Raw genomic sequence first — 119955 nt, 5'->3', positions numbered from 1 at the left:
TTTGTTCTTTCTTGATTAGGCTTACCAGAGATTGGCAAATTTTTTTCAGTCCTTTCAAGTAACTGACCCCTGCTAGCCACATATGAGAGATGCAGTTACTTCACATCTCCCCAACACAGTATTTTCAGTGTTTTTAATTTAGACCCTTTAATTTGTGTTGAGTGTGTACAGCTGTCTCATTTTTGGTTTAGTTTATTATCAGGGAAATAATGTTGAGTATCTTCTCATATGCTTATTGGCCATTTGTAATTCTTCTGTGAAATGATTATTAAAATTTTTCGCTCCTTTTTTTAATTGGCTTTTTAAAAAATTGATTTCTAGGAGTTCTAAATTTCAGATATGAGTCTTTTGTCAGATTTATATATTGCAAATATCTTCTCCCAGGCATGGGACTATTCTTCATCTCTTAATGTTATTTGTTAATAAACAAAAGTTCTTAATTTTAGTAAAGTCTGGTTTATCAATTTTCTTTCTTTTATGGCTAGTGATTTTGGTGTCCAATTTAAGAAACTTTTGCCTACTCCAAAGTAAAGAAAAATTTTCATTTTTCTTTTAGTTACTTTATTGTATTACCTTTCATATTTAGATCTGTGATGCATCTGGAAATAATTTTGGGTATAGTGTGCAGTAGGAGTCAAGATTCATCCTTCAGAACTTCTTTTAGGGAAGATCTGCAGATAGCAAGCTCCATTTTACTTTGTAAATATCTTTGTCTCATTTAAAAAATATTTTTTGAAGCGTACAGAATTTTGGGAAGTTTTCTTATCTCTGTTCTATATCACTGTGCTATGTCTGTGTGCAGATTTTTCTGTTACTCTGATGCTGCTTGAGAATCTTTGGGCTCCCTGGATTATTGTCTTCTGTCAATTCTGAAATTCTCTCAGCTGTCAGAGTTTCATTGTCTGTGCCTCATTCTCTCTCTTTTCTTCTGTAACTCTGATAACAAGTTAAACCTGTTGTAACCTCCATGTCTCTTAACCTGTTTCACATTTTCCAATCTTTGTCTTTCTGTGTTGCATTCTGGTATTTCTTCAGAATTTTGACCAAACAGATTTGGGAAAAAAAACACATAGAGCATCTAGGAATGAAATCAATTTTAAAACCCAGCAGGTGGCTTTAACAGAAGATTAGACATAGCTAAGGAGAGACTTTTTAAACTAGAATATAAGTCAGAATATTTGCTTCTGGGTAACTTAGGGGCAGTACCAGTTCAGGGCCATGTTAAACTAAATTCTCAGCTTAAAGTTTTTTTGACCAGTGTGATTTGTGCTGCAAAACTTTGTGAAACTCACTGACTTATGGTTACAAATTATCAGGGGTAAATTTTTTTCCACCTGCAGTGCCAAGGTTCAAAACAGGCAATTTTCCTTATACCCCTTGGTGGGGTTGGGTGCAGAGCATTTTACTTAAAGTTCATGGTTAGGCAGAAGAGTGTTTCTTTGGGATGCCAGCTTTATGGGTTAGGGTCTTCCATTTGATCTCTCAGCTTGAGCAGGCCCTGAACTGTCTTCTCTATCTCCCTTGCTTGTGGACATGAAAATGGAAGCTCACGGTCCCTGCCCTCAGGGCAAAAACAGACTTCAGAGCTTCCCTGACTCTGGGTTCCTGCCTTCACTTGGATTTTTAAATTTTGCGTAACTTTATCAGTTGATTTCAGCAGGTAAGCACTCACTCTTTCATGCTGCCAGAAATGGACAGGTGCGTAACTTACTATCCTATCTTCTTGATGACATTGATCTTCGACATCTTGCTGAAGATCCATACCTGAGAGTTCTGGGTGTGCTGGGGGTAGATATTTGTGGCGTTTTTTGGCAGCCCCTCACCTTACTCAAAGTATCGTGACTTCCTTTTTGAGAATAAAGATAGAAAAAAAATGCCCTAAAGTTACCAGCCTATAGGTGGATAGTAAGTTTTTCATTTAGAAAGTAGTTTTGAATCCCAAATTTGTGGGAATTTTTTCCCATTATGTTTATATGCTAGTTAAATTTAACACGTGCTTCTTTGGTAATATTAGCATATATTTGTATCGACCAGGACTTCAGTTTTTCCTTTGAGAAGGGCACTTATAATCCTTTGTTTCACTTTTCCCAGAAGCTTCCACTCTCTGCAGGAGAAGTGGCATGTAGTTTCATCAGGGTGCCACTGTGAGGATACAGCTAATACTGACTACTACTGAACCAGGCGCTGCACTTTCTGCCATGTAATGTTACAGCAGCCCCATGGGATGGAGTATTGTGAGTCCATCTTAATCATGAGAAAATGGAGGCTTAAAAACGTAAACAACTTGTCCAAGTGTACCTGGCTGGGAACTGGACACTAGGACTCTTAGGCTTATCCTGTCTTGCCTCCCTGGGGAACAACGCATACGTTTGACATATAGGTATAGTAGGTGTATATTTCACAAATAATCTTGGTTTTGTCACATAAGTCTCTATGGCCTTAGTAGAGATCCTCAGCTTATCTTGCTGTCACATCTGCTGCTCTAACATAGTATTTGTTCCTGAAACGTGTGTGAAGTGAAAGGTAGCATTCAGTCATCATATATGGTGCTGTGAGGAATGGGACACCATGCTGGTCACTGGCCACATAGCTATATGACAAGTGGCTTCTACACACAAAGAGCTGAGACTCCAGTGCATGAGATAGATGCCAACGGTGTGATGTGGAAGGAGGGGCAGGGCCCAGAGAAGCACAGAGCATCACTCACCAGGAAGATATCAGGAGGCTCAAGGAAGGAGTTGTGAGAATGGAATCACGAATATTAGATGAGGTGCATGAGTGTGGCATGTGAGTTTAGTATGCCTGAGAAGTAGAGAGCACCTGGGAGAAGGAGGCTGTGAGGGCAGGCAGGCAGCAACTCCTGCAGAACCTCACCTGCCAGGAGAGTTTCTCAAACTTACCTGGGCTCCCTCGTGTCTCCCATTCAGCAGGTCTACAGTGAGGCCCTGAGAGCATACATTCTGAACAAGTTCCCAGTGCTGCTGCTGCTGCTGGTCTAGGACCCACACCTTGATAAGCACTGCCCTGCAGAGACTACCCTGTGGGTGAAGGAAAGTGCCACAGCTAGCCAAGCAAGCTCGCCTCCCACTCCTAGCCCAAGCCCTGCGTCCAAGGCACAGACCAAATAATGCACTGCCCCTTCTTCAGATGAAGTAGGTAGAAACGTCCAAAATTAACTTTAAATTCAATAGCATCCTTAATTTCCTGGTAAAGACCTAAGAGGTATTGTCATTTACCCAAAACTCACACACCCTAACAGGTGTCCTCCATTTGCTCCACAAACACCTGAGCACCTATTGTGTGTCTTCCACCCACTGAGGTACTGGAGAAGCACCAGGTGACAAAGCCCTGCAGGCCCAGCTGCCTGTCCAATGCTGTGGCCACTAGCTATTTAAACTTAAAACCTCAGTCACACTGGCCACATTTCAGTGCTCAGTATCTATATGTAACTAGCAGCTACTATACTGGACGGTGCAGATACAGAACATTCCATCACTGCAGAAAGTTTCCTGTTGGACAGTGCTGGTCTAGTGGGCATGACAGACACTGAGCACATTAAAATTGGGTGAGTTAGCTCTGAAGGAGCAGCGCAAGGTTGACTGAGCTGGAGCAAGCGGACCTCATCTGGCCTGGGTGTTGTTGACAGGGTGGTGGTGAGACAGACCAGAGAGAAGTAGGTGGGAGTTCAGCTTCCATTCTAATATCTTGCTGCTTTTTCCTTCAATTCCACAAGCTCTCATGTGCCCCTCACCAAATCTCTTTTCTTTAGTGCTCTTCAATGTGACTCATTACAACAAAAAGAGCCCCCTCTAGAACTGCATTCTGCAAACTGCTCTGCAGAAAGATGTCAGCAGGTGCTCTGCAATCTTCCCTGGCCCGGGAGGGAAGCTCAGTGCCCATGGACGCTGAAGGTTCTGATTAGTCTTACAGTAAAGGAACCTTTACAATCTTGTTTAAGTTAGAGGTTTCCCAAACTCACATGATCACATAATACAAACAGCCAGTGACATCTTCTTGGATCTTACTTTGAGGAAAGCAGGACTAGAATACGCCTCTTGTACAGCTTTGTCTATTTTTGCATTGTTTATTTAAAAAGCCCTTTGTGAGCATGTGTTGGGTAGATGAGGGTTTCTTGCTCCTTCTTTGAAAGGCCATGGTTGGCCTTGGCAGTCTCATCCTCCTCGTTGGCCCAGGCATCCCTGCGACTCCTGCCAGCACCAGAGCCGTCCAGGCTGCACACAAAGAGCAGGCACTCGAGGGGAGCAACATGTTCTTTTATTGATGTAAGTACATCCAGTCACACCAACAACTGACATCCTGCGTTATGGTACAGCTTTATACTCAAGTTCATCTTAAAATACCGAAACATCATAATTTAGGGTACGTATCAAATTGGGAAAATAAAGTAGCAAATGCAGACACTGTGTCAGGTAGGTACTAGAACTGATGACCCGGTGAAGTGCACACTGAAGTGAAAGCTCCTTAACGCATGTACAGGAAGTGTTCTAACATTGTATTCCAAATATATATTCTCAAGTTTTAAGACTTTCTTTATCTCAAATACATAAACAAAGCAATATGTACCATCAATATACAATATGTACTATCTAGAACATCTGAAAAGTGCAAAAACACTGTGACAATACAGTGTAAATATTCTTGCTCCACCCAGGGCTGAGGGCATCAGCAGTGGATCACGGAGCCACCTCCTTCCAGAGGCCTCACCTTCACATCTCCAGGCTCTCCTAGGAGCTTTGGGAATTAGCAACTAACTGACCCTCCTCAGCCAGGCCTCCCAACTGAAGGCTTCTGCGGAAGCCAGGCATGCGGAGAGAAACAAGGGTGAGGTGCGGAGCTCCAGATCTGCTTGTGCAGAACGAAAGCCCCACTGTGAGGGAGGGAGAATCAGCATGGATTGCTCACCTCTGACTTTCAAGGGATCAGAGCTGTCACCTCCCACAACCAGGAAGTCAGACAGCAAATGGAGTGTACTCCTCGAGTTTGGGTGTGGAAATATCTCCAAAGGTCGGGCAGTTTTATGTGAGTGGGCTCCAGCAGTTACTGGCCTGGCTAATTTTCTGTGTTTCAGATTCCATAAGGGGAGCCCCTCACCCAGAGGGAAGGAGGGAGCAGTCCACCAGGATACTGATTTGAGTGTTGCTTCTTTTCACTTTGTACTTGGGTTTCAAAAACGACTTTAAATGTCCCCATCCTCAAGTCTGCTTTGTATTCTCTTCATTACAGCTAAGTGTGTCTTTCAGTTACAGCTTGGAAAAATGACAATTGCACAACTCCCCCCCTTACGTTATTTTAAATTTTTTCTTTTCCTAAAATGTAGTTGAAGAACCATTTGCCAGACATATTCCAACAGAAAATATGCTGCCAGGTGTCCCCCTGCCCCTCCCCAACCCCCTAAATCCCTGATAAAGGAAAATGAAAATGTAAACTTTGGAAAAGCCATACTCAAGGTTCACTTCCAGAAGTATGCAAATGAGACCTCCTGGCCACCCAAGCCCTTCTTGCTGGAGCCTCGCTGGCCTAGGCTTTAAGGGCAGGCACCTTGTGGCCCAGGGCAGAGCTTTCCCGGCGCCTCCCGGCAGCACTGGCTGGCTGCAGGCCAGAAGAATGGAGTGGGGACCAGCCCTCCAGCACCCTCTAAGGCACTAACCCCGACATCAGAGACACTGGCTGGAAGGGCGTCCGAGCAGGCAGGGCTCTCGTTGGTTTTGGTTGGGTTTTTTTAAAATATCTTTTCGTAAGATGTTAATAATCAAAAGTATAAAATAAAAATCTACATTTCATTAGAATAAGACATTATCATGGATGCCATCTCCCATGATACTCTTTTCCCACCCCTCCCCAAAGCAGGGCCCTGCCCTGTTATTTAAAATAAACACAAAAAAAAGCTTTGTAAGTGCCAAAGGTTGATGCATGAAATAATTACCTTTTTTTTTTTTTCATAAAAGTTATATACAAAATGGACCCCAACCAGTGAGGCCTCCTCATCTCAACCCATATCAATCAAGATTAAAACTCGGTGCATGTGTGTGCTTCATCCAGCGTCTGCAGGCTGCATCCATGCCTTCAGGCTCTGTTAAGGAGAGTAGTCCTAAAGGACCACAGGAAATGGTCAGGTAACTGGCAGGCCCTTTCCCTGAGCAGGCAGAGGGCAGGCCTGTGCTCTTATGGGAGGGCCTGGATTCCAAGAACCGGCCACCAAGGGGAGGAGTCAGGGACGTTCAAACCCCAATCCCACTGACTGGCAGCCTGCACCAGGGATGCCTTCCCCGACCCAGCCTGTGCATAGGTGCGTTTTGCAAGGGGCAGATCATGCTTCCCTCTGCCCCGAGTCCTCTCCCTTCCTTGTAAACTCAGGCATGGGGCTGGTCTCAGGGGCTCATAAGACTGTCCCTGGAGTTCTCCTACCTGAGGGTCTTCCAGCTGTCCTTTTCCATGTGGTTCTCAGGACCTTCACTTTCAAAGGAGGCGATGAAGAGAGCTGAGAGATGGGAGGCCCCTTAGAACCCATGGCCACATGTGGTCAGTCTGCCTACTGCACCAGTTATCCCTTCTCAAACTCTCCCTTCTAGGGGTGCAGCTAGGCCTGGGAAGAAACTCCAGACCAAGGGGACAATGACCTCTGGCCTGAGTTCGTCCACAGGTCTCTGCTGTATGGGGTTCCAGGCCCTATGAAGCCTAGACCTCCTGGCTACCTATTTGGGGTCTCTGAGAAGTTTCCTAGTTCTGCAGCACTGACCCAACCCCATTCTGGCTCTCTCAAGTGGCCTCTGGAGCCTCATCTCTTGTCCTTATTCTTCATCTGTCATCTGCCCACAACCCACCCTCATGCACTCACTCCTACGAGCTGAGCTTCCCCTTTGAAGCATGGGGATAACGATCAGGCCTGCCTCTGAGGGTGACCCCAAGAACTACACAGGCTGTGGACGTGTGGGGGGGGGGCGGTCAGGGTGATGTGTACATTGTGGGGAGGTGGGCGTGCTGCCATGGAGAGGCAGCCCTCACCTTCCTCGCTGTAGATGGGTGCCGTGAGCAGGTAACTCTGAATCTTCTTGTCCTTCTCGAAGGGACACTCTACTTGTGTCCATGTCATGAACTCGTGGATCTGTCTGGAGATCTCCCAAAATTTCTGAAGGGGCAGAAGACCAACTGGATGTTCATTTATCACCTCAAGCTTGAAACCCTTGGTTAGGGCAGGGGATGCAGAGTCTAGTGTCAGTCTTCTGCTCACTTCCCTGGTCTCAGCGAGATGGGACAGTGGCCCTGCATAGCTGACTTCGTGGCCATGGAAGCACTTTGAACAGCATCAGAACCAGCAGGTGTCCCCAAGGCTACTCTCTCCTGCACTCTGCTTGGTCCAAAAGGCTGCAGGAGGGTCTGTGTCTCCCTTATGCAGGGACCCCAAGAGGCCCCTCTGTGACTCCAGGCTGAGGCGGGCCTCCCCGCCATGCCCAGCACAGCACCGCCAATCAGAACACATCATGATCTCACTCTCTGGGGGGGCCTGTATAAGAATCTCTCCCTCCCTCCCACCCCTCACCTGTGTGAGGTGAACACTGGGCAGTCCAACTCCCCCACATCTCCCCACTCATCTTTGTCCTACCCTCCCGGCTTTGGCCAAGTTCCCTTAGCTTCCATCTAGAATTCTGCTGCCCCCTCCTCCATGCCCGTGTGCCTTCTTGCCTCAAGCCTTTCTGACCCCCAAACCCCCGAGGGGTGCCGCTTTTCTGTGTAACTAGTGGGGTCAGCACTGGGACCAGGGTCCTGGGTAAATACAGGTTCCCTGGGTTACCAGCTCTGTAACCAGATCACCCACCCAGAAGGGCTGAGGCTACCCTCACCCCTCAGACGGCACCCATGACCGACCCTGGAGCTTTCAGTCCTAAAGGCCCTCCTGCCACAGGGCTGCTGCCTTGCAGCTCTCACAGATTCTGCCTGCCCTGAGGCAAGACCGGGTGGTCTGCCCACCCTGTGCTGGGACACCCTGGTCCCTCCCCTCAGACCACAAGGGCTGAACTCACCTTGAAGTTGATGTGCCCATTGGGCAGGTGGTTGGTGTGGATTTTGTGCAGGAAATAGATGTCCTTAACGAAAAGGTTGAACACAGGGATGACAATCTTCTCTCGGCTGCTGTTGGCCATCTGGGACCTCTGCGTGGCCCCCTGCAGGGCTGTGCGGTAGTTGCAGAAGTTGCTGGATGGGTCCATATGATGCTGTGGGCAGATGGGAGAATGTGGTGGGCCGCGCTCCCCCTGTGCCTCTCAGAACTGCTCAGGATGCCCCTTTGCAAAGCAGGAAACAGCTGATGGGGAAGGTACTTCCCCTCTGGGAGGTCTCAGACTGTCACCAGAAGAGGCCTCCTCTCCAGGAGTGAGCATAGGGCCCAGAGGCACCTGGCTGAGCACCAGTCCAGGACCTTCCAGATTTGGGTTGGAGTGCCTCAGGAAAGCTGTAGAGAAGTCTCACAGCTCACTCACACCTCTTCTCTGCCCTGCAGAGCCTGGGTCTCACCTCCTGCATTTTGAAACCTTCCTTTGCCCCTTTACTTAGAGTGACACCTCCCAAACCTGAACAGCTCCAAGACATACATTTGGGCAAAAAGTGGATTCTACAATCAAATGCATCTGGCGTAAACATACCTGTCAGCCCCTGGGCCACTCAGATAATCCAGCACCACGGGAAGTCGGGCCAGGAGAAGGCCCATCTCTGCTTAGTCAGCATCGCCCAATGGGAGGCTCATGGCCCACTTTAGCCGACTCTTTACTAACCCCTCCCCAGAACTTGCTCTAGGTGATGAAAGGCCGAGGAGAGCTGAAGCTACCTGCCTCCTGAGGGCTGCCCAACACCAGACTGAACTGTGAGTGACAGATCCTGAGTAAGGGGGCTGAGCATGATGGGAGGCCCACCCTCCTCCTCAGGCCAGTGCAGGATGAGGCTTGGGGTACCTACCTCCAAGACATCAAACTTGGCAGTCTTGACTTTGGACCACGTTTTCTTCAGCCTCGCCACAGGACTGAGGTTCATGCCAGCTGCAGGGGACAGCAGGTAGGGTCAGGGCTAGGGAGGCAGGCCATGCAGAAGCTGCATGGGAAGCCCCTGGGGCCCAGACACTCACAGATGATGGCCATCATGGAGTTGAAGTTCCCGATGTTGAAACACTCCCGGGCCACGTCAATGAAGAACTCCAGCATGCGGGTCCGGTGCTTCTTCTTCACCACCTAGAGGGTGGTCAGACCCGGTGTGAGCCCCACCAGGGGGCTGTCCCCTCCAGCACCAGTCCCTGAAGGGCAGCCTGGACAGGAGCTGCCCTGTGCCCACCGAGCTGGCAGACCCAGGGTGGGGGAATGCTCACTGGCTGCAGAGGCAGGAAACGCAGCTGTGGCATTTTCAGTGCTGGGTAGAGGGGCAGGAGGGCGGGCTGAGAGGACCAAGGGAGCCCTGAATGAGCTCGCAGCCTGCGCTAGGCACAAGGTGCACTCCACGGATGGGTCTCTGTTGTAATTTAAGGCATCAATGTTGGACGGGGCATGGCGGGGGAGGGTGGCACCTCCAAGGCCCTGGCAATGGAGACTTCCTGTCTCCACTGTCAAAGTCATCCAAGGGGGGCAGGAATTGGAGCCTTGGGGAGCACTGCGGGGTCGGGGAGGAGAGAGCACCTCTCCACCGTGCCTACCATGCAGCGCTTACCCGACACACCTCGGTGGCCACTAGCATGCTGAGGCAGTTGAACCAGTTGTCATAGGCCTCCAGGCTGTAGGTCTTGGTCAGGTCCCCTCGGCACTAGGGGGACACAGCAGGTCACAGGGAGACCAAGGACCCTGTCGGCAAGTGCTCTCCCAGCCCTAACCCCAGAACCAAGGAGCAGGACCCGTGGCCAGAGGAGGAGATGGGGTGGGGGCAGCTAGACAGATGCCCTTGGCTGGCCCAAGTTTCCCAGGATGACTGCCCCCCTGGTCCCCCAGGGCTAGGCTTAGAGGTCAGGCTGGCTCCCCAGGCCCCTGGGAACACTGGGCCCCCTCCCAGCAGGCATCACCCTGCGTGGCTGTCCACTGACCCCCTGAAGCAGGCACCAGGAGGCCAGATCCATGTCCATCAGGTTGCGGGCCTGACACTCTGGGGGCGCTCAGGTGTGCTAGATGAGGCCCCCACCCACTCTGCATGGGGTATAGGTGCCAGGCCCACCCTCAGGTCACCCCAGAGCACAGTGCAGCCCCTCACCCTGTGCTTGTCCCGAGAGTCCATGTGGCTGACAATCTGCATCAGGTCCTCAGGGTGAATGCTGCTGACCCTCTCCTGGGGTAAGTGGGGAGAGAGCACAGGAGGGGTGACAAGCCTGCCATCCTCAGGCAGGCCCCATACTCGGGGGGGTAGGGCATGTTCAGCGCAGCACTTAGGACCTCCCTGCAGGCATGCACCACAGCTGCTCCTTGATAGGGCACCAAGCCAGGGGGCAGGCCTTGCCCAGGCCCCACCCAAATGTACCTTAGGGTCTAGAAGGCCCTCCCCTGGGAAGGGAGGAAACAGGACTGTGTGGGAGTGAGGGGGAAGCCTTGGAGCAATGGCTGCTATGTGCAGGGTAACTTCCCAGCACAGGACACGGGCAGGATGAGGTGACGGGGCAGAGAAAGTGGCTCTCCCTCTCAAAGCCCGTCACCTCCTCCCAGGCTGGTCCTCTATCCTGGGACCTCTGTGGTCCCCGTTGCCCCAGCTCCTCCCATTAACATAGCACTGCCTTGATCCTGGGGACCCAGGCACAGAGAAACACATTGCTCAAGTGGACACCTGCCAGAGGCAGTGGTTGGAGCTAGCAAGTGGGCTTCACCTGACACCCCAGTCTGACTGGCAGGGGACACACCATGCAGCACTATGTTGAGAAACATGCCCAGGGTCCAGTGGCCCACAGCATCAGTGAGTGCACCACCAGCCCCATCCTGGGAAGGGGGCACTGCAGCACTGACCAGTTCAATATGAGTCAGCTGCTGGGCCAGCACCAAGGGGTCACAGCACACGCCCAGGATGTCCTTCTGAGCAGCTGGCGGCTTGGCCTTGAGGATAGGCCCTTTGTCCATGGCCGGTGAGCGGAGCTTCTCCCGCAGCTCCTGAAGCTGGCTTCGGGCAGCCAGCGACAGCAGCAGGCTCTGCGTCATTTGGGCGATGGCCTTCTTCACTGTGCCATTCTCCTGCAGGGGACAGGGGGTGATGAAGGTGCCGGCGTGGGCTGGCAGTAACACCACTACTTCTCCAGAGGGACCCATCTCATCTCCAGGGATGGGCCTAACTTTGAACCCACATCCCCTATGTAACCCTGCCATGGGTGCTTAGGCCTTTGATGACACAGAGGGGTAGTGTGGGGCTCTCTGAGGACCTCTGGGGAGGGTGGGCTCAGCTAGCTGTCCTGTGGGGAAGAGAGCTGAGGGCCAGGGGTAGGCTTTCGGGTCTGAGAAGCACGGCTTTCCCAGTAATAGCCAACTGAGGTACTTCTTGTGGCCTTCCCACAGTAGGATGACAGCATCCAGAAGGGCTTTCTCTGGGACAAAGATCCTTCGCTCCGTGGGTAGGGGCAGCCCTGCTCCCAAGCTCTCCCTAGGCTTTCTGAGACCTCTGGGCAGACAGAAGCTGCTGAGCACACAGAGCACTTCCATCATCGAGGCCCAGCCAGCCCAGGCTCCCTCTCGGCTCTCCAGGTTTCCTGTCTCCTCTGCAGGCCAAGAGCCAGCTGGGAGCCATAAAAAGGCAGACAGGCTCTTACAACTTCTTAACTATGCCCACACTCCACCCACCCAAAGGCTAGGAGAGGGTGGGGCCTGGGCTCATTCTAGCCCACCACTCGGGCCACAGGGTCTCCCACTTGCAGAGGGTGCCCAGGGCCAGTCTGGCCTGTTGCTGGCCAGCTGAACTGTTTTCTTGGGGGGTTTGGAGGGGCAAAATGGAGCCACGCAGCACTCCTCTTGGGGGAGTGACAGCAAAGCTGTCCCTGAAGACTCACTCTCCTGTGAGAGTAGACCCTCCTTGGACATAGACCCAGGGAGTTCTGCCAGGGTTCAAGGAGGGAGGACCTCACCTCGTCACACTGCGTGACCCGGTGGGTGATGGCCTTCAGTTCCACCATGGCCTTCTCATCCTGGAAGTCATAGGGGAAGGCCTCTGTCCACTCCTTTAGCAGCTGCACGATCTTGGCTGAGAAAGACTTCAGCTTGGCCTGGGGAAGTGGGGGACAGAGTGAGGTCTGACCCTCCAGAGTGGGCGACAAGATGACAAGTGGTTCAAGTCCCCCACCCCTGCCCCGGTCTGTAACATCCCCCACCCATCTCCCTGCAGGACCTGCGACCCCCGCCCCAAGCTGGGTCCCTGGGAAGAGACGTGACCCACCCAGTCCACCTGCAGTTTTATCATACCTGCTTTGTTTCATATTCCCCTTAAGGCAGCTCTCTTTGTCACATAAATAAATTCATTTTCAAAAAACTTATCACTACCATGACATAGAAAACTAATTTCATTTGCTGTAATTATAAGTTACCCACAAAAAAGAACACAATAAAAAGCAAGCAAAATCACTAACATTAAACGAGTCTCTCGCCTGCCCCCTCTCGGTTACAGGCAGGTTGGCAAGTGCTGGGAAGTGGTGCCGACTGGAGGTGACCTCCTCCCAACTTCGTGTCACGGTAGGCGGTCCGGGCCCCCTGCTGTCGCCCTAGGTCCACACACACACGCGTACAGCCCGCGGAGGGGGAGCCGGACGCTCAGTGCCCAGCCCGCACTGTCCTGCCAAACGCCCACGTGGGCCCAAACCTCTCCTGTGCCCGCCGAGGCTCCTCCCTGGCCCTGACCAGCCCCCTGCCGGCCCGTACCTGCCCGACTTCGACTGCCCTGGCTCCTGGGGGCGGCCTCGGCCCTCAGGACCCGGCTCCCACACCACCCAACACTCCACCCTGCATCTTCCCACCCCCGTCTGCCCACGCTGCTGCCACCAACCCACCTGATGCTCTCCTCACCCCGGCCACGCCCCCAGCCCTAGCCATGCCCCACGCTCCCAGCCCGTCCTTTAGTGTTGGCTTCCCAGCCTGGTAGAGTCTCTCCCAGCTGGCCCCCTCCTCCCTGCAGCCACTCCTCCTTGCCAGAGTTCCATACACCTGGCATTCCCAGGGGCCCTGCTGACACTTCCCCCAGATGCTACAGCACCCCACATTGAGCAGAAGCCGGAACCCAGAATTCCCTCCTCAGAGGCCCTGCCCTGCCTGTCACCATGGGACAGAGGATGGCTGCTCACCCCAGGCTCCTCTCAGGCTTCTACTGTCCCCACACTGACCCTTGGCCTAGAATTTCATCCCCCAACTCACCCTGCTCTGGCTTATTTCCACCTGTCCCTTCAGGACCCCTTCCTGACCCCCAGGCTGTGGACAGCGTCTGTCTCTGTCCCTGCCCAGTGGCACCCCAGGTCAGGGCCCCTCTGGAGAGGAGACTCTGAGGGGGGGGTCAGGCGTTCACAGGCCTTTGCTGGAACAGGCGGCCTTGTGGAGGGGACGTGGAGGGGAGGGTCATCAGCAAACCAGGACAGGCCCTGCTCTGCTGCAACCCAGACTAGGCCCTGCCAGCTCTTTGACAGCATACCCACCACACCTTCTTCTGCACCAGACCCCAGGCTTCTAAAAGCCTCACCCCACGTCCCTGCTCCCAGGGCCTGAGAGACAGCAGTGGCTTCCTGACCATCCTGACTGCCCAAAGCCTGGCTCAATCAGAAGAGACAGCAGTAGCAAACAGCCCTATTTGAGTCACTGAAAACTCCTATTGAGTAGGCACCAGCCTGAGGGTGCTGCCACCCGACCCGGCTTAGAGGGGCAATGACCCAGGCCCCACTGGCTGCTTTTCTACCAGCTATAGCCAGACCTTCCATTTTGGGTGTCCTAGCACTGACCAGGAGAGCTGGCAGAGCTGTCTGCGAGAGGGGGTAGGGGGAGTGCCCACCGACAGCAGTTACTTCCCACCTCCTGGGAGGTGTGCTCAGCTCTGAGTGCAGCCCTCCTCTGGACCCTGGGGAGCCACACCACAGGTGTGCCAGGAGGCCAGAGGTAAGCCAACCTGCCCCCATCAGGGAGGGACCCAGGGTGGACTCAGCCAGAACCTGTCCTGCCAGCTTACTCTGACCATGCTTCTCTCCCTAGCGTGAGCCAGAGGAGTAGCAAGGGGCAGAGAGACGGGCAGCTTCCCATCAGCAGATTTTACCTTCTCCGACACGGCCTCCAGCTGCTGCCTCTGCTCCAGGCAGATCTGCCCTACGCGGGCCAGCAGGTCATGAGGGGGGATGAAGACCCGGGAGCTCAAGAGAAACGTAAAGATGTATGTCCTCTGAAGGAAAGAGACAGGGAGAGAGGGTGAAGATTGGGTCAGGCTTGGCGTGGCCCCCCAGGTGTGGTCACAGCCTCTCCTCGACCTGGTCCAACCGCCTCCCAGCCCAACATCACCATCCAGCGGCCATGCCTTCTCCTGCATGGTTTACATCACCTTGAATGCCCTTCCTTCTCACTGCTACCCAAATCCTGTCCACCTTGCAAGGCACAGATCAAACCCCACTTCGCAGCACCTCTCAGAGGCCTCCCCTGACAGGCTTGGCTCCCGGCAGTCTTATTCTGCTAGGATTCTCCCCTGCCCTCGGTCCTACCCCATGATGGGAATTGAACCCAGTCTTGGATGTTGGTGGAACTCTGGACCTGTGTGAGCCTGTTGCCCAACCCAACTGGGGCAGGGGTGCTCCCCGGGTCGGGCTCCAAGCCCGCTGCTTCTCCAGATCCTCACTGGCTTTGCCCAGGGCCAGCGGGGTGGGGCCTCATCCAGGGGGCAGGGCAGGGCCTCCTCAGCCCCTGTTGCAAGCCCCCATGCAGTTGCTACCAGGCTGTGGGCCTTGTCCCCACCTGCCACACCAGGGCCCCTCTGTCCCAGGTCAACACACCCCTCGTCACCGGGCTGTGTGGTGCAGGCTCTGAGGCGTCCTCATGATCTGGACTGAAAGGTGGCAGAGAGCAGGGCCCAGGGCCGAGGGTTCTCCAAAGGCTCTCGTCGGGTGGGGGTCAGTGCCTGTGGGATCTCCACATTGGGCCCTGCCTGCAGACGGGGCAGACGTGGGGGTTGGGGAGGCTGCTTGGGGCTCTCCCGGGGACTCTGCTCCCACATGGCTGCTGCAGGCTGGGGCTCAGGACCCTCCACTCCCTTTCCAGGCCCAAAGGAGCACGTGTTCCTTGCTGCAGCCCAAAGCAAGCTGGGCTGTGTTTGCTGGGAGCACAGGCCTCATGGGACAGGCCTCAGGGCCTCAGGTCCTCACTACCCCCATGAAGCACTCAGAGGACAGAGGGGGAGGCTCTCCCTCGCACAGCAGGGGTTCCTCTAACCACCCCCAAACTTCCCATGCCCTATCCCCAGACTGTGCAGCACAGGCGCTCAGGGGTCCCATCTGGTCTGTGGTCCCCTTTCTAGCAAATGGTTCAACCCTGTGAGGAAAGGCACCCAGGTGTCACACCTTGGAGTTGTTAGCCAAAGGCAAGAAGAAAATCCAGAGAGGAGCCATGTGTTTCCCAGGAGAAGCATGGAGACTGACCTGTGTCCCCGGCTGCCCACGTATGCAGGGCAGGGCAGTGAGGGAGGGCAGGAAACCCAGGAGCTGGCGGAGGAGCCGACGCCCAGCTGGACTCTCTGGGCTCCCCCTTTCTGCCCCCGCCACCCCTTTGTTCTCTCCTGGGAAGCACGATCCCAGGGCACAGTGCTTTGGGGGTGACACTGTGTGACAGTTGGCTAAGGAGACCACTCTGGGACACACCTAAAAGAGGCTCAGCCGGCCCAGTGGCTCAGTGGTTAAGTGCACACATTCTGCTTTGGAGGCCCGGGGTTCGCCCGTTTGGATTCCAGGTGCGGACATGGCACCGCATGGCAAGCCACGCTGTTGTAGGCGTCCCACATATAAAGTGGAGGAAGATGGGCACAGATGTTAGCTCAGGGCCAGTCTTCCTCAGCAAAAAGAGGAGGATTGGCAGCAGATGTTAGCTCCAGGCTAATCTTCCTCAAAAAAAGAAAAAAAAATGTCCTTGGTTTTAGGAAAGATAAAATCTTTAAAAACAAAACAAAAACAAAAGGGGGCCGGCCCCATGGCCAAGTGGTTAAGTTCGTGTGCTCTGCTTCGGTGGCCCAGGTTTGGCCAGTTCGAATCCTGGGCGTGGACATGGCACCGCTCCTTAGGCCATGCTGAGGCGGCATGCCACATGCCACAACTAGAAGGACTCACAACTAAAAATACACAACTATGTACCTGGAGCTTTGGGAGAAAAAGGAAAAATAAAATCTTTAAAAATAAAAAAAAGAGAGGAGGCTCCTCCCACAAGGTCACTGCCCCAAGACCAGCACTGGGGCGGGAGGACCCTTCCCTGGGCTTCTTCAGGGCCTCGGGTCCCCTCTTCCTGGCTCTGCCACCTGGGCCCTCAGCTGCCATGTCTACACCACCAACACCAGCCCCCGCCAGGCCCTGAGAGAGTTTACGGGATGGATGCGAGGACAGACAAAAGATAGACAGAGCCCTAGGAGGAAGGGAGGCAGCCTGACATGTGGGGTAGGCCAGGAACCCTAGGAGCTGAGTTGACTCCAGCACCATCAGATAAAAGCTGGAGGGTGGAGGGGGACAATACCTCACAGCTCTGCCCTCAGGAGGGAGGGGACACCGGGAGGAGGCTGGCGCAGCTCAACTCTGCAGAGGGAACAAGCAAGCCCAACACCACTGCTGCTAAGAGACGTCATCTGTCACCTATGGAGGCATTAGGGAAGCCACACATGACAAGGGAACTCTTTCTCTCTGTTCTAAGTATGTACCAGTGCCATCCTGAGGTGACAATGGAGGATGTGGATTGTTGTTGAAGGCCAGCCCTGCCTGCGGGCATGTGCCCTGGGATCTGCATGCCAGCAAAGCTGTCCCCTCTGGTTCTGGACTATGGAGGTTACCAGTTGAGACACAGGACACGTGCTGGGTGGCCCCTCACCAGGACCCCGAGGTGCTGGCCTTGCTCTTGAGACTCCTGTTTCTCCCCCAGGAGAACTCAGACTCCTGCTCTGGTCCCTCATGTGTCTGCTTCCTTGTGCCACCAGGGCCATCTCCCACCTGCCTGGGAGCAGCAGGGAAGTCACTGCAGGTTCCTCTCACCTAGGCTGGGGCGGGGAGCAGGGTAGGAGGCAAGGGAGGCACAGGAGGTGGGGCTGGGGCTCCTTGCTGCCCTGCCCTCCCCTGCTGCCCCCTCCTGCTCCATCTGGGCCTCCCTCCCTGTCCCAGAAGCAGCCTCTCCTGGAGCCCAGGTCGCTCCCACCAGTCACACCCCTCTCCAGGCTCCAGGCACTCACATCAGGGTAATAGTCCACCGTGGGGACCAGGTGCTCCATCAAGGCCTCCAGCGACCCGGAGATGAGGCGACCATCTTGAAAGATGAGGTCCCCGGAGCCGCTGGCCCCGCCTCCTCGCTCCCCCATGCTGGGCTGCCCCTGTCCGCTACAGCTGGGCCCGAGGATGCTGGAGAAGACGACGGATGTCTGGGGCATAGTTTCCTGAGAGAGAAGAACGAGGCCATGAGGCATCAAAGGCGCCTCCACCAGGCCCTCCTCCAGGCCAGCCTGCAGCTGGCGTGGGTACAAATGCATGGTGAGAGCCCCTGAGGGCCTGCAGGGGCATCATTAGATAGCTCAGGTGGGCAGGCGGGCCCCTCAGTGGCCCGCAGCCACCAGGTGTCTCATAAATGATTCTTCAGCACCTGCTCCATGCATACCAGGCCTCAGTCCATGGGCCTGGACACACAGGGCCCTGCCTCCTAGGGGGATATCCCAGGGGAAGAAGAGAAGCTACAGAGAAAAACAACGCCCAGGAGGAATACACAGAGCATGAGGGTGGTGGTCAAGGCAGCCTCAGGTGGGTGGCTTTGGGACAGACTGATGGTGTTAGCTGTGCAGCTTCCTGGGATAAGAAAGAAAAGTTCTAGGCATAAGGAACAGCAGGTGCCAAGGTCCTGAGGCCAGTGTGCGTGGAGGGGATAAGGAGAGAAATTGGTCTGAGGAGTAATGGGCCAGGCCATGCACACCGGGGCCCTGGGTGAGGCATGCTGTTTCTCCAACTGAGACAGAATGCATGGGGGCTCAGAGCGCAGGAGCAACCTGACTTAGGGCGAAGGTCACCATGGCTGTCATGTGCAGACCCAGCAAGAGAGGGATCTGAAAACCAAGGAGAGACTGCTCAGGTCAGGTGGTAGCAGAGGGGGAGGGGAGCAGGATCAACTGAACTCTGTGAAGCATGGCTCTGGCCCGAGAGCCTGCCCAGTGTGGGGAAGAGCATTAGGGTGGGCTTTGGGGAAAGATCTGGAACTTGCTTTTGGACACATTAAATTTGAAATGCCTATTAGCCACAGATCTCGGGCAGCAGTCTGGGGCCTGCTGCTCCCACGGTGGGGGCACGCACACTGTCCTGGCCCAGTGTGGCGGGGGCTGAGGTCTCCCACTCTCGCTGCAGCAGGCCTCTCCTGGGAGCTTTCCTGAGGCCCAGGAGAGCCTGCAGCCCTCGGGGACTCCCATCGCCTGAGGCGGCCGGCCGCCCGGAGGGTCAGCATGATGCCCATTTGCCAGCAGAGGCCCCACTTGCTCAGCTAGTCCCAGCCCTGGAGGGCAGCCGGGCTGAGGTCGGAGTGGAGGCGCTGGGCCTTCCTGCCTTGGCGGGGGCCACAGCCAGGCTGTGCCCTCTCAGGTCACTGGCCAGCAGGTCCCACAGCCCCAGCACCTGCCTCCCCAGGGAACCATGCTGCCCTCCCTCTTAGGAGGAGGGCTGCCTCCTCATGCCTGGGGAGTTAGAAAGTGTATATGTCCTCCGAGGACCCCAAAGCCCTCAGTGCTGGCCTTGCCGTTGATGCCACTGCCCCCAGGCCAGCCTGCTCTCTGACCAGGACCAGGGCAAGCCTCTGAGCATTCTGGCCTCAGTTTCCCCACTGCGCAGAAGAGCAAATGGTAGCCATGATGATTTCACTGCCATGAGAGGGCCCCAGGCTGCACAAGCAGGGCTGACTCCCACCCACAGCACATCAACGGAGCCGCACACCAGAGGAAAAGGGCACCCAGCCAAACAACGCTGGTTTCCCTGCCAAACACCTGAAGGTCGCCTTGGAATCCTCGGAAAACCCTTTGTAAAGAGGAAGGAGCTCAAAGGAATTCCCCAGGACAAGGCTGGAGTTGGAATGTCTGTGGACCCAGGCTCTGCTGCCCTCACTCCAGGATGCAGGTTCGGACTCACAGAACACTCCCGTCTGCACACTCTCAGGCCCCACAGTGTCAGAAGCCTGTGAGAAACTCCAGCAGGCCCACCACCTGTGCTTTAACAAGCCCTGCGGTGGTTCTATCTTGTCATTTTTTAAATAACTGTTTTTTAGTGCAAACAGGCTGTTCTTAAATCAGCATGTTTCTATATAAAAGCACAGTGAAGAAGCAGGAGCCCCAGGGCTGGGCCTGTGTACAGAAGCACAACCACCATATAGCGGGTCACCTGTGAGGGTGGGCTTCAAGGCAGGAGCCCAGAACCCCCTCGGGGAATGGGCAGACCCCACTAGGGCCATGCAGGACCACCCCAGCATCTCCCCTGCCCCAGGACCCACCCAGGGATGCTGGCTGGGGCTTTGTCTCTCTGAACAGGTATCCTGCCCACATATCACTCCTCTCCCTCCTCCTCTGTGCACTGAGTCCCTGGGGTCCTGGGGAACCCCCAGAGCCCCTTCCTTGCCCCTCACTTCAGTCCCTGGTAGAGCCCACCCCTCCCAGTCATGAGCACTGCAGGGAGTGTCTTGAGGCTCAGGGCCAAGTGGGAGGAGGAGGTTCCCGGAGTGGGGTGTCCTGGGCAGGAATTTAGAGCACCCTCAGGTTTGAATCTCTGCAACAGACTAGCTCCTTGTTTCTGGACAAGTCTATCCAGCCTCAATTTCCACAGCTGTTAAATGAGGTGACTCCCGCTGAGCCCTATGCCTGGCACCTCTGCGGCCGCCCCTCTTAGCACTGTGGTCCCTTCTGTCTTTGCACGTGGGGTCCTCCTCTCCCATCCCAGCAAGAAAAGGAACTGTGACTTCTAGCCACACACCTGTGTGTCCATCACCACTAACTGGTCCCCTTCTCTGGCCACTCAGAGCAGAGCTCCCAGGAAATCTGGGCTCACATCTTGGGAGCGAACACACAGCAAAGGCAATCACAATAAGAAAACAGCAGCTGAGACCCTGAGCACCTTGTACGCACCACCAGCGACACTAATGCTAGAGCCGGATAATCTCCTTAACCCTCACAATAACCCATGAGAGAAACTGTTATTCTCTGTAGGCTGCAGAGGAGGACAAGGCACCAAGAGGCTAAGTAACTGCCCCAGGTCACACAGCTAGACTGCAGCAGTGCCAGGATGGCAGGAAAGGCAGGCAGGGAGGCCTGAGTCTGAGCCTGGCTCAGCCACCTGTAGCTTCATCAGAATCCTCAACCTCTTGGAGCCTGAATTTCATCTGTAAAATGGGCACAGGGAGCGCTCCTTCAGAGATTTGCTGGGAGGATTAAATGAGCCCACTGTGTACAGAGCTGCTCACTAGACGTGGAATCACCTCCCCACTGAGGACCCGACTCCCACAGCTGTGCCTGCTCCGCACGCCCCGCCCCAGGCCATGTGGGTGCCCAGGACACAGAAGCGCTGGATTATTCTAGACACACTGACCTCGGAGGCCCCCAGAGAACCAGACCCTCGCGAATGCTCTAAAGCAGGTGCATGGCCAGAGCCACAGCGTCAGAATCCCCAGAAATCTGTCAGTAGTGTCTCTTCTCCGAGTCAGAACTCACCGGTTCTCGGGGTTTAAGATCCTCTCCTAAAGCTTCGCTGTTCTGAGTGCAGCCTGGACCAGCAGCGCCATCACCTGGTCGGTTGTTAAAATGCAGGCCCCGGAGTTCTAGCCGAGGCTGCTGGGTCAGGCCCGGGTCCTCACCGGAGCTAGTCCCTTTGAGGGGTTCAGCCTGCAGGTGAGGAGAGCCAGCTTCCCCTGGGTCAGTGCCGCTCAGCTCTGGCTGCACACCAGAATCACCTGGGGAGTTTTAAAGAAACCACTTTGCCCACCTCCCACTCCAATAATTCTGATTTAAGTGTCCTGGGGTACAGCCAGGGACTGAGGTTTTTCAAGGTTTTCCAGATGAAAATAGGAGCAGGAAGCACAGGGAGCTCTCTCCTGCCTCAGCCACTTCTGACGCATCCAGACCCGTTTGCACGCTGTGGTCACAGACACTCAGCGGAGAGCTCCAGAAGCCTCCTGAGTCCAGCCCAGGGGTGGGGAGGATAGAGCACCAGCTTCTGTAGGGCCAGAGGATGAAGCCCATGGGGACCGCAGCTCTGCCCCCAGTCGGCTGGGGCAGGCCGGCCTGGACGCTGCAGCAGCCCTTCTGGGGAGAGTGGGGTCAGACTAGCACCCAGGCTGCCTCCTTGCAGCTCCTCCTCTGTTCAGGCAGGAAGACAAGCACCTTCTAATTATAGACGCAGTCGGCTCACAGCAAGGCAAGTGAACGTGATTCACCTCTCCTAGAAGACAGGCCTGGGAGCTGCCTGCCGCCCGCAGGGCCAGGTGGGTGCAGGGCAGGCCCAGGTACCCAGGTGCAGGAGGGAGAGGGCTGGCTGCGGGCTCAGGGGCAGCAGCCATGGGCTAGCACCTGCCTGTTTCATACCTGGGTTTACTTGGCTCTCTGGGGGCACTGTTGAGGAAGGGGTCCTCCCTGCATCTGGGCCCAAATTCTCCTGGCCGAGCCTAAAAGGGTGCCAGGTGAGGAGGCCACACTCGTTGCCCCTGCACAGGCGGAGCAGCACTGTGAGGGTCCGGGGAGGCAAAGAGGGCTGGCGGGGCAGAGGCTGAGGCCCAGGGGCCCTTTGCTACCTGCCTGGATGAGCTGCCACCATCAGTGTCCCGCGTGCTGGCTGTAGGGGAGGTGGGCCAGGCAGGCAAAGCAACAAGGTGCAGGGCTTGGTGCGGCTGCACTGCTGCCCCCTCTAGCTTTCCGCCCCCTCCCAGGGCTCCCCCCACCACTCTACCTATCCGGCCCTCCCCACTCAGCCCAAGCTCCTCCATCTGCCACATCTCCTGCTGCTCCCCAGAGCACGAGTGGCTGCAGCGGGGTCCTGCACGTACGCCTGCTTCAGGGCTCACGCCTGCTCCCTGCCATGGTCCAGCACAGACAACACGGCCTTGGGAAGCCCCGGCCTCCCGCAACTCCATTCTTTTAAGGCTCCTTGTCGGTACCCCCACCCGCGACCATCCATCCACACTCGCCTGAGTCCTTTCCTGTGTTTCAGGTCTGGGTCTGGGCCTTGCCTCGATGGCACCCAAGTGGCCCAGCACTGGCTGCCACTGCTTCTGACCTACGGCCTCTGACCTAGGCCCTCACAGCCATTAGCAAGTCACATGCCTCCTGCCCAGGCTGCCGGTTCTCGCTGAGGCATGAGGCCCTGCGGATCCATCCAGGGGCCCACCTGCACAGCCCAGAAGTCAGGGCAGGGCCATGAACACCCTAGTGGCAAACCTGGGTCAATGGGACATGGGAGCCAGAAGGTAAATTCCCCTTCCGCACCTCAGATGGACAACAGCTTCACGGAGACAAAAGACATCCAGAGACATCCTCTCCAAAGACATCCAGAGATGCATCCCATGTTGGAAGGCACCCTACATCTATTCACTCTCCCCTGCTTCCTCCTGCTCCCCTGGGACCTCACTCCCCAATAAAGTCTTCTCACACAAGCTTTTGCCTTGAGCTCTGATCTCCAGGGGAAGCTGGCCTCAGAGAAGAGCAGCCATTAGTCTTGTTTCCATGCCCGACTCCAATGTCTAGAATAGGCCCATGCTGAAGGCCATGTATGTCAAACAGGGACACTGAGCTTCACGGTGTAGGGTGGGAGGACAGATGGGGGACGCACAGAGCGTGGCTTCCAGCCCAGAACAAGTGCCTGCACACCAAGTGTGTCGTAGTCAGAAAGTAAACTCGGTCCTTGGGTGCTGCACAGCCCAGCCAGGGGACTGCATGGACACTGCCCTCGATCCCCGCCAACCTTTCCAGAGGGTGCAGCCTGCAGCTCGGCATCAATACAACTCAAGTCAGAGACCCCTTTTAGGGGACTCAGCCAAAAACTTTAACTTCTGAGTATTTGCTGCTGCCCTGCATCTCTCTCACACACACACACACTCACATCTAAGGAACACACTGCACCAAAGTATGGAGAGCATGGAAGCTGACTGGACTGAGGGCCCTGGAGCAGAAGAGGGGAACACAGTGGGGGCAGCCGGGATCTGCAAGACTTCTGGGCCTTTGAGAGAATAAGTGGAGAGAGCTTAGGCAGCCTGAGTGCCGTGAGAGATCCTGGGAGAGATGGGAAGAGAGGGTTTTTAGGAACTTTCTGCAGAAGATTACGAATGAAATTCCCTTTTGCAGCCTCTTCAAGAGATTTGAGCTGGAGAGTAGAGTGCCACTCACTGCTTCCTCGCGTGGCCCTAGCAAACTTGGGCCTTGAGAAGTCCATGCCCTCCGTCAGGAAGCAAACTACAGAGGAAGGTATCAGCTTCTGGCCACTCATGTGCAAAACCCAGATACGCCCTAGGAGGGGCAGCCACGCCCGCACATGTGTGTACACCTTTTATGATCTGGGACACCGTCCTTCCACTCACAAACTCCAGTTATGCTCAACATGGTGGCCTTCAGAAACCCTGTATACCACTCCCATGACCCCAGGAGCCCCCTGGACCCCTGGGAGCTGCAGCTATGATGGAGGCCCAGATCATTCTGAGCCAGGGCCGCCGGCTTAACTACGATGGCCACAGCCTTCTGTGAGCACCCAAATGTGACCGTTGCTACATCCTCAAGGGCTTCACGCATCTTCACTCTCGTGCTTGTCCGCGCCTGGGCAAGGGTGACATGGGCAAGGGTGACATTGTTTCCCTCATGCTTCTGCTTCCTGTGCTGAGAGCCCATCAAGGCCCAGGGGAGGCCTGACACTGCCCAGTGGTCTCATAAAAGAATCCCACAGCTGAAGCTGTCACAAATGATTTACTTAAACACAGTTGGGTCAGGAATACAAATGACACTGACTCTAGCTACTGCAGTGTCTGTACAGAGTCATCCCTGCTCACAACTGTCTGGGGCAGCCCTGCATGCCTCGCTGGAGGGTTTCCCATGCCCAGGGTCTGCTCTCACAGAGATGAGCCCGTGAAGGCAAGGGTCCCTGCCCCAGAGCAGGGCCTGCCGGCCTCCAGCTTACTGCCTCACCCGACACAGGCTTTACCATCCTGGCTCTGGGCAGGAAGGCAGGGAGATGGTGGGGGCAGGAAGGGACTCAGGGTGTCCAGGTGGGGCAGGAACCTCATCCTTCAGGAGCCACATGGGAGTGGCCAGGGCCTGCCCCACCTGCCCCTCCATGGCCCTCAGGCCTCCTGGCTTCTGCTTCTTAGCTACCTGCCCCCAACACCAACTCTGCACTCCAGGGCATGTCTTGGGAAAGAGAGGCAGGACTCAAGGAGCATGCACTCCCCCCACCCTGGGGCATCTGCAGGACGCACATCTCTCAGCCCAGAGGGACAAAGGGAGGAACGTTGGAAGGTGGCACCAGGGATAACCGGCTGGCCTTGGACACAGCCAGCTCTGCTCCAGCTGACAGTAGGGTCGACAGCCCAGGGAAGGGAGAGTCTACTGCACAGCTGAAGGCAACACTGTCAGGCTTCTGTTCAACTGTGAAGGGACTAGCTGTCTGGGGCAGGTTCCCATGGTATGGTCAGAATCTTAGGACCCCTTCCAGATCCTGGAGCCTGCAATTCTGGAAATTTCTGAGAAATGTAGTAGCAGGCACAAGCTTTCTCTTGGCTAACCTTGTTGTACTTTTTAAAATTTTTTGCAGAGGAAGATTCACCCTGAGCTAACGTCTCTTGCCGATCTTCCTTTTTCCCTGGTCCCCGCCCCATGAATGGTTGTATATTCTAGTTGTAAGTCTTTCTAGTTCTTCTACGTGAGCTGCAGCCACAGCATGGCAACTGACAGATGGGTGGTGTGGTTCCACACCCGGGAAATGAACCTGGGCCACGGAAGCAGTGAGTGCCTAACTTTAACGACTAGGCCACCAGGGCTAGCAAAGCCTTGTACTTTAAAGGTTTATCATCAGGAGTTGGACCCAGCTGTGTGCTGGGCATTACACATCTCATCTCACGTGACACAATTCCCCCTAACCCAGGGGGGCAGTGGGGAGACATCCTTTCTGATGGGGACATCAAGTTCTGGGGCTTACAGAGGTTGCCCAGGCAGGCAGCAGTGAGTAGCTCTGCCGAGGCCTGCCTGCCTCACAGCCCTGCTCCTTCTTGGTGCTGTCATTTCTCCTCATCCCTAGCTGGGGCATGACCCTTTCAGCATCCAATGAAGGCTGAGGCCCTCCCCTGGACCCATGGATATGCACACTCCCATGGCATTCTGCAAGTGATTCCAGGGATTAATGGGCTCCCAGAAGCTCGTCCATGGACACCAAGTTAAGAAACCCAGGTTCTTGGAAAACTGGGACAAAAATAGCCCTCCGGCCCATCCTGCCTGAGTCCCCAGGGATCTGCCGGGAGGTGGAGGAGGGGCCCCGCTAGCCCCCTGCCCGTGCCAGGCTTTACAAGGGGTGCTTCTTTCCAAGGCAGCACATGGGCTTCTATTTTTTAACCTACTCAACACAAACGGAGGCTATTTTTAGCTCAGCAAGCTGCAGGGCATCACAATTAGCAACTGAAAATTACACATCTTGCCAGTTCTCCCCTCTGTTGGCTGGAGGGAGAGAGAGAGAGTGCTCCTGGAGGGAGCTGGGTGCCAGCCCTGGGCCCCCACCCTGGGGAGCCACTTAACCAAGAGGGCAGCCTTTGGCAGAGACTTCAGAATTGGTGCATTCACAGAGCTGTCTTGGTTGCATCCCCATTCCAGAAAAATCCAGTCTTGGTGAGAGCAGGGCAGGAGCCCCGTGGACACTCAGAGGCCACAACTGGGGACCAAACCATGCTGGCTACTTGGACCAGGGCCAGCAACTCTGGAGCCCAGCTCTGCTGGGGACCTGGAGCAGCGAGGCTGGGCCTCCTGTCCCCATCTGCAAAATGGACCCCGATCTCCCTTCTAGGGCTGTCTGGTTCTCTGAAATAGTCTGCACTGGGCTGGCATAGGAGGTGGGATGTTCCACAGAGCCCTTACTCTTTGCCCATCTCTCCATTCATTCACTCATTCATTCATTCACAATTGTTAACAAGGACCTGCCTAGACACTGGAGATCCACCAAAGAAGAAATCAGGGCTCTCTGTCCTCGCTGGGCCCTGCCTGGAGCAGGCTGTGGCCGGTACCCGTGATAACCACACAATAAACCCATGATATAACGGGTTAGGAAGGTATCAGTGCTCTGGGAAGAGGAAGAAGAGAAGAGGGTCAGGAGTGTGGGGGCAGGGCAGAGGGCAACTGAACCGGTGCAGAGGCTGACCTCCCTGAGGACGTGAGATCTGAGCAGACTTGAAGGAGACTTCTGGAAAAGGAAGAGTGCCATGCACAGAGGGAGGAATGGTGCCAACGTTTCCTGGGCCCAAGATCTGTGAACCTTCCATCCCATTCGCTCCCTGGAAACAGTCTTGCCTGGAGCACTTCCTGTTGGCTCATTCACTCCAAAACAAATATTTCCTTATTATCCATGTGTCAGCCCTGCTAAACAAGGATCTGCGCGGGGGTGCCCCCTAGCTCCAGTCCAATCACGTGGAATCCCCCTCCCCTGCCAGGTCCCCAGGGTCTGCAGTGGGCGGGGTGCCCTCCCTGCCCTCCTCCAGGCCCGCCTGCGCCTGCACAGGTCTCCAGGTGGACTCCTCTGGCACCACGTTCGATGAAGTGCCCCTTCAAGGAGGCTCTCCCAGATAGGGCAGGTGACCCCCTCAGGGAGCAGTCTGGGCAGAGGAATTGGCTGAGGGCCCTGACTTTACACAGCAGGGAACTCTAAGGAGGAGGCTGCAAGTCAAATCAAAGTTGTAAATTAAATGCTTGTTTAAATGCATGCCCCCACCTCACATGTATAGGATTCCTGGCGCGAATGGAAAACCTCTTGGTAAAGCTTTCGTGGGTCCTTTGCAGCAGTGAGGATTTTGGCCTACTCTTTGGGCCTTCTCTAGTCACACCACCTGAGCGGGGGAGAGGGGAGGGATTGGGGGTCACCCCTGCCAGAAGCAGGCCATCAGGAGCTAAAAGTGGCCTTGACTCTCTGGGATGTTGTGACACTAAATTATAACTAAGAATCTGCCCGCTGCAGGGTATAGGGAGAGTATAAAGCTAGGTGTTCAGTGTGGGAGCCGAGGGGCCCACCTCAACTATTGGCTCTGCCACCCAAAGGGGAGGGGAGAGGGCAGGGGTCTGGGAGTCCTCTTGGTTTGGACAGAGGCTCAGGGACTCACAGCGGGGGACAGATGGCCGGAAGTGCACTGTACCTGTATTTTCTCTGCCATGAGGCCGTGGCCAGCATCTCAGGGCCTTCTCCCTTCTACCTGGCAGGTGGCAAGAATAAGGCCACACCCACCAAACAGGACAGGTCAGGTGGTAGAAGCAGCCATGCATCCTTAGCTCCCCTGTCACCCCCTGATCTGCCCTGTCCTGGGATCCTGCTGTTTCCTAACTGGGTTCACAGACCTGAAAAGGCATCAAAAGCCAGCAGGCCGGCAGTGGACAGGCCACTTTACCGTGGCCTCTGGAGTCGCATACGCATTACAGGCTGCCAGGGGAGGGGGAGACCCAGAGGGGACTGTCCCTGCTGCCTGAATCTCACTAACTGGTGGGAAAACCCAGGCCGAAGAGCTCAGGCTCCACAGGGGCAGTGGGGCTCACAGACAGGGCAGGGGCAGGTCCGAGGGGCTTCGGGGGAGGAGGGGCACAGGCCCCAACTGCGGCCGCTTCCCCTCTCGGGTCCTCTGTCCTCTCCCCACTTCTCTAATATCCCTGTCATCGCAAGCTCAGTGTCCTTCCCTCCCCTACTCCACACCCCCTACCCCTTCCTACTCCAGGACCCTGTGGTTTCTCTGAATGCTGGAACTCTCTTGACCCGCCCCCATCCCCAGCTAGAGTCAGTTGGCACTGGCAGCTCTGCAGGGAGAACACACAGTGACCTGCCAGTAGCCAGGCCCTCTGGGCATCATCTGCACAGGGCGCAGGTGAGTAACACCTGCTGAGAGAGTCTTTGCGCTTTGCTCACTGTCATTTCCAGAGACCCAGTTGGCACAATAGGATCCAGGAGCCAGGACCCTGCAAGCCAGACCTTGGCCTCTGCCCCAGGTGGCCTGTGGTCCAATCCTCAGCCACTGGGGAGCTGCTTCCCTGGCCCTGCTACTGCTGCCTGGCCACCTCAGGCTCCTCCACCCCCAGGGATGGAAAGGCCTTCCCCCAATGACCCCCAACAACAGAAGGGCACAGGAGCTGCCCTTGCAGCCTGAACTCAGACCCTCCTAAGGCAGGAAGCTCCCTACTGGGGGCTGTCCTGCCCCTCCCCAAACCCCAGCTCTCAGATCTTCCTAACTTTGAGGTGAAACGTGTCTCCCTCAAGCTCCAGAGAGGTCCTGCCTGCTGGGGCCACACAGGGCAGATAGTTGGAGTCCGGCTGCAAGCATGGGCTGGGGTCCAGCAGCCTGGCAGTGAGGCCTGGCCACCCGACAAGCTGGGAGTTAGCACCCTCCTCTGTAAAACATCACCTCCAGCACCTGTTTCTCAGGCGGTAGTGAGCACGCAGCGAGGCTGCCATAATCAGGACACGCTCAGTACCTGCTAGTTTGGGTGGAGTCAGAACTGCAGGACACTGGTGGGCACTCTGAGGTGACTCGTTGCCTTCCTAGACACAGATTATGGGGGCTGCCCCTCTTCCCTGATCACACCTCTGGGGCCCCTCTGACCTCCCCATGCCCAGGACAGCCTGTGGGCCCTCTGCAGACAGGGAGAAAGGAGAGAGAAGCTGCCTCCTGCTTCCAGGCAGGCAGATCCACTGACCTGGCTGCACTGCCCTGTCCCAGCATGTGGGGCTCAGAGTTGGCTCTGGCCTCAGGGTGGCTGCTTGGCCCCTGCCTAGAGTGGGGAGTGGCAGGGGTGACACCTCTGTGGCAAGGCCTCTATAGTCCCCACCCCTCCTCCCTCTGCACCCCCATGGACTTTCCAGCAGGGAAGCCCTTGGGAGGACATGGCTGGCCCCATCCCTGCAGGTAGGGCCATGGGAACACCCTGCAGCTCCCACCTCTCCGTCCTCCCAGCCTGCTTGGCACTGGGGACTGGAGGGCGAGGGGTGACATCTTTCACATAAACCAAGCTTCAAGAAACACATCCACAAATGCCGTGAGGAAGGGCCATATTTACCTTCATGTACCCTCTGGGCCGGCCAGGGCCGTCCTGCGGCCTGGCAGAGGGCTGTGGGCCAGACTCCAGCCAGGAGGCAGCTGCCATGGGAACCAGAGACGCAGCACCTCGCCTGCTGGCCGGGTGCCTACTCAACAAAGGCCCTGCCTAGGGAGCGCTGCTGATAATTAAAGCTTTGTTACAGACGCATGATTCATTTTTTTCTTTCTGAATTCCTTCCTATTACCAAATACTATTTGAATTGACTGAAGGAATCTTGCCATCTCCTCTTCACACTCCTAAATACAAATTCTGCTGAGTCCACGGTTTCTCCTCTTGGTTTTTCCTCCTTCTTTTCTCCCTTTCTGTCCAGTCAGCTTCTTCTGGTGGCTGCTCAGGGGACAAAATGCCATTGTCCACCAATAACCATCCCATTATTGAGCCCTGAGAGGCCCAAGGTCGGAGCAGGTAGGCTTTCAGAGAATTGCTGCCCTTTCCCGGCAGGGCGGGCAGCTGGCACGCTGGTCTCCCACTCAGGGCCCTTGGGGCCAGAGAGGATGCCTGGGGCCTCCCCCTCCCCGCTTCCCCTCTGGCCTCCTTCCCTCTTGGGCCAACTCCAGGGGATTCCGCACGGGTCACCCGAGCGTTCCTGCACGTGGCAGCCAACCCGGACTCCTGGAGGCTGAGCTGGGCACAGGCTTAGACAGGAGAGTTTGTGAACTAAGATAAACTTCAGAGCCAGTCCTATCATTTCTGGAAGTCCCCTCAAGGTGCCCCAGAGGTGGGAGGGCTAGGGGGACAGGGTGCAGACCCCCACCTCAACTGAAGTCGCTCCCCTGCGATCCTCTTCCTATAAGGGGCATCCACTTAAGACTGCTGCTGATCAGAGTCTGGCGCAGATGCTAGAGCTCCAGCCGTCAGGAAGGAAGACCCCAGGTTCCAGGGGGAGCATCTTACCCAGCCTCTCCCATGCGAGGAGCGGCAGGGCAAGGCTGTCAGCGAGCCAGCGGACCAATGAGGGGACCATGTCAGAGCTGAGGGGCCTTGAGAGGCAGGGAGCCTGGGTCCCCCTAGATGGACGGGTGGCGCAGGGGACAGGCCCCAGCTCAGGCCTTTCTAGGAGCGAGTGGCAGCTTCCACCTCCCCCCAGGCTGCCTGGTGGTACTGGGGTATGGAAAAAAGGAAGTACTGTTCTTTTATTTTTAAATGACATCTAATTAGCCTGAGCAACGATTTTCCTTTGTGTCTAAAAACAAATAAAAATCAACTTCCTTTGCTTGAATTGTCATCCTCCTGGCAGATGCCCAGAGTGGCGCCCCTGGGACCCTGCTGCTCTGCGGGAGCCAGAGGTTTCTGTGTGCCAGCCTCGGGGTGCAGGGCAGGGCCAGCTCCCTGCTGGGCCCGAAGAGCCATGGTCTTGGCCAGCAGCCACAGCCTTTCGGAAACAGGACCAGGACATGTGTCTTGACCCTCCAACAAAAACATCTCCCACTCCCTGTGCTGTGCACACCAGCAGCTTTCCTGCCACACACCCCACATCCCCTGGCCCTGGGAGCTTGTTACCAGGTGGCCAGAACCTGGCCAGTCCACTGGAGTACCAGTGGCCACCATCCCTCCTCAAGGCAGAGCCCTTCCCCACGCACCACACTGCACACGCTGCTGTCCCATTTTCCAGATGAAGGAACAAGGGCCCAAAGGGCTGAAGTCATCCACCCTGGGGCATACAGCACCAAAGTAGGGGAGCTTGGACTTGAACCCCAGTGAGTGTGACCACCATGATGACATGAAACCCAGGGCCATCAGTACAGGCTCAGGAGGAGGGAGAGCAGGTGCAAGGCCAAGGCAGGTGGGAACCAGCCAGGGCTCCTGAGAGATGGACAAGGCCTGGCCCAGAAAGAGCCCCCTACATGGAATGTGCAGAGCGGGGCCTGTGAGTGCAGCATAGATCCAGGCCCTCCCTGAACGGCCCAGCAGCCTCACTGTCAATGAGTGACATTCACAGAGGGCTTCCCACCTACTGGGCCATCTTACACATCCCCATAGCACCCTCCAAGGCATGATGGTCCTCTTGCCAGATGAGGTGCAGCAGAGGAGGCTCAGGACAGCCTGAAGCCACACAGTTTGGCAGGGCAGAGCCAGGAACCCAGCCCAGGTCTCCCGCCTGCAGGCTGGAGCTTTCCACTAAGAGTTGAAAGTGAAAGGCAGCCAGAGAACACACCTGCCCTGCTGTGCCTAGGAAACGGGCCCTGTGCCCAAGCTCACTTACAATGTGGTGAGCTGCCTTCCTGGACAAGACAGACAGGCAGAACAACAATTCCTGACAAGTGAGGGATACCCAAAGAGATGAGCAGTGGAAGGAACAGTGGAAGGGATGAAAACGCTGCAGTGCATTCTCCTGAAATGGGAGAATGGAGACATAAAGAGAATACATGAAATCCATGGCCTAAAAACAGAAAGGCATATTCTATCCAGAATATTCATCCACACTGTTCATATGTCGCATCACCAATGAAACCTTGATAGAGTCTCCAAACATAAATGTATGGGTGATAGGGGCCGGCCCAGTGGTGCAGTGGTTAAGTGCACACGTTCCACTTCGGTGGCCCAGGGTTTGCCAGGTCGGATCCCGGGTGTGGACATGGAACTGCCTGGCACGCCAAGCTGTGGTAGGCGTCCCACATATAAAGTAGAGGAAGATGGGCATGATGTTAGCTCAGGGCTAGTCTTCCTCAGCAAAAAGAGGAGGATTGGCAGCAGTTAGGTCAGGGTTAATCTTCCTCAAAAAAAAAACAAAACGTATGGGTGACAGAATGACGTGGACATAACACAGTTGGACATTAATAAAAAAAGTGTACCAAAAAATTAAAAGAAATTTCCCTACATCATATCTGTGCTAAAGAAACAATCAAAACTCCAATTACAGACACATCAGAAAAATAACCCTTATAAGAAAACTCCTTATGAAATTTGATGTGTACGGCCAAAGCTGTACTCAGAGAAAAATTCATAGACTTCAATATATTTTAAATAAACAAGAAAAAATGAAAATAAATGAACTAGGCACTTGATTCAAAAGGCTAAAAGAGAGCTTCTAAGTAAAACAGACGTACAGCAAAGAAAACTAGGGAAAGGAATAACTAAAAGATAAATTAGTGGATTTAATCAAAGAAAAGAGTAGAATTGCTGATTAAATTCAAGAGCTGATTTTCTTTTGAAAACATAAATTAAAAAGATCAACCTCTGGCAATTCTAATCAACAAAAGAATGGAGGAAAGGAAGGAGGTTGGGAGAGAGGGAAGGAAGGCAGGGAGGGGGTAGAGAAGGAGGGAAGGAGAGAGGAAATGCAAAAATATAGCTATTAGGCATGAAAAAGGGGATCTAACCATGAATAGGGAGAAGAAACTTTAAAAGAATAGACTGTAAATCTGTGCTAAAAGGTCTGGAAGCATTTTGAACTGGGATACAATCTAGAAAATATAAATAACCAAAATGGACTAAAAATGTTTAGAACCCAAAAAGACCAATAACCACAGTACAAATTAAGTAAGTCGACAGCCAACTAACCTCAGGGAAAAATAAAAAGCAAGCCCTGGCTGAGAGAGTTTCCAAAATGAATTATTTCAAGCCTTGGAGAATAAGATAATTTTATGATATTTAAACTATTTCAACTCCACAATTCATATTGAAAACCTTTTCTATTCATTTCATGAAACTAACATAACTGTGATTTATAAATGTGACAAATATGTCCCCTAATAGGAACGTACGTATAAATTCTTACCTATGAATATAGATGAAAAATACCCTAAGCAACAGATCAGTAAGCATTTTAAAGCACAATCGAGGCTGACCCAGTGGGATTTATTCCGGGAACATGAGGATGATTTAGTTCAGAAAAGCTATAAGTCAACACATTAATAGGCCCAAGGAGGAAAGGAATTTGATGATTTTGCTAGACACAAGAAAGCCTCTGATAAAACTGAATATCCATTCTTGGTGTACACTCTCAGCAATTAATGTAGGAATGGAGCATAGGAGTTCATGATGAAGAAAATCTATTCGAAATTTAGGGCCAATTACAGACTTAACAGTAAAACATTAGAGGGTGTCTCATTAAAATGCAGATCAAGCCAAGGAGGATGCTATTATTTAACGTTGCCTTCCACCTTCTAGAAAACACAATAAGATAAGAAATAAATAAAAGACACATTAAAAATGAAAAGATACAATGTTGCTTCTGTGCAGGTAACGGGATTAATTTCTAGGGTTTTCCAGGAAGCCACACTGAAAATTTGTTTAAAATAATAAGAGAGTTTAATTACCAGTTACTTAACATACGTTTTTTTTAAATCAATACTCACCTATCTACCTCCCCTGGGTACAGGTGTCCCAATCCCCAAAGACATCCCCACTCAGTCCACGTGGAGCACATGCGGCAATGCTGACTCCAGTGACACGGGGTGAGCTGTGTGCCTACGTGCCTTGGGGTCTCCTGGCTCTGCAGGTCTCCCAGCCATTGGCCAGGGACACGTTGTCCCTAGTGGGCCTGCTCTGCCCCCCAGGTCAGCCACCCAGCCCACAGCCCCCTTTCCTGGCCAGGAACCCACAACACACACCATTCCGCCCTCTGGGCTGGGCACTGCTGGTTTCCAGCATCCTCTAGGAACTTGCTGTCATTCTTCCAAGTGGTATGTGACCCCACTGTCCCCAGGGAGGCCAGGCTCTGGGGTGGGCTCCCCTGTTCCTGGTGCTGCTGCAGCCTTCTACCTTGGAGCCTCGGCCTCCACTTGTGCCACTGGAACAGTGACCTCCTTTAACAGTGAGAGTTAAAGGAGACCTGTGAGCTGGCTCCCAGGTCCTCTGACTCACACTCGCTGGCCCCACCACGGGCAGGGGGCGGCTCGTGGTGGCAGCCACACTGACATTTGGGAAATGCCGTGGGCTTGGCCTGGCCGGCCCGGCAGGCACTGTGAGCAGGACAGCGGGGGAGGCAATGTTCCACTGGAGGCTGAGAAGCATGGCTGGCCGCGGCCAGACCAGCCGTGTGGCCACGGAGCTAGAGCCTTTGGAAGCTGCAGGGCTGCGGAGGGGAGAGAAGCCAAGGGCCCCTGTGGAGACCTCTGCCTGCCTTCCTCCTCCCAAGACCCCACTGCTGTGGTCCATGTGCTCCCACCTGATGGCTCACCTCTGGGCCCCTCAATCTGTCTGCCTCTGGGCTCCTCCTTGTCCTGGAACCCACAGGGACCCAGGCAGCCCAGAACCTAGCATAGAAGAGGCATCAGATCTAGGAGCCAGCTCTGATCTCTGACCTCCTGGCTGAACTCAGGGAAGCCGCGACCACTGTGGACCTCAATTTCCCCATGTGTAAACAGGGAGGCAAAACTGGGCAGTCTCCATAGGCCATTTCCAGCCTTTGTGTTTATTCCTTCCTTCCTTCCTCACTGATTCTGTCAACAAACATCAATGAGGCCCTACTGACCTGGGCCATACACTTGGAAATGGAAGAACCCGTGGACCTTGGTGCCTGCCAGGGGAGGCAGATGTAACACCACAGTGCAGTGTGAGCAACTCGGGATTATGGGTATGCGATGGGTGCCGAGGAGGCAGGAGGGTGGGGGAACTAACTCTGTAGGGAGAAGTCAGGGAGGGCTTCCTGAAGGAGGTGATTTCGAGATGGGCTTCCAAGGATGACCAGGGGTTTTCCAGTGGGGTAAGAAAGAAGGAGCATGGAGAGATAACAGGTCTCCTGGCTGATATCCAAGTCCCAACAGATCCGACCCTGCTCTGCTCACTCACCAGCAGCTCCCCTGGAGCCCAGATGTGGAGGGTGCAGGCCACTTCCACACACCCCAGCTCCATCTTGGGCCATGTTGCCCCTGAGTCTAACTCTACCCATCGCAAAGCCAACGTATGACTCTCTCCCCCAGGTGGCCCTCCCAGACTGCCCAGCCCTCAAAGACTCCACATCACTGTGGGCCCTGTGCATCTGCAGGCAGTGCTGTCCCCAGTGCTCCTGCACCCTGGCCAGCCCCCAGTGCACACGGCAGCCAGGTCAACACAAGATGCCGTAGCCCCCTCAACTTGCCCTCCCTCCTCTGGTGGAGCTCACACGAAGGCCCCCTACATCAAGCAGGCAGGCTCAGCAAGATGGAGGTACAGTGCTGGAGGTAGGCTGGGCCCAGGGCCAGGCTGTCCTGAGCCAGCAGGGGCGGGTGTAGGTAGCGTGGCCAGGAGGTAGCAAGGGACCTGCAGGACAGAGTACTCCAGGCCAGCCTGAACTCCAGAGCGCCCATCCCACTGCCAGGTGGCATCCCCCTGGAGCTGTCAAACTGTCCCTGCTTCCTGCCTGTCCCACCTGCTCCACCTGCATCCTCTCCTGCCTCCACTGAGCACAACGCCCTCCTTCCTGGAATGAGCCTACCTCCTCTCCATCTCCAGCACCACATCCCTGCCACCAGCAAGGCCTCTTGCTTTACCTTTAGAGCATGTCCAAATCAGCCCTTCTTTCCTTCTCCACTGCTACCTCCCGGGTCTGAGGCCCTGGGCCACTGCGTGGGCCCCACTGACCTCTTACCTGCTCTGCTCGTGACACCCGGCCTCCAGTCTAGCCCTTGACACACAGGCAGCTTCCTCTTCAAAGCCCTGCCTGGCCTTTTCCTTACGTGTCCCTCTGCTCCCACTGTCACTTATCTCCCTTGCTAGCCTCCAACAAGTCCTCATGGACATGTAACACATGGTGAGGCCTCCCCTGACCACTGTACCCAAAGTACAAACAGCACCCACACACTGGTGGTCAGTATGTTCAGCACCAAAGGTGTCAGCCCCTTCTTGCCAGGCTGAGCAGGATTGTCACCACAGGTCGTAGTGTGGTTGGGTGGGGTCATGTGACTCATCTGGCTCAAGAGCAGTGAGTAGAAGTGACATGTGGCACTGAGCTGGGGCATTAAAATGCTAGTGCAGGAGCCTCTCTCCCCCTGCCATGCGGACCCATCAGCCCAGCATCTTGAGTGAGGAAGGCATGCCAACCCACGATGGTCACGCACGTGAGCAAAAATTCCACTGTGCTGTTGGAAGCCACCAGACCGGGGGCCTGTTTTGTTACTGCAGATAACCTAAACTCTCCTGACTGTGCACCAGGATATGCTCTATTCCTCTTCCCTGCTGCAGTTTTGCTCTTTAGCACTTATCACCACGCGACAGTCTACATTTTATTTACTGATCAGGCTTTTTCTCCTGTCTCCCTAGCTAGAAGGTGAGCTCCATGACATGTGCTATACTAATATAAGTGGTGTATTTGGGTCTCTGCCGAATCCACAGTGCCTGCACACAGCAGGTGCTCAATAAATGTGTGCTGAACATGTGAACAAACAAAAGAACAAATAAGACCTGCTTCTTTGGCACAGCCAGGGCTGGCCAGCCCAGCTGAGGCCCCTTCTGCACCCCCATGTGCCCTGGGCCTGAGGTCCAGGGCTGTGCCGGGCTGGTGGTCAGTTCCATGAGAAGGGGGTGGGGAACAGCAGCAGCAGGCTGCAGCTCAACCATACTGCACCTGAGCCACAACGGGAGGTCCCCCTCGAAGACACCCGTGGAACAAACAGCCATGGGAATGCGACACTGCCTCATGCTCAGGATTAACTCCTGGACAGGTTCCCAGCCTCCTTTCCTGTAGAAAGGAAGCTACCCCTCACCTTAGAGTCCACACTCCCCGAAGCCCCACTCGGAGCTCACTCTCCTTGTGGGCCCAAGCAGGCACAATCCTGCCCCACACACTTCTGCCGCTCTCACACACCCGTATATAAACGTGCCCGCATCTTCACCTACTCTCACTCGTGCCCACACATCGCACATACACACATACACACCTCCCACATGTTCACTGCATCGCACACCTCCTCCTCTCCTTGGCACCTCCTCCAGGGTACACAGTGGTTCTGGAATCCTCGAGTCTGGGGAAGGATCCAGGGTCATCCTGGCTCTTACAAGCCCGTCCCGGAGCGGCCACTTTACCGTCGGCGCGCTGCTGGGGTCGCTGTCTCCTGCCTCCCAGGGCCTGTTCACCCCACAGGGGTCCCTATCAGCTTTGCAGGTGCCGCTCAGCCATAGACAATCACCGGCGACTGCAGGCCATGCCAGAAAGGGCAGTGGCAGCCTGAGCAGCCCACCCGTTCTGAGCTCCGGGCGCCGCCCACCTGGCAACAGGTGCCCCAATGGGGACACGTAGAGGGAGTGCTTCCCAAGGACAGGCTGCCTCCGGCCACGGCCATAGATGTTCCAGATGGTCGCATTCCTCGCCGGGAGGGCAGCACCCCTTCCTGAGCTCGGCGGCGGAGGAACCCCCAGCTCCGCGGTGCTGCCGCAACCACCGGGCTGCCCTGCGAGCGCGCCCACGTCGCTGCCTCCGCGACCCGCCGCCCCGCACCTGCCACGAGCCGCAGCCCTACCTGAGGCTCCAGAAACATCCTGGCTGCCAGGTCCCCGCGCTGTCCCCCGGCAAAGCCGGCGTGCCTCGTGCGGCAGCTCCTCTGCCGGCGCGAGGAAGCCCCCGCCCCCCGACCCCGCCCGCGGACTTCCCCACGCCCGCCTCCCTCCCGCTCGCAGCCTCCGGCGGGGCGGGGCCGGGGCGGGGCCCGGAGCACAGGGCGGGGCTGGGTGCGCCTGAGCCGCGGGGCCGACGAACAGCGAGGTCGGGCCAGGGCCGGGCCGGGCCGGGCCGAGGGGGGCGCGGGGGTCGCGGCGCAGCAGGGCTGGGGAGGGAAGGGACAGGAGGGGCCGGGCGCCGCTTGGAGGGCGGCGGCGAAGATCCTGGGGTTCGGGCGTGGCGAGGGGCGCCGCCTGGGCCGGGCGCACCGGCCTGGCTCCGGGTTTGGGGGTGCCGGGAGTGCGGGGGGCCAAGGTGTCTGTGCTGCGTGCGCCGGGCGGGCTGTGCCATTAGGAGTAGGGGCGCTGTGTGGGTCAGGGCTCAGCGCGCGATGGGAGCGGTTGTGCTGGTGAGATCCCGCTCACAGAGAGCCCCCTGCGCCCCACCTCCTCCCTCGATCCTCTCTTCCCCTCCCCGCCCTCACCTCTTTGTCGATGTCCACTGCAGAGCTACGGGCAGGCGCTTAGCCCGCGTTTGGTTTGAATGCTTCCCTTGACGGAACACTTACTACATATAGCTCTGGCCTCGAACGTCACTCAGAACTCTCTGTCCTTCCACTTCCTTGAGTGAACACGAGGGACATGGCAGCCGATTTTGTGAGAGGGCTCATCTGAGATACGGCGTGGGGCGGGCCTGGCATGTGGCACAGGAGCCCCAGCACTCAGAAGGAATCCTGTCAGGTGACGGGTCTCCCCTTCCGCCGTGTTCCTGCAGTGGCCCGCCACCCAGGCTCTGAGAATTCGGATGGAAAAGATGGACTGACGGCAGAACACTCACTCTGGGAGAGCTGGTATTGGAGGGCCCAGAGGCTGAGTTGGAAGAGGGAGCTGGGGAGGATTCTGGGGGAGTCACCACTAGAGAGGACCAAGCGACATGCTCAGCTTGCACGTTAAAGGGAGGGGATGCCCAGAGAGAAGCTGAGACCAGCCCAGGAGAGCTCATGAGCAAGCCCCAGGGCCTGGATGGGCAGAGGTGACCCTGTCAGTGTCCCAGGATGCTGCCCCCCCACACACACCCCGCCTGCTGCCCAGCAGCCTTGTGAGACAACCCTCTCTCCTCCCAGGTACCCCTTCTCATTTGCCTGCTCTGTTACCAGCAGCAAGATGGGCCACCAGGCTGTCTTGGTGGACAGTTATTTCTGTCTTGAGGAATTAGGGGCTGTGCTGAGTCCCTTCACTGGCCTCCCCCAAGAGGATGCAGGAGTTTGGAGACAGGTGTCCTTGTCTCGGAGCTCTGCCCACCCCAACTCCCACTTTCTCCACTGGACTGAAACCCAGCTCTGACGGCTGTAGCACCTGCACTATTGACTACGGGCCTTGTTGCTCCCGTGGGTGGGCAGTGGTGGGGGAGGGAGCACCAGGCAGAAATAGCCAGGACTGCCAGCTGCCAGCACATCAGCCCCCCAAGCTTTCACACTGTCCTCCCCCTGCTGCTTCTGCGTCTCATCTCAGGCTAGCTGGAGGATGCAAAGCTCACAGTGGCCTCTGCAGCTGACTTATGACTACCTCTATGTGCTTCCTGGTGCCAAGGAGGCGGGGAGATGGGCATGCCAGGGCTGACTCCTGCCAGGTGTCCCCCTGCTTGAAGCTGGGGGTGGGATTGGGTACAGGGAGCAAGGTCCTGCAGGGAGGGCTTGTGGAGACTGACAGAGGAACCCCATTACCTTGCCAGAGTCAGCTTTAGGGAAGTGGAGAACAAGCCAGGTGTGGTGTGGCCAGTGGACATCCGCTGGGACCTTCTGGAAAGACAAGGCACATAGGAAGAGACACCCCAGATGATGGGGGCTGGATGTGAGGCCAGGAACACTGCATCTATCCCACAGCCATTAGAGGACGCTCGGAAGATGGCAGAGCAAAGAGCAGGGATGCCTGATTCTGGGACGACAGTGATTCTGGACGTCCTCAGAGTGCAGACACCTGGGACAGATGGGAAACTGGGACAAGAGGCTGGACCTACTGCCACAGGCTCCTAATTAGTCTCCCTGCTTCCACCATTTCTGCCTCAGCATGGCAGCCCAAGGGGCCCTATTAAAACCGGAGTCAGGTCCTGTCCCTCCTTTGTCCAGAACCCCCAGTGGAATGAAAGCCAGATTCTAGTGGCCCCCCAGGCTCTGCTGACCTGACCCCATTTGAAACCTCCCACCCCACTCACCCCTCGTTTGCTCTGCGCCAGCCCCCTAGCAGACCCTGCCGCCCTCCTTCTGCGTGCCATGCTCCCCAGGCATCTAGTGGCTCTCCCCCTTAAATCTTTACTGACATGTCACCTTCTCCGTGACATATTTACAGTGTTACCCTCCGCTCCCGCACTTCCTCTCCCACTGAACATTTCTCTGCACAGTTACCGCAGTCTGACAGTCTTTCTACTTCCTTATTTATTGGTCTTCTCTGGGGAGGATCCAAGCCCCATGAGGACAGGGCCTTTGTTCTGTTCACGGCTGTGCCGCAGTGACTGTGACATGTTGGCACATGGGGGCTCTCAACACCGATTGAATAAGTGTGTGTGTGTGTCTGTGTGTCTCTGTACACATGAGCAGATAGAGAGACAGATGTGTATATCCAGCACAGGACTCAAACAAATTAATATATAAAGAACTCATACAGATTTTAAAAAGTCAGAAGACTCAATTTTTTTAAAAATGGACAAAAGACATGAAGAGGTACTTCACAAAAAAGGATATCCGAAAAGGTGATAAACATACAAAAAAGCATTGAGTTTCATTAGTCATCGGGGAAGGGAAATTAAACCACAGTGTGACACTGCCGTACACCCACCGGAATGGCTAAAATGAAAAGGCAGAAAATGCCACGTGCTGGCAAGACGTGGCGCAATGGAAACTCCTAGCGGCTGGTGGTGGGAGTGTGAACCCGTAAAGCCACGTGGGAAGATAGTCCCTATGAAAGCCGAGCATATGCAGGCCTAGAAATTCCTCCCTGGGTGCCAGAAATGCTTACATACTCACACCAAAAGACACACCCAGGAGTGTTTACAGCAGCACTACTCACTATGGCTCCAAACAGAAGCCCCTCAGTCGCCCTCCACAGCAAGCTGTGGTGTATTCACTCAGGGGGGCACCCCAAGGCAATGGAAATGGGTGCAGATGACCACCCACAAGGACCAGTCTCACCACCATCACGTGGAGCAAAAAGAAACCAGGCACAAAAGAACATCTACTCAGGATCCCATGCACAACCAGCTCTGCAGGGGCCGCTGCAGGGGCGGGGTGCCCGAGACCCATGTATTCACCCCATGAAAACTCACTGAGCTGCAACACTTAGGACTCATGCACTTTTCTGTATGTACATTACACTTCAAAACAATTTATGTTAAAAAAAAAATTGAGAAAGAAAAAAATAAGAAACAACATCCTAGGCAAAGCGGGCAAAGCTGTCCGAGCCCCAGGGCCCTTCCAAGTCCACTGTGGGCCACACCTCAGAGAAGCTGGCTTGGGGGAAGGAGCTTTCTAGGGACACTGGGGGTCTCGGCCTCCCTCTCCTCATTCCCCCAAGACCAAAGGCCCCTCTGGTGAAAACGCCTGCTCCCTCCTTTAAAAAGGTACAGCCTGCAAGGTTTTGGTTTTGGAAGATGGGAGGTGGCCTAAGGTGGGGTGACTGACCTTGCAGAACAGGACACAGAAACCAAGTGCCCCACAGGGGTTGTTGACAAGGATCACGACAAAGATCCTGCAGAGGCCAAGACCTCAGAAGCTAGGGTTCCTGGGTGGGGGAGGCCAGGCTGCCAGCAGGCACAGGTGAAAGTCTGTATGGCACCCGTGGGACCACACAGGAGTGGGCACCGAGAGTGACGGAGCAGATGACAGTTGGGCTCTGCTTCCTGCACTGACTCTCGCTCCACACTGCCCAGTTGAGGCCACCCCGCCCCCCACCAGCTGCACCATCACCAGGGCAGCCATGCAGGCAGAGCTTTGGCTCCCACCCGAGTGTGATGGGTGAGGCGTGCACCTCTCTGAGTTATTTCCCGAGTAGGAAGTAGGGTTCACGACATTCAACTCACAGGGTGGCTGGCCAAACACAAAGCAAAATGAATCAAGTGCTTGGTGAGCTCTAGAAATGCCTCCAGTGTTTAGTTCCGAGGGCTTGAGCTGTCCAGAGGCTATCTGCTGCCCTGGGAGACGGCCCGGCCACATGCTCTCAGCGACGGTCTACTGGAGGCCCTTGCTAAGAACGCTTAACAAGAACCCATGGGACACTGTGTGGCCTGAGTGCCGGTCAGCACTCTTGGAGGGGTCACTGGTCACCCTGTGGCGCTCACACCCAATCACACCATGAGTTTCATGGCCGGTGTGCCCGACACCCGGGAGGGGCAGGGAGCTGATTCTCTCAGCTGCTGACACTGTCCCCAAGGGACCTGGACCAGTTGGGCACGACTTGATATCCACTGGGGGACTCATCCAGGCCTCTGCATTTCCCTACCACTGTCCCATGAATACTCTCTTTTGGAGGATAATATTCTAAGCAAACGAATCACTACTGGTTTTAGGCACCACCAGAGCAACAGGTGGAAGGGGCAAAAGGGGAGGGGACAGCTGACCCTCCTGATGGTCCCTCATAGCACAGAGGTTACTGCTCTGCCTAAATATATAGGCCCCAGTGGGTCAGAAACCTCAATGGGCCCCTCCCCACAGCCACCGCTTGCCTTTGACTGTGGCCCTCCCCTTTGTGCTGACCCATCACAGATCAGCGGACAGCCGCCTGCCCCATGTGTAATTAGTCACACACATACAACTGGGCGTGTAACTAACTGTAACTAACTGGACAGGCTGCTCAGGACGGTACCGCTGCCTGCACCCAGGCCCTGTCACCACTCTCCTGTCAACAGACTGGGAGCCAAGCAGGTGGAGAAGGGACCTTAGCTGACCACAGTGTTGTCACAGTACCCGCAGCACGGCTCCCTTCCCCTTGGCCCAGCCCTCTCCATGCCCACCCCACCCTGCCATGCACAGGGACTAGTGCGTGGCTGGAGGACTGAGGGGCAGGGTGGGCTAGGTGAGGCCCCAACAGCAGGGGCAGGCAAAGCGATGGGGCTAATGAGAGAGAGGTGTGCCTGTGAGCCGCCAGATTGCAGGAGCTCACAGCACAGAGCACCATGTCCTACTGAGCTGGGCAGAGAATTCAGCCCTTCCCCAAAGACACACGTGGCAGGGCCTGGCAAGGAGCAGCCCTCCCTCCAGGCTGGACGCAGCCCACACTCCCAGGTCATAGACAGGGCTTCCTCGGGCACGGTGCTGGGTCGCCAGGCGCCACTTCACCTCTGTGCCTCAGAACCCACCTTGGGAAAACAGGATGCTTACCTGGAAGGGCCTGTAGAGCCCTTGACCACTGAAACACCCCCGCGGACCAGAGGCCCCTAAACACCCACCCTTCACTCAGCCAGGTTCCCACTCACCCTCTCTGTCTACTCTACAGATGTCCTGCGTCTGCATCCAGATGGCACAATTCCCCAGGGGGCCTGGCCAGACCCAGAGGGTCCTGGGGGCTGGGGAAGGGCCTGGGTGGCCCTGGTGGGCAAGGCTGGGAGGACATAGAAATCCTGGTGCTCAGAACGGGGACCCTGCTCCCACAAAGGGTGCCAGGAGGTGCTGGACTATCAGAGAACATGCCCTTTGGAAAGGGAGCTGGGGGCGTGTCAGGAGAACAATCCCTCCCTCCGTGCTTGTGGCCTGGCTTCTGCCACCCGAGAGGAAGAAAATGCAGCGGCGAGGGAGGAGGGGCCTTCCTCCAGCCAGATGAGGCCTTCAGTGGAACACAGGCTGTGGAGGGAGGAAGAGAAAGAGGCAGGCCTGGGTGAGAGCACCTCTGGGTCCCGTCCCACCAGGGAAGGGACAGAGGTCAGTTCCTAGCAGTGCTCCTCTCTGGGCATGCTCCCAGGGTCCTGCTGCCCCTTTACACTGAGTCCCCATCAGTCCTGGCTGGCAGAGGTGGGCAGAGCGTGAAGCAGAGGAGACCACCAGGAAGAGGTGGAGCAACCTGCAGGGTGGCCTGCAGGGGCCCGGGGGCTGATGCCCTGGTACCCACGGATGGGTGGGCCAGCTCACTGGGGACCAGGACTCCGATCAAGGGTGGTCTGTGAACAGGTACCACCAGGGCTTCTGAGGCCACACGCCAGCCCTTTGCATGGCCCCACCCAAAGGCCCCAGAGAGGCCACACTCAGGCTCCTGCTCACAAAGAAATAAATACATTTCTCAGAAGCAAGGCTTCCCTTTGGATGACACTCCCTGGCCCGGGCCAGCTTCTGGTGTGAGGTTGCCTCCTCCTCTTTGTGTGTGACCAGCCACCAGCATTTATCTTCTGAGAGCAGCGGACACTCCTGGGGAAAGGTGGGGAGAGGAACCCCTGAAGGAAGCCCAGACATGCCTCTCAGCGAGTGCCAGCAGCAGAAGCTGCAGAGGAAGCTGGCTGCTCACCAAAGTCAGATGCCCGCCAGACTGGAGCAGCGAGGCCCCACCTGCCGGCTGCACCCTAAAAGTTCCCGTTCCTTTGACACAGATGTGTGGCCCTGCTGAAAAGCCGCCCTGACATTGAGGGGCCTGGTTCCATAATCAGCGCTGGTCGTCCTGAGAGAACATTCCCTTTGTGAAGGGGATATAGCCTCCAGGTTTGGAAGCTCTGCCTCAGGGAAGCTGACCTTGGGGTGTCACATGGAGGTCAGGTCTGAGGTGAGAATTCTGAGTCCTGCAGAGTCCCAGGACTTGGGGCACAGAGATCCTGAGGCTGGGCCCTCTGAAGGCCCATGACCTTGGGCTGAGCAGTCCTCTGGCCTCTCCTCTCCAGGAGAGTTTGGTGGTGAAGTAGGAAGTGCCTGGGACTCATGGCCAGCTGCCTGGACTGTGATGTCATAGCAGACGGCCTTTGGCCAGGTCACAGCTTCTGTGAGCCTCAGTCCCTCACTCAAAAATAGGACTCATGACGTTCTTTCTCACAAAATGATGTTGACAACCAAATACGATTTGGGTGGATGCTGGTTCTCATGCAGGCAGAGGAGGCTGTAAGGTGTCCCCAGGAGGGTGGCAAGGGCTGAGGAAAGTATGCAGGATGTGTAGGCACACAATTGTCCCGGCTGCTGGGAGAGAGGCGGGGTGTCTGGTGAACCGAATCAGGGACAACATGGCAGGAGCTGCGAGGGTAGAGAGAGGGACCACCTGGATTAGCACCTCCCCTTTCTCCATTGTACAGGGAGGGAGACTGAGGCCCTGAGGCCCTTGTTCCCAGGTGCACAGCCATCCAGGAGCTGGGAAGCTGGCCGTCAACATCTGAAGGCCAGAGGAAGGGTGAGTGCAGATGCCCCAGACCACTGTGCTTCCACTTCATCCCAGGGTGTCACTCCCCAGGTGCCTCCAGCCTACTCTCTTTCACACCTGCCCCATCCCCGTCGGTCACCCTGACAAGGAGCACCGAGCAGTGTGCCCCAGGGTGGAGCTGCTGTCTGGGTTTGCACCAACCCATAAACCAATGCAGTTTGAGCACAATCTCCACACATCTCACAGGTGAGGAGACTGGGCCCAGAGCAGAGTTCGGGCCCACACGAGGCCGCAAAGCAAGGTGGTGCAAACAAGGGGCTGGCCTGCCTCCTGGGAATCTTGTGACCTGCGGCCAGCACTCCCCAAGGGCACTCTGGTCCCCAGGGCTGCAGGAGAGCTGGGTTCTGGGATCAACGTGGGTAAGCACTGGGCTCTCCACCCAGGGCTTCTCGGCGTCATGTAGATCCGAGCAGCACTGGAAATGCTTCTAGTCCTTACAGCGCCTTCGTGAGAATTAGAAAAAAGCACCCCTTGCCCCAGCAGGGCATACTGGCTCGCAGAAAGCGTGCTGGCTCTCAGTCCAGCCGCCCACCAGCCTGGAACCTGCGCATGTGGCAGCTGCATTCTGTAGGGAGCACTGGACAGAGCATTTCTCAGAGGTGTTTGACCACAGGGCTGCTTTCTCCCAAGCGCTCCAGGACACCCTGCAGTGGCTGAGGAAGGCCCTTCTAATGCCCCTTGTGTTGGCTGGCCATCTGCTTTGTCTGCTGCCCATCCTGGTCCAGCTGTGGTTCTGTGGCACTGGCCCTGCCCACGTGTTTGCCCCACACAAGTGCAGCCTCTGGGGCAGGGCCACCCTGGAAGAGGCCCCTGCCAGGCAGGAAGCCGGGGTGGAGGCAGCCTTGCTTCCAGGTGCTCCTGGAACAGAGCCACCGGCCAGAACGGTAAATGTGCATCTCTCCTCAATCATCTGAGAATCAGACTCTCCATGTGCACAAACGTGCTCCTTTGGGAGATGGGGTAGGTGCCACAGAGGCTTCGTAATGTCTGTTCACATGAGGCTTCCGTGAATCCGTCCATCCGCTTCCACCTCCTAGAGGCCAAGAGGACACAGGTGTCTCCTGAAGCTCTTCCTGAAGTCACGTCCTGGGCCCGCTCTGTGCTGGCTCTGCAGGCCAGGGGTCCATGGCCACCCTCCCATCCAGGACTCAGCTGCACCATGGAGCTGTCACAGACACAGGAGTGGGAGGAAAGGCCGGAACGCTGGGCTGGGAGGTGCTCTCCAGACGGGGGCTCTCACACCTGACCAAACCTCCCCAGAACTTGCTAAAAAGGCCCTGTCCTCAGGGATCCTGCCTCCCAGCGAGCGTGGGGAGTGGATGCTCCGGGAGACCGCATCAGAACTCAGATTGCAGCTAAGGGTCCACATGGGGTCACAGGACAGAGAGTCAGCCAGTGCAAACACACAGAGGGGACAGTGAGGAGCCACTCAAAGAAAGGACAGCCGGGGCACAGGGCAGGGGCACAGGGCAGCGGGACCCAGTGAGGCTCAGGGCAGCCGCGGGGGCTGGAGGATGGAGCTGGAGGTGGGAGGACAGGGAGGAGGGTGCTGGGCCGCCCAGGCAGGCAGGGGCCGGGGCAGGTGACTTCCCCCCCATGAAGTAGGTTATGATGTAACCAGGCTCCCATAAAGAGCCTGAGGAAAGTGTCCGCTGGGGCAGCAAAGGCAGGAGACATAAAAGGAAAGACGGAGGAAGACCCTTCCCCACACAAAACTCTCAACACCCGCCCCATCACCTGAGCGGAGGACTGCCTTGAGAACACAAAGTGGGACAAGGACAAAGTGTGAATGTCCTTGCACACCCTGCAGAGCCTCCAGCTCAGAACCCCGGAAGAGGAGGAGGCACACACACATGAAGAAGCAGGAAAGATCCATCAAGAAGGAGCAAACTGCTTCATGGCAACAAAAAGCCCCGAGTCATCAATGTTCACCTGTGAAATTTGCAAAAACAATGTTAAACATAACACAGAGTATTAGCACGTGTGTTGGGGGAAGGCCAAGGTCAGTGGTAGAAAAAGGAGAGGAATGGATGACAGAGATGGGTTCCCACAGGAGAGCAGCCCCTCCTTGGCAGCAGGCCTGGTTTAAAGCACAGTGCACCCATGTGTGTGTAGGTGTGTACATGTGTGCCCTTGTGCATGTACACATGAATGTGTCTCTGTGTGCATGTATTTGCACATGTGTGTGCTTAGCGCACAAGTGGCATGTGTACTGTGCAAGCATGCATGTGTGCACGTACATGTGTGCATGCATTGTGTGCGAACATGCACGTGCCTGTGCATCCATGTGCACGTGCTTGCGCGTGTGCCTATACAAGAGACAAGCACACACACAATGAAAGGTTAATCAGTGTCTGTGCCCTGCTGACCTCTTCTCTTCATTTATCCTTGTCGAGCGTTTCCCAGATTTTCTCCAATGAGCATAAATGGCTCTGTCATCAGCATTACACAATGCATGTTCTTTTTCTAAAACTAGGACTTGAGGCTCCAGTGCTCCTCTTGAGGATGCCTGGCGGGAGGCAGTGCTAGACCAGCAAGCCCACCAGGGAACTCACCCTCAAGGTCCTTCACAGGCTCCTGGAGAAGGGAGACTTGCTCCCGCCAGCTGGGTGCAACCAAGGCTGGGAGGGTACCCAGGGCAGTTGGGGTGGCATGGACAGTCAGAGAAGTCTGGGGACCCTACTGGTTGGGCGTCAGGAAAGGCTGCATCAGCTGCATGGCGCATCACCATGCAGCGGCACAACTGCATGGGTGCAGCACCCTCCAGACACCTCCAGTCACTCTTTGTCATAAGGAACCTGGAAGAGTCCCCTACCCCCGGGCACCCACTGGGAATGTGTTCTGGCGTATGGTCTCAGCAGTGCTCACCAATTCTCCTCCTCTCCTTACATCCTGCTAGCTTCTCTCCCCAGATGGCAGACCAAAAGGCTCTGCTTGGTGCGAGGCAGGGACATGCTGCAGGAGCTGGCTGGGGGCAGGCAAGTGGGCCCTCTGAGCCAGCCTGACAGGCACCTTCCTCTTCAAACAAGCTGGTTTTTATTGTCTTGGGGACGTGTCCACTGGATTCTTACCTCCAAGGCTTATATTATTACCCACCCTCCAAACTGTCCTTCTCCTTCCCCCTCTGCCCACAATGCCTTTCAGGCCCACCCTGTCACCTCTTCCAGGAAGCCTTCCTGACTCTTGGAGCATCCTCAAGGGCCTTGCCCTTGGACTGCCAGCCCACTCAAGACATGCACTTTACACCCTAGTCTTCCTCCCACCACCTCTCAAGAAGAGTAAGTGGCTCCCTGGAGGGCCTTGCTGTAAAGATTGGAGCTCACGTCTGGGCTCCATGGAATCAAACATTCTGTGTTAGATTGGTGATGTCTGCTTCAGGTGAGGGTGTGGAGGAAGGAGGCACACAGGGCCCTGGATCTGCATCCCTCCTGCAGCTCCTCACTGGTGGGTTCTTCAACAATTGGCTAATAATTTGCATTCCTAGACTATTCACTTATTCATTTTTTAAAAGTTAATGAACATTACTATGTGCCAAGTTCTCAGAGACACAGTCCCTGCTCTCAGAGTTTGCTCTCAGGGTGTGTGTAGGGGAATGGTAAACAAGTAAACAAATGAACAAAACACAGCTGGTGATGAGAAAGGCGATGGCATAGAGCCTGTGGTCAGAGGAGGCCTCCCGGGGAGGTGAGCCTGGAATGGGGATTGCGCTGCTGGGTGGGAGCCGTCCCGTAAAGTCACCAGGAAGGGCCTGCCTGTGGGGGGGGCACAGTAGTGCAAAGGCCCTGAGGCTGCTAGGAGCTCAGTGCGTTCCAGGCACAGGGAGACTAACAGAGGGGCCTGTAGTGAAAGATACCTGGACACTTATGGCTGTCCTGAGAATTCTCCAGAAGCTCAGCAGAGCGGCCAAGTGGGGGGTGGGGGAGAGGGAGATACACGGTACCTAAGAGTTTTCCACACTTGTTATGGAAGGCCTTGTGGGGTTCTGATGCCATGCCCCGCTCAGGCCCTGAGCAGTCCCCGTGCAGCTTTAACTCCTTTGGGCTGACCCAGCAGTAACAATTTCCCAGCTGGATGGAAGCACTTCACTGTTTTAGACCAAGTCTAGCCATGTGCACAGCAGAAGGGCTGCGTCACGGGGCTGGCCACCCTCCCTGCTGGCCCTCCTCCAGGGCTGAGGGCAAGCCCAGCATCGGCCCTCCGCCAGGGGGCATGAGGATCCCCTGCAGGGGAGGGCTGACTTTGCAGATCAAGGCTTTTTTCCATTTTTAAAGGGGAAAGAGAGCTGAGGCCATTAGGGTGGAGTGAATTCGGGGTGTGAATCCTGACTTCTTCCCCACCTCTCGAAATCCACAGCCACCCAGGGGCAGCTTGGGCATACTTATTCCCTCTTTCTCTTGGAATCAAGGGAACCACTGTCTTCCCATGTCTGTGTCATTCCCCACTCCCAGGAAGATGTCCCAAGACCACCCAGGGTCCTGCCTCTCTCCTCAAAACCCCAAGCCAGGGCCTGCCTGTCCCCCGAATCTTTCCCTGCACCGATGGGGGCTGGCCTCTGGGCTGCTGGCATTTTCTTCTTGGGCAGAGTCCAAATGCCTGCAGTATGATTTTGGAAATGCAAGCATGGCTTGTGTGGACTTTGGTTATCTCAATATTTCAAAAATGCTTCTGCAAGAATAAACAGATGCTGGAATCCATAAGTAGTTCCTCCTGGCACAAGATGAAGGGATGCAGGGCCAGCCCAGTGACTGTGGAACAGGCCTCGCACGGGCCATCGCATGGCACGGGGCTCTGTGTTCAGGCAGTGGACTGGCCCCACTAGCCGGGGGGCATAAGGCTTGTTGTGGGGCCCTGGGCAAGCCTTGCCCCTCTGTGGGTCTCAGTTTCTCTAAGGACCCTGCAGCTGGCCACCTCTGATTCTCCAGAGCGGAGTCCTGAGGCTGCTGGGCAGGCAGGTTGGATGGGCCTGGCAGGAGGACTGAGATGCTTGGGGGCCGGCCCACTCCCACTGCTACCCTCTCTGTGCTGGAGCCTCCCAGAGGACAGCATGCCCCCATTGTGTGCTTGTGGCCTCCATGCAGGAAGGACTCAGCAGTGCTGTTGCTGCTGCCCCATCCACCACCTAATCCTTGGTCCTTAGGGCCATGTAACCCCAGTGGGGGTAGAACATGCCTGGGGCCCACATGGGGCCATGGGACCCGGCCTTCCACATCTGCGTATCCCCTGCCTCTGGCTCTAAAGGGACAGCACTCGTGGGTCCCAGGTGGAATCCCTCTTTCCTGCCTGCTGGACGTCCACTGAGCCCCTGCTGGTGTCCACTGTGGCGCCACTGTTAGGATGGCTGGCCCGGGCCCTCCAAGGGAGCAGATGGTGCTGCCTTCACTTCCTGTGCCCTCTCTATCCTCAGTTTCCCTGCCCGGGGTGGGGGCTGGGCCAGGTGGAGGCTGAGGTCGCCTGCCCTCTGGGCACCCTCAGGTTAGCCAGGTGAGGGGCAGGGGCTATCCTGAGCATCAGTCCTGGAGAGGCCAGACTCGCTGTGAGAACCTGGGCCCCGTGCCCTCCCTACTCTGTGGAGAGGGCCCAGGAAGCCTGAAAGCAGCTGGACAACTGTAAAGCGCTGTGCCCTGTTACAAACCTGTCTAGGTCACTTCTCATTTGGTTTTCCCAGAACAGGGAAAACTCTGGGAGATGTGCTACCTCCTGGGGATGCCCAAAGAAGGTATAGTGGGGTGGGGTCAGACACTAGGATGGCTATAACAAAAAAGATGGATAATAACAAGTGTTAATGAAGCTGTTGAGGAGTTGTACAATGTTGGTGACAATGCAAAATTGTGCAGTCACTTTGGTTGGAAAACAGTCTGGCAGTTCCTTAAGATTTTAAACATAGAGTGACCAGCAATTACAGTCCTATGTATACAGCCAAAATATTTGAAAGCTTCTGCCCACATACTTGTAGACAAACGTTCCCAGCAGCATTATTCTTATTAGCCACAGGGTGGAAACAACCCAATGTCCACCAACTGATGAATAGACAAACAAAATGTGTATATCCATACAATGGAATATTGCCTGGCAACAAAGATGAATGAAGTACACGCTACAACATCATGAGAACACCATGCTAAGAGAGACACTAGACACTAAAGGTTACATATTGTATGATTCCATTTACATGAAATGTCCAGAACAGACAAATCCATAGAGTCGTAAACTAGATAGTTGTTGCCAAGGGCTGGCAGGTGGGGAAGGGGAAGTGGCTGCTAACGGCTATGGGGGTTCCTTTTTGAGGTAATGAAAATGTACCAGAAGTAGCAGTGATGGTTCTACAACCCTGTGAATATACTAAAAACCACTGAATTATTTACTTTAAAAGTGTCAATTTTGTTATATGAATTATATATTTCAATTTAAAAAAGAAGAAAAGAGGGGCCAGCCCTGTGGTGTAGTGGTTAAGTTTGGCATGCTCCACTTTGGCAGCCGAGGTTCATGGGTTTGCACCTCCAGCGCGGACCTACACCACTCATCAGCCATGCTATGGCAGCATCCTATATATAAAGTAGAGGAAGATTGGCACAGGTATTAGCTCAGGGCTAATCTTCCTCAGCAAAAAAAAAAAAAAAAAAAAAAAAAGTTTAATAAAAATAAAAAAGAAGAAAAGATATGGCCCAAGTTACAGTCCCAGGACAGCACTCATTCCCCTGACACTCACTACAATCTAATGGGTGAGAACGATCTCAGTGCAGACTTAATTTGTGTTTCTTTAATTGTGAGTGAGACTGAGGTAAAAAGGTCCTTTTTTCTTCAGTTGTCTGTTTTGGAGTTTTCCCTTTTATTCAAGTGGTTTGTGGATTTTTTTCTTATTCATTCGTTCAGTGATTCCATACTGAGCATGTGCCTTGCACTGTTCTAGGCACTGGCAACACAGTCATAAACACAATCAACAAAGCCCTGTCCCTCGTGAGGCTTACACAAGAGGGAAGACAGACGCTAAACCAGCGAGTACACACCAGCTGGCAGGAAGTACCGCGGGAGAGCAGAGCAGCCGAGGACCAGGAGCGCATGGGGGAGAAAGGCCTAGGCATACACCTGGGGCCCTCAGGGAAGGCCCTTCCGATGAGGTGACTTCTCAGCACGACCTGAATGAAGCAACCTGTGTGGATGTGAGGGAACATCAAGTGCAAAGGCCGTGGGGCCAAAGCACACGTGGCCTGTTCAAGGAACCGGCCTGTTCCACCACAGTGTTGCTAGGGTGGCACGAGGGTGGGAAGGGGTGAGAACGGGCTGTGATAAGGGCTTGTATTCGTTTCTGAGGGTCATCGTACAAACTACCATGAACTGGGTGGCCTAAAACACAGAAACATATTCTCTCACAGCTTGGGGAGCTGGAAGCCTGAAATGAAGGTGTCAGCAGGGCCACGTTCCCTCTCAGGTTCTAGGGAGAATCCTTCCCCGCCTCTTCTGAGCTTCCAGAGGTTGCCGGGAACGCCAGGCATTCCTTGGCTTGTGGATATATGGCTTCAGTCTCTGCCTTCATCGTCACATGGCCTTCTTCCCTCTGTGCGTGTCTCTCTCTCCTTACAAGGACAGCAGTCATTGGCTGTAAGGCCCACCCAATCCAGTATGGCCTCATTTTAGCTTGATTCCATCTGCAAAGACCCTGTTTCTAAGTAAGGTTCCATCACAGGTTCCAGGTGGACGCCCCAGGACAGGGCTCCTCTTCAGACCCTTGGCATCTCTCTGTCTGCGGTGTTCCCTGCCTCGTTCATCCACCACACACTTTCTACTTCCCACTGGATGGTTTGAGTGGAGAATGACACAATCTAATTTAAGCCACTCTGATTGATTTAGGGAGACAAGGGGGCAAGGTCAAAGCAGGAGACCAGTTAGAGGCTCCTATAAAAATCCACGTGCTCGGGTGGGTGGCTGGACTGGGAGGCAGCAGTGCAGGGTGCGAGAGGTGGCAGACTCTGGACTTTACTGAGGACAGGATTCGCTCACTGATCAGATGTGGGTTTTGAGAGAGGGAGATCAAGGATGCCACCACGGCTTTAGGCCTGAGGAAAAAACAGAATCTATAGATTTGTAAGAGCACTTTCTATAGGAAGAAATTCTTCTGACTTCTAGTTCAAGATGGTGAACTGAGCACAGGCATTTGCTTTCCACCCTTCCCAACCTCCATGAAATAAAAGAGCACTGAGGAAAAGTTGTGGAAGAGGGTGGGTCGTGGTGGACAAGAGTGACTCACACTTCTGGAAAACAGAAGGCAGATGGGGAGCAGCTGAATGGACAAAGTCACAGAAAAGCCCCAGCAGGAAACCCCACCTTTCAGGGGCACAGTGGGCATGTAGACAAAATAGCACGTGGAGGGCTGCCCAGGAGGGCTCACCCCGCCCCCCACCACAGGACACCGCCGGGTCATTACCCAGCTGGGAGGCAGGGCAGACCCCGTATGGAGAGTCGTCTTCTAAGCAGGCTTCCAGTGTGGAGCCCAGTGGGAAGCTCTCCAAGCCCTGGCACTGAGGGGGTGGCTGACAGCCAGCCCCCTGCCCCAAACTCGCCTTACAGCAAAGTGCTGACATGCCCCGCCTCACCACACCGTTTCTGCCTGGGAATTCCACGCAGGGACCAGACACTGCGCAATACAGTCCAACCCCGACACAGCAGAAGGAGCGCTCAGCCGGCCCCTAGACCCCCTCCTGAAAATGGACAGACAGCCCCAAGTCCAGGAGGCATAAACAGGCCAGAGAGAAGAATGAACAGCATGAAACCCAGAGGCCGAATGGCCAAGGGAAGAATCAGAGAAAACAGATACTTTAAGTAACAAGAGAAATCTTAGAGGAAGCAAGTGTAAAAGAGAGAGACTTGAGAAACTGTATCCACATAACGAGTAGGATGCTACAGCTGAGGACCAAGAACTGCAAAGACCCCGCCCTTGCCCCTGCCCCATATCCAATCCATCACCCATCCCAGCAGCTTTGCCTGCTCTGTATTCCCCATGTCTGACCACGTCCCGTCTGTCTGTCCGTCCCTACTGGCACGCCCTAGTCCAAGCAGCCATCCCTCCTCCCCCAGGGAATGGCACTGACCTCCCAGCCTGCCCCTGTTTCACTGCCACGCCCCACCCCACCCCTCCCCATCTGCTAACCTCCCTACAGATGGAATCATATGTGTGGCTTCTGCCTGCCCTAGCTTCTTAAAACACTCCAATGGCTTCAAGGAGGACAAAACTTGGCGACTTGGACAGCAAGGCCCAGACACTCATTGCTGTCGGGTGGCTCTGCTCCCTCTCCCACGGGCCCTGCACAGCCTGTTTCCTCTGCTCAGAATGCTTTTCCAGCCCCAGGCCTCCCCGCTCCCAGGCAGGGCTCACAGGTCAGGAGCCTTCTGTCCGAGCCCTTCCCAGGACACAGCTGTACTATTCCTGGGACCATCCTGCAACAGCCAGTCTCCCAGACCAGACTCACAGCGGCCTTCCCCACCTCCCTTCAAATAGAGCTGGTTCCCTTTGATCTATTTTGCATTATCTTGGGTTTCTTTCACTTGAAGAAGGACTTCACTGCTACAGAAAGTTTGAAACTGCCTGCCACACACCACGTGGCCTCCAGTTTAGAAGAGGCGCTCGAAGCCATGGGCTGAGCCCGCAGGGAGCCCCCCGGCCGCTGTGTGCTGTGCCCTTTGCAGTGTGGCCTGAGTCCCGCCTCCATGTCTTGCTGAACAGGGGGGCCGCTGTGTGGGGAAGGAGACTGCGAGCAGTGAGAAGGAAGGACACAGGAATGAGAACAGGGGACAGAGGCGGATGAGCTTGCCTGCTCTGCTGTCAGGCTCCCAGCGTGGGCCCGGCCTTCCTTCAGGCTGTTACAGATTTCTGCTGCGAATGAACCTTCTTTAGAAAGAGACAGAAGGCACATAACAATTCACTCTCAATCCCCAGGAATCTGGGCTGACATTCTCAGTGAACCCCACTGCCCTCAAGGGACTGAGGCCGAGGGTCTTGGGCAGGGATCCCGTTGGAGGGGTGGGGGAGGGGGTCGGAGTAGGAGGCCATGTCCTGAGACTGAGGGCCCTTGCTGGGGCAGGTGGCTCCAGGCTCTGATTGTTCCTTAATCTCTCGGTGAAAGTGCTTCTGCGGATGTTTCCATTTATGCATTTAAAGTTTATTTTTAAAGCAGGCTTATTCAGTGCCTTCTTCAGGCAAAGCCCTGAGGGAGGCAGCACAGTGCACACAGCAGGGCCTGGCCACCTGCTGAGGTCCCCAGCTCTGCGTTGCCAACTGAGTGAGCTGGCATGAGCCTTTCACCTCTCTGAACCTCGGTTTCTCTTCTAGAAAATGCAGTGTTTGATGCACAATCGAGAGGGCAGGTGCAACTCCCAGCCCAGCACCTCCTCTCGGCACTGCACACCCACAGATGAGGCAGAGGTCAGGCCTGAGGGAGACCCCAGAGGGCGGGGGTCCCCACCACAGGACACTTCAAGCAGCTTTGACAATTCCCAGCTGGGGTGAGGCGAATACCAGGCTCCCAGTTCAGCAACCACAAGATGATCGCCCGAATGGACTGAGGTCTAGTTTCTGCCTGTTGTCTGGCATAAGTCAGTTCCAGAAAGTGGCCCCCATGCCCACCTAACAAGACTACTCAAAATAGATTCCTGGGCTCCACCCCCACGCTGACTAAACCAGAGTCTCTGGGGATGTGGCCTGGGAATTTATACTTCTCACCAGCTTGAGGGGGATTCTAACGTGCAGCCAGGTGTGAGAACCCCTGGGTGTGGGTGTGCAGCCAGCAGGGGAAGGTGGCCAGATACCCTAGGCAGGTCTCTTCACTGTTGGCTTCCTGTTTACATCTGTCCCTTGCCCAGACCTTAGGTCCGGCCAAAACATCAAAGGCACCTGAGGGGCATCTGGCTCAGCTGTTTTCCCACCTGCTGCCCGGCCGAGGGCAGCTTCCTTACGGCAGGGGAAAGAGAGGGCCAGAGGCTGGGGCAGGACAGCCCTCAAGGAACTGAGATGCCTGGTCCTGGGCAAGGACTTGCTGGCAGGGCACCTGCAGCCTGCTGAGCATCTGGTGGGACAGTGTGAGGAGGGGCCTCTGCTCCAAGAAGCAGAGTAAGAGTTGGCAGGGCCTGGATGTCACACAGGGCAGAGCAAACTGCACTGCAAACCCCAGCGTTCTGGGGGCACCTCCATGGCTGCAGGACACAGAAGGCAGTGGTCACCCCCTCTGATGGACACCAGCCCATGAGGCAAGAGGTGGGGAGGCACCAGAAACCCACAAATCCAACAGGAAGGACTGTGGGAAGAGGCTGCTCTGGGGATGGGGCCTGGCTCCACTTGTTTGTGACCCCATTGCTGAGACTCGGTTTCCCTTCCTGCCCCAGTCCCGGCATGCAGCATGGATCAGCCTGTAGCAGCCCCGTGGAGCACTTGGAGAAGTGTCCTGGTGGGCTCGGAGGCAGGTCCCCTAGTCTCCCCAGTGTGGGGTGCTGCTGCATGCTGCCCCCTCTCAGGCTGCCCCCTCACTATCCCGTGGTTTGGGGCTTTACAGGGAGCTCCCCCAGAGGCACCAACGCTGGAGCAGGAACACACCCACACATGTATTGAAAAGAAAAGAAAAAGCCACAAAGACTGATATACTGTTCCTCATTTGCAACAGAGCAGGAGGCGTCGGCATGTGTGATGGACACAGGCAGCTGTGAAAATTGAGATGTCAACCCAGAGCCCACAGCTGTGCCATCTCACCTCCAAACGTGTCCAGGACACACAGCACAGTCCTGTTAATTGTGCGAACCCTGAGCAGACTGTGAAATGTGCTCGGTGCGGTGGCTGCAGAGCCTCGGTCCTATCAGGACTGTCAGAAATCTGGGTCGTTGCCTCAGCACTCACGGCTCAGCGACCTTGCTCAGCCCGATGGGCACCTTGGGTTCTGTCTCTGAGCCTGGCCTGGACCGTGAGGGTGGACAGGGTGCTGCTGGATGAGAACAGAAGCCGTGCTCTGGGCCAGCTCTGCCTCTGGCAGAGTGGCCTGGACCAGCCCCCCAACCCTCACAGTATTAGTTTCCTCTCATTATCGTCGGGTTCAGAGGACAGTGGTGAAGGTGCTGTGCCACGGGAGTCCCCACGACATGTCTGATGGCTGACAGCGTGGGAACAGGCAGCAGGGAGTCCCTGGCTGGGTGATAGCAGCACCCCCAAGGACACAAGGGAGTGGCACCGAGCTTCCACCTGGCCTTGGCCATGGAGTATGGTGTCAGAGTTCTGGATGGGGACACAAGGGGCACCTGTCCCCACTGATGCTGCGAAGGCCCAGACAGAGACTTGCCCAGATCAGGCTCCGAGGAGCAGACGGAGCTGACCAGGGCATCCCTCCCATGCGTGTGCATGGCACTGCCCCCCAACACAAACACTCTCTACATCAGGGGACACATTTCCATGTCAAAAGGCGTCAACAGGTGGAGCAGGGCACCCAAGACGGAGCAGACCCAACTCTCCCCAAGCCAGGCGTGGTGAAGGCAGAGGATTTCAACCCCAAGAGTCACGGGCTTTGACAGTGGGGTGGGGTGGGGGGCAGGCCTCGAGACAGGTCAGGCTCAACATCCAGCAGCCCTTTCTAGAAGGGGAGGGAGGGAAAAGTACACAAGCTGTGGCTAGAGGGCCACCAGGCAGGGATACTGGGCTACACAGAACATTCACATGGAGGTGGGATGGAGTGGGGCAGCCCGTGCACATAGACAATGGATGGACATCGTGGCGGGGGGTGGGGAGGCAGGCCTCAGTCAGACCCCCCAGCAGGGGTTCAAATCCCATGTCGGCTAAGGTGGCTTGGCCTGGGTAAGTCGCTGAACTGGGATCTCTTGCCGCACACGAAGCATCCACAGTGCTCTTGCTTTTTGGAAGGTCTCTTCTCCCCTCTCCTGCCCCAAGCTTGGGGACCTTGCACAGCACTACAGGAGGCCCGTTCTGGGCTCAGGCTGCAAGGACCACCTGAATCAAGTAGACCGCTGAGCAAGCACCTCTGCAGCGTGCTTGCGGGCTCCGTCTCACCGTGTGTCCAGAGACTCGCCTGCAGGAAGGGCCAGGACTGGCTGAGGCAGGGACTCTGCCCTTCCTGCCCTGTGGCAGGGGTGGCTGGTTGGGGCTTTCTGGGTGCCAACACCCTGAAAGCAGACCCCCGGGGAGCCTCCCCACCCCCATCACAGGCTCCCTGCCCTGAGCAGGTGCTCCCCCTCCCCCTGACTGCTCATCTTCTAAACCCCCACAGGACCTGCACAACGTGCAGGCAAATGTGCCTCCCAAACTCTCCTCCCAGGGCGCAGCCCCCTGCCCTCAGGACCACCGAGTTCACAAGGAACCCAAGCATGGGAGAGACCACCATGTCTTGTCTGGTGTCTATCCCCCAGACAGGAAATCGCATACCCAGCCCCGAGAAAGGCCCACTTTGGGGGGTTGTGGCATGGTGGGGGTGCTGGGGCTTGATCCCCTCAAACCAGGGAGGCTGGCTGCAGGGGAGCCCCAACCATGTCTGCCCTGGGCTGTGATTGCCCAAGGCCCCTCTGAGAGAGGCTTCCCTGATGCCCCACGGAAGAGACCAGGCTCTCAACAGTGTGTATGGTCCCCAAAGATGCCCATACTCTGATCCCCATAACCGTGAATCTGACAAAAGGGACTTTTGGTAAAAAGACTACATTGCAAAAGGACTTTGCAGACATGATTAAATTAAGGCTCTTGCTATGAGGAGGATCATCTAGGTGGGCCTAGTTGAATCACATGAGTCCATAAAATTAGGCAGCCTTCCCAGCTATGGTCAGAGAAAGAGACGTGACAACAGGGTAGGTCAGAGATACGGATCCGACACCCCGCTGCTGGGTCTGTGGCGTAGGGAGCCATGTGCAAGACCTAGGAGCTGAGGGGCCCCCAGTTGACAGCCGGCAGGAAATGGGGACCTCAGTCCTATAGCAGGTGGAACAAACACCTGAATGAACAGCAAACAATCCTCCCCCACGTCCTCCAGAGAGGAAGGCCAGCCTCCAGAGAGGATCTTAGCCCGCTGAGACGGCTCTGGCCTCTGACTCACAGGACCGTAAGATGATAAGGATGTGTTATCGAAGCCGCTAAGTTTGTGGTGATTTGTGAGGGTAACCACCCTGCGCAGATCCCTGGGGCCATGGCAAACAGCTCTGCTTCAGAGCACCGGAGGGAGAGGCTGTGGCCTTGGGGGCACCTGGAAAGGGGCTTCACACGCCTCCTGGACTCCATGGCACAAGCTCACCTGGACATGGGCTCTGGAGGCTGCCCATGCCCAGCAGCCCGTCTGCGACCACATGCACACAGCTGACAGCTCCACCTGCCTGTCCCTTCTGTCCTCAGGAGCAGGGCCTGGGTCTGGCACCCCCTTCCCCACCCTGCAAGGCTGCTGTGAGGACTGAAACATGTGTGCTGGAACCTGGCAGGGGTCGGCACACTGGGTACCCAGTGAATGTGCATCCCTCCAGAAATGCCTTCCATGAGCCCAGCTGTCCAAGGAGGAAGTGAGCTGGACAAGAATACCCAATGTGGGACTCCAAGGAGTTGGAGGGGATGCAGAGAGAGCAGTGGGCACGGGAGGGAGGTTGCCCTCAGGGCCCTTTCGGGGTACCCCCACTGTGACAATGGCACCAAGATAGCTGTGAGGGGCTGTTGATCCTCCGCATGCCAACGGCCCCCAGCTGCTGCCTCTTTGGATCTGCCATGGTGCCCGCTGAAGCCACATTTCCCTGGGCTGTTCCCACAGCAAGGTGCTGGGGCTGTCCTTGCCCCCACACCACTCCTGCTCAGGGCAGGCGTCCCCTAACAGATCCCTTTCCTTCGGCTCCATCAGCCTGGCCCAGACCTTGGGCTGCAGTCTGTGGTCTGCTGCTTTTCCTGCCTCATCCTTCCCATCCTATCCTTTCCAGCTCAGGGCTCACAATGGCATTGCTGGCCACCCCCTCTGGCTCCCTCCCTCCCTTGTATGTCTAGTCTAGTCCTATCAGCATCTCCTCCTTGGCGGGCCCGGAACTGACACCTTCACACCCAGGTCACACCATTGTGCTCCAGGTCTCTTGGTCCCTGAGCTGCAGGAGGAGGGGGGGGATGGTGCTGCTGGGAGGTCCAGCAGGCACCTCGTTCAGTGGTTACTCTGGTGGGGCCCCTCCATAAGGCTATGTTTCCTAAGCAGAGTGTTTATTACGAAAGCAAGTCGGGAACCACTGCTGTAGCTCAAGGGCACTGTGGGGTGAGCTTCAAGCAGGGGTTCTCCCTGGAGTCCCCAAAATTGTAGCTAAAGGGAGGGACCAAAAAAGGCAGCCTCTTCATGGCACTCTAACAATGACACAAGTGATGCTTGGGATGTCCCTGTTGGGGTCTGACCACATAGGATGCCCAGGTAGGGCTGGTGGCTCTGTCCCATACAGATGGGAGAGTGAGTCTCTATGCCCCCACCCCCAGTGCCACTGGAGGCTCCTGCACCCCACAGCCATGGCCACAGCACCCAGCAGGGAAAGTTGGGGACTTTCCTCCTGAGCAGAGGCCACCACATTCCCAGGCATTTGGAGAGGAAACCAGGAGGTGCTGGAGTTTCCAGCACCCTCCTGGGATGTCCCCTCAGGCACGGCAGTTGAGCCCCACCCAGCCCAGTACAGGCTCTTGGCTTGGCTGAAGTGGAAATGCCAGGAGGGAAGTGCATGTGGATGCAGGAAAACCCTCCCAATGTCACAGGCCCCTCCCAGGAGCCAACACCCACCCACACCCTCACCCCAGCTGACTTTGACGTCCTCACTCCCTGGGCTGGCCGCCTGTTCAGTGTCACTCCTTCCTGCTCTGCCCACTGCCATCACCCTTGCCTCACTTGCCACTGTGGGCCTGGACCCCCCTGGGGATGACCTGGACAGTTGTGCAGGCTGAGGGGGGAAAAGCTGACCCCATGTTGATCCAGTCTCAGGGCTGCACCTCTGTCCAGTTTGTCCAAAGGTCCAGGATAGTCGGGGGGGACCTGTCACCTTCATCATCTCTTAGACTAAGCTCCTGGGGGCGGGGACCATTCCTCATGGACCCTCCTGCATCCTGTAGCCCCACTCTTCAATGCCCAGCATGCCCTTGAGGACTGAATGGCCCTGGGATTGAAACAACACAGTTCTGTCATTTACTCCTCCCAGTAACTGCTGTGAGGAATGTGACCGACCCATTTTATAGGAGTGCAAACTGAGGTCAGAGATGTGAAGCAGTCTGTTCAAGGACACAGGAAACTAGTCAGGGTCAAAGTTGAAACCAAAGCCCAGACTCCCACATCAGGGGCACCCTGGAGCCCAGTGCTTGGGGGCAGGGGGCAGCCCAGCCTCTGGCTCAGGACCCCCAGGTGGTAGGCTTGTGGCCATTCCCGGGAGCCCCGTCATCCTTGGCTCCTCTGGGAAGACAGCCCTGGAAGGAGAGCCTGGCGCCATCTGGGGTCTGGTTTCCAGCTCTGTCTGCCCGCTGACACCCTCCTTCCCGAGGAAGATTAGCCTAGAGTGGGGCTGGGGCACCAGTGCAGTCTGGACTCCTCCCTGACACCCTCCTTTCTCCTCTGGTTGCCAAGCAACACTAAAAGCTACCTCCTGCATGTGAATTAGGGAGGCCTACCCAGCCTTCCATCTCTCTGTCTCTCTCTCTCTCCTTCCTCAGGTGCCGTCCCTCCACCTCTGTCAGATTGATTATAGTAGAGACTGTGTACCTGTCCCCTGCCTGGGGGAAGCACTGTGCAACAGGAGGCCCCCGAGGTGACCCAGCGTGGACCTGACTACAAGGAACCCACTCCCACTGACTGTCCTGACCACGCAGAGCCGGGCCTGCTGAGCAGTGCTCCGTGACATTCAGCTGGGTCGGCCAGAACTCATGCCCTCCTGGGCCTGGACCCTCAGAGACTGACCTGGGTGGAGCCCATGTGTGCCTGGGGCTGGGAGCCGGAGCGGCCTCGTGCCAGGTGGGAGAACCAGGGAGAGGGCAGGCCACAGAGCGCCCAGCCCCCCACGAGGTGCAGCATCACCTTGTCCTGGAACTCAGTTCACAAGTCACCTCCTTTTACACAGGAGGCATCTGAGACCTGAGGCGGGCAGCCACTTGTGCACAACAAGAGGTGGCAGAGCTGGGTTCCAACGTAGGGCAGCACCCTCACTGCCCGCATGCTTCCTAAGCTTGCCACTGGAGGGGCTCACGTGGGAAGGTGGTCTCCCCAGTTCCCGGCCCCCCGACTTTGGACATGAAGGAGAGGGAGGAGGGCCTAGGCCTGAGCAGGTGCTCAGTGCTGGGGAGTCGGGGCCTGGGGGTGTGGGTATCCGGGAAAGACATGGAGTAGGGCCCAGCAGCCCCCAGGCAGGACCCTTTGGGGCATTCTCACCAAGGCCTCCACTTGGCGTCCCTGGCACCTCCCACCACCCCTGCCCTGAGGGGGCCCCAAAAACCTCCAAAAGCCTACAGGGCTGAGCAGGTCAAGGGACTCAGGCCTCGCAAGGGGTGATGGACACCACTGGGCCTCACATGAGAAGGACAGCAAGGGAAGTCCACTGACCAACCCACATGGGGGACTCAGGGAGACAGTCTCTGGGGGACTCGTGAGTGGGTCCAGCTGGGCAGTGTGCACTGAGCCCCCTCGCACCCTATGGAGAGTTGGGCTGGCCTCAGCCTGGCTGTCTGCCTCACAGATGGGGAAACTAAGGCTTGAGGTGCTACACTGCTTGTCCTGGGCTCAGCCAAGCTGTGGGCCTTGGCTCTGGGCTGAACTTGGTGGCCCAGAGTGTGGCTCCCACTGTGTGGTGGGAACCAGAGGAGGAAGGTGTGTCTGGCCACCTTACCCCACCCAGCAAAGGCAGCCAGAGAAATCACCCCGGCTGCTGTTTCACAGGCCAGCTCTGTCGGGGTGCTGCGGACAGACCAGAAGCCAGACCTGCTGGCGGGTTGGGGGGCTGAGGGCCTCTGAGCCACGGCAGGGCGCCCCAGAGGCCAGGCCTTCACCAGTGGAGGTCGAGTTCCCATCTGCTACGCCAGTAATGGAGAGAAAGCACAATGGAACCCAACAGGCCTGGATGTTTGAGTGGACAACCTCCAGTCTAAAGAGAACCTGCTGGCACCCCTCAATACTCTTTCCTGGACCCTCTCATTGCATCGTAACATCCTCCGCCCACACCCCCAGGCACTCGCCCCACAGAGTGTATCTGGGCCTGACTCACTGAGCCCCCCGTGCCCTCCAGAGCGGGAGGGCAGGCCTGCTGGCTTGTTTCTGGGGTCCCCAGGCCATAGGCAGGGCTGAGGGAGGGGGGCAGGGGCTTCAGGGGTCCTGCAGAAGCTTCCTTTCCTTCTTCCTCCCGCTCACAGAAAAGGCCTCAGAGGTCACCACCGGTCTGGGCTTGAGTTTTCTTGACTTTGGCTCTGTAGCATTCTGTCCCCCCGCGGGAGGGGGTGGGGACGGGTGGGTGGTTCAGCTGTGGGGGAAGGAAGGTGGAAGTCATGAGGGGGTAGTCCAGGATGTGGTGACTGTGGGAGGTGGGGGCCGGGGTGGGGCACAGCTGCAAGGCATAGGGCAGGCACTGCAGGGACTGAGGCTGCGCCCCAGCTGGAGTCAGGGTGGCCTCAGGGCAGGGCCCAGCTGGGCCAGGCTCCGTAAGGCCCAGGCAGGCCTCAGCTCAGAGACATAGGGCCTTACCAGGGCATCAGCTCCAGGGCTTGGACCTGAACTGGCCCAGGGCACAGGCTCCCAGGGGTCAGACCTGGGGAGTGGACTGGAGGGCAGGGCGAGGCTGGGGACCCAGGCACAGAGCAAGGATGATGGCCTCGCAGGAGGCAAGAGGGGAGGCATTTGTCTGCCAGCAGTCAGCGGGTAAGCAAAGGCTCAGAAGGCTGGGGCTGAGGGTGGGCAGGGCAGGGAGGGGGATGGCTTCTGCAGTGGAGTGGAAACCACTGGAGGGGGTGTCATGGGGACAGGGGGGAGGGGTGAAAGGAAAGGCTTGGTGGGCAGCAGGTTGGGGCTCCCGAGACAGCAAGCACCGCCTCATGGGTAAATGAATGAAGCGCAGTTTCGCAGCATTAAATGTGCTGTCCTCCACCTGGGACTTCCTCTGGGCTATGAAAGGTAGGGACTCCTGTCCCCCCCACCTTTGGCCTTCACCCACTTCTACCCAGGACCCTGAGAAGGATGGGAGCTTGGAGGCTCAGCCAGGGTGGGCAGGGGCCGGGCGTGTGAGATCCACACGCTGTGAGCTCTCTCGGTGGCAGCCTAGGGACGTTTCTCCCCCTCATTTGCCCCATGCATTTAATGAAGGGCTCCCCGCTGTGCCCTGGGGCAGGGTAAAGGAAACCAGGAACTGTAGCCTGGGTCCTCGGGGTGGACAGAGTCTCCCAGTGACCTCCCTGGACCTTGTAGAGGGCTGTCTACTCATCACAAGGAGCCCCCATCCACGAGGTGTGCTGCAGCCTTGGCCCTCCACTGGGTGGAAGGAGGGTGGCCAGGTTGAGGTCTCTGTGGCCACACCACGGAACATGCCTTCCCTGCTGAGGCACGTCCAGCACCATGTGCTCAGGCTGCCTGGCCTGCGGGCAGACAAGAAGAGCATGTCAGGGGCCAGGTCCCAGCCCCTTCAACCCCACTCCTGGAGCCCTGGCCCACAGCTGCCTCTGGGGCTGCCTGGCCCAGGGCCCCCTTCACACGGAATCCAGGAGCACCCGTCCCTCCTCCCCAGGAGGCTGTGGAGATTCAACTCACTCTGTTCCCTTCCCAAAACTTCAGAAACCACGTGAACACACTACGGCTCCAGCAAACCCCATGGTAAAGACATCAATTAAACTTGTTATCGAATGACTAAATATTTCTCCCTGTATTTTGGGGGGAGGCAACCTCCAGGTCGTGCACTTGCTACTGGAGGCCACGGCTTGTGTTTTGCCTGATGAGACGGCCTGGGGGGTCTGGGGACAGCCAGACACCGTCTGAGTCCTAGTTCTGACTCTTACTGTTGTGTGACTTTTGTTGGGTTTCTCAGCCTTTCTGAGCTTCCTTTTCGCTCCTGTAGAACTGGAGAAGACCACTGTTTCAGGGGCTCTGTGAGGATGAAATATCTTGTATGAAAGTGCCCCCAAAGAGTGATGGCCTTCCCTCTCATCCTGCCCACAGTCAGGGATCCTTTGTCAAATGATTCATTTAAAGAAGGTCTCTGCCAGGTACTATCTCCCTCTAATGCAGCGGCTCCTTGACACGGATGCTGTTTCGCCCCAGGCAGGGAGAGAATGCCAACAAGAGACGTCAGTCCCCCGAGTGTCCTGGAAACCCTTCCAAGCTCCCGAGCTCCTGAATGCCAGTTACGGGAAGTCTGATTCATCTGTGCTCTGAGTAACCGAGTCCAGTGACACCGAGTGATTGTCTGAGCCGAGTGTGGGGGGGTGACCGGGAGGGGTGGCCTGGGAAGTGAGCTCGCACGTCCTGGCCCTGGGCCAGGGACTAACCTCCCCTAGAAGGTTTTAGGTAAAGGCACAGACCACAGCCCCGAAGGTCAGCCCAAGGGCGCAGCCCACCGGGTCTGGGGGAGATTTCTGCCCCATGATTTCTGCGCCATGACTGATGCTGAGAGTCAGCCAAATGCCACTGGGCAGCTCTCCCGAGACCAAAGCAAACAGGATGAAAAGAGCAGCTCCCATTTGGGTTGACCTCGAAGGTCAGACACATGTCCAGGCCCCAGAGTGTGGAGCCTCCAGATGCCAGCGCGGCTCGACGTTCTGGTGGGTCCCCATCTGGGAGCAGGTGTGCGCTCAGTAGAGCTCAGTGGGCTCAGAACTACGGGCTGCGGTCTGGGAAGGCTCCAGGACCAAGAGGGATCTTAGTCTTGTCCAGGCCTGAACTCCTGGGCTGGGATGTTTGGTCTTGAAAAGTGGTTCTCAGACCTTAGCAGGCTTCAGAGTACCCTGAAGAGCTTATTAAAACACACTGCAGCCCCTCCCCCAGAGTTTCTGATTCAGGAGATCCCCCACATGGCCTGGGAATCTGCATTTATAATAAGGTCCCAGAGGCTAAGGACCAGGATGCTGCTGGTCCTGGGACTGCACTTTGAAAACCACTAATCTAAAAGCACAGCTGGGTGAGGGCCTGAGAAGCAGGGGCAAGGAGGCACCGTGGGCAGAGGCAGCCTCGGGTCAGCCCGAGCTGACAGGCTGGGCAGGGCTAGGAAGCGGGTGGCTCAAGGTGAAGGCCGCACCGCTGGGAGGAGCACCCCAGCCGCAACGACGGCAGCCTTGGCCTTGCTGGGCCCTCGCCCCGCACCGCGCCACACACGGGGACATTGATCCTGGGAGCTTCACGGAAGCCGCCTCCTCCTGCTTCTGGGCCCTTGTCATTGCCAACCATATCCTCAACACTTCATCTCAAGGGAGACTCTGGCCCCCAACCGAGCAGAGCCCCTGTCACTAGTCGCACGCCTCAGACGTCCCAGCACCGCGTAGAATCGGATGTGCAGCAGGCCAGGCGGCCGCCAGTTCTCTGCCTCGGTGGCTACAGCCCTGTCATCTGGGGAGGCAGCTTCTGCCAGCTCACTCCATTCAACAAACTTCAGCCAGGAGCCTGGGGCGGGCACCACCTAGGAGCACGCTCTGCGAGAGCGGAGGGAAGAGCAGGCCGGCCGCTTGAACACTTGGAACCCTGGGTCCATGCACCACCAAACCCTCGCTGTCGGCGCCCCCGCCTGGAGCCAGGAGCTGCGCTGGAGCAAGGCCGGGCTGGAGAGGCCTCTAGGCAAGAGATGGGCAGGACGGCTCCACGGTGTGGATTCGACTCCTAGCGGGTTCTTCTGGACAATGGAGTCAGAGACCCACTGCCCATGATCCATACAGGCATCAACCCACCGGCAGGGTCTTCATCACACCCTGAAGGTAGGCACAGCAACACAGGGGCAGAGCTCAGATCCCCAAAAGTCAGCGCGGATGTGGTGGGTCACGGGGCTGGGGTCCTCTGCCCAGGGATCTTCTGGGCTGGCCCCGCCTTCCCGCAGGCCCAGGTCTGGGCCCCGAAGGGCTGCACTGGATCGGCTCCGGAAGCCCTTCTTCGTCACACGTCCTCACCTCCTGAGGCCCTTCAGGGTGAATAGCCAGCTCCTATGTGTGCCCCACCACCCCCAATGCTCTGGGTCCAGCGTCTCCTCCAGCTGGGAACTCTGCCATGTCATGAGGGTGCCACTTGTCCGTCGTTCCCTAATGTTCTCAACCGTGCAATGGCACCTCTTTGGTTTCGACATGGTGAGCCCTTTAGGACTCTTCAGCTTCCCCTCCCACCCTTTCCTAATGCACAGATGGCTCATATCCATGGATGGAGAGAGGGCAAGGCGGCTGGGATGCACTTCTCCCCACCTCCCAGGTGGGCCTCCCTCCAAGCATGCTCTTCATCAACCTCCCAAATGTGCAGGCATTTCTGCTACAAGATCTAGCATCCTGGGGGGAAAACCTCACCTGCGGTAAGGTCACCCCTCAACACATGAGAAATGATGGGAAAACCAGGTTGGCCCAACCACCCCCATAGGTGGGACATCACAACTAGGAAACAGTGAGCCTCAGTGACAACCATAGTAATTAGCAGCACAGTTAACAAGGCATGCTAAGTCCTACCAGACAGAGGAATACTTCAGTAAACATAGGGATGTGCCTGAAAAAAGATGGTAAAGGCAACGTGATGAAAGGAGTGTGGTCAGGCAAGGGTGGTGAGTTATGGAGACAGCGCAAATTGCAAGGATGAGTTGGAACCACATGTTGGCAAAGGAAAGAATTTAGCACTTATCCTGCTTTATTTAATGAAATGATTTTGGGGAAACCAAATAGCCCTGGTTGAGGAAGAAATGTTCTTTATGGAAGAATTCCACAAATGCATTCAGAAGGAACAATTAGAAAGGTACTTTGATGTGATCCTTGACTCAGACAGTGGTCAATGGTTGAAAACATCAGAAGGACCCCAAATGGACGCCAGGGAACGAGGGCCCATTGCCCCCACGTTCACACCCACTGCAGCCAGACCTGACACGATAGGCTCCTGCAAAGTACAGGGCAGCACCATGAAGCATTCTTGCCAAAACAACCTCAACCTCTGTAAAAGGAAGTCGTTGAGCTAAACTCCAGTTTAGAGAAAATACTAGGAGCGTAGGAAGTAGTTGAATGACACTGTGAGGAGGCAGACAAGTCTCGAAAATAGGACATTCTACAGACAACTCACCAAGTTTCTGCTACAAGCCAATGGCTTTAAAAAAGGTGGGGGGGGGGGTGCTGCTTTAGATTAAAGAGGCTAAAGAAAAATAAAAACGAAATGCCACACATGGATTTAATTTGGTTACCAATTTTACAAGCCAACTGCAAAAAGGCATTTTCAAGACAATTAAGGAAAATCAAATATGTACTGGGTGTTAGATGATGGCAAGGAATTGCTGTTAATTTTGTTAAGTGTGATAATGACCACATGGTTTTGTTAGAAAATGGCCTTGTTTTTTTAGAGATCCACACTGGAGTATACTGGGGCAAATTATCAAGGGCAGGGAGTTGACTTAAATACTTCTCAAAAAGGAAAAGAATAAGAGGAAAGGAAAAGAAAGAGGAAGGAAGGGAGGGAGGAAGGGAGAAAGAAAAATGTGTACGTGAAGCAGGCTGGCAAAATCTTAACGGTTGAATCTGGGTAATGGGGATATGGAGGTTCATATTCTATTCTCTCTGCCTTTCAGTGCATTTGAAAGTTTTCATAATAAAAGTTAAATCTGAAACATGGGGGCCGACCCTGTGGCGCAGTAGTTAAGTTCACACGTTCTGCTTTGGCGGCCCAGGGTTCCCCAGTTCGGATCCCAGGTGCAGACATGGCACCGCTTGGCAAAGTCATGCTGTGGTAGGTGTCCCACATATAAAGTAGAGGAAGATGAGCACGGATGTTAGCTCAGGGCCAGTCTTTCTCAGCAAAAAGAGGAGGATTGGCAGAAGTTAGCTCAGGGCTAATCTTCCTCAAAAAAAAAAAAATTTTGAAACATGGTATCAGCACGTGAATATACAGTCAGAGCAATGAAGCAAACAAGAAAGTCTAGAAATAACCCCAAACAAAAATGGCAGCTTAGTACAGGATAACGGTGATAGTTCAAATTAGTGAAGAAAAGGTAATTATTTAATAAGTGGTGTTGGACAAATGGGTGACCATCTGGAAAAAAATTAAGTTGGAGTCCTACCAGATGGATCAAATATTCACATTGAAAAATGAAACCATAAACCCAGGCGAACACATGAGAATTTAATAGTTTCAAAGTAGAGCAGGCCTTTCTGTTAGTTTGAATCCCATGAAATTACAGGTAGGGAACATTTTTGCCTACTTTCTATAATTTCAGTAATTTCACAGAGTTCGAACCTAATATATATGTTACAAAACCATAAAAAAAATTATGGTTCCAGGGGCTGGCCCCGTGGCCGAGTGGTTAAGTCTGTGCGCTCCGCTGCAGGCGGCCCAGTGTTTCGTTGGTTCGAATCCTGGGCACGGACATGGCACTGCTCATCAAACCACGCTGAGGCAGCGTCCCACATGCCACAACTAGAAGGACCCACAACGAAGAATCTACAACTATGTACTGGGGGGCTTTGGGGAGAAAAAGGAAAAAATAAAATCTTAAAAAAAAAAAAAGAATAACTATTTAAAAAAAAAAAAAATTATGGTTCCGGCTACATAAATTTTTAAAATTCTTCATGGCAAAAATCATAACAAACAGGGGCTGGCCCCGTGGCCAAGTGGTTAAGTTCGTGCGCTCCGCTGCAGGCGGCCCAGTGTTTCGTTGGTTCGAATCCTGGGCGCGGACATGACACTGCTCATCAAACCACGCTGAGGCGGCGTCCCACATACCACAACTAGAAGGACCCACAACGAAGAATATACAACTATGTACCGGGGGGGCTTTGGGGAGAAAAAGGAAAAAATAAAATCTTTAAAAAAAAAAAAATAACAAACAAAATGAAAACACAATAAATTGGGGAAAAGATCTGCCACTCATATTCCAAAGTGTCGGTTTCCTTACTGTGTAGAGAGCTGCTATGAATCAATAAGAAAAATACCATCAATCTAACAAAAATACTGTGTTAAGAATTCAAACACCAGTTCACTAAAAAGAGAATACATGTGGATCTTATACATATGAAAAGATACTCAGTGTCATCCATACTAAGAGAAATGCTAACTAAAATTGCAACGAGATATCATTTCTCACCTATCAGATTGGCAAAGACAAGGGGGAAGAGAAACAGGTGCTCACGTGTGTCACCAACAGGAGTATAAATTAGTATAGGTGTGGAGGACATTTTGGCAAAATCTATCAAAATTACAAATGCATCTCCATTTCACCCTGCAATTCTCCTCCTAGGGACCTATCCTACAAATATGCTCACACGTGCAAAATGATACATGTGCAAGGATGCTGGCTCCAGCACTGCTCATAAAAGGGGAATGGACAGAGTCTGAATGGCCACCTTTCAGCACCTGGATGAATGAGTTGTGGTACATCCATCAGTGGATGACCACGCAGGTGTTAAAGACAGCTAGGCCACTCTATGCACACAGAGATAGGGAATCCAAGGTGCTCTGCGAAGTGAGAGAAGCAAAGCAAGGCCATGGCCCATGACACGTTGCTGCCACGTGCGTAACAAGGAATAACACACTGCACGCATGTATGGACCAGAAATGTCAGGAGGATGCTCAGGAAACAGGTAACAACAGGGCCTCTGGCACCGAGAGGAGCCGAGAGCCAGCCAGGGATGGGAGGAGACCCAAGCTCCACGTGGACCCTTCTTACTTTTTGAATGCTATTAAAATAAAGACAACACCGGGATTTGTAAATTAAGGAGGGGGCAGGGTTTTCCTCTGAGGAGGTTAGCAGGATTCCCAGGGAAAGAGCTGGGGGAGAGCAAAAGGGAGGAGGGGGAAAAAGAAGGTGAGGTGCAGCAGGTCACCCACAGTGGCCCTTTCAGAGTCCCCGCCCACATGGCCACACACAGGTCATGTCTCTCTCAGCTTCCCAGGAGACCCCAAACTCAGTGCAATTCCATCAATCTCGGCTGGTTCCTCCAAACAGACCCCACAGGCTCTCTCCTGGAGGAGGCACAGTGCTGTCCAGGTTGAGACTGAGAACATAGCTGGTGTGGTTGATCAGGTGCCCTGCTGTCAGAGCCATCCACACATGGACACGGACGAACCATGGCAGTGGCATGAGACCCCAGTCAAGTCACAAGTCCACTGGCTCACCCCAAGTGACACATAATCAATGGCCCACAGTTGATGCCTGCCCTGGCCCATGTCCCCTGGCTTTCTTGGAGTTCCTGGGCACGCCAGCACGTGTCCTTCTTGGGGCATGGAACTAGCTCTTCCCTCTGCGGGGAGCCCCCTGCCTCCAGATGCCCCCGCAGCTTCCTTCTCCTTCCCTCCTTCAGGGCCTGGCTCAAGCTCCGCCTGCCCAGTGGGGCTGCCCAAGTCCCTCCAGCTAAATAGAAGCCCCTAGCACTCCTCCCTCCTTCCCCCAGTCACTTTCTAATTACCTGTTACGTTCATTTTCTATCTATTTTCGGATTTTGTCTTTAGTCCCAGAGAGTGGACGGGGCCTGGCATGCAGGTTCTCCACCCGCACCTTAGGGAATGGGGTGATGATCAGACATCTCTGAACGTGGGTCCCATGTGGTCCAGAGGTCGCAGTGATGTAGTGAGGAGGGGCAGATCTGGGTCCACACCCTGAACTGGACACTTCTTGGCCATCTGGGCTCAGGCACGGTTCTTAGCCCCTTGGAGCCTTGCCAATACACGGGTGACAACTTCCATGCCCACCTTGGACCCACTTGTGTCTAAGTGTCCCTCCACATCCACCTCACGCCGCAGGCACCTGGGCCCCCACCCTCCTCCACACCTCAGTCCCCACTTCTGTCCTATTTGGCCTGCAGGCCTGTCCAGCACCAGTGTCCTATGAGGCAACATTCTTCTGCCTGGGCCTCCCCACCTCTCTTGCCCTGGCAGTAAGTGACAGAGCACTTAAGCAATGACAGGCTCCAGAGTCCACTGCGTCCTCCCCATTCTGAAGGAGACCTGGGGCATACACATTCCCATCCTCCAATGCCAGCCCTGGTGTCTGTTGCATTAGTCAATGTTGATCATTTTTATCCCTGCAATAAAATGTCTGATTGCAGCCCAGGTTCCTCCTCACTGGGTTCCCATAGGAGGACACATGGGCCTGGCTCTGGCCATCCCTGCTGGCCTGGAAAAAGGTGTGCTCCAGTTGGGACTGACAGACTTATGGGGCCACAGCCACCCTCCTCCCACCGTCCAGGGCATGGCAGACCAGGCAGTCAGCACTGCTGGCCAAGGCACATGGCTGCAGCCTGGGGAGGGCAGAGAGGTCCCTCATGAGAGGGCAGCGGGCCTGGCCAGGATAAGAGGGCCTCCAACATCAGAGCTGCAGAGGCTCAGAGGTTTCTGGAGCTTATAGTGGGAGAACATTTCTGACTCTCGATGAAAGCCGCACACCACAGGTGAGCTCAGAGCTGCTAGGGGTGAGACAGGGCAAGTCGGTGGGCATGCATGGGAGCACTCTCAGAGAGGCCTTGCCTGCCTCTGGCCACCCAGAGACCCAGGGCTCTGGAAACCCTGCTCTAGTCAACCCACCACTGAAAGATGGGGAAACTGAGGCGTGGTTCAGTTTAATTCAACTCAGCATCATCTGGGAGGTGAGTCTAGGGGTGTCTAACACTGAGGTGGGGGATTCACGGGTGGGGACGCCCACTGCTGGCACTGCCAAACGAGCCTGCCCTGTTAGGAGGCCTGAGGTGAGGCAGGGGCAGGGTGAGGACACCTTCCTGGTGAGGCAGGGGGAGAAGCAGGGTCAGGAATCAGGCATGGCTCTCCCTGCGCCTGCCCCACCCTCGTCCTCATGGCCAACCTGGTGCCCACTGCCCTCAGCTCCACAAGCGGACAGCCCACAAAGCCACTTTCCACACTATGTCTGATACCAGAGGTGCAGAGTGCATTTCCTGGGGCAAGACCAGGGCCACACAGTGCTGGGGTCAGGTCACAGAGGCGGGTCTGAGCTGAGCCTAGTCAGGAGAAGGTGGCCAGAGGAAGTGCGGATGGGCAGGTTAGGCTAACAGGCCATCGCCCTCCGCAGACTCGCTCTTCCTCCACCTCACAGGGCCACAGGTCCTTCAGTGGGAGGGGGCTCACGCCCCCGCCTTGACCTCATTATACGTTGTGTTTGAGAGGCAGGGGGGCTTGGACTCCAGTTCTGACTCTGAAACCTCTTAGCCATGTGACCTTGAGTAAAAAAGGAGTGACCTTTTCTGGAACTTCCAATGGATCAGTCTCCATCCTCCCAGCCCTAGCTCCTGTCCTTAGAGGGGACCCCTGGTCCTCCAGCATCTAGAACCTCGGGGTGTAGGGCAGCATCACATGCCAGTTCCCCCAGAACTTTCCATGGAAAACGCTGCTGATCCATGAAAACTGGAGTGATCCTTCCCGGCATCCCAGGAAGCACTTTGGAGCCTGGCCAGCCACGTCCACTCACTATCAGGCTGCTCTCATGCCAGGCCCCTCCCACCACAGTGACAGGCGCCCTGTCCTCTCAGGCCAGGGGCCGGGTGCTGCGGGGAGGGCCTTCCACCCAAGGGTGCTCCAGGGGGCCCGGTGGCTGAGGCACTGATGGAGACACATTTTACCACAGCCCTGCAGACTTGTACAGGTCCAGAGAGGACTGTGCAAATGGACTGACTTATAATTTTGTATCTAAAAGAGTAAATCCAGGGGCTGGCCCTGTAGCCGAGTGGTTAAGTTCACGCACTCCGCTGCAGGAGGCCCAGTCTTTCGTTGGTTCGAATCCTGGACGCGGACAAGGCACTGCTCATCAAACCACACTGAGGCAGCGTCCCACATGCCACAACTAGAAGGACCCACAATGAAGAATATACAACTATGCACTGGGGGGCTTTAGGGAGAAAAAGGAAAAAAATAACATCTTTAAAAAAGTAAATCCAGTTGGAGAACAGAACTGGTCCCCACTGCGGTTTATAAACTCATCACGCTGCACCTCAGTGATGTCCAAGGCCCTGGAGAGACCCCTGTAACTGTCCCCACCAAGGCGGGAAGCTCCTGAGGGGGTTTAGGGCCCTCATGGACCATTCCTGGGAGATAGGAGGACCATTTGGAGCACAGAGGAAGAAAAGTTCAAAGTGTGCGAGGGGGAGGCAAGGAGAGCATGATAAGGAGTGGCGTGGGGTTAGAAAGAAGAAGAGCAGCTTGGTTTGGGCAGGCCAAGTGTGCAGATGGCAGGGAGCCCCAGAGGGGCTGACAGGTGTGGGTGGGCTACTGAGCCAGCAGGGCTGCTGGACCAGGTACTCTCCTGGGCCAGGCCCACAGCCCATCTCTGTGCCAGCCACACCCACGCTGACTCTTACTGTCCGCCCATTCGGCTCAGCCTCTCCACACCTGGTGGTCTCTCCAGGCCAGAAATGTATGCTGTCACCCCTGAGCCAGGCTGCAAGAAGCCAGGAAAAGCTCATAGGCCCCCTTGCTGTGGGCCATGCCTGTGTGGGGACTCCAGGGAGCTGACCAGGCCTGGGCAGGACAACTGGGGGTGGATGATGAGACAGTGGCTGGGGCTGGAGTGCAGGCCAGGGCTCCTCACCCTACACCACCCTTGCTGACCCAGGGCTGGGACCCTCTCTCAAGTCTGGTGGGCTCTCCCTCTCCCATCCCTGGCATACCCCGCCTCCTGCCATTGAGCCCAGAGCGGACAACTGTGACTGTCAGTCAGTCCTCTGGACAAACTGACAGAGGCCCTCGGTGTGCCAGCAGAGCACTCAGTCCTGGTGCCCAGCAGCGAACAGCACAGACCAGAAGACCTGGACACATGCAGATGCACATTGGGAAGATGAGACATCACGGCAAGGAGGCCAGTGCTATGTGAGCCAGGCCACAGGCCACCACCGCGGAAGCAGGCCGAACCTGAGGTTGCGTCCCAGCCCCTGACGGACTAGCTGAGGGGCCGCTGGGAAGGCAGGCGGCACTGGTAACACTGGCACTTGGGGCCATGCTGCTGGGGCCCACCCAGATTTCTAGGCACCCCCCACCGGCCTGGGGCATGTGTGTCATTCACACCTGAAACCTTCTCCAGAGGACTGAAAGGGCCAGCAACTAACAGCTGACCAGCACAGGGGGCCAGAGCCCAACTCGCTGCCTCACAGCAAGACAAGTAGTCTACACTCCAGAGTTCCCACTGGCCAGGCTGAGGTGAGACTTGGCCTGAAAGTGCCCCCTGTCCAGCCTCCTCCCCTTCCATACCCTGCTTGCTCACCCCCTCACAGTTGACTCTTGAGAGCACACCCTCTACACCCCCTGCATCAGAATCCCTGTCTCAGGCTCTGCATCTGGGGAATCTGACCTAAGCCATCCCTTCAAAGAAGTAGATGAGATGAGTGGGTGCAGGCAAAGTGCTTAGAAGAGCACCTGGCACACAGGACACACTAGTTCCTGCCATCACAAGTCCCTGGTGCTCTACAGCCCAGAGGAAGGGTATCCCAACAGCCCCAGAAGGTGGAGAAGCTTCCTGCCAGGACACCTGTCCAAGCTGAGACCTGAGGTGCCAGAGTGAGTTCAGGGAAGCACTGGGGACAGGGGGAAGTCACAGTCAAAGGCAGGAAAAGGAGCGAGTGCCAGCTCAGGGCCCAGACACAGGGAGGGGGCAGCAGGAAGGGCACATGAGGATGAAGGAAGACACCAAAGAAACATGTCACCCATTCTCCAAAGTGCCCCTTCACACAGAGGAGAGACCTGGGTTCAAATTCTGCCTCTGCCCCCTCTCCGGACCCATAAGGCTCATCAGCAAGACTGGTATAATGATGCCAGCATTAAAAAAAAGTTGGGGGGGCCAGTCCATGGCCAAGTGGTTAAGTTCACACACTCCACTCAGATCCTGGGCACGGACATGGCACGGCTCATCAGGCCATGCTGAGGCAGCGTCCCACATAGCACAACCAGAGACACTCACAAGTAGAATGTACAACTACGTACTGGGGAGCTTTGGGAAGAAGAAGAATAAAGAAAGAGAAAAAAAAAAGATTGACAACAGATGTTAGCTCAGGTGCCAATCTTTAAAAAAAATGTTTGGAGCATTAAATGAAGTCACGTATTAGTGAAATGCACAGCAGAGTCCTTGGGACAGAAGGCTGGTCAGGGACCCCTCCCTGAAGCTGGCGTGTGAATGTACACACACACACACACACACACACACAAGGGCCATGCACACACCCAGCAAAACAAGGTCCTGAGCACGGACGGGGGTCTGAGGGCTCTGGCCTCCACTGCACTGCCTGCCGTTCTTTCCTCTCTCCACTCTGCCAGCTCGGCCCTTCCCTCACATTGGTCCTTCAGTGGAAATCCCCTCCCTTTTCTTCCTCTAACAGTGCCCCAGTCACCTCACATAACAATAGCTCTTCAAAGTCTCAGCCCAACCTCTGGACATGCCTGGCATCCTCCCCTCCAGGGCTGTGAATGGCTCTGACTTGGAGCCACACCCTGGTGGCCACCTTGCCCAGAGAACATTCCTTAAAGCCCCTGGGCTCTGCAAGATCATGAGCAGGGCAACTCCTTCAGACCCGGCCTGGTCTGATCCTGCAAGGAGAAGCCAGGGGACTCCATACCGCCCTCAGGCACCCCTGCAATTCAGGGCAAGCCTGGCCTCTGCCTCTAACTCGTCCAAGGCACCCACTTCCTGGCCCTTTTCCCATTTCCAGGGCCAAGGAGGAGGCACCTGGACATGGCTTCTCAAAGAACGTCGGCTCTCCAGACAGGGTCAGCTGGTGACACATTTGCAGTGCCACTACGATGGTGTCCCACAAGTATCCTTCATTATATGTTTATCATTTAATTCCATTATCATTTTTCTACTATGATTTCTTCTTTGATCCACTAAATATTTATACGTGTTTTAAATTTTCCAAATATTAGACTTTTTAGAGTTATGTTTTGTTATTAATTTCTGTCAGAACTGCACTGTAGAGAGAAGACATGATCTGAGTCACAGTGTTTCTGTGATAGCTCTTCAGGTGTTTCTACGGCCAGTCTGCAGGCAGTTTCCAGGAGCGTTCCCAGGGCTCTGCCTGCGCCCTGAGCTGCTTAGCGGCTCTGGCGTCGGGGGCGTGGTCCGGGGTAACGCACAGGTTGTGGGCGGCTCCCGCCCAGGCCCCGCCCATGTGGGCCGCTTACTCTTGGAAGGGGTTCTGGTTGCTCTGGCCTTTCCCAGAGGAACAACAGCTCAGCCCCTGGCCAGGCCTGCTCACTGTCAACCCTCCCTCCCATGTCCTTGAGAACCCTCGTTTGCTGACCCAGCCATGAGGGACCCAGAGCCCAGGTGCTCACAAGTCACTCACAGCAGCGAGCACTCACAGAGATGCAGTCAGACACGCTCCCCTTAGTGGGGGTGAGCTGGGCTCCCAGGCCAGAGAAGGGAGGGCGCATGGCATGGGAGGCCCCTTCCCATGGTGGGCTGAGAGGGACGGGCCCTGGCCTGCGATGGGCAGTGTGGACAGGACATGGGCTCTCCCTCTCCCAAGGGCAGCCTTGATGTCTCCTACTCCTGGCCTCATCTGCCCAGCAGGGGCCACCCACTACTAATAACAATAATAAAATGAATAATCGACAGCAGTCTCCTGCCAACTCTGAGTGATTAACTCATGAAAGCTGTGGAGGCTCCCCAAAGAACTCTGCGAGCTCCTTCTGTGTGAGCATCCAACCTCATCCAACCCTAATCCCCAGCTGGTCCATGTGCCCAGCTTCCTGCCCTTCTTCCCTCTCCCAGCTCTGAGGGCAGAAACCCGGGTCCCTGCAACCAGAGCCAACCCTCCCAGTCAGCATGGCTAGGGCTGCCGAGCTCCAGGCTGTCACCCAGTGCTGCATGTTACTCCCTCATTTAGTCAAGACCTCAGAGGAGGAACCCAGGGAGGGCTGGTTCAGAGTTCACAGCCAGAAAGGGCTTGGGCACAAAACCAGTCTTCAGGGGAGTCCCAGGCAGAAGTCTGGGCTTGTGAGCCTGGGTTTCTACAGCGACAAAATGGGTCTCCTCACTCTGGGAAGTGCCTGGTGCCAGGGCTGGGCACATCCCCCCACACCCCAAGTCTGAGGCCTCTCTGGACCTGTCCTGGTGACCCAGCTGTAGCTGGGATCCAGGCCACACCCAGATGGAATCCAGGCTTTTGACATTCACATTGGGAGGGTCTGGGTACCAGAGGCCCAGAGAGCCCCACAGGCAGAGTGGGTCGGGGGAAGGGCCCATGGGATTGGAGCAGCCTTGGTGGGGGTGGAATCAGTCTCCGCTAATAAACCCATCAGAATGTACACCTTCTCTCAGCCCCTTCAGCTTCTGGGTGAGCCAGCCTCCTCCATGGAAGCTACTCTTTGTTAACAGCATTGCCATGGCAACCGGATCCAGGGAGAACTCTCTCTTCAAGGTAGAGTCTGAGGGTGACACTTGGAGAAACGGAAGTGGTGGTGACAACAGGCAGAGGCCTGGCCTCCCAGCCCCACCCCACTCCTCCTCCCTGAACAGGTCCAGGTCCCCAGAGACCCCCCCCTTGCTGTCCCAGAGCTTGTGAGTCTGCTCCCCTCTCCTCTCCCTAAAGGGGGACAGCAGCGTGGCCCAGGCCAGGTGCCCCCCGCACACGTTCTCCAACACAGATCTGCACCTCTCTGCCCTGCCACACACAGCAGCTCACAGACTTTCACACACATCTCACGAACGCGTGCTGAGTCCACCAGCACAGCCACCATCTCAGAGCAGGGGGTCCAATTGGGGCCAACAGCCTAAGTGCAGACTCAGCTCCAAAGGATCACAGACAGTTCCACAGGGTCAGCATGCTGCAGAGGCCCAGGGCGCCCGGCACAGCACGCCTGTGCAGGAAAGCACCCCCACGGAAGGCTGGGAGCTGACCAGGTGGGGAGAGGGAATCCTGCAGGGGAGGAGTCTCCAGGCATTTTTACAAAGAGAAGGTTAAAAAGGTCCCCTGGCTGTGGTGTGGGGAAGGGATCGCAGGAGAAGAGACCACTGCAGTTGTCCAGGCTAGGGGAGGGCAGCTGGACCTGCGGCAGGGAGAGGTGGAGCGGGTGGGAGAGAGGTCTACGGTGGGTGGACCAGACTGACTGACAACTCCATCAGTGCGAGGGCCGACCTGGCAGAGGCACGACCCTGGCTGTCCCACTGCTCAGATGGGGAGCCTGGGGCAGGCAAGGTTCCGGGCACGATGACATGGACAGGCTGCCTGTGGTCACCTGGGAGAAATCCAGCACACACAGGCTCAAATGCTGCCAGAACCCAGGGGACAGGCTGGGCTGATATGAGTTGGGACGGGACCAGCACCGAGGACGGAATGGAAGCCATGTTTGGGGAGGACAGGCTTTGGGTCCAGGTCCTGAGAAACAGGGACACTAGTGCCCCAGGAAAGGAGCCAGCAGGAAGGTCTGCAGGAAGGCCAGAGGACATGGAGGCCCAGGGACAGGCTTGCAGAGCCCAGGGGATGAATGCCCGGGAGCAGAGGCAGTGAACGCCTGTTGGGCCAGAGATGTCCTTGGGCCTCTGAAGCCTGTTTGCTGGAGTAAGGGGGCGTGCCAGATTGGAGTGGGCTGCGAGAGAGTGGGAAGTGAGGATGTGGAGTGAGCAAGCAGAGAACACAGCTTCAAAGTCAGCCTGCACAGGGGAGGAGAGGGTGGAAAACAGCCGGAGGGGGAGCCAGCTGGGAAAGGTTTATGGCGTTGAAGCTGGGAGAAGTTGTATTCAAGCAGCTTCACCTCTGCGGCCATTGCCTGTCAGCTCGGGCTGCAAGACCTCACCTGTGGGGAGGTGACGCAGGAACTGGACAAATGGAACTAAGAGCTCCCTGCATGCCAGCTCCGTGCCCCTGGGGCTGGCTCCCTGCTCTGGGTGCTCACCACGTGTGTGAAATGGGGTGCTCTCCTCTGAAGAGCCTCTGAAGAACACCAGGCAGAGCCTCAGGCCTCTCCTCCCTAAACTCACCAGGCACACAGAGAAGCCCACAGCCCGTTCAGAAGGGACACAGCAGGCTCCGAGCTCCTGCTGCCACCCTGAGCAGCACAGGCCCGCAGCCTGTCTCCGGTCCAGTGTAGGTGCTCATGGTGGCGAGGAGGCTGAGAGGCTCTTTTCTCCTGTGCTGTGTCCACGTCCTGGCATCACTGCACTGACCCTCAGGAGCTTTCCTTCAATTAAGTGAGGTGGGGAGAAGCTTCCCAGGGCAGGACCACTGGGTGTTGCCCCGAATCATGCTCAAAAGCACCTCTGTGGTTCTTAGGAAATGCTTTTGCAGCTGGGGGCATTCAGACACCTGAAGCCATCTGACTGTCGACCCTCAGGCAGGGACAAGGACAGGCAGCACTCACACCCTCGCCCCGCCCTGGCCCCTGCCGGCCTCCGTGTGGATCCTAACACTTTCATACTCTTGGCCAGACACCTCTCACAAGCCTCTCTTGACAGGGCCTGAGGCCCGTCTGGCAGGAGGCAAATTCCCACAGCCCTACCCGCCCTGGGGAGCCCCGCTCCTCCATGCCTCCTGTCCCTCCCCACTCACGCAATCTGAGCAGGCCAGGATGCAGCAGGGTTTTCCAGCTTTCCCTACTGTGGTTCCCGCCACACCACTGCCAGGCTGACGTCTGCGGAGCCTCCCAAGCCCTGCTTCAGGGTGGCTGGGACCCGGTGTCCCCAGTACAGGGACAATTTGAATGGATCCATAGTGGCCAGCCCACTCTGTGCCAGGCCCGGGCATCCTCATGTCAACTCTCTGACACACACCCACAGCACCAGGCTATGTGCCCAGAAAGAGGTGAGGGGCATGCACTCTGAAAAGAGGGCAGAGTGTCCTCCCCAGAGCCCCATGGGTCAGGGGCCCTGACAGGTGACTAGTGGCTGTCACAGGCCCTTCCCCCCCACGACCACAGGCCTGGCAGCTTCCCTGCCACTTCAGCAACCCGTGATGATGGGCATCCCTCCCTTCCTCCCTGCCTCTCTCTTCAGATTCTGCCGGGAAGATGTTGCTAAGTAAACACTCATCCGCAGGAGGGAGGTGGGCAGGCGAGGGCAAAGGAACGGAGAGGCAGCCTGGAGCGGGTGGGAGTTACAGGAGGCAGATTTCTGCTCAGCATTTGGAAGCTTTAAGAGAAAAACAGCCAGAGCGGACCAGAGCTGAAGCAGATGGCCTCAAGAGAGACAGCGGGGTGGGGGGAGGAGGAGACCCAGCAGGGGGCAGCAGGAGGGACGGGCCAGGACTGGGAGCCACACTGAGTCACGGCCACCTGGACAGGCCGTGATCTGCATCTCTGTCCTTCTCGCCCACCATGATCCTGGGACCCACTCCCAGCAGCCCCTCTGGAGATCCCAGGGGGCCCTCTTCTGGGGTGGGGTCATGCAGAGATGCACATCCTACACCAGCCGGCCCCAGTACCCCAACTCCGAGCGCAGTGGCCCCTGCTCCTAGCCTTGTACCTTCACTTGGCCTGTTTGACAGATTTGGCTTTTGTGAAACATGTAGCTTGAGAACAGGGTTCTGTGGCTAAAAACCTAAGATCAACCAAAGCTATTCCAATCCTGTCCATCGGCCCGTTATTCTACAGTTGAAGAGATGGGTGTGCTCAGGGGCTCCCAGGCCACACCTGAGCATCCCAGCCTCCAACTGCTCTCTGGAGGACCAAGGAGAGGAACTAGTGGGTCTGATCCTCACCTGGCCAGGTGGAGGTGGGCCCAGGCCCCTCCCACTGCCCGGAGGCGGGGGGGGGTGGGGGGGGCCACTTGTGCTGGGGTTCCGCCCCCACCTCAGCCTGAGCCCACTAGCCCCTGGCTTGCTCAGGCCTGCCCAACACAAATGCTGATGGTGCCAGTATTTCTCCCTCCTCCTCCTCTGCCTGCGGTTGCTAAGTTACACCAAAAAACCCCTCTGCTCTGTGTGAACTGTTCCATTTCCACGATTTGCCAGGTGGACGGGAGCCATCAGGCTGGCAGTTCGAGGATGTTTCCCAGGGAAAAACAAACTTGCTGGCTGGCTTTCAGGCCCCCATGGCATACCTGGGGCACCTGCTTGTGCTCCCAAACCAAGGATCCATGTACAAGCGTCCACAGCTGCCCTGGGAGGATGTCAGCCTGCAGGTCTCCACTGTTCACTCCCTTCCCAGGGGCAGGGCCTGCTGGCTCAGCTGCCATCCCCTACCCAGGCCCATGACAGCCCAGAGGGCTGCTGGGTCATGTGACCCATGTCCACAAGAATAAAGAAAGGCCAGATGGGCAGAGAACCCACTCACGTGCCCCGAGCCGAGTCCTCCACTTCTTCCCACTCTGGAGCCCCTCCTCCTATTCTGGTCTGGGGTCCTGAGGTTCCAATGCAAAGTGTCCCTGGATGTCAGGGAGGGAAGTGCCCTCAGAAGTCACTAAAATCATGGTGTCATTCTACAGATGGGGAAACTGAGTCTCCGAGGGGCCTGCAGCCTGCCTATGGTTCAGAAGTCAAGACCTGCTGTCTTCCGACTCCCTGGTTCTCTTCTCACAACAGGAGCTGCTGCTTTGCCCTCTGGGCCTCCTGTCTGGGTAGGGAAGGGCCTAGACCCAGACTAGGCTGGGACGGGCAAGACTGTGGCCAGAGGGAGGTGGGAGACCCCTGAGGGGCAGAATAGACCACTGCCTTTGTGAGGTTTCCCTGCATGCCAACCTGACTCTACATCCTGGGCTCCTGGGCCAGGTGGCCATCTGGGCCCTTCTCTTGCTCCAGAGGGTGGGAGAAGAATGACAGAGGTGGGGAGGGTGAACCAGATGGGGCTCACAGCTCTAAGCAGAGAAAGAGGGTACCCCAGTCACCACACATCTCAGCCCCCAGGCAGCTCCCAAAAGGCAGGCAGCCCCCTGTAAATATCCACCAGTTCCAGCACTCGAAACAGCCAGGGATGCAGGGGGCAAGGGCCTGCTGCGTGCCCCTCCCTAGGCAGGAGGAGCCCCCTCCACTCACACACCAGGCCAGAACCAGCTGCACCAGCCCCAGGCCTTGCTGGAAGGGCCTGGGGCAAAGAGAGCACGGTCCTTCAAATGACCCTTGCCCATGTTGCAGAGGAGGCATGTGGCCCTGGCCCTGGCCATTTCCCCTCAAATGCTGAGCTCACGGCCCAGTTCCTCTCCAAACAGCAAGGGCATGAGATGCCACCACGGGGCCCAGAATGCAGACAAGCAAATGGAAACTTCCAACTGCGCAGCCCCAGCTCCTCAGAATTCCCGGCCCCCTCCCCCAAGCCAGGCCCGGGGCAGCGGACCTGCCAGCCGGTGCCCGCGCCCGCCTACTGAGTGCGCTCCCGCCACGCCCTGGCTGAGACCGGCCGGTGCCCTGCAGGGGCAGGAGACTAGGGGCTCCTGGCGCTGTCCAGCCCGGGGCGGAGTTCTCCGCAACTCCGCGCTGGGCTCCCACTTGCCCTCCAAGCGCGTCCCCCGACCCGCGCCGGGAGCCCGCCTCCGGCCCCACGACGGCCGCGCCGGGCGGGACCCCGGGCCGGCGCACGCCCCGCCCTGCCCGCGCCGGCGACCGGAGGGGACGGCTCGCAGGAGCGAGGGAGGGACCGAGGGACTGAGGATCGGCGGCCGCTGCCTACCTCGGTCCGGGCCAGCGTAGCTCCCGCGCAGCCCTCGCGCCGCAGTCGGGCCCCGAGCAGCGCGCGGCCGGCGCCGGCGGCGGCTCATGCTCGGCGCCCGGGCCGCCGCCGCCGCCCCCGCCCACCCGCGGCCGCCCCCGCCCCCGCCCACCCGCGGCCGCCCCCGCGCTGCGCCAGCTGCGGGCAGAGCAGCTCCCTGCGCAGCCGGCGCCGGGGAGCGCGAGCGAGCGCGGAGCGAGCACGGAGCGGGCACGGAGCGGGCGGGCGCGAGAGCGCAGGGAGCGGGCGGGCGCGGGGCGAGGGTGCGGGGCGGGCACCGGGGGAGGAAGGTGCGGTGAGGGAGAGAGTGGAGGGCGCGGGGTGAGGGAGGGTGCGGGCCGGGCGCGTGGAGAGGGGAAAGGCGGGACGAAGGTGCAAGGAGAGGTAGAGCGAGAGGCCGGGGCGCAGGGCACAGGGCGCAGGGCGGGGTCGGGGGTCGGGGGTTGGGGGTGAAGAGGGAGGGCGAAGGGAGACAGCAGGCCAGGCTTTCATTTTAGAAAGAATAAGGCAACACGGAACCCAAAAGGTGATGTGGCCACTTCATGTAAGAAACCCGTTGGGGACTCCCCGAGAGCTGCCAAAATTTTTATCAGCGGCATCCGACAGTGAAAGCGCTTCCGTAGGCAAATCCTGGTCCTTTTGGTTATTCCCTTTAACCATCAGAACCACCCTGTAAGGTTGGTGGTGGTTTTGTTCCCATTGGACAGATGACGGTCAGGGAAATGAAGTGACCCTGCAGGATCTCAGAGCTGGTAAGTGGCAGAGCAAGGGTCAAAAACCATCTTGAGAGACTCCATAGTCCCCATTTCTCCAAAATCACTAAGAGGAGGATCCAGGATTTCTGGCTTCTAGTGGAACCTCCTTGTCTCTCTGAAGGGACGTCCTTGTTCTCTGTTGACAACCCTTGGGGGTCAGAAGTGACCCTTGCAGGCAGCACAGACTGTGAATGTGGAACAGCTCTGAGGCGGGGAAGCCCACAGGGTGGAGGGCTGCGTGGAGGAATGAGGAGGTGTCCCACCTGCAACCTCTTGAAGACGCTGAGGACCTTTCTTATTCATTCATTCAGTGCATGTTTACTGAGCACCTACTAAGTGCCTGGTGCCATTCTGGATGCTGGGATACAGGTGCGGATGTCCCTGTCTGGTTGACGTTGCATTCTTGTGGGAAGCAGGCAGTAAATAAAAGCACAAGAAAATACTTCATGTGTCAGATGATGTGGATGCTCTGGAGAAAAGCATGGCAGGGACAGGGGATAGGGAATGCAATTTGTGGAGTTAATTATTTTATTTTGGGTAGTCAAAGAAGTCTTTGCTGAAAGGGTGACATCTGAGCCAAGATCTGACTCAGGCAAACCATGCTGAATCTGAAGAATGAACATTTGAGGCAAAGGGAACAGCAAGTGCAAAGGCCCTGAGATGGGAGTATGCCTTGTGCATGTGTAGGCAACAACGTAGAGGCCAGAGTGATGTAAAAGTGAGCAAGAGTGTGGTAGAGAGTGAGATTCCAGGAGGTTCCAGGGTCACCAGAATGGGAGGAGCCTGGCTGGCCTTTGGCCCATTGTGGCTTTGACTCAGAGGGAGCTGCAAAGCTGGTGGACGGTTTTGCAGAGTAATGTTATGTCTAACTTTTTTTTTTTACAAAAGCATTTGATTATGGAAAATTTCAAGCATTAACACAGTAGGAGTTAAGAAGATATAATAGGCCCAATGGTCCAACTTCAACAATTATCAATACATGGCCAATTTTGTTTCACCTATACCCCTACCCAGCACTCCCTATATTATTATAAATATTAAGTGAACATTTATAACTTTTTAGGGTAAAACATACATAGTTGATAGTACACACATCATAAATTGGTGCTTGATTTATTTTCAGTGAGACTGTTAATAACCATCTGCACATTGATTTTTACTGTGGGAAGGCTTTAAATTATAGGTCCATTTTCTTTAATAGATGTAGGACCATGCAGATTATCTACTTCTTCCTATATCACTTTTGGTAAATTGTGGTTTTAAAATATTTTTCCATTTTGTCTAAATTTTCAGATTTACTAACAAGTTGTTCATAGGTTTTCATATTATCTCTCAGATGGCTGTAGAATCTGTAGTGATGTCCCACATTTCATCCTGATATTGGGAATCTTTGTGTTTTCTCTCTCTTGATCAGTCTTGCTAGGGTTTTGTCAATTTTATAATTTTTTTTCAAAGAAGCAGCTTTCAACTCTTTTGAGTTTTCTCTATTGTACCTTCTATTTCATTGATCTCTGCCTTCAGTTTTGTGGGGGTTTTTTTACTTATTTATTTATTTATTTATTGCTAAGGAAGATTAGCCCTGAGCTAACATCTGTGCCAATCTTCCTCCACTTTATATGTAGGTCTCGACCACAGCATGGCTGGTGAGTGGTGTAGGTCTGCACCCGGATGTAAATGTGCAAAACCCACGAACCTGGGCCATGGAAGCAGAGTGCACTGAACTTAACCACTATGCCACGGGGCTGGCCCCCTGCCCTGAGTTTTATTATTTCCATTTCGGGGGGATATTTATTGTCCTTTTTTTTTTTTAAGTCTCTTAAAACTTAGGCTCATTGGTTTTCCACCTTCTTTACTATATGCATTTAAAGCTATAAATTTCTTTGTAAGCACTGCTTTACTGTCTCTTACAAGTTTTAAATTATCATTATCATTTTAGCTCGAGATAGTTTTTAATCTCTACTTCAATTTCTCTTTTTGCCCATGTGTTATTTCGAAGTGTGTTGCCTAGTTTCTGAATATGAGGGGATTTTCTAGTTGTCTTCCTGTTATTGAGTTCCAATTCAATTATACATCAGGCAGAGGACATCCTCTGAATGATTTATATTTTCTGAAACCTGCTCATATATTCTTTATGGCCCAGAATATGTTCTATTTTGGTAAACATTCCATATGCCCTTGAAAAGAATGAATATTCTGTATATATCAGTTAGTCAGGTTGATTAATCAAGTCCAAATCTATATTGCTACTGAGTTGTATCTCATATTCTGTCAGTGCCTGAAACAAACTGGAAACAACCCGAAAGTCCTTCAGTGAGTGAAAGGACAGACTGTGGTACATCCATACATTGGAATACTACTCAGCAACAACATGGATGATTCTCAATTAGTTAAGTGAAAGAAGCCAGACTCAAAAGAATCCAAAGTGTCTGATTCTATTTATGTGACATTTATATGACATTCTGGAAAAGGCAAAACTGTAGAGATGGAGAACAGCTCAGTGGGCCCCAGGAGTTGAGGGTGGGGAGTCGGGGAGGGTTGACTACAGCATGGGGAAAACTTTAAGGTCCATGAAAGTGTATCTATATCTTGATTTGTGGTGGTGGTCGCATGACTCTATGCATCTGCCAAGACTTAAAGTAACTGTACCCCAAAAGAGTGAATTTTACTGTATGTAAATTTTAAAGTAATTCACAATCTCCAATATAATTAGGGGCTTCTGTGACTACCCTGTAATCTCTTTTTGTTCAGATGTTGTCCACAAGTTTTGGTTTTCCCCCTCCTTTTTGCTATATCTATTATTATGAGGAGAACCAGGATGATTCATTGCTGCCAATGAATATAGCATTGCCATCGTTGCCATGAAGATGAAGAAGAGTCCATAGCGGGCACAGGGAAGCAGTTAAAAGGCTATTGCGATCATTGGGTGAAGGATGATGGTGGCTTAGGCCAGGATAGTCGTGCTCACAGTGATAAGAAGTGTTCGCAACTGGACACGAACTGCAGATAAAGCCAGAAGTGCTTGCATCAGAGAAAAGGGAGGAGCCAACAATCCTTTAGTCACAAGCACTCTTACTGTCCACCTTCCACACGCTGGGGAGAGTGCCTCAAGGTGCATCTGCACAGCAGGATGCTGATAGTACTTTGAGTGTTGCTTTATTTGGATTGGCTTTAGGGTGGAGGGATTTCTGTAGCTTATGAAAACTAAAACACATATATCCATGATAATTCAGCCACTCACTGTTCCTGTAGCACCCAGAAATTGTCTTGCCTCAAATGTACCCCCTTCAAGACACCCATCACAACGATTGCACTGGCTTACAGCTTTTTGCTCCCTTGGAGTCCAGTTCCTTGATTGCACCAGGTCCTCTAGATCTCTGACTCCCTGCCCAAACCACGTCTTACCAGAATTTCAGCTTTCTCCCTCCTGACTTCACTTGCCTCCCCTTTTAACTTTGTTTCCGTAGAACAAGTTTCCGATTATTCCCTTGCCAATACCCTAGATTTCCTTGCTCCTTTTACCTTCATATCTCCCACCTGGCAAAACTCCAGTGACAGATGAATAGAACTCTGCCTTCTCCAGATGTCCCCTCAGGTATCTAGGTGCTGCTAGAGGCAATCACACAGCTCTGCCATCGCTCTGAATTCACAAGAAGCTCATCAATGGAACTGAGAACTCAACACTGCTCAGACATCCTCCTCTGGTTCTCTCCTTTCCTTAAACTGTGAAATATGTCACACAATGGAAGAGTGCATGAAATGCATATGTACAGTTTCCAGTATGATCACAATGAGAACACTCATGGAACCAGGACTTAGGTTAGGAAATAGGGCACTACCAGGACACAAGAAGCCCCTTTGTGTCTTTCCCCAATTGCTTGCCCCTTGTACCCTCTCCCTACCACCTCCCTCCCAGAGGTAAGCGTTATCCTGATTTTCATTCCCCCGCCTCTGTTTAAACTTTTACCCCTAGATATGTATGCCTGTTTTTGAACTTTTATGAATGGAATCATACTCCATATTTTCTATGGTCACTTGCTTGTATCATCAATACTATGTTTATAAGATTAACTCATGCTGATGAATGTAGTTTACTCATGTTGATTGTTGTTTGGTATTCTGTTATAATATACTTATTTGGTCTACTACTAGTAGACATTTAGGGAGCTGACATATTTCTGCTATTATTCATTCATTCACTGAACAAATATTTCTTGAACACCTACTATGTACTTGCCACTACTTTAGACATTGGGATGGAAGAGCGACCAAAACAGGTAAAATTCCCTTCCTATTCTAGGAGTGGATGACTACAATAAACAGAAAAAAATAGATAAATTATATTGTATGTTAAAAGATGAGAAGTGATAATTAGGAACAAAGGCAGGGAAAGAGAGGAAAAGTACCAGGACGGGAAGTTGCAATTCTATGATATTTCTCACCGAGCTGACATCTAAGCCAAGACTCGGAGGGAGTGAAGAGGATGCCATGCAGTCATCTGGGGCAAGGTGTTCCAGCAGAGAATGGAGCCAGTACAGCAATCTCGAGGCAGGACTAACACAGAAGGGTTTGTGCAGTGCAGTTCCGGCACTAACTACCCAGAGTTAGGCCAAACTTCTCAGGTTAAGGACACAGTCCTCACAAGACTGCCCTTACTTCAGACACCAACCACAAGCTCATGGGTCACCAGGCCACCAAAGCTTCTGACCACTGGCTAAAAATTTGGAGGTTCCATTACCCTCATATGTTTGATAATTCACTAGAAGAACTCAAAGAACTCAGGTAAGCACTGAGATCTGAGAGGGCCCCAAATGCAAGGCTTCCATGTCATCTCCCCACAGAGTCACGATGTATCACCCTCCCGGAACAAAGTGTTAGTTAATCAGGGAAGTTCACCTGAGCTTCTGTACCCAGAGTTTTATTTCTATGTCCAGGGTCTCATTATGCAGGCATGATTGAATCAACCATCACCCATGTGGTTGAATCTCCAGCCCCCTTCCTCTCCTTGGAAGTTGAACTGATGTCATGTGACTCAAAGCCCCAACCCTCTAATCATGTGATTGGTCTTTCTGGCATGATTAGCCCCCATCCTGAGTCACCTCTTTGGCTTAAACTCAAGTGTGGTCTGAGGGCCCACCATGAATGACAAAGATACTCCTATCACTCAGGAAATTCCAAGAATTTCCTCCCAGGAACGCAGAGGACAAAGGCCAGCCAAATTCTTCATTATTACAACATCTTTTGTGGCTGGAGAAGAGTAATCATGGCCCAGAATAAAAGGAGATGAGATTAGAGAGTTACTAGGATTAGACCCCTTTGATTAATTCAGTACCTGTTTCTGGTGCCTAGGTACAAGAGTTTTCTCTGCTGTAAGCTGGAAGTGCAAATGTTGGGTCACAGGAAATGCCCATGTTCAACTCTTACTGGGAAATATCCATTGTTTTCTAAAGTGGTTATACCAATGTACACTCCTACCAGCAGTGTATGGAGTTCTCATTGTGGTAGGCAGAATAAAGGCTCCCAAAAAATCCACGTCCTAATCCCTGGGAATCTGTGAATATATTTCCTCACATGATAAAAGGGGCTTTGCAGATTTGATTAGTTGAGGACTTTGACATGGGGAGATGGGGGGGGGGGCAATGTAATCACAAGGGCGCTTATAAGAGGGAAACAGGAGGGTCAGAGTCCTAGGAGATGTGATGACAGAAGCAGAGGTCAGAAAGAGTGTGAGAGAGATTTGAAGATGCTACATTGCCTGCTTTGAAGATGGAGAAAAGAACCACAAACCAAGGAATGTAGGCAGCCTGTAGAAGCTGGAAAAGTCAGGGAACAGATTATCTCCCACAGTCTACAGAAGGAACCAGCTCTGCTGACACCTTGAATTTATCCCAGTGAGACTGATCTTGGCCTTCTGACCTCCAGGACTGTCAGATAGTAAGTTTGTGTTGTTTTAGGCCACAGTATGTAGTAATTTGTTACAGCAGCAAGAGGACACTAATACGTAATCCTTGCCAATACTTCATTAAATGTTGACCTCAATTTTTGCCAATCTGATGGTTGTATATTGTTGTCTTATTGTGGATTCAATTTTCATTTTCCTGTTGATGAACAATATCAAACATATTTTCAGATATCTATTAGTCATTTGGGTTTACTCTTTAGTAAAATGCCTATTCAAGGTTTTTGCTCAGTTTTCTATTCATTATTCTTTTTCTTATTGATTTAGAAGCCTTCTATATATTCTAGGTGCTAGTGCAACAAGAGTTAAATGTGTTACAAATTGGGAAATGTCCAGTTGTTTGGACAATCTTCTCTGCATTCGTGGCTTATACTGTCACTCCCTTTGTGTTGTCTTTTGATTGAGCAAATGTCTTAATCTGTATAACACAGTCCCATTGATGGCTCTCTTCCTTTATGGTTTGAGGTTTTTATCTACTCCTTTCTAAATTCTCCAAGCATTCCTGACAATTTCAAATCCTCCAGCCCTTTCCCAAACCCCAGCCTTCTCTCTATTTCCCTCCCTGTCGGATGATCACTCTCCCTCTTTTACCTCATGGGGAAATTTGAAACCATCATCAGGAACTGTCTCAACACTTACCCCAAAATTTATACATTTGTCTGCATTCTTCCCTCCTTCCCTCCTATCATAGTGGAGGACATAACCCTTTTCTTCCACAGGTCACTCTCTGTCCTCTGCCCTGGATGACATCCCCTCCTACCTCCTCTTTAATATTGCACATTCAAATATGCCCTCTCTCATTTCTCTCTTTAATGTCCTCCATTTAAACATCTACTTTCTCATTTTCAAAAAATACCTGAGACTCCCTTGTGCCTCCCAGGTCCCATACTACCTTCTCTTCTCATTCAGAGCCAGGCTTCTTAGCAGAATGAATGTCCCTCCAATCTGCCTGAACCTCTGTAGCATAATAAGAAATATATATTTGGTATTTTTCCTTGGTTCCTGACATAGAGCTCCTAAATGCCTTGGAATTTCCTGAGAAGAGTGTCTTTTGTTCTAATAAGACGACTCTTGGCAGGCCCCTAGATAGCTTCAGGTTGGGGGCTGGTCACCATAAAGACCAAACATTGCTTAGAAGCCTGGAACTGACAGCACCATCCCACAACTTCCAGGTAGGGGAGAGAGGCTGGAACTGAATTAATAATCAATCAGGCCTACATGATGAAACCTCCATACGAAACCCTAAACAATGGGATTTGGAGAGTTTCCAGGTTGGTGGAAACATCGAGATGCTGGGAGGGTGGTGCACCTGGACAAGGCAGGTCCTCTCATCATACCTTGCCCTATGCATCTCTTCCATTTGGCTGTTCCTGAGCTGTGCCCTCTATCATAAACCAGTAACAGTAAATAAACTGCTTTCCTGAGTTCTGTGAGCTGTTCTAGCAAAGTATCCAACCTGACGGGTTGTGGATCATAGGAATCCTGATTTGTAGCCAAGTTACACAGTAGTACAGGTTACCTGGGAACCTTATATTTGTGACTGGTGTCTGAAGTGAGGGCAGTCTCGTGGAACTGAGTCCTTAAACTTATGGGATCTGATGCTAACACCGAGTACAGAGTGTCAGAATTGAATTGAATTGTAGGACACCCTGTTGGTGTCTGGAGAGTTGGAGAATTGGTCAATGTGAGGGGAAAAAACTTCACACGTTTGGTATCAGGAGTGTTGTGAATAAAAAGAGCTTAACCCCAAACACTAGATTGAAACCACTCTTGCTGAGGTCGCCCAGGATATCCTTGATGCAGTCAAAGTGATCTTTCAAACGCTCAAATCTGACCATGTCTCTCCCTGTCTTGAAAGCTGACACTCATTTTTCATCACATTTAGAATCAAGAAAAAGTTCCATTAATGTCAGCAATTTGGAACACTTGGCCTCTTGTCAAAGAAAAAGGTATAACATCATGAATTTCAATAACTCTTTTCAGTAATTTGCATGTGGTAGCCAGCAAACATCTCTGTGGTACAGAGGACTTTCGTGTCCATTCCTCATCTCTCCATCTCCTCACAGAGGACATTACGATTCAAGTATTTAGGTTTCTAGTCTGACGTGTAAGGAGCTTAGAAGTCACCACTCTGTCCTAGCTAGCAAAAACCTGAGCAAACTGAAAAATCAACAACTCTTCCTAGATTCCTCAGAGAAGTGAAGTCCCAGGGCAACTGGTGTCCCCCAAATTGGAGAGACAGGCAGATACAAAAATCACAACTTAATGGAGCAGAAACCTCCACAAGAACCAGTGCCAGGGCAGAAAAATCTAAACTGTAATTGATAAACTGCAGGAGGCTCAGTGTGGACAAGTCTGAGAGTTAAAAACTCTGGAGAGGGGGGTGCAACCATCAGGAGAGACCTCATACTTTTGTGAGTTTTACCTCCAAGAGCTCCATCAGGCCTTCAAAGCAAATTTCAGAAAAAAATCCCCTCATGCTTCTGGCTTAGAGAGGGGAAAAGGAACCATTTTGAAATACACTAGACCCTTCTGTTCTTAACAATGCCTGACCTCAGGAGAAGCTATTTCGTCAGTGCCCAACCTACCTGGGAAAACGGAACCACCCAGCTCCAGCCCCCTCTAGCCATTCTGTCTCATCTAAGGGGGGAAAAGACCTGAGAAACACTGGTAAAGTTCACAATCCAGGGGCACAGGTCCATCAAAAGCCTGAGACCTAATCATAGGACCACCGAATGCTTCCCCTTCTTCCATACCATACCACCACATTATTAAAGGCCTATTTACCAGAGTCCCTATCACTCAATATATGATGTCCAGATTTCAACAAAAAATTACAAGGGATACTAAAAGACAGAAAACACAGTTTGAAGAGACTGAACAAGCATCAGAATGAGAGTCAGATATGGCAGTGATGTTGGAATACTTATCAGATCGGGAATCTAAAACAACTATGATTAATATGCCAAGGATGCTAATGGAAAAAGTAGACAACATACAAGAACAGGTGGATAATGTAAGCAGATACATGGGAATTGTAAGAAAGAATCAAAAATAAATGCTAGAGATCAAAAACGCTATAATAGAAATGAAGAATGCCTTTGATGGACTCATTAGTAGATTGGACATGGCTGAGGAAAGAACCTCTGAGCTTGAGGATATGACAATAGAAACTTCCAAAACAGAAAAGCAAAGAGAAAAAAACCTAAAAACAAAAACAAAAAAACCCCAGAATATCCAAAACTGTTGGGACAACTACAAAAGGTGTAACATATGTGTAATGGGAATACCAGAAGGAAATGGAAGAGAGAAAGAAACAGAAGCAATATTTGAATAAATAATGACAGAATTTCCCCCAAATTAATGTCAGACACCAAACCACACATCTGGGAAGCTCAGAAAACACCAAGCAGGATAGATGCAAAAAAAAAACCCACAAAAAACAAAAACCTATACCTAGGCATACCATATTCAAACTTCTGAAAATTAAAGATAAATAAAAACCTTGTCAGAAGCCAGAAGAAAAAAAAAATCTTACCTATAGAGGAGCAAAGATAAGAATTATACCTGACTTCTCCTCAGAACCATACAAGCAAGAAGAGAATGGAGTGAAATAAACTGTTGAGAGAAAAAAACCAAAGAACCTAGAATTCTGTCCCTATGAAATTATCCTTGAAAAGTAGGGGAGAAAAAAAGACTTTCTCAGACAAACAAAAATTGAGAAAACTTGTTGTCAGTAGACCTGCTTCATCAGAAATTTTAAAAGAAATTCTTCAGAGAGAAGGATAATGATATAAGTTAGAACTCTGATCTATGTAAAGAAAGGAAGAGCATTGGAGAGTGAATAAATGAAGGTAAAATAAAAACTTGTAGTTTTCTTATTCTTAATTGATCTAACAGATAACAGTTTGTTCAAAATTGTAATAGCAACAATGTATCTATATATATGCATATATATTCTTATATAGAAGTGAAAGGAATGAGAGCAATGATACAAGGGACAGGAGGGAGGAATTAGGAATATTTTGTTATTATAAGGTACCTTCACTGTTCGTGAATCCATATAATGTTATTTGAAAGTGGTCTTAGTTTAGTTGTTAATGTATAGTGCAAAGTCTAGGACAACTACTAAAAAAGTAAAAATAGAAGTATAACTAATAAGTAAGAAAGGAGAGAAAATAGAATCATATAAAATGCTCAATTAAAACTACAAAAGTCAGAAAAAAGTGTGGAAGGGGCCAGCCCCATGGCTGAGTGTTTAGGTTTGTGCACTTGGCATCAGCGGCTCAGGGTTTCGCTGGTTCGGGTCCTGGGAGCGGACCCGGCACTGTTCATCAGGCCATGCTAAGGCAGTGTCCCACATGGCAGAGCTAGAAGGACCTACAAGTAGACTATACAACCATGTACTGGGGGGCTTCGGAGCGAAGAAGGGGGAAAAAAAAAGAAGATTGGCAATAGATGTTAGCTCAGGTGCCAATCTTTAAAAAAAGAAAAGAAATGAAAAAAGTGTAGAAGACAAAAATAGGAACAAAAAACAAGGGCAACAAATAGAAAACAGTAAAAAATATGGTAGGTATTACTCCAACTTTATAAATAATCACCTCAAATGTCAGTTATCTAAAATACCAATTAAGAAGCGGAGATTGTCAGAATGGATCAAAAAACAAGACCTAGGGGCCGGCCAGTGGCCAAGTGGTTAAAATCTAGCGCTCTGCTTCGGTAGCACAGGTTTCGCTGGTTTGGATCCTGGGCATGGACATGGCGCTGCTCATCAAGCCATGTTGAGGTGGCTTCCCACATTCCACAACTGGAAGGACCCACAACTAAAAATATACAACTATGTACCGGGGGGCTTTGGGGAGAAAAAGGAAAAGTAAAATCTTTAAAAGAAAAAAAAGACCTAACTATATGTTGTATAAAAGAAACCCATGTTAAATATAGACACATGTAGATTAAAAATAATCGGATGGAGAAAGATATACCATGTTAATACTAATCAAAATCAAGTGGGGGCAGCAATGTTAACTTCAGACAGAACAGACTTCAGAGCAAGGAAAGTTATCAGTGATAAAGAGGGGAATTATATAATGATAAAAGGGTCAATTCTCCAAGAAGACACAACAATCCTTAAAATGTATGGGCCTAACAACACAGCATCAGAATATATGAGGCAAAAACTGATAGAACTTCAAGGAGAAATAGATGAATCCACTATTATAGTTGGAGATTTCAACAGACAGACCCAGCAGACGGAAAATCAATAAGGACACAGTTGAACTCAACAGCACCATCCAATTACGCCAACTGGGTGTAATTGACATCTATCAACTACTTCATCCAACAACAGCATAATACACATTCTTCTCAAGCTCACATGGAACATTCACCAAGATAGACCACATTCTGGGCCGTAAAACACACATTAGCAAATTTAAAAGAATGTAAACATAATGTCTACTCTCAGACCACAGTGGAATTAAACTAGAAATCAATAATAGAAAGATAGCTAGGAAATCCGAAAATACTTGGAGATTAAACACATACTTCTAAATAAGAAATGGGTCAAAGAATATCTCAAGAGAAGTTAAAAAGTATTTTGAACTAAAGGTAAATGAAAATACAACTTATCAAAATTTGTGGGGTGCAGCAAAAGCAATACTTAAAGGGAAATTTTAACATTGAATACGTATATTAGAAAAGAAAAAAGACCTAAAATCGATCATCTAAGCTTCCCCCTTTGGAAACTAGAAAAAAAAGAGAAACTTAAATCCAAAGGAAGTATAAGAAAAGAAGTAATAAGGATTAGAGCAGAAATCAATAAAATTGAAAACAGGGAATCAATGGACAAAAATCAATGAAACCAGGAATACTATAGCTGTAAAAAAAGAATGAAATCTTGCCATTTGTGGCAACATGGATGGACCCTGAGGGCATTATGCTAAGTGAAATAAGTCAGACAGAGAAAGACAAATACCATATGATCTCACTTAAATGTGGAATCTAGAAAAAAAAAACAAGTTCATAAATATAGACAACAGATTGATGTTTTCTAGAGGCAGGAAGGTGATGGATGGGTGAAATGCGTTAAGGATGTCAAAAGGTACAAACTTCCAGTTATAAAATAAATACATCATGGGGATGTAATGTACAGCATCGTGACTATAGTTAACAATACTGTGTTGCGTATATGAAAGTTGCTAAGAGAGTAGAACTTAAAAGTTCTCATCACAAGAAAAAAAATTGTAACTATGCTTGGTGATGGATGTCAACTAGACTTATTGAGGTGATTATTTAACAAAATACACAAATATCAAATCATTATGCTGTAAATCTGAAACTAATATAATATTATATGTCAACTATACCTCAAAAAAGTTTTTTCATTGAAAATAAATCAATGAAACCAAAAGGTAGTTCTTTGAAAAGATCAATAAAATCAATAAGCCTCTAGCCAGTGTAAGAAAAAAGAAAAGAAGACACAAATTACTAATATCACAAATGAAAGAGGGACATTACTACAGATCCCATGGACATTAAAAGGGTAACAGAGAAATATTATGAATGACTCTATGTCCACAAATTTGATAACCTAGATGAAACAGACCAATTTTTTGAAAGAGAAAATCTGCCAAAATTTACACAAGAAGAAATAGACAATCTGAATAGGCTCTTATCTACTAAAGAAATTGAATCAATAATTTATAACTTTACAAAAGAGAAAGCACCAGGCCCAGATGAGTTCAATGATGAATTCTACCAAACATTTAAGAAAGAAATTATACCAGTTCTCTACAATCTCTTCCAGAAGATAGAAGTAGCAGGAATACTTCCTAACTCATTCCATAAGGCCAGCATTACCCTAAGATCAAAACCAGACAAAGACAATAGAAGCAAAGACTCAACTATTTAAGAAAATATAACCTATACATATCCTTAGCTGGGTCCATGGAAACTACAATAGATGGAAAACTCTGAAAGCAGGAAATGAGTGAGAGGATCACTGTCCACCTCCTTCAGTGGATGCTCCTGCTCTGCACCCATCACATGGCCTTCACCAGACACGACAAAACTCCACCTGACATTTGGTCAAGGCAGGTGCCAGGGCCAGTCTGAATGCTAGCTATTAGTAAAGCTGGATTTTTCTCTATATTTTAAATAAATAAATAGAATGGATTGTCTTGCTCACTCAACATTGGAAATCACTGCCATATACTGGAAGTAATATTTACCTATTAAGTACCAGGCCTGTGCCAAGTCCATAACAGGATTATTGTATTTAATTCTCACAGCTCCATGAAGTGCATTCTAAAATAACCCTAATAGATAAAATTGGGCTTCAGAGATAACTGAGTAACTTTCCCAAGGTCACTCAGCTGTTGAGGGTTAGGTGAAAATCTAGACACTTCTGACCCTGATCAGAGTCATTGCTTTAAACCATATTTGTTATGGCAACATAGTTTGGGCAGTATCCCCATTCTTTCCTCAGTGCAGTAACACTTTTTATTGGACCCAAATCAAGTGCAACCTTAGCGTCCACTTTTGCCATGAGGCAAGGCTCTAGTCCTTTCTCAGAGAGAGGGTGGAATCCAGATGTGCTCCCAGCTGCCCTTGCCTCAAAGTCCCGGATCTCCAAAAGAGATGGTCATGGGGGCTCTGCCAGGGGTTGAGTCAGTCCTTCTTTCTATTTGGTCTTATCTCATCCCTTTCTGGAACAATATCTTGAATATCTGAATTTCTAATTTAGTAATGCCACACTTCTCCAATTTCTATCATTAATGCATGCTTTTTGTATTTCTAAATTCTGGTTTTGGTCATCTCACTGGAAGTTTGGAAAGAAGTTAGAGTTGCGTACAAATGTAGCTATTTTACCTGGAAGTCTGTTGCATCAAGTACAAAAGATAAATATTTTTGTTGCCTCTAGAGCACGTTTATGGGCAAGTTCTCTGAACTGAGACATTCTTTCTCTCTCTCCTCTGGGCTAAAACTTGTACCTTAAGCTATTCCACAGTATGCACATTTGCCAAATTAGCAGGGACAGGAGAAACTGGATGAGGAGCGGTGGGTCTTTCAAAATGCCCCCGGGCTGCATGTTTCTGTTCACTCCACCTGGAATCATTCAAAGACCACTGTTGACAAAGTTCTTTCTAGTGGCCTGAACTCTTTGAATCTCTAGGGAGACTGAATGTGAAACCCCAGAGCTCCCCATTTCCACTTCATCCAAGCAGCTCCGTGTATTTCTATGCTAGAAACATGGCCTGAGTCATGGTCAAATGGATTATACAAGTGTGATTGAGCCAAGGGTATCCTTGTAGGAGGGGCCTGGAGGCTTCTGAGGTTCTGCCCTCATACTGAGCTAGGAAATCCTATGGCAGACCCAGAAGGACTCTGCCCCAGGAAGTGGTGGGGAGTCCAGTCCCACCTGTAACCGAGGCTGGGGTTCAATTTGTCCCCTTAAAGATATCCAATTTCTTTCATTTCATGGAAGAATGGGTGTGTGTCTGTGTGTGTGTGTGTGCGTTTTACTACATAGAAAGAGAAAGAGTACAACATCAAAGCAATGCTTATTTAGGTCGATGGCCAAGACTGATATCTCTCTGCCCTGGATAGCTTCTGCCTCCAAGGGTAGAGTGCCTCCACTGCAGCTGCTTCTGCCACAGCCACCACGGCCTGCTGGCCACTGCCCTACAAGCAGCCAGCCGTGCATGCTGCTGTTCCTGAAGTCAAGCAGGGCCTCAGCAGCTGCTTCTGAGACTGAGGACTGCCATGCAGCATCAGGCTTCCGGTACCATAAGGGCTCAGGAACTTGCAACTCTGCAGCCCAATCCAGCTTTATACACGATGATTGGAAGACCAACTCTTTGCTTTAGGGGTCCTTGGCTGCTGGCCACAAGGAGGTGCGATTTGTTCAGCACCAAGGACAGCGCCCAGGACAGCGCTTAGTATTCCTGGATATCAGGCTGTCCGGAAAGAAGGACCTATACTTACTGACACCAGGAAGGGTCAGGCTGAGGGTAGAGGTGTCCCCAGGTGCCCTGCAAATGCCACAGACAGCCAATATCCCCCTTCTTGTCATCACAACCAGAGTTATCTAGTTGCATCTTCTAAAGTATGAGGTACCGACTCACTTAGGGTCTGAGAGGCCAAATATGGTGCCAATGGATGCCATGAGAAGACTAGAGGCTGGACAACCTCCCTAGAGAGAGATATGTGATGTGCTCCCCCAAAAACTGGCAAGTTCTGCCTGACCTACGCAGACTGGCTTAATGACTCTGCCTCCTGGCCAAAGCATGCTTTCTCTCTCTGGTTTGAGTGCTCAAACTGCTGACGCTGGGATGCTTTGGGAAAGGAAGTGCCTTTATGGTCCAACTTGGTATAGAGAAATCCTGAGAGCAGTAGGAGACACTGCAAGAGGGAGAAGGTCCTACTGGGATGAGACTGCCCCATGCTCCTGCCAGAGGTTCCAACACGGCTGCTGGGTTGGGGCAGAGCTCCATTTGAATTGAAACTCCGTTCCCAGCATCAAGTGGTATGACACTGTTCCTTCTTTGCCCCTGAGAGGCTACCCTCTACTGACCACATCCTATATCCCACATACACTAATCTCTTTACCTATGTCCTCGCTTCTGATCATCACAGCAACCCTGTGAGGTGGGTACTACTGCTGCTTCCATTTTGTGGGCAAGAAACTGAGACTCAGAGAGGCTAATTCACAGCCAGTGAGTAGTGGAGCCAGGACTGTAACCCAGATCTGCCTCCCACCAACATCCCTGTTCTGGACCGCATGGCTCTGAGGGCAGAGGATTTCTGGGGTAAAGGACACACCACAGCCAAGCCCCATAGCCTTCCTTCTCTGGGTCATCAGAGGTCATTTAGATTTGGGCATCAGGAAACAAATGGCATTGCTCAGTGCTGGGCTTACAAGGTCTCTGCTCCTGAAGCCAAGAGTGTGATGGGAAGGCTAACATCAATATGCAAATAATCATACAGTGTTAACCTCCAGTCTCCATTATTTGCCTGTTCAATGTGTTCGTGACAATCAGGTATTTCTCACAGCACTTCCCAAGGGAGGAATTCCACTGCAAGGTGTCTGGCCCATGGTATAGCTCAATAAACATAACCTCCTTCCAGGGGAACCTATGAACCGAGCCTGTTTCTTCTGGACACTGAGTCACCAGTAGTAGGTTGAGGCCAGGGGCCACAAAGGCTGAGCAGCCCCTGCATGGTGGCCTTATGGTTAGTCTGCTATCCTGGAGGTGGGGGTGGGGTGGGATCTCCCTCACGGCCACTCCCTGATCACTGCCCCTTCCTTCACTTCTATGCTACTGAAGGTCAGTTTTTGAGACTCCCTGGGCATGTGATTCTCTTCTTTGGAAGCCCAAGGTGCCTCTCACTCAGTAAGAGGATTGCTTGAAGCCCACAGAGCATGGGAGTTTGGAGGGAGGGGCTGGTGTCCTGAATGAGAGACAAGGGAGGACACTAGGATGCCCACACTAGAGGTGGATAGGGCTGTAGCCCCAGGGGGCTTGGAGATGGCCATAGCTGATTCGTGTCCCAGCTCTGCCACTTCCTGGCTGCTTGTACTTGGGCAAGTTGCTTGTACCCCACAAGCAGCAGTTTCCACATCAGTAAAGTAGAGTAAACTGGGACCCCCTTTTCAGATAAAGTAGGAGGTAAAACATGGAAGACACCAGGAAAGTGCCTGGCATATGGGAGTGCTCAACAGAGGTTGACAACACACACACACACACACACACACACACACACACAAACACACACACACACACACATACCTGTCCCCAAACATGCTTAACTAGTCCAGCAGGGCAAACTCTCCAAGATTGCATTTTGAATAATTGAAACATTGATTTGAGAGTGATAAATGCCTGGAGGCCGACAGCATTTCTCAGGAAGTGTAGTTGGTTCCCTGCCTCCCACACAGCAGTGTGCTGGGCCTCCCTGGAAGAGGGGGTTGGTTGGTCCTTGAAGAGGAAAAAGATGGAGCCTGGTGAGCTACGCCGCCTGCTACCCTCACCCCCCAGGCTCCTGACCTGGCACTAGCTGGTCAGGACACTGAGGGTCTGTGGGTGCCCCTTCCTATCTCCCCTTTCCCCCCTCCTTTCTCCACTAGAAAGAGGAGAGCCACAAACGGAGGGAGTGGTGTTCCTGCTGGTTGAGAGAGAAAGAAAGGTGAGCATCTTGTCTTTCTGGAGGTTGAAGTGTTTGTCAAAATCCAACTTCTGCCCCTCCTCACAAATGAAATGACTCATTTCTCATTTGGATAAAAAGCTCTAATGTAGATAAAAAGCTCCTACATGGGTGCTGCTGTTAACAATATTTGTTTTTAATCTAAACAGATGTTAACTGATTAGAAAGTTTTCTCCATCCTTCTCATTTATCTGCTTTAAATGTCAACTTCAAAGAAGCAGACAATGGGCTCTGGGTTGGGAGGACCAATAAGCTAAAGGCTCCTAGAGAAGAGAGCAGAGGAGTGTGTGAAAGAGGAAGCAAGAGGGTTTTCCAAGGGCCAGGGCTGGATCGTGTTGCTGCTTTCCCAACTCACAGTGCCCTGCCCTCAGCACATACTCATTGAATGAATGAATGAGCAAATGAATGGAAAAGACAGCTGCAGAAGTGGAAAATTCAGGGAAGGACTGGTGTTCACTTAGTTGGGCAAGCTGGTCACTTGGGTTCCGTAACACTCACATCCCACAAGGAAATAGGCAGCCAGTTTACAGAGGAGGATAAGCCCCAAGGAATTGGCAGACTTGCTCCAAGCCAATGGCAGAGATTGGGCAGAGCCCTGACCACCCAGCTATAGGCACATCCCCATCCCATCCATCGTGAGGCCTCTTACCTTGTCTTGAGTTGTTCATAGCCAGACCCTCAGCCATTCTTCCAGGTTGGACCAAAGATACTTCCTCTGGTGACTCCAGGACTGGAACCACAGCTGCCGCTGGAGGAGGTGGCCTGTGAACCCCTGCCCAGAGAATGAGGGATGGGAGAGTAGACATTCTGGGGAGGTGCCCTGGGCCTCATCCGAGGCAACAGTGTGTGTACTCTATGAGCTCACTGCAGTAGGTCTCTGGTCCTGATTTTCACATCGCTGTGTCCCCCCAACATGACCAGCCCTCCTCAGTCAGGGGCAGGGGCCAGCATCAGACTTGCCTCCTGTGCTCGGGGGCGGAGCCTACATAGGTGGCTGTCGTGGTGGAGTGACTGGTGCTGAATCAACTTCTGCTGCTCTGCCTGCAGCACAACTGATGGCTGGTAAAATAACACAGAAAACCAAAACTGGGGCTAAGAGAACAGAGAGGGAGATGGACAGATGGAGGAAGAGAAGATTCCCTGAGAATGAGTGGAAATGGACAGGAAAAGACAAAGAAGAAGTAGAGATAAATATGAGGAAAGAAAGAATAGAACAGCCTGTGTTTCTGAGTTGTGCTCCTAAGCGTGCACATCTGAGTTTGGGCATGTGTGGTGTGTGTGCACATCTATGGGGGTGCACACACCTGAACCAAGCGAAGGAGGCACGTGTGTCAGCAGTGCATATTCACAGATGCACCCCTGAGCCCCTCCGAGCTGAAGGCAAGCATCAATCATGTGGCCACAACCATGGAGTGGGCATCCACCACATAAGCACTGCCAGCAAAGGCAATGAAGCTTGTTGGAATCTCTGGAAATCTCGAGGAGTTGGAGCCAGAGTGGGAGAGTGCTTGGGCTTTTCTGCTCCCATGAATTCCCACAAGACTCTGGCCACCCACTGGTCAGGGTCTGAGAACCACAGACAGGCCTGCGGGTACAGGCACTTCCCAAACTTGCTTGCAGTGAGGTGACGAGGGCAGTCGTGGACATCTGAATGCACCTCAATGCACAGATGCTGCTGAAACGTGTACTGTTTATTCCATGCTGATCTCTTGAGAGAGAAGTAATACACCTATTTCACAGATGAGAGGATGAAACCAATGAGGTCAGTTTTCTAGTCTTTTGTGGCCATAAATTCATGCAATAACAAAATATCTTTTTTAGAAAACCATGTCTGGAAAGGACTATGGTGAAAAGTGGGTTGTGTTGGAGACTCTGAGGAAAGAAACACAGGAGCGGAGGGGGCCTGGTTTACTGAGGGTGAGGGTTCGGGACACTGCGGTCAGTAAGTGAGGTATGAGGCCCTCTGTCCTCCTCCTTCGCTTGCTGCAGGACAGAGGCAGGTGGGGCTTCAGAGCCCAGAAAGAGCCCGAGGCAACTCCCAGGAGGCCAAGTAGCCCCAATCCAGGAACCTCCACCACTGGGGCTCACAAGTGACCACAAGGCTTGCCACTACCCCCCACCTTCCTTGGGCAGGGGACCGCAGGAAAGAAGAGAACATTCATACATGAGTAAATAGGAAATAGCAAAGGAAAGAATGAGCACACAATCATGTGTCCCTGCAATTCAACACACATTCAAGGAAAACAAACACTACAAAAGAGGAGCCAACACATCCAAGGGAAATCAACATTCCAGGACCTAGAGTTAACTGAGCAAACAGAATAAGACTTTAGAACAAGTATAACTAACATCCACAGAGAGGAGTGAGTGAATAGGAAGCCAGAAAAGTATTCAGCTACAAATCTTGAAGGCATCCAGATTGGGGAAAGGAGGAAGTGAAACTATCTCTGTGCAGATAACATGATCTAATATGTAAAAAATCCTCAAGCATACACTCAGATACACACACAACTACTAGAGCTAATAATTGAGTTCAGCAAGGTTTCAGGGTACAAGATCAATATACAAAAATTAGTTGTATTTATATACACCACAATGAATAACCTGAAAATAAAATTAAGAAAACAACTCTGGGGCCCAGCCCCCTGGCCGAGTGGTTAAGTTGGCACACTGTGCTTCAGCAGTCCAGGGTTTCACTAGTTCTGATCCTGGGCAAGGACATGGCACCACTCATCAAGCCATGCTGAGGTGGCATCCCACGTAGCACAACCAGAGGGACCTACAACCAAGAATGTAAAACTATGTATGGGGGAGCTTTGGGGAAAAGAAGAAAAAAAAAAGGATTGGCAACAGATGTTAGCTCAGGTGCCCATCTTTAAAAAAAAAAAGAAAGAAGACAACTCTGCACTAGTTTGCTACAGTTGCCATAAGAACATGCCACAAACTGGGTGGCTTACATAGAAATTTATTGACTCACAGTTCTGGAGGCTAGAAGTCCAAAATAAAGGTTTTGGCAAGGTTGGTTTCTTCTGCTGGTTGTGAGGGAAGAATCTTCTCCAGGCCTCTCTCCCAGCTTCTGGTACTTCCTTACTTATGGCAGCATAACTCCAATCTTCACATGGCCTTCTCACTGTGTGTGTGTCTGTGTCCAGATGTCCCCTTCTTATAAGAACACCAGTCATATTGGATTAGGGCCCATTCTACTATCCTTATTTTAACTTTATTAATTTTAAAGACCCTAACTCCAAATGAGGTCACATTCTGGGGTACCAGACGTTAGGACTTCAATGTATGGGATTAGGGGAGGGAAATTCAACTCATAATAAATTCCATTTGTAGTAGCATCAAAAATAATAAAATATTTATGAGTAAATTTTTTTGTAGTTTAAAGATTGGCCCTGAGCTAACATCTGTTACCAATCTTTTTGTTCTTCTTCTTCTCCCCAAAACCCCCCAGTACATAGTTGTGTATTCTAGTTGTAGGTCCTTCTAGTTCTGCTATGTAGGATGCCGCCTCAGCAGGGCTTGATGAGCAGTGCCAGATCCATCCATGCCCGGGATCTGAACCAGCAAAACCCCAGGCTGTCGAAGCGGAGCACACAAACTTAACCACTTGGCCACGGGGCCGGCCCCATGAGTAAATTTAACAAAAGAAGTGCAAGACTCATAAACCGAAAATATAAACATAAATTGGGAGAAATTAAAGAAAACTTAATTAAATGGAAAGACGTGCCATGTTCATGATTGGAAGATTTAATATTATTAAGATGAAAATACTCCCCAAATTGGTCTACAGATTCAAAGCAATATCTATAAAAAATCCCAGATGAATTCTTTGAAGAAATTGACAAGCTGATCCTAAAATTTATATGAAAATTCAAGGAGCCAAGAATAGCTAAAATGATTTTGAAAAAGAACAAAATTGGAGGACTTTTTCTTCCCAACTTCAAAACTTACTACAAAGCTACAGTAATCAAGACTGTGTGGTACTAGCACAAGTACAGACATATAGATCGATGGAATAGAATTGAAAATCCAAAAAAACCCCTCACTTTTATGAGCAATTGATTTTGAGAAAGGTTGTCAAAACAGTTCAAAGGAGGAAAGAATAGTCTTTTCAACAAATGATGCTGGGAGAACTGAATATTCATGCGCAAGAATCTGGCGTTGGATCCATACCTCACACCATACATAAAAATTAACAGAAAATCGATCTAAAACTTAAATGTAAGAGATGAAAACTATACAGCTCTTAGAAGAAAATAGGTGCAAGTCATCATGACTTTGGATTAAACAATGGTTTCTTAGTAATGAGTCCTAAAGCACAAGCAACCAAAGATAAATAAATAAGTTAGACTTCATCAAAATATAAAACTTTCATCCTTCAAAATACATGATTAACAAAATTAAAAGGCAAGACACAGACAGGAAGAAAATATTTGTAAATTATGTGTCTGGCAAAAGACTTGTATCCAGAATATATAGAGATCTCTTACAACTCAGTAAATAACAACAATTTAAAAACCCAATAACCTAATTTTAAAATGAGCAAAAGATTTGAGGAGATGCATCAGCTAAGAATATATAAGAATGGTTAATAAGCAAATGAAAAGATGTTCAACATGATTAGTTGTTTAGGGATATGCAAATTAAAACCACAATGAGATATCATTTCCCAAGCACTAAGGTGGCTATAATCAAAAAGACTGACCATACCAACTGTTGGTGAGAATGTGGGGAAACTGGAACACTCATACATTGCTGATGAAATGTAAATGAGGCAACTACTTCAGAAAAACACTTTGGCAGTTTCTTAAAAAGGTAAACATAAATTTACCATGTGATCCAAGCAATTCCACTCCTAGGTATCTACCCAAGAGAAATGAAAACCTAGCTCCACACAAAGATGTGTACACAAATGTTTATAACAGCATTATTCACAATATCCAAAAAATGGAAATAATCCAAATGTCCATCAACTGATGAAGCGATAAACAAAATGTGGTGTATCCATACAAAAGAATATTATTTGGAGATAAAAAGTACTGATGAAGTACTGATACATGCTACATAGACGACCCTTAATATCATTATGCTAAATGAAAGAAACCAGAAGCAAGAGACCACATACCGTATGACTCAATTTTTATGAAATGTCCAGAAAATGCAAATCTACAGATGGAAAGTAGATTAGTGATTTCCTAGGGCTGGGAGTAGGAATAAGGATTTGCTGCAGATGGAAATAAAGCATTTTGGGGGGATGGTGGAAATGTTCAGAATTGGATTGTGGCAATGGTAATACAATTCTATAAATTTGCTAAAAATCATTGATTTGTACACATAAAATGAGTGAATTTTATGGTACATAAATTACAATTCAATGAAGTTCTTAACCACACACCCACATCTAGTAACATCTCAGTGAAATTTCAGACTTCCAAGAATAAAGAGAGATACCTAAAACTTCTAGACATTAAAAGCAAAAGAGATTTCATCCAAAGGAACAGAAAAGAAAGGTACATAGGGCTTCTCCTTTTCCACAAATATGCAACATATATGGAATAGTAACTTCAAAATCCTGAGTGAGAGTAATTTTAAATATAGATTTCTGTTTATAGAGAAATATTTATTTAAAAAATAATTTTAGTGGCTGGCCCAGCAGCATAGTGGTTAAGTTTGTGCACTCTGTTTCAGCAGCCCAAGTTTCACAGGTTCAGATCCTGAGTGCACACCTACACACTGCTCATCAAGCCGTGCTGTGGCGGCATCTCACATACGAAAAATAGAGGACGATTGGCACAGTTGTTAGCTCAGAAACAATCTTCCTCACCAAATGATAATAATAATTTTTAGAAGTTTTTAGCAAACACACAACTTTTAGTATCCATAAACTTGAGAAAGAATTATGAAAGATATATTCTAGCAGAATGCAAAATAGATACAGAGGAAGAAAAGGAATACAAGAAGCCATGATGAAAAGAAAATCAATAATGTTACCTTGAAATAAGTGCAGGTGATACTAAATATATAATAACAATCTGGAGAGGAATACTAGCTCATAATTTCATGGAAAATGGTGGAAGAGGTAGAGGCAAAGAATGCCATGCTGAGAATTTTGTTTCATTTGGGAAGAAACTGGAAGTAGAGATCAATGCTAGGCATTGAAAGAAAAAAAATTTAGCAATATGTTAAAAATTTAAAGATTACACCATGAAATTAAAAATTAAAGGTTACACTATTCTCTCATGGCTTAAAATATTCATCAGAGAAAAGAATAAACAGAGTAAACTTAATCAATATGACAAAAGGCAAGGAAAAGGAAATGTAAAACCAACAAAATAGCATGGGAATTGAAAGCACAAAATGAGCTGGTAGGAATCAAAACAAGCACATCCTCTATCTCAGTACACGTGCCTGGGGTACATTCTCTTATCAAAATAATAAACATCTCAGATTGAGTAAAGTAGAAAAGATACAGTGATATTATATTAACATGAGATGCAATTGAAAGAAAATAACATGCGCATTTGACAAAATTCAACACTCTTTCATAATAAAAGCACCCAGTAAACTGGGAAAGGAAGGAAACTACTTCAACATAATAAAGGTCATATATGAAAAACCCACAGCTAACATCACGCTCAAGGGTGAAAGACTGAAAGCTTTTCCTGTAAGATCAGGGACAAGGCAAGGATGTGTACTCTTGCCACTTCTGTTCCACATAGCACTGGAAGTTCTAGCCAGAGCAATTAGGCATGAAAAAGAAATAATAGGCACCCAAATTGGAAAGGAAAAATTAAAATTATCTCTGTTCAGAAAACTTATATGTAGAAAACCCAAAGCAAGGCACACAAAAAAATTGTTAGAGCAAATAAATGATTAAGCAAAGTTATAAGATATAAAATTAGTACACAAAAATCAGTTGCATTTCTATACTTGCGACCAGCAGTCCAAAAGAAAAATTTTTAAATTCCATTTACAATAGCACCAAAAAGGGTAAACTATTTAGGAATAATTTTAAACAAGAAGTTTAAAGATTTATACAATGAAAACTATAAAATGTTGCTGAAAGAAATTAAAGAAGACTTAAATAAATGAGAAGACATCCCATGTTCATTGATTGGAAGACAATCTTGTTAAGACGACAATACTATCCAAAGTGATCTACACAATCAATGCAATCCCTATCAAAATCCCAAAGGCGTTTTTTACAGAAATAAAAAATCCCATCCTAAAATTTATATGGAATATCCAAGGACCCCAAATAGCCAGAACAATCTTGATAAAGAAGAATGAAGCTGCAGATCCCACAGTTTCTGATTTCAAAATGTTCTAAAAACTACAGTAATCAAAACAGTGTGATATTGGCATAAAGACAGACATATAGACCAATGGAATAGAATAGAGAGCCCAGAAATAAATCCTGTCATATATAAACAAATGACTATTGGCAAGGGTTTCAGGACCATTCAATGGGGGAAGGATCACCTTTTCAACAAGTGGTGCTGGGCAAACTGGATATCTACATGCAAAAGAATGAAGTTGGACCCTTACCTAACACCATATACAAAAATTAGCTCAAAATGGATCAAAGATCTAAAGATAACAGCTAAAGTTATAAAACTCTTAGAAGAACACATAGGCGAAATCTTCATGACATTGGATTTGGCAATGATTTCTTGGATTAGACACCAAAAGCACAGATATTGGAACCCTCATGGCTTGCTGGTGGGAACGTTAAAATGGTGCTGCTGCTCTGGATACAGTTTGGTGGTTCCTCAAAAAGCTAAACATGGAATTACCGTATGAGTCAGCATTTCTGCTCCTAGGTATATACCCAAAGGAATGGAAAGCAGGAACTGGAGCAGATATTTGTATCCCAGTGTTCATAGCAGCATTATCCACAGTAGCCAAAAGGTAAAAACAACCCAAGTGTCTATCAACAAAAGATTGGATAAACAAAATGTGTTATACATGTACAGTGGAATATTATTCAGCCATACAAAGGAATGAAGTTCTGATACATACTAGAACATAGTTGAATTTTGAAAACATTATGCTATGTGAAATAAGCCAGACACAGAAGTGCAAATGTTGCATGATTCTGCTACATAAGTTACCCAAAATAGGCAAATTCATAGAGCCTAAAAGTAGATTAAACATTACCAGGGGCTGGGGAGAGGATGGGAAGTTTTTGTTTAACGGATACAGAGTTTCTGTTTGGGGTGATGAAAATATTTTGGGAGTAGATAGTAGTGATATTTGTACAACGTTGTGAATGTAATTAATGCCACTGAATGGTTCATTTTAAAATGGCAAATTTCACGTTATATATTTTTTCACAATTTTTAAAAATTAGTAACATACTACACCCAAACCATTGAATTGTACACTTCAAATGTGTGGATTCTATGGTGTGCGAATTGTATCTCAATAAAGCTATTTTTCATGTGTAAAAGAATGAAACTAGACCCCTATCTTATACCACTCACAAAAATTAACTCGAAATGGATTAAAGACTTAATTGTAAGACCTGAAACCACAAAACTCCTGGAAGAAAACATAGGAGAAAAGCTTCTTGACATAGGTCTTAGCAATGATTTTTTGGATATGGCACTGAAAGCACAAGCAACAAAATAAAAAAATAAACAAGTGGGACTACATCAAACTAAAAAGCATCTGCACAGCAAAGGAAACCATCAACAAAATGAAAAGGCAACCTACTGAATGGGAGAAAATATTTGCAAATCATACATCTGATAAGGGGTTAATATCCAAAATATATAGAGAACTCATACAACTCAGTAGCAAAAAAACCCACAAATAATCCAATTCAAAAATGAGCAAAGACCCTGAGTAGACATTTTTCCAAAGAAGATATTCAATTGGCCAACAGGTACATGAAAAGGTGCTCAACACCACTAATCATCAGGGAAATGCAAATCAAAACCACAGAGAGATATCACCTCACACCTGTCAGAATGTCTATCATCAAAACGACAAGAGAAAACAAGTGTTGGCAAGGATGTGGAGAAAAGGAAACCATTGTGCATTGTTGGTGGGAATGTAAATTGGTGCAGCCACTATGGAAAACAGTATGGAGTTTCCTCAAAAAGATTAAAAATATGGGGCCAGCTGGTGGCGCAGTGGTTAAGTGTGCATGTTCCGCTTCGGCAGCCCGGGGTTCATCAGTTCAGATCCCAGGTGCAGATATGGCACCGCATGGCAAGCCAAGCTGTGGTAGGCATCCCCCGTATAAAAATGGTCATGGATGTTAGCTAAAGGCCAGTCTTCCTCAGCAAAAAGAGGAGGATTAGCAGCAAATGTTAGCCCAGGGCTAATCTTCCTCGAAAAAAATAAAAAATAAAACTACCATATGATCCAGCAATTCCCCTTCTGTGTATATATTCTAAGGGAACAAAATCACTATGTTGAAGAGTTATCTGCACCCCTCATGTTCATTGCAGCATTATTTGCAACAGCCAAGACACGGAAACAACACTGTGTCCATCAATGGATGAAAGGATAAAGAAAATGTGAGATATGTATATGTATAATGTAATACTGTTCAGTCATAAAAAAGAAGGAAATCCTGCCGTTTGTAACAACATGGATGGACCTCAAGGGCATTATGCTAAGTGAAGTAAGTCAGACAGAGAAAGACAAATGCGTATGATCTCACCTAGATGTGGGATCCGAAAAACCAAACTTATAAAAATAAAGATCAGAGTTACGGTTGCCAGAGGTAGGGGGTGGGGCGTGGGGGGTGGGGGGATTAGGACAAGATGGTCAAAACATACAAACTTCCAGTTATAAGATTATTAAGTACTGGCCTACAATGCACATGATGACTATAGTTAACGCTGCCATATGGTATATTTGAAAGTTGCTGAGACAGTAAAGCCTAAAAGTTTTCATTGCAAGGGAAAAAAGTTTTTTTAAACTATGTAAGGTGATGGTTAACTAAGGTTAATTAAACTAAGGTCAAATATATATGCATGTCAAGTCATCACGCTGCACGCCTTAAACTTATAGAGTGCTGTATCTTAATTATATCTCAATAAAACTGGGAAATATAAAGATATTTTTTAAAACTGATAGAAACATCAGAAGAAATTAAAATAGTTCTCCTTAGAGCAGGAATTTTTATGCACTTCACTGAGAAATCAATAGGTAAAATGGAGAAAGATAAATAGATGATAGATACATCATAGATACATACGTGGAGGATTTGAATTATTCCATTAAAATCTTTCTACAAACGATTAATCTTTAAAAAGACACAAAAATTTCTTGAGATTTACATCTCCTAAGTATTTCTTAAATCCAAAAGTACAATTTGTGCAGCCCATATTCACTGGCTTCAAAGTAATAAAGTTAGAAAATAGTAATCCCCAAAATTACAAAACACACTTTAAAATAACTCTTGGATTTAAAAGAACCTCACAACAGAAATTGCCAACCACCAAGAAATGGATGACAAAGTACGCTACTTTCTAAACTTGTGAAGTGTTTTCAAAGCAATATTCAGAGAAAATTTAGAACCTTAAATGCATTTATTAAAGAAAAGGAAGGTTAGAAATAAATGCACTACTATCTTAATTCAAAAGCAGGAAGCCTAACATCAAAATAAACCCAAGAAAGTTGAATAAAGCAATAGAGAAAGAAGACCTAACATCAAAATAAACCCAAGAAAGTTGAATAAAGCAATAGAGAAAGAAGAAAGTAATGAAATAGAAATCAGACATACAATGGGAAAAAGTTCACTCTGTTAGTCTGTAAAACCCAAGGCAGGCCCTGGGAATATAGCAGTCCTGAGCTGGACAGGTGCTGGGGGACTCAGTGCTGCCACACGAACATTTGCAACTTGGGTACAGCAACCTGGTCAAACCGATCAGGAGAAAGTGAGAGAAAACACAGATGGACAATAATAGGAAAGATGAGGGAAGATAAGCAAATTAAGTAAATCATAGCAGGCCAATATTGTCCAATAAAAGGTTTGAAATCATAGACACCATGGAGAAATTTACAGGAAAACGCGAATTATCAAAATGAGTAAGAAAACCCCAATAGGCTAATAATTGCAAGGGAGGAAATGGACAAGAGAGACCAAGGTTTACCGTAAAATACAGGGTCATTTTTGTCAGACAATGTGATTTTCTACCTAGAAAACTGAACTAACAAACTATAAGAATAGGATGAATTCCATTAGGTGGAGACCTGTCTGTCTACTCCACGCCCTCCTGTCTGTCGGCAAGGATGAATTATAGCATAGGAAGAAAGGCATCACTCATAACAGCAACACTGTTGCAACACAGCAAGAGGTAAACCAAACAAAATATGCAGGACCTACATGGAGAAAATGGTAAAGTACAGTGTCTCTAAATGTATTTTTAATTAAAATTTGCATAAAGAGATACACTGTGTTCCTTGATGGGAAGATTAAATATGGTACAAATGCCAATTTTCCCAAAAATTTATGTAGAATTTAAATTCAATATTAATTACAATCACACAGGATTTTCCCTATGAAGTTGACAAGTAGATTCTTATATTCAAAGGAGAAAATGTGCAAGAATTGTTGACAGTTATGAAAAAGGAAAGCAATGAGGTAGAAATTCTCTGATATATAAAACTGTATAATAAACTATTATAATTGAAATATTTAAGAATAAACATATAGAATAGATATTCACTTTGAAAGAGGATAGTGTTCTGAAACCGGCCCATGCATTTAGGGAATTTACTATATACAGTAAAAGAGTGTAAAAATACCGATTACAAAAAATAGTACTGGGCTGACTAACTATACATTGTAATATAAGAAAGGTAGAGAGCTACCTCACAATACTAAAACAAATCCAGATGATTTATCCCAACAAAATTACAAAAATCACTTGAATATGTTAAAATATATTTATAAGTGAAGAAAATATGAAAGTATGCATATTGAGATAGGAAAGTCATTCTTAAGACACAAAGTACAAAATCTGTAAAATAAATGATAAATAAACTTGACTACATCAAAATAAAAACAGAAACTTTCTCTACAATAAAAGACAAGTTAGAGCATGGAGACAACACACACCACAACTGTAACAGGCAAGAGAGCGTAACGGGCGGGACAGTCCCTGAGACGTCCGTGAGGAAAATTCAGGGACGCGGTGGCGAGAGGACTGAACAAATAGGTTGAAGAAGAGGAAACGCAAACAGACAAGAGACACGAAAAAATGTGCAACCTCCAGGGACAAGACACGTTTTCATTCATCAGTTTGGCAAACTCTGTAAATACTGATGCTATTTAGGACTGATGGGAGTGTAAAAGGCCAGCATTTTGGGAGGACAATTTGGTCACATCTTCTCAAATGAAAATGTGCAATACCTTAAACCAAAAAATTCTACTTCCTACAAACAGGCTGTTCAAGGATGTTTATTTTGCATTGTTTATAATAGCAACACAAATATGTAAAATAAAATAAACAACCCAAATGTCTATCAACATGGAAAAGGGTAAACTATCACTATTCAGCAGTTTAGAAATGAGGTCGTCCTAGATACATTAATATGGAAAGTTCTCCCAAGATTATATTGTTACGTGGAGAAAGCAAATTGCAAAAGCATGAATATACAGGATACCGTTTATGTTAACCAATTGTGTTAACTCAGATGAAACTCAAATTACAACAAAGCAAATTAGGCAAAAAACTGTCGGGAGAGATGCACGCAGCAAACAGTTCCAACGTCATCTTTGGGGCGGGCTCTGGGCCCGGTGGCGGGGAGCAGGTGGCCATGTGGGAGGACTTCTGCTGCAGCTGTAAGTTTCATTGTTCTAAATAACAGAACATGTTCATGTATTATTTGTGCAATTAGAATATAATCAAATACAAATATGAAGGATTTTATTTGGTTTGAAGCAAAGAACAGGCGTACGTGTGAAAGCACCTGCTGGGTCTTCAAGATGCCTAGCATGAATTCCTGGGCTGCTTCCCCGGTCACAAAGGCCCCCGGAGGCAGAAAGAAGAGAGCTCAAGTCTCTGCCCAGTCATGAGAGGTACCTTGTTCCCAGGGCAGAGGATGAGCGTATGTGTGTGTGAGAGAGACAGAAAGAGAGGTGTTGATGTTTGCTTTCTGACCCTGAAACATCAGTATCCAGATTTTTCCACACTATGCTGTCCTCTGTGCCAGCAGGAGCAAGGATGATGTGGCATTTCTGAGAGCAACATCCATCTTTTTCTGGAGTGTATTCCATGCCACTGATTCCCATTCTGCCAAGTTTGCCGCTGGCACTTTCTAGATCTCACCAGAAGGTGTCAGCAGAACGTTTCAGACACCGTTCAGGACTCTGGTTTCTTCCTCCAAAGGTTCTTAAGGGTTTGTGGACAGAAACATTGAGAGGCTGAGGCCATCCAGTCAAGCTGTTAGGAGTGACACATGTAGGAAGCGATATTAAATTCAGGGTTGCCACCTAGCCAACGGAAAGTTAAGACTGCCAGTGGAGAGATAAGTCCTGATTTCTGAAATATTGAGGTAAAGTGTACATTTCAAAACTGATCAAATGTAGTACTTCTCTCCCATCAATTCCCAACAGCCAGTGAAGTAATTAGTCTGTAGGGAATCCAGGGAGACGGGAAAGGGCAGTGCAGTCTTCTCGTCACCCATCACCCCTCAAATGAGGTCGATGCAGTGGAGGCAACCTCAATCCAAATTTATAGATGCCCAGAGAGGTAAGTCAATTCCCCAGGATCACACAGTCAATGAATGGCAGAGTCAGGACTTGAACTCATGACCTGTGGCTCTGAATCCAGTGCTTACTCTATTCTGCTACATGTTCAAGGGAGCTTTCTGGAGGAGGGTGCTTGGGGCTGGGCGTTGACCATACGGCATGTTTGGCCCTTGTGAACACCTGAGGGGGCCCAGCATGGTTCTCACTGTTCACAGGACCAGACACTGTTGGGCCAGGAGGGGACGGGCCATGGTATGCTTCAGTTCTGTTTCAGCTCTGAACTGCTGATGTCTTGCTCTGGACCTTCCTCTCTCCGAGCCGGAGTGCAGGAAAGAGTGTGTCAGACTCTAGGGTCGCTGACAGGCCTCCCAGTTCTGGAGCTCTGTGACCGAGTGACTTCCAGAAAGACAACTGTGTGAGACTGTGAAGCCTTGTTTCTCCGCTGGTCGGCTCAAGGAGCCTCGTGGTAGTGCTGGACTAAGGACTCTGGGCCTCACCCTGCCTGAGGACTCTGGACTCAGTGGGTGCAAAAGACTGTGTTGCTGAAGTTCACTGAACTGCACCTGGCCTCAGGGGAAGTGGACGCTCAGTCCTCAGAGACCAGGGAATACCTGTGAGCAAAAGCCTTTGGCCTTGGATTGCTGAGCCCACCTTCTGAGAGCCCAGGATCATGGAGGAAGAACCTAGGAATAGAGAGAGCAAGGTCCTTGTCAGCCAGGAAGGTAAGTCCTCCCTTCATCCTGGAGAAAGGCTCAGAGGGGAAACGTAGACGGGCTTCTTCAGAGCTAAAGCAGCTGCTCCCAGAAGGACGAAGCTGATCCACATGTGGGCCACCTGATTCCCTCCTGTGGGCCACCTGATTCCCTCCTGTGGGCCGCCCCATTCCCTCCTGTGGGCCCCTCGATTCCCTCCTGTGGGCCGCCCCATTCCCTCCTGTGGGCCGCCCCATTCCCTTATGGGCTGTCCTGCTCACCTGCTAAGAGTAACCCTGCCCTTTTCCAACCAATCTGACTGCCTCCAGGAGAACTCCACCTGCCTCTGTGTGCTGTCTCCCTGAGGATCGAGTGTCCCTCTGTCCAACTTGGTCAGAGCTGGGATTCCCTATGGAACTCCCTAGGTCACTCTGGCTCCAAACTGGTACTGGAATGCAGCACCCCAGGGCTCACCACAGAGAATTCCAGACATCCGCTGAGTCACTACTCACTTGGTCCCAGAGCCTTTGTTTATATCTGTAAAATGGAATTACTTCTATCTTCTTCACAGCATTCTGTGGAGGAGCCTAAAGGCGTTAGCATAAGAGAAGCACCAGCCCAGCGAGTGGTCCTGTTGTGGACTGTACGATTCCTTCCATGTCTGATATCCCTCCAACAGCCCCTCCCGAGTAGGATCGTGCTTCCCACCCGTTGGTAGCAGGCTTGGCAATGTGACTTGTTTTTACTAAAGAACTCTGAGTGGAAGTGATCTGTGCTTCTTCCAAGAGGAAAGTAAGGAACCATCGTATTGTTCTCTCATTGATCTTCTCCCTTGTCCAGGAGACTGGCGGGTCCCATGTATGGACTGCTTCTAAATTCTGAGGCCCTAGCTGAGCAGAGCTGAGACCAACTTGCAGTGGGCTTTAGGTGTGGGTGAGAAACAATCCTTTGCTGTCATACACCACTAGGATTTGGGATCATTTGTTACAACAACACCTCTTAGCCCATGCTGACTGATGTAAGCACATAGAGGGCCAGCAGCATATGCTGCTCCCCTTTAAGGATGAGGAGTCTCTTATACTTAGTATAATGAATCAGGATGGACGATGCTCCAGGTTTCAGAGGCAGAGAAGGGTAAGGCCTGTTTGGGAGCAACAGGGGGCCGAGAGCAGTGTCTGGGAGTAGCACTTCCGGGAGTGATGGAGGAGGCGAAGGGGGCAGGTGGAGGGCCCTCGATGTCAAGCTGGAAGCTGTGATTTATGCAGCAGGCTCAGGCCCTGGCAGGAGGAGTGAGTTCGTCAATACATGTAGAGGTACTGGGGTCATGGGTTGAAGACCTGGAGGGACCGTGATGTTGCATTCTTGGCTGTGTTTCAATGTAAAAATAGTTTCATTACTTATCTTCCAAGTCTTTCAGTAATAACGAAATTTTGTGAGTGCCTTATTTAGGAGGAGGTGTCACCTATCCCATTTTAGGTGTGCAGGTGGAGGCCATGCCAATTATCCCAGGGTATTTGCACAGGCGGAAGGCTTAAGACAGGTCCCCAGGACACGTAGTGGAGGGGGATGGCATGGGCCCGGGAAATCAGAGGTTGGAGGCAGAGCCCAGGTGCATGGTCGGGCTGGGTGGGGTGGGCTGCCTGAAGGGCAAAGCCGCATGGAGAAGACCTCTGTCCTTGCCCCCTGCCCAGGCTTCTCCATAGGCAGCAGACTGTCACACAATCAGCTTGTTGGGGCCGGGACTGCTGCCGAAGGCTGCATTCTGTTTGTCTAGCGTTAATGAGAATATTATCTCCAAGAAGAGACACTCTCCTTGGTGGCACAGTGTGATCATGGAAGACGTTTATCTTGGTAAGCGTGAAGCCCAGCCACAGAGATCTGAGTGGAAGGAACACAGATTTCTGCTCCTTGTTAATTTCATGGTTGACCTAACTGTTTTAAGTGATTATAGCACTGGTGAGGTGTGCTTGAAATGCTCTTTTTTTTTTCCAGACAGTTCTTCACTTTCTTTGTCCCAAAAGATTCACTCTTGATTGAAAGCACAAGTTCCCTGTCTTTGGGCTTCCTGGGCATCATCATTTGTGGAAACGTCCATTTTGTGTGCCATAGGAGGGAGAGCGTTGAAGAGAGGAGAGTGATGATGATGATGAGAAGAGATGACTGCTGCATTCCCCAACAGTCCTTACGCCAGGCTGGGCTGAGGGCCTGCATTCAGCACATTGTTTTGGTGAATTCTTCCAACAATTCATGAGGCGGGCACAGCCAGCTGGACTGTGCGCATTATGAGGGCAGGGCTCATTTACCGCAGCATCCGGTCATCTAGAGCAAGGGATAGCACATAGTAGGAGCTCAATAAATATTTGCTTTAAAAAAGGGATATCATTATCATCCACATTTTTAAAATAATGAAACTGATGCTCGGGAGATTAGGAGACTTGCCTGAGGCCACACAGGTTGTAGGTGGCAGAACCGGAGTGGGAACTCAGATCTCTGGGACACAAAAGGTTGCAATCTGTCTTTGGGGATGGAAAAATTCAGCCTTTCCTCAACGGCCAAGATAGACAGGGGAGAGGTGTTAGAGAAGGTGGCACTTTGGAAAGGTACCGGAAGAACTTATCAACAGAGTGGGCTACATATTTTTTAATGGATTGTGATTTAGGCTGCACATCAATTTTGGAAATCTTGCAGCAGTATTTTCCAAAGGTGGCCACATGTGCTCTGTTTACAATGTTACACAGACTTGCCTCCATCGAGAGGTGGGGCCTGGGTTCCCTCCCCTTGAAGACAGGTAGACCTCAGTACCTGCCTTGACCAACAGTGTGTGACTTCTGAGATCAGTCCTACAAGGCAACACAGCTTTGTCCTGCACCTCTCTTGGAACACAAGCCTTGGAAGTCTGAGCTGACTGGTAAGAAGTCTGGCTCCCCTGGGGCTACCAAGCTGGGGAGGCCACGTGGACAGGCCGTTCAGAGATAGAGATGCCTGAAGATGCCCAGTGTCCCGACTGCCAGCTGTTTGCATCTCCCTAGCGTCAACTGCCAGAGATGGAAGTGAGGGGGAGAGGGAGGAACAGAGCCATCAGGTGATTCCCGCCCTGGCCTTCAAGCTACCCCAGTTGATGCAGAGTGGAGAGAGATGGGAAATCTCCACTGAGCCTGCCCAAATTGAAGCTCTGTGAGCCATATAAATGTTGCTGTGATTTCTTGTGCTCTTGATGGAAGTGGTGGCCTGGAAGGCAGGTAAAGTGGGAGTGGAGGGTGGAGATGTTCCAGATCCTGCTGCGCTCTGCCCAGTAGTGCCGCTCTGTGAAAAGTCCCAGCCTCAATGGGACCCCTGGGCCACTGAATTTAGCACTGCCACCTCCCCATCTGTCTGCAGTGATGCCATGGTTCTCTACCCCCTCACACAATGGATAAGCCCACTGCCTCGAGGACAGTGCGTTAGCAAGGATCCCTTCCAACCCCTACAGCATCACTTTCCCCCTTGTCTGGATCATTAATATCAACCTTGAACAACTTTTTATTAATCCTACCCTTAAAAAAATACTCTTGGG

The 119955-nt window shown here is 52.1% G+C and overlaps 1 protein-coding gene and 1 long non-coding RNA gene across 7 annotated transcripts in view; both read right to left on the bottom strand.

Annotated features, from left to right (window-relative positions):
• Nucleotides 1–4256: 4256 nt before the first annotated feature.
• RASGEF1A (RasGEF domain family member 1A) lies at nucleotides 4257–84170 on the bottom strand. 6 transcript variants are annotated; one of them, XM_070228605.1, is made up of 14 exons: nucleotides 84033–84170; nucleotides 17386–17586; nucleotides 14239–14361; nucleotides 12578–12709; nucleotides 12080–12217; nucleotides 10977–11198; nucleotides 10237–10311; nucleotides 9706–9798; nucleotides 9134–9236; nucleotides 8968–9047; nucleotides 8040–8231; nucleotides 7024–7147; nucleotides 6427–6499; nucleotides 4257–6109 (listed from the first exon to the last, which is right to left on the bottom strand). In XM_070228605.1, exons 2-14 carry the CDS (start codon nucleotides 17578–17580, stop codon nucleotides 6085–6087), a joined length of 1575 nt encoding a protein of 524 aa, XP_070084706.1. In that variant the 5' UTR covers nucleotides 17581–17586; nucleotides 84033–84170; the 3' UTR covers nucleotides 4257–6084. The 6 variants fall into 6 exon arrangements, with proteins under 6 accessions (XP_070084706.1, XP_070084700.1, XP_070084711.1 ...); XM_070228599.1 differs by lacking the exon at nucleotides 84033–84170 and adding an exon at nucleotides 37854–37989; XM_070228610.1 differs by lacking the exon at nucleotides 84033–84170 and adding an exon at nucleotides 20878–21110.
• Nucleotides 84171–114401: 30231 nt separating this feature from the next.
• The window catches only part of LOC138916424 (uncharacterized), a 14434-nt gene continuing 8880 nt past the window's right edge, over nucleotides 114402–119955 (bottom strand). Inside the window, exons 2-3 of the long non-coding RNA XR_011423675.1 lie at nucleotides 116915–118721; nucleotides 114402–116393 (exon numbers count right to left, since the gene is read on the bottom strand). This is a non-coding gene — a long non-coding RNA (uncharacterized lncRNA). The remainder of the gene's footprint in view (nucleotides 116394–116914; nucleotides 118722–119955) is intronic.

Source organism: Equus caballus, chromosome 1 (assembly GCF_041296265.1).
Source record: "Equus caballus isolate H_3958 breed thoroughbred chromosome 1, TB-T2T, whole genome shotgun sequence".
NCBI lineage: Eukaryota > Metazoa > Chordata > Mammalia > Perissodactyla > Equidae > Equus > Equus caballus.
Note: the sequence above shows the minus strand (reverse complement) of the source record. Positions and strands in the feature narration are given on the sequence as shown.

Coding starts and splice junctions, on each gene's coding strand:
- RASGEF1A (XM_070228599.1), bottom strand. Junction 14,362..17,385: donor CGGTGGACTATTACCCTGAT/GTGAGTGCCTGG, acceptor TCTTTCCTTCAG/AGGACATACATCTTTACGTT. Junction 10,312..10,976: donor AGCTGACTCATATTGAACTG/GTCAGTGCTGCA, acceptor CACTTACCCCAG/GAGAGGGTCAGCAGCATTCA.